The 140889-nt window shown below is 32.2% G+C and overlaps 8 protein-coding genes and 6 long non-coding RNA genes across 17 annotated transcripts; 9 read left to right on the top strand and 5 right to left on the bottom strand.

The window, feature by feature from the left end:
* The first annotated feature begins 27201 nt into the window (after positions 1 to 27201).
* On the top strand, positions 27202 to 41265 carry LOC121116565 (ubiquitin-conjugating enzyme E2 R2). Its single transcript, XM_040710829.2, has 5 exons — positions 27202 to 27922; positions 30306 to 30392; positions 35154 to 35251; positions 35323 to 35457; positions 39423 to 41265. The coding sequence occupies exons 1-5, from the start codon at positions 27737 to 27739 to the stop codon at positions 39667 to 39669; spliced, it is 753 nt and encodes a 250-aa protein (XP_040566763.1). The 5' UTR covers positions 27202 to 27736; the 3' UTR covers positions 39670 to 41265.
* LOC121116566 (uncharacterized) lies at positions 37773 to 38764 on the top strand. The gene is made up of 2 exons (XR_005863907.2): positions 37773 to 38599; positions 38691 to 38764. It is a non-coding gene; the product is annotated as an uncharacterized lncRNA (long non-coding RNA).
* Positions 40028 to 43317, bottom strand: LOC139905121 (uncharacterized). Its single transcript, XR_011779615.1, has 2 exons — positions 42985 to 43317; positions 40028 to 42927 (listed from the first exon to the last, which is right to left on the bottom strand). It is a non-coding gene; the product is annotated as an uncharacterized lncRNA (long non-coding RNA).
* Positions 43318 to 48903: 5586 nt separating this feature from the next.
* On the top strand, positions 48904 to 75771 carry LOC121116564 (prestin). The gene is given in 8 exon segments (XM_040710828.2): positions 48904 to 49039; positions 73236 to 73662; positions 73713 to 73855; positions 73914 to 74450; positions 74509 to 74830; positions 74833 to 75119; positions 75185 to 75314; positions 75378 to 75771. Coding segments are annotated over 7 exon segments (1944 nt in total). The 5' UTR covers positions 48904 to 49039; positions 73236 to 73256; the 3' UTR covers positions 75497 to 75771.
* A 5612-nt stretch (positions 75772 to 81383) lies between these two features.
* Positions 81384 to 84388, bottom strand: LOC139905120 (uncharacterized). Its single transcript, XR_011779614.1, has 3 exons — positions 84248 to 84388; positions 83872 to 84186; positions 81384 to 81460 (listed from the first exon to the last, which is right to left on the bottom strand). It is a non-coding gene; the product is annotated as an uncharacterized lncRNA (long non-coding RNA).
* Positions 81752 to 84656, top strand: LOC121116887 (potassium channel subfamily K member 15-like). Its single transcript, XM_071887607.1, is given in 6 exon segments — positions 81752 to 81999; positions 82054 to 82226; positions 83575 to 83855; positions 83910 to 83977; positions 83980 to 84267; positions 84327 to 84656. Coding segments are annotated over 6 exon segments (1158 nt in total). The 5' UTR covers positions 81752 to 81872; the 3' UTR covers positions 84548 to 84656.
* Positions 84657 to 92938: 8282 nt separating this feature from the next.
* Positions 92939 to 99969, bottom strand: Helz (Helicase with zinc finger). 2 transcript variants are annotated; one of them, XM_040710825.2, is made up of 5 exons: positions 99666 to 99969; positions 99326 to 99602; positions 98980 to 99262; positions 98812 to 98892; positions 92939 to 98739 (listed from the first exon to the last, which is right to left on the bottom strand). In XM_040710825.2, the coding sequence occupies exons 2-5, from the start codon at positions 99590 to 99592 to the stop codon at positions 94256 to 94258; spliced, it is 5115 nt and encodes a 1704-aa protein (XP_040566759.1). In that variant the 5' UTR covers positions 99593 to 99602; positions 99666 to 99969; the 3' UTR covers positions 92939 to 94255. The 2 variants fall into 2 exon arrangements, with proteins under 2 accessions (XP_040566759.1, XP_040566760.1); XM_040710826.1 differs by lacking the exon at positions 99666 to 99969 and having other exon boundaries at positions 99326 to 99659.
* A 2976-nt stretch (positions 99970 to 102945) lies between these two features.
* Positions 102946 to 106424, top strand: LOC121116736 (uncharacterized). The gene is made up of 3 exons (XR_005863931.2): positions 102946 to 103537; positions 103605 to 103973; positions 105736 to 106424. It is a non-coding gene; the product is annotated as an uncharacterized lncRNA (long non-coding RNA).
* Positions 106425 to 107411: 987 nt separating this feature from the next.
* On the bottom strand, positions 107412 to 110281 carry LOC139905119 (uncharacterized). The gene is made up of 3 exons (XR_011779613.1): positions 109992 to 110281; positions 109252 to 109506; positions 107412 to 108928 (listed from the first exon to the last, which is right to left on the bottom strand). It is a non-coding gene; the product is annotated as an uncharacterized lncRNA (long non-coding RNA).
* Positions 110282 to 111273: 992 nt separating this feature from the next.
* On the top strand, positions 111274 to 113460 carry LOC121116560 (uncharacterized). Its single transcript, XM_040710823.2, has one exon. The coding sequence runs from the start codon at positions 111582 to 111584 to the stop codon at positions 113067 to 113069; it is 1488 nt and encodes a 495-aa protein (XP_040566757.1). The 5' UTR covers positions 111274 to 111581; the 3' UTR covers positions 113070 to 113460.
* Positions 113461 to 115836: 2376 nt separating this feature from the next.
* On the top strand, positions 115837 to 117901 carry LOC121116559 (uncharacterized). Of its 2 annotated transcripts, none has more exons than XR_011779611.1 (2): positions 115837 to 116752; positions 117707 to 117901. It is a non-coding gene; the product is annotated as an uncharacterized lncRNA (long non-coding RNA). The 2 variants fall into 2 exon arrangements; XR_011779612.1 differs by lacking the exon at positions 115837 to 116752 and adding an exon at positions 117143 to 117260.
* Positions 117902 to 122816: 4915 nt separating this feature from the next.
* Positions 122817 to 124025, top strand: LOC121116558 (uncharacterized). The gene is made up of 3 exons (XM_040710821.2): positions 122817 to 122977; positions 123065 to 123230; positions 123467 to 124025. Exons 1-3 carry the CDS (start codon positions 122890 to 122892, stop codon positions 123912 to 123914), a joined length of 702 nt encoding a protein of 233 aa, XP_040566755.1. The 5' UTR covers positions 122817 to 122889; the 3' UTR covers positions 123915 to 124025.
* Positions 124026 to 125304: 1279 nt separating this feature from the next.
* RpL35A (ribosomal protein L35A) lies at positions 125305 to 125967 on the bottom strand. The gene is made up of 2 exons (XM_040710820.2): positions 125826 to 125967; positions 125305 to 125754 (listed from the first exon to the last, which is right to left on the bottom strand). The coding sequence occupies exon 2, from the start codon at positions 125751 to 125753 to the stop codon at positions 125409 to 125411; it is 345 nt and encodes a 114-aa protein (XP_040566754.1). The 5' UTR covers position 125754; positions 125826 to 125967; the 3' UTR covers positions 125305 to 125408.
* A 201-nt stretch (positions 125968 to 126168) lies between these two features.
* Positions 126169 to 128890, top strand: prel (preli-like). Of its 2 annotated transcripts, XM_071887605.1 has the most exons (3): positions 126169 to 126275; positions 127004 to 127523; positions 127597 to 128890. In XM_071887605.1, the coding sequence occupies exons 2-3, from the start codon at positions 127399 to 127401 to the stop codon at positions 128030 to 128032; spliced, it is 561 nt and encodes a 186-aa protein (XP_071743706.1). In that variant the 5' UTR covers positions 126169 to 126275; positions 127004 to 127398; the 3' UTR covers positions 128033 to 128890. The 2 variants fall into 2 exon arrangements, with proteins under 2 accessions (XP_071743706.1, XP_040566753.1); XM_040710819.2 differs by lacking the exon at positions 126169 to 126275 and having other exon boundaries at positions 126832 to 127523.
* The last annotated feature ends 11999 nt before the right edge of the window (positions 128891 to 140889 follow it).

Genomic DNA, 140889 nt, shown 5'->3' with positions numbered 1-140889 from the left:
GGGTGAGAAGTCGCACAAGCCTCCCTCTCATTAGTGTCCTACATCCCATAGTCAAGGGAGTTCAGGTACGGTTAACTCGGGGCCACATCTCCTACAGCTAGAAATTGGCAAGGTTCTTCTTACACGAATTTTGTGGGGTTTTGTTTTTTTTTTGAATTGTGGGAGGGGCACTATCTCACTGGAATACGTAGTCCCCCTCCGGATAGTTATCATCCAGCCACGGCTTCAAACCCGTTGTGTATGAGGTTGGGGATCTCCTGTGTGTCCACTCTGAGTCGCTTTTTGAACCAGTGGGGATTCATCCTCTTCCTGTCGGAGCACAACAATCCGAGTATCTTCACCGAAGCAAGTTGTTGTGTCGAGTGAATGGTAGGACCTCATTAATGTGGTAAACGAGGTACCTTTCATTCATAGCGTTCCTTGCCTTATCAACTTTCCACGTTTTCTCTTCAGAAAAGACTTAGATCGTTGATCGATCCTTCTTTAGCCAGCTGAGTAGCTTCGTCCCTTTCTCGATCCTCCTCACCTTCTACACCTCCGTCAACAGTTGACATCTCCTTTTAACGTAAAAGACGGTTCCCAGGTCCTTCAGGTTCTCTTGAGCGTCTTTCCAGAGACTTGGAGGTACTTGTCCATCTTTCTCATGCTCTTCATGGGGCTCCTGTCTACTTTCTCCTTAACCGATTCCAAAAAAGCTGAAGACCTCATTTTATTGAGGCCACCACTGCCAGGATTCCGTGCCAGGCTCAGGCCATCCTTTTTCAGCTTCTTCACCTTGAAGACGTGCCTCTCTGTGAAGCCGAAGATCATGACAATTTCTGCTGCCTTGACATGGGCGTCGAATATCCTTTTTCTTTGAAGCTCCATCGTGGATGTCTCGTAATATGAATGTTGTTATTCAAATTTTTGTGTTCTAATTGGAGGATATAATAAGCTTATGTAACTTAAAATAGTTTAAAATAAAGTGTATCAGCTCTAAACCAGTTTAAATTATACTGCAAGATAACGCTTTTGATAAATTGGGAGTAAGCTTTATTGTTAATTAAGGCTTAGTTAAAGTATTTATAATTCTTGTAGCTTTGCGTTCCATTTGAAAATGATATAAAAGAAGAAATTCATGACGCAGTTATAAATCGTTGTTCCTTAGTTTTTACTTTATAAAAGCCACACCACGTATTTTTCTAAGATTTTTTTTTTATATTGGCCACCTTATAATGTTTATCTATCCACTGTAAAACTATACTAGATCGATTAGATTCTCAGTCAGAAGTGTTTAGTTTAATTTCTACTAACAAATATTGAAATATTGTCAGCACAATAAGAGGTAGGAGCGTACAGGGCTTAAATTTCCTACACGTTTTTTCCAAAGTAAATACGACTAAAGATATCATTTTGAGGGAGTGTCAAAAATGTTTTTTTCGAAAAGCTTTTCTAATACCACTGGTTTGAAGTAAATGAATGAAATTGAAATCTTAATCAATTTTCAATAATACGGTATATCATTTAGAAACAAAGGATGGAGCAATCAAGTAAACAGGGGTGTCAACAAGCAGTGGCCCAAGTCACATTTTAAAATTATTGGCCATCAATGTCATCAGCTAGTAGTTTATGTTCAGTCACAGCAAGGTTTTATATTTGGCTCGTGCTGACCACCCCTATGAAAAATTAATATGAATGATTAATTTAGTATTTGTTATGGGCCAGAGCAATTTTCATTTTCTGTGCATTAATATCCACATAATTTTTTTATTATAGTTATAACAATCAAATATATTTCATTTAAATAGAAGCATTCTTTGAAGCTTCCTTTTTGCCGGTTTAGTTTTAGAAATCTTTCCAACCAAAGGTGTGCATTGCATACAGGTAAATATATTGTATGGCTTAGGTAGCGAAATAAATCTAAGTATACTAACTAATAATTCCATGACAACGCAAGTTATAAACAAAAGAGTTTTTACAGTATAAGTAGGTCATGTCTCTTTTAGTTCCTATCGAGGGGTCCAATGAAATCTGAACACTTTAAATTTTAAACTTCAACAAGATATAATTTATAATTAACAATATAATTTCACCAAAATTAATACTATAAATGTTGTGTGTCTGAGCTCTCTTAATAATTAATGTAACCGCCCTTAGCGACAATGATGGCTTTCAGGTGGAAGGCCTGGCACCTCCTGCAGATGTAGTCCTCTGTCATGGTATCCCTGTGCTGGCGGACAGTGGTTTTGAGGGCCTTGGTGTTTGGATGCAGGACTTCTACTCGACATGCATCCAAAAGGTGTAGTCAAGGGGGTTGAAATCAGGGCTGTAAGAGGCACCAAAAGTGCCAAAAAACTGTTCAAAAGAGTCTTGCAACGGAGGAGATGGGTTTCTTTCATTGTTGGTGTCAAAAGTGGTCTATCCACCCTCATAAGGCTCTTTCCATCTACATTTTTGATAGCTCTCTGGGCAATCTGATTTGAAACCCCGAGATCTCTTGTATGAGCCCTCATGGACTTGAGAGGATTGGCCTGGGATGTTTGCTTTAACTCCTCCGGATATAGTTTGGCTTTGTTGAAATATACCTTCTTCCTCTCAAATGCCTTGGACTTTCTGACGGCATAGATGGTGGCCCTGAAGACACCCAACTGCTTGGAGTGCGGTAATGCAAATTCGTTCATCACGTTCAAGTGTCATTTTTTCGACTTGTACGTAAGCTAAAGAGTTCAAGTTTGTTTTGTTTTGTAACTAATTGTTTATGTTTTAATATATCGAAATATGAATTAATTTCAATAACTCAATCTTAATGAATTATTAAGTGTTCAGATTTGAATGAACCACCCGGTATGTTAAGACAAAAATAAATTAAAAATATACAACTTTACAATTATGTTCATTGATGGACCAAATGATTGTGTTTAGTTTCAAGACTATCAGCTTTTTATTAATTTGATTAAGATCGGAGACAATACAATATAAAAAGACGAGACTCAAGCCCTGTCTACACGGCATCGTTTTCTACAGGAAACGCAACATCTGTTTTGGGCTTGCATCTACACGAAGCCAGCGTTCGGTTACTTGTGTGAAAGTATATGAAAATTACATTTACGTTTTATCGTGTGAGAGTCAACGGAAATACTTATCTATATACATATAAATAATGAGTAGAGTTGATATCTTTGTAAGGATAAAAAGGAGGCGAGAAGAAGGTTAAAGCGAGACATATGGTATTTCTCGTTTAAGAACATTTTTCCTATTTGATGTCTTTTATATGATTTTGGGGGGAGAAAATCAATTACTACTATAAAGAGCAGACCTTCAACATTTAAATTAGACTTAGTATAGGAAAAATAAAATAATTATACTTAAATTCATATATATTAAATTTATTATGCATTTTTAAATCAATATACAATAAAGATAGGCAAAAATTATTCTTTTACAGGTCGTCATGCTAACACCCTGAGGACCTTTAAATAAAGAGGGGATGTGTGTAAAGAAAAAAAAAGTATAGCACTTCGAAAAGGCAAAAAACGATTGTTGCATGTCCTCTTTTGTATTTTTTCTTCATTAAATAATAATCATGGGTGTGTGTTAACATATTCCTCTACAAGACTTCATTTTCCCTTAAAAACAAATCATTTTTCTCCCTCCAAAATCATAAAACAGGCAGCTGATCTTACCAAGAGTCTTAATTCAGGTGTACTATACGTCCACCGACCTATGTAATAACTGGATGTTCAACCTATATAATAAAAAGGAGACTCACCCTTCAGCTGTCGGCAGCCAATTTATGTATACATCTATATCTACGTATATTAACATATCTATCTAGAAAAAGATTCTATATAAACTTCATTTTGACCATAAGTGTTTTTATGAAGTATAATTATAATTTTGTTTTAAGGACTTTTTATAGAGGATATTTAAAGCTTTAGAATCACTGACTCTTAAATCCCACCCATCCCCCCCAAAGGATTTTCTTTGAAAGGGACTTCCGAATAAGATCTGTTTTGAATTGCTCCTAGATGTTGTTTGCTTCATGATGCAATCGAATTTTAGAGTAAACCAATATATATATTTTTTGTAATTTTAGAACGTGGTTATTTGAAGATGAACATTTGAAAGTGTGCGGTTCAAGATCCTTAAATATCTATGACTTCTGCAGCTGGTAATAGTGTTCTGAATGAATGTTGCCTTGGTTTTTAGATCTCCTTGCATTTTTAGTCTCAAAATGCATTTCTCTGTTTCTTTGCATATTTCTATTACGTCCTTTGATGGAAATAAAAGACCACAATTAGATGTTCTTCCTACCAAAGAATAATTATCGCTTTCCGTTACATAGCTGTAAAGAGATTCCAAGCACTCATGACATATTAATTGCTTTGAGACTGATTTGATAACCTATCCAACAATATAAGCAATAACAAATTCTGTAAATTGGGAAAGGCTTGGGACAAAAGGGGGCACACCGAAGTAGTCATAGTCACTAAAGTGTAAATGTTTTTCCTCTAAGCCATACTTCTTGATCAATGACAAATTTTCATCATCAAGGAATCGGAAAACTTCTTGATGGGTTCCTTTTGTTCTTTGAGGTAGTAATGAGCACCACTGTATCATCCAGCCTTGTGCAATTACACCCACCGTCAGAGACGTGATGCCTAACTAATAGCCGCTTATAAATGGAAGAAAGCATGGGACATGTTGGATTAATATTGCTTCCGAAATTAGACCTTATGGCACAAAAGAATAATTCTATATGATCCTGAAAAAGAATTAAAAATTGAAACAATATTAAAGTAGAATTCACATACACTAAGTAATATGTATAAATGTCTACCTGAGGTAGTTTGTAAGTTAGAAGATACTTCATCCTTTTATATTTAACTAGAGAGTCAAATATGCCGCAAATTGAAGTAATTGATGCCATGAATCCAACAAAAGCAGTTCTTTTACGTGTTTTAACCAAAGGTTTACCAAATTCATCCTTCAATTCAGAAATATATAGAAACTTATCTTGAACGATTGGTTTACATTAGTATTCATTTCCAATTATTAGAGGAGATTTGAATCCTTTTGCCAATGGACTTCTGATGTTGGTGAAATAAAAAAAGTCTATTAAATCTTCTAAGAAATTCGACTGTTCCTTCAGAGTTTCTAAACTCCGGTAATTGCAAATCTTAAATACTGAACTCGATCCCATCTGCTCCAGATGAACTAATGAGTTGAGTAGCCAATTTTACCTGTCGAAATAAACAAAACTAATTAATTAGTATTTTTTCGTTTAAAAATTGTAACATTTTTCACATAACTTCATTTTCATATTATGGAAGTTAATGTGTTTTTTCTATAGTTCATTTTGAGCTAGTAGTCCTTTTAATGTTTGAATTTTTCGGAACTTTTGTAGGTACTTCCATTCAACTCATCTAGTGTCTTTATCCACCATAACTTTGAGAGATGCAAATGTATACCTAACTAACTTTTTACAATGGTATGTGTCTAGTAGCATAAATACATTTTGGAGGCAATCACTGGGGTGAAAGTAATAGATCTGAAATCTCCCTCCTGGTTCCAAATTACCTCCCAATTCTTTCAACATTGCTTGGTGACTAGTAAGTTCGTCAAAAGTTAACGAAGTCACTTTTAGAATGGAGTCTTCTAGGATATTCTTTTACAAGATTGGCTTTTTCGGACCCAGTCAAACTATGAATAAAGAAATGAGCCACCGGAAGTTTCCCATTCGAGTTTAAAGAAACAACCATGAATACAAGAATCTCAGTAGCCGGAACAGTTTCATAGATTTGTTCCTCGTTAAGCTGCATGTTGACATATCCCTTAAAGCCTTGCTCATTCCATTGAATTTTTTGAGTATTGACATTTCATCTAAGGTCAAATTAACAAGAATTTCTTCTTCAAATTCATGGGCTTTATTGGCCTTAGATTTTAGGATATCATAAGAAGATATAGTTAATCCCAGGTCACTATCTACAATAGAATATCAGTTTCTAATTGTACTGAGACTTGGTAAGCAATTGTCGAATGTCTTTTTTACATAATTAAAGGCTTTAGTGGAGTAAAATGACAATGTCAAAGCTAACGCTCGAAGCTCATGAGAGTAGCTGCTACGAGTTCCCTTTCCATTATTTCCGAGTTATCTCCTCTTTAAAAGATTTTTAGGTACGTCCGAAATTGTTTCAAGAATAGATGCCTCCTCTTCTGACATCCATCTCTTGGACTGTAATTCATTGACTACGTCAACTAAGGATGATAACTTCTTACCTAACTCACATTTTTTTTTTCATCTGGACTTTTGTGATCTCGATTAAAAGTAGGAAATCATATCTCCTTTCCATTGGAGTTTCTTCTTGATGTTTTGAGCTGATGAAAGACAGTAGGGAGGATCCAACTTTAGATAATTTTGAGCTTGCAGGAACCTAATATCTAGCACTGGCTCAGGAGACGTTTTCACTACTTTGGGGGATGAGGAATGTCTCTCTATGGGGGAATTACGTTTTAAATTGGTTCTACCAACTTTTTCTTGAAGATGAGGTGGAAATGCTTTGAATATGATAGACACAGAGTACTCTCTTAGCCTTATAAATTCCAAAGTTCAATTAAAACACTCAGGATCAAAATGTTGGGAACAAATCCTTGAATGCTCCCATGGAGTAAAGTTCTTCAACTTAAGGTTCCTTACCCAATTCCAGGACCTTTCTCAATCCTTTGGAAATCGATGAAATAAAAATTCACTCTTGGCAACATATTTGTTCTTGCACCCAAACGCAACACAAGACAGAATTCTCAATTTAACTTTAAAGCTTAGCTGTGAATAACTTAGGAATACATAAAATGGCTGCCGACAGCTGAAGGACGAGTCTCCTTTTATTATATAGGTTGAGCATCCAGTTATTATATAAGTCGGTGTATACGTCTCACTAACCTATCCTCCTCACCCTTTTACAAAAAACACATCTATACATATTAATTAATTAAGAAAAAAGAAGAAAGAGCACTTTCAACAAACGTTTTTCCTTTTCTAATTTTGTAAGGTAGTTTTTTCATTAGAAACATATCAACTCTAATAATGAGATTTCCATGAGATACATCAACGTCATTTCCTTCCTCAAGTAGACACGCAACTTTTTGAATCTGGATAAAAGAAATACATTACTGTATGGATAGAGCCACTGGCTTATAATAAATAATTTTTTTAATGAAAGTGTCTGGATTGAATAATTAAGCCTTAATTGTTATATTTTAAGGGCTTATAGCAATGTATCTATTCATTCTCTTTTTTTGGTTGTATGACCAACTGAGCAAACTCAATTAATTACTAAACAAAATAGATAACGACGAGTGAGGTGCTCTGACAATGATGTCGTAATTTTTTAAGAGTCCGATCAACCCCTAACGATTATTAAACAATAACTACGTAGTGAGGAAGAATTGGCAACTAACAACTGATTTTAGGACTTTTTTGTGTTTTTGTCTGATGAAAAGTTACGAGATATTGTATTACTTTATCTTTATTTATATTTATATACTACCAGATGGTGCAAACATTGCATGTCTGAATAAAGGGGAATAGAAACATGGGTAGAAATCTGAAGAAAAGAGACAGAGAGAGGGTGGTAGAAAGAGACAGAAGGAGAAGAGAAGAGGGGGGAGACAGAGAGAAGGAGAGATATATAGAAAGAGAGAAGCGAAAGAAGATTATATTTCGGTCAAAAACAGCCTCTTAATTGAGTTGGAGGGTAGAAAAAATATCGTAGCAACATTCTTGGTTATTTTATACGTCTACTTGCTAAATTTCAGACTGATCTGACTTCCCATTTTGGTTCCATGTGTGATAATGTTGTGCACAAGTTGCAACTTGCATTAACAAATTGCTATTTCTTCGTCTTAAAATGTCTTATTTAATTACAACATTTTTCATTCCAATAACCAATTATTACTCAATACTCATTTGATTTTAATCTATTAAGAATACATGGCTATTATGTGTTTATGAGTAATATAACTGTGGGTATTTTAAAGTTAATAAGTGGCCATAGAATTCTTAGACTTTATTAATTTTCATCGAAATGAACCTTAAATTACATATGTAATATATATATATAAACTATTCATAGAATATTCAATTATTCCATTATCCTGATCCCAAGTACTGTAAATCTTCATTTTCTAATTATTAATCTCCTTTTTTAGTTGTAATGTGTACAGTTTGCTTATACAAGTTGCAACTTGTACAAAGTCGCAACATGTACACAACATTTATAAATAATGTACTACATAACTACTCAGAAATGTTAAAATTTTCATGGACTCTATATTAAACAGATAGGTACAATAAAAATATAACTAGCATGGGGATCTTATAGTTAGAACCTATCATTCAAAAATATTCAATCCATCATATTTATAGTTGATTCTTAGTTTTTAGTGGTAAAGCGACAAAGACTGTCTGATCTACGTACCTAGATCCTTGCCCTTTTCTATTGATCTTTTTTTCATGGGTGGACTATCGAGATTTTTACGTACAACAAGAAGATAAATTCCTCAGTAGGAGTCATCATAACTGTTCTTGTTCATATAAAACTATCAGTAGAGATCTATCATTACATACTAAGTTACATATTAAGTTTAACAATATTTCACAATTTTATTAAGTAACACTATACAGTATTGCGTGCTGTATCTATAGACATAAATTCAAGGACGTTTTCTATACATGTGCAGCCTTGGACATATAACAAGGAGGACTTACAACTGATATTTTCTGGCTACTGTTGTGTGTGTGGGGGAGGGGGGATATTACTATCTCATAGCTAATAGTAGAAAAGAAGAATTGGCTTTGAAACGAATTATAATTATGTATTTTATTATCATTGAATCGGGATTCAGTATTCATAATTAATTGAAATCACTGCTTGCTACATGTTCTTCTCCAAAGTGTAGTTTAAGTTACTCCGGCAATCCAAAGTAAGACATTATTGTTTGTCAAAGACTACCTTTGAAAAATGAAACTCTCCTTCATAGTTGAATCAAAGCTATACCAATATATCATTTAATTATATGATTACTTACAGATTACTATTTACTTCTTTCTCTTTCAATTATATTTATGTTCACTTTGAATAAATGTATCAAAATAGGAAAGATTAATAACGGAGTTAAAATTTACGATTAGGAAGCAAACATTTTGGAGACAAGGGCTATAAATTTGAGGGAACAAAGTCTATCTCGTTGGACCTTAAAGAAAGATGCAGTTGCATCTTTCTTTAAGGGTGTTCAAGCAATACTACTAAAAACAAGTCTAGTTCCTAGTTTGTCTATTAGATTGAAAAATTAGTAATTTGTAGGTAATGCAAACGTTCATAGGTCTTTTAGGACTCCTAATATTTTTATCCTATAATCTTACAGATTTGAAAAGGAAAAAAATTGTCAACTAGAAGGAAAAGTAACTAATTTTGAAATATATAAAATATTATTATTTTAATAGATATTTTTAAAAAAATGGTTTGTTGTTGTTTATCGTCTGATACTCTTTTTATAACAAAGAGAGGTAGTATGTTTTTTTCTTTACAAATGGAACAGTTTCTTAAATTTATTAATCTCTTCAAATATTTGATGAGATTAAAGTTTATGTTGTGTAATCATGACACAACTATAGCCGAAGGCAAATTTAAATATATATGTCAATCTGAGAAAACTGAAACTTTTCATCATTTAGGAAACTTACTTGATTCAAAGCTTGAATAGTTTCTAACAATTCTAAATACCATTGAAAATAAAGAAGATAATTTTCCAAGAAAAATAAATTTTATAGCTGAACAATAAATCTAAACCAAAATAGAGGGGAATGTACTCAATCAAGTGTTTAATAACGTGTAGGTATGCTCAGGGAAAACTGTAGAATATGAATAAAGAAGAATTGTGCATATTTCTTTTTGTATACCAAGCTTTTCATACTTGAGAAAATTGTCTGGATTTTTAAATTTAAATACAGGGATATCCTCTTCTACATGCACATGTGGCAAGTCCTGGTTAGAGTCGCTTCCTTCAGAACATCGAAAAGTAACAATAATTTTGGATCAAATATGTTCTTCTAGACGCATCGGGTTTATTGGCATAAAGTTTTATGGAGCAGAAACCGATGGAACTCCTACAAGGACGATCATAATTATAAAGACTTATATTTCAATTTGTCAATTTTAGTGGAAAAATTTAATCAATGAATCCAACAAGATCATAAATATGGCAAGAGAAAGATGATTATCGCATGGTCCAATTATTAAATTGAATTCATAATCTTAAATTTCGTTTTGAATATCAATAAATTAATAGTTTTAAGATATTTGAATCCTTAACTAAATCATTACCTAACAATGCATACTAAAAAAGCTTTGAAACACGTTTAATCTTAAAAAGAGGTTTGCTTCAATCAGTTCTCGTACATAGTCGGTATTTGAATAAATTTATGTCTCCTTATCCCTTAAAAACCTCACTATATGTTAAGAGTGGAATGAAACTGAAGGAATGTTTACAATTAATTATTCATGATCAATATATGTGATTATGTTGCACTTTATCACAATTACCTATTCTTTAAGGCGGGGAGTACCGAAGTAACACGATCCTTTGTTGGATTCAATTCCACACATTCTCCATCTAGTATGATCTTCTATTTGATGAAGAATGCTTATAATGGCCATCCTAACAAATGACAGTCAATAAAAATTAATAATTACAATGCATTTGGATTTACTATGTTTGGTCTTAGATAGAATGATAGAATTAATGATGACGAGGCTAAAGAGTTAACAAAGAATAAGGCTTCCCTTTCATTTCCCTAATGGATTGAGTGAAATCAGACAGTCTTCTTCATTCCTCGCTGCAGTCGACTATGGAAAAGTAATCCTCTTGAATACTGAAACTTACCTTCATATGCTTCTCTACGACGTGACAGATCCTCAATTCCTTTCAATTTCTTTAAATAATAGAATGAAAACCTTGTCAAATTTTAGAATCAAGGATGTAGATTGTTGAGACAGACCCGGAGAAGAGGGACTAGGGACTCCAATTCCTTGAAATAAAGGAACTTTGATGGAGTTGTTAGATGATAGTTTCACCCAGGAGACGAATGTCCTTTTCTAGCGGATAGCGGAAATAAGGATTTATAATGTCACGAAACACGGAGTTGATGAGGAGGATAAATGACATAGATGACTGAAATGTAGACATCGACAGCTAACGTAAACTATTGTAGGGATATTGAGTCAAGTCACATTCTGTTTTAAGTGCCTCTTTTTATATGTTCTAGCTACGGCAGACTGAAAAACGCGTGCTCCAAAGTTTGGCTGATAGAGCATACTGGTATAAATTTAATTCTGAAGTCTTCTGCTTCATATAAAAGTAAAAATAAAGAATTATTATTGTTGCATGTTGCTATGTATCTTTCCACACTTTTTTTCAAAGGAGATTATAGAGCTTCGAGAAGAAAAAATATTCAAATTAAACTATGGTTCGCTCATCTTTAATATTATCGTCAAAAATCGCTTGGTTTATTCTCTCTTCTTCTCTAAACCTTATTATCTCTTTTAAAAAACGGTGTGCCAACATGCAGCGAGAATCATTCTTACAATTTAGCGGTTTATCTTTTTTGTTTATATGAAGTAGTAGTTTGTTACAAATATATATATTTTTTAGAAAAATGCTTTTTAAAGGCAGCCATGGCCTTGAATACCAAAAAAATCCTACCAGGACCGTTTCTAGAGCCTTAAAAAGCTACATGAAAAAATTTCGGCAAAATCCAATAATTGGTTTGGGCGGGATCTCCAGACAAAAACACACACAGACATTAGCACTTAGTATACAGATGAAGTTGTATAATCTACAGTCATTATTCGAATGGAAACTCATGTCTACAACTTTATATTGAATTTGATTGAAGCTTGACAATCTCTTTTGATTAGAGCTGGGGAGCCTTACTTTCAGTTGACGTTCTCTTTCGGCTCTTGTGTCTGATGTTATCATTTAGTTGAGCAACCAAGTTCTTGCCCATCACATTGAAAAGGATTTGTGAAATCTCAATAAAAAACCACGATTCTTTCTATTGATAAATTGAATCCTGATAAAGATTCTCAAAATGCAGATTGTGTTTTTAGGGAGGAATTGAAATTCTTGGGATCGGACGGGACAGAAATGGTGCCTCTTTTTTGAACTGGACGTTTCTGGATAAATATATTCATTCAGCAATCTCCTCAAGGGGAAATTTAAACCTTCAGAAGAGAATCGACTTGTTTAACTTCTTAATAGTTCATAATACAATTTAGAAAGCAACAGCTATTCCTTGGCTTGTCGAGAAAGCAATCGGAATGGAATCTAAATGACTCAATCGATTGTTTCATGCTTGCCTTCAATCAAAAGACCCAAGTCTATCATCGAAGGCTAACTATCTCTACTCGGCAGAATAATCCCAATAATATACCAGAAAGTTTTAATTGATCTTACACGATATCCGAACATTGAGTGGCGATCCACTATCTTCATCAAGTCCATGTTATACTTTTCTTATGCTCAACATTTTTTTTTAAATTTTAAACCTAACGACATCATGAAAAAAGATAATTATGAGCTCAATTGCGATAACTAATGATGGAAAAAGTTTTATTTGCAATTTCGAAACAACATTATATGCTTTTGCTGACTGCCCTGCTCTTTGTATTATGAAGGAATTTATTTTGCTTAACATATCAGGATTACAGAATAATTTTGTAACTCCTCTGCTTTTATTCGGGGGCTCATCAAATGTCGCCAAAGCCCCAACAAAGACACGTGCCTTTGAGTTTGCTCTCTCTAGCAGTAAAAGTAGAATAGCTGGAATGTTAACTGAAGGTGAACGAGTAAGAAAGGAAGAACTGGGAGCTATTTTTATCGGGCCCACAGCAATGTATTCAGCCTTCATCATCAAAATCCTTGATCTCGATGGTCTATCGTGGAAATATGCGGGGGATCTTATTCGCTACTACCCTTCAAGCTCAAATAACAATAGCAAGCTTCTACGTCGCTTGATACACATCCATGGATAGTTTAAAAAGTTATGCGCCTCAAAAGTTCTAAAGTAGTCTCTTTTTTATTGTCATTGAAACTATAGGTTGAGTTTCTCTTTTTTTATTATCAATATTTTAATGTGAATTTTTAGGATTATTTTAACGTTTATTTTATACCTATCAATCTTTGAGTGAAAATGCATGTAATAATTTACATGATCGGTTCCCCATGTTTAGAGTAATCATGTATTTTTAGTTTAGGGATTTGATTATAAACTATAATGATTATTTTTATATTTTTTGCGTATATAACTTCCCTAGACCAATAAAGAGAAGAAAAAAATCTTCCCAAGAATGCAGAACCATTTGTGACCCTGTTCACACTCTGTTTCAAACATTACTTGAATATAAGTTTCTGAGCTCTGCGGCATTTTGTCACAGATTGTAACTACAAAACAATTTCTTGGGTTTAGTGAGTTGAGAAGGCAGTATTTTTCTTCCTGTTTAAAATTGATGAATATAAACAGAGATTGAACGTATGACAAGTGAGGAACAGCATATCTGTTGAGTGGACAGCCCTTCTCCGCTCAAGATGTCAATGAACTTGCCCAAGTCAACTTGTTCATCTTCAGAGTTTGTCATGATCCTAAAACCAGTGTTAAGTAGAGAGTCACCAACATCCAGAAAATATCTGCATGATGTATGTACATTTTAGTTTGAGTGAGCAATGTAGCCCGCAACAAAGTACAGTGTATTGCTTTCACCTGTGGGGGTCATTATTTCTTGCTTGTTATTTTTAAAAAATGAGCGCGCTCCCGCTCAATAATTTTGAGCACCACTCGCTTATGCTTTGCTTCTATCCCATCGTCTTCAAAGTCGCAACAATCAAACCCCAGAAATCACAACTTTATATGTTTTACGCTTAATATTCTTTTATACAACTGAAAATAAGTGCATTCATTTCCCTCTCACGGCAGTCCATACTATAGAGACGTCCTTGGCATGGGCATTTTTATAGCCGAAAATAGGTTGACCAAAACAGTGGAAAATATAGTTATTTATAAATAAGACGTATGTATAAACATATTGTTTTTAGTCGAAAGTGTTCCCAAAACTTTTGAAGGCTGTTCAATACTCATTGATTTCTATATTTATCAATTTTGAAAATTAAAAAAAAAATATAGCACCATTTTTGAGAAAACCGATATCTTATGTCGGGAATTCCCATTTTTTTACCGGCAAACAGAAAAGTATGTTGGAAATTAAATAACTCCTCGACAGTTCAAAGTTGGATAAAATTTACAAATTAAAAGTGTAGTAAAGTACTATTAATAACAGATTTAAAGTTTTAATAAAAAATGTTACTGTAAATTTAATTAAGGTTTTTGTATATATATTTTTAGATTAAATTTGTTACTTTTGTAGAAAAGTAACTTTTGTATAAAGTACATGGAAGTAAAATGAACCTTTTGAAAACTAAATAAGTTTTGTATAACTACGCATTATTGTTATATGTTACCCCTCAAAAATTGAACCTTGTAATATTTTTTTTTAGTCTCTAGAGTGCTCACCAAAAAACATGCTACATACAAAAGGCCAGAAGGATTAATTCATTTTTACAAATCTTAACATATACTGTAAATGCATACGAATTATGATATACATCAGAGAGCAATAACAAAACTACCAGAAGATGACCAACTCTACATTCCTCGTGTCTTTGAAAGAGTAAAAAAGTATTCATGACGAATTTCGAGAAGAAAATGAATTCATCCTTATTAATCCTCATGACATGGCTAAAATGAACTCTATAATATTTGGTTGGGTACTGTCTTCAAAAACGGTTCAAAATCATACTCACTGTGAAAAGTGCAAAATCTTTTTCATTGACCCTAATACGTCTGCGAATAAGTTTAATACATTGCTTTTGTCGAAGAACTATATGTCCTTGAATGGAGGATTAATCTATTGTGTCAAGAACTGTTTGGACGAAAAATAGAGGCTTTATTCAAATCTTATATCAATCAGTTCAAAAAAAATGAAAAAAATTGTAAACTCAATAAAGGGAGTGGCAGTTCCATTAATTAAGTCGTCTAGAAATGTCCCCAAATGTCATGTAACTTTAAGTTTAACTGTGTTTAAGTATGTTAAGATAATAATATTGGACATACATTTATGAATATAAACTGTGATTATCAAAGAAAATAGAATAGCTTCTTCTACTTTCGGAAGCCGAAGCATGTGTGTAAGAAATAAAGTAAATTAAAGAAATTATTATGAAAGTAATTATTCCCCTTTTCTTATAATAATTAATCGTGTATATGAGCTCAAGAAAATTATTTTTTTGCAACCATTGATTGATTTCGAGTTCTTTTTCGGCAATTTGATATCTGTTACAAGGGGGCACTGAAATATTGCGACGAAACTCTTCTTATAGGGCTCTGACGACAACATAGTACCTCTGCACAATATTGTAAATATTTATGTTTCGTAGCTTGTTCTTTTTCTATTGGAGTAGATTACAATCATTTGAGTTGAATCAAAATAAATAGGGAATTTCTTGTGGTCCCTGATGTTCTTCTTTGATTTTCTCTAATTTGAAAAGTCCATATAAAAAAACGGACTGTCAGCTTCTGACCTGATTAATTTGTTATTTACAGCTAACCTGTACATAACATACACAATGTATTCCAGACACTGCAACTCTCTAAACGAAAATCTATGACAACCTTACAAGAAAAATTGAAAATCTAAACACATTGCAGAAAAACTGTAGATATGAGTTTATGATTGTCTTTCAAATAAGGAGACAAAACTGAAAAAATAATTGTAAATGTTAACACCTTTATCCAACAAAAATAGAAGAAAATATCGAATTTGCAGTAATGTAAATGAGAATAGGCTCAGAAGCGCTAAGAACAAGAGAAATTCTTGGCTGAATGAAGAGCTCAGGTCGAGGGAACATTCAGGACCAAAAATCCAGTTAAAGTCAGGGTCCTCTACTTTGTGGTGTCTGACGGCAGCATGATGCCTCCCTACTTCTTCCTGGCCAACGAGAAAATCAACATGGACATCAACTACAAGGTTGTCAGATACCATATATTGAAGTGCACATTCCCCTGCTACAACTATGTGATTAACCATGACAGCGCCTCGGTACACGTCCAAGAAGGTGGAGCATTTCTTCAGAGGGAAAATGGCTGCCTTCTGGCTTGCAAACTTCTGGCCTTCGTCCTCAACCGACGTGAACCCCCGGGACTTTGCTGTTTGGTGCGTCTTGGAGGGCAAGACGAACAAGACTTCTTATTCAAAGGCCGTGATCCCGGAGGTATGGAACAACTTGTCCTCGGACTTTATCAAAGCCAGCTTTATTTCTGTTCGTCCCCGTATTGAAGCCATCATTCAGAATAGAGGGGAACATATTGAATATAAAGTATAGAAAATTGTTGAATTACAAACTTTTGCTTCAAAAGTTTGCCATAAAAATGGCACAAAATAAAAACGTGTAGAAGTAAAAACGGCTTTTATAATTTTCTAATTTAATTAGTGACATGGAACTTGTGTATCTCTTCATTTATACCGAAGAAATACTTCAGAAAGTAATTTTTAAATTATTTTGTCCACAATTAATTTAATTTAACGATAATTAGACGTTATGAACATAAAGCTGTAAATATTTACGTATATTCATCTCCCCTATGATTTGCAAAGGCCAATAATATGGAGTACCAATGATACATTATCATGTACATACATTTTTAAAAACAACAACATTCGTATATAATTAATTCATAAAGTTATTTGTCAAGTGCTCTATGTCTTGAAAGATAAAGTTAAGGCAAAAAAGATTAAATTATCACGATCTATAATGTAGGAGTACTTGTAAAAGTATAGTTAGTGATAAGAGCAACAAATAAGTTCACATATGTACATCATTTACACATTTATATGTACAAAATATATAATTATACAGGGTGAGTCAAACTAACTTCCTTTTTTATAGTTTGTGGCACTTGGTTTGTAGTTGAATTGAAGGAGCGCACGTGGCCTCATTTCAAAGAGGCAGGCGTAAAGTTTTTTTCGTAATGCAGTCATTTAATTTCAGTCATTTCAATGCGTCGGGAAGCGTCAATAGATAAAGCATGTGCTACTGGTCTGATACCAATCCACAAGAATTACATCAAAGGCTGTTGCATTCACCAAAGGTCACTGTGTGGTGTGCAATTTCCTCTGCTGGAATTATCGGCCCCTGGTTTTTTGAAGAGAATTAGGTCACAGTTACAGTAAATTCAGACCGTTATGTTCAGATGTTACTTGATTTTTTTGTCCTGCAAATTGAGGAATTATACCTAAGGGAGATTTGGTTTCAGCAGGACGGAGCAACGGCGCACACTTCAAGGGCTTCAATGAATGTTTTGGAGAACACTTTCCGGGGCGCCTGATTTCAAGAAGGGGTGATTTGGAATGGCCAGCCTGTTCACCGGATTTAGCTCCCTGTGATTTTTATTTGTGGGGTTTCTTGAAATCCAAAGTTTATGTCAACCGTCCAAGAAGCCTGGCCGATTTGAATACCAATATCAGAGTGGAAGTGATCAATATACCTGCCGATACGCTAGTGAGGGTCATAGAAAGTACCACAAAACGGTTTGTCGAGTGTAAAGATTCTGGGGGACGCCATTTAACTATTGTGATCTTTAAAGCTATGTAAAACAAAACTTTAATGATTTACGTTCATTATAAAACAAAAATAAAACCTTTTTGAATTAAACAACTTGTTTTATTTGCCTTTGAAAAAAGGAAGTTAGTTTGACTCACCCTGTAGTTGTGAAGGGTATTTGCATCGTCATTGGAGGATGTGATTTCCCCTTTTTGCTACATTCTTTGGTCTTATATGTATATATATATAACTACCATATATGTAATTTAAATTTAGAACTTTATGATTATAAAGTAACTCTCAACATTTACAAAATAATGTATACATACAAAACAATATGTGATATCATAGAGTATACATTTTTATAAGGAAAAGAGAGCGCCAGGAGAAGACAGGAGTGAGATACTACTTAATTATTAATTAATACCCTTATTAATGTCAGCTGCCGATTATATGATTTTGGTGGAAGAAAATGTATTACTCCTATAAAGAAGAGAGCCTTCTACATTTAAAATTGCATTTGTGCTTGGAAAATATTATAACTTCAGGGTTGATCTTATCTAGTAGTACACATTTTATTATTTTCAATCCTGAATGACATTGGTGTAAAATCACATATTATCTCTGAACAGAGCAAACTGAAATAGTTGGAAGTAGCAAAGAAAATTCTGAATTGTTTCAAGCCCAATGATGCCACTGTGAAGAAGCAGAACAGCTGCTACATCACAAACGAAACATCCAAATAATGTCTTAGCTTCAGTGCAACATGTCTTCCGAACAAAAAGTTCAGTGGTCAACACAGGTCCTATTTTTATGGAGGGAGGAGTGGCTCAATGCAGATACTTACATCGAACTTCTGGATAAGAAAGTGATACTAGGGTAAGAGACAAATTCACGGACCCATTTTTTTCACTCAATATGACACAAGCCTACCTGAGAGACAACTTTCCGGATTTTTGGGACCTCAACATATAGCAACCCTCCTTTTCAGACGCGAAAATTTGAAAAAATAAACTTTTGGACAATAATTTCAAAAATTAAACTTCTAATATTAAATTTTTTGGAAAAAGTTTAAAAAATTCACAGTTATTTACAAGAAATTAAATTTTTTTTTAAATAAATTTCAAAAATTCATAGGTATATTCAAAAAATTAAATTTTTTGGAAAAAAAAATTTAAAAATTAAACTTCAAATTTCATATTTTTTGAAAAATATTTAATTTTCCATAGAAAAATTTCAATAATTTATAGATATTAGGAGAAAATTAAATTTGTGGAAAAAAATTGAAAAATTATAAACAATTTCAAATATTTAATTATTTGAAAACAAAATTCTAATATTTATTTTCTGGTAAAAAGCACAAATTCCATTCTTTTTGTTTTTGTTTTCTTGGCATGAGGGGGTGGGCTGCAGCCCTCCAGCCCAACCCATGCAGACGCCCTAAAAATGTAATGGGGGTGTTTCTATTAAATGAATAACTTGCTTCTGAAAGTACATTGTTCCAACGTTTTATTCCTTTTTTTAAACTTTTGTAGCACAATTTTTTATTATTTTTGGGTACCTATTTATAATACAGACAGAGGTTATAATTTTAATATATATTTAAATAACTCAAAGGGAAGTTGTAAATATTTTGTAGTATTCAAATTGAAAGAATAATTATTAAATAATATGTAGATTTGTCCTTGAAATAGTTCATTTATTTTTTAGATTTAGTAGACGGTATCATCATTAATTAGAATCTGCAAATATTTGATACATCCATCTTATAATTATATCTTCATAAGTTAGTATGACTTATTACTTATAGCATGGAGTATTTAAGTAGGATACTCTAAATTCACTATAGAAAAAGAGAATATGTGTTCTATCAGTACAAAACTAAGCTAGAATGATTTCTCCCAAAATGTAATCTGAATTACATTTGTATTCCTTTGCGAATTGTTCTCCTTTCTATCGAGAAATTATTCTGATAAATCCTTTTGAGACCCCGCAAATTATATTTATATCACCAAAAATTCATTATCATAATGAAAGAGTTACAGATTAGTGAAAACTAACTGTTACTTTATTTTTTTACGTGGTCTGTAAATTGACAATCCTATAAATTATAATATTCTCGGTTCACATTTTAGTATAAGGTAGTCAACGTGAGGAGCAAAAAATTTTTATTTGTTGACTTTTGCTCTCTGGCCAATGGGAAAGATGGAGGAGGCCAATTAACGGAGGATCATAGAGCTCAAGTACCATTCTCAACCATTACTAACATTGTGGAAGTTCGCCCAAGGACTTTAGCCCCGATTGTGGGATTAAGTCTGAGTACTTTTTGGTCATGGCGACAAAGGTGAAACCCTGCCTGGAAGCCATATATTCAGACAAGGAACTATGTCTGGTAGCAGGATAGAGCACCAAGCCAGACAGGGATGAAGACTCAAAAGTGGTCCTCTAAGAACATGGCCACTTCAGGGAGATAAAAATGTGGGCCCATCCTCCCCCAATCCCAACAATCTTGACTTTGACATCTGGCAGCCATTGGAAGGAAGGTAGTATGGGTCATCTACCCATCTATAAATATCCTGAAGGCTAATGTGGACCTGGATTGAGGACCATCTCCAGGGACTTCGTCCAAAGGGTTTCTATAGCTTCAGATTGAAGCTGCGTGAAGACCAACGGTGCTGATTTTGTGAAATAAGATGTAAAAGCGCATTTGTAAATATTTAAACTAAATTTCAATGCATTTCCTTTTGAAATACATGAGCTATGTAGTCAAATATTAACCCCCCAAAAAAAAAAAAAAAAAAAAAACTTTTTTTTGTCAAATAACAATATTTTTGGAGGAACCTTATTTCCTTCCGAAAATTTAAACAGTCAATAATTGTCCGAAATATGTATATCCAGTACAGCTGTAACAAAGGGAATAGGGGAAATATATCCTAATGGTGCCGGAACCATAGATTTTATTACCCCTACCCCCACTTTTAGGGAATTGTATGGTTATCACAATAAAAAATATTTGTCTTCTCAAAAAAAAATTAAATATAATAATTTTCGAGGTACAAAAATATTTGTTTGTTCAAACTCTAAAATTATCGCAAAAGAGTATGGTTATTCGGTTAAATTTAGTCCTTTCCCAAAAATTTTAAGTATAAAATTAAAGAAAAATTCTTATCTAATTTAGGATTTCTAGAACAACAATAATATTATGTCAAAATTTTCAAAAAGTCCAACGGCCCTGCCCCTCCCCCAAAAAATAATTTTCGGAAGCCCTGGTGACGTCACCATTACATAATTTGCCCCCTCCCCCACTTACAAATATATTCTACCGCCGGTGATGTACTCCAAAATTAACTACTTCATAAAAATGACCATTCTCCCACACTAAAAGTTTAAACCAAATAGCGAAACACGACCGTTGGCCTGAGAAAATAGTATGGTCAGTATTTATTACATTTTTTCGCTAGATGTCGCTTTTCCTATGAATTCATTCATTTATTTATACTGAAAACGATAACAGGTGTTTCTGTTTATAATTATCTTATATGTATTATATCATATTCTAGTCTCTATATAGTTACGTACGTATTTAGTTAAGTATATTACTTTTAAATTATAAATAAATTATGTCATTTGACAAGAATAATCTTTTGGAGTCTTTGGATCTTTTAATCTGTAAGGTTTGCAACCTGTCCTCCAAGGGGGCAGACGATCTTTTTGATAATGCGAAGACGCATTTTGAAGAGAACGAAAAAGCTTCATCGAACTCAATCTCTTCCAATAATTTAAATTGCATGCATTGTAAGGCTATATTCCTGATTGTCGGCGACTTAGTCAAACATTCTCGGTTCCATGTTTAGGAGGAGTATGATGAATTTTAGAATTGAACTAATCTAAAAAATAGAACCCATTTAAACTAATGTTCTAGTAGGTATCATCCGGCAGTGCGAAGCACAGCCATACAGTACTTGTAGGGGTCAATTGACTAGCAGAGTTATTCTCTAAAATTACTCTTGATATGGTTTAAAGCTCATCCACTCCTTTAAAGGACAAGTTGCAGAGCTGTAAAAGTCGAACATTCTAGGAGTACTCCCATATATTCATCTTATCACCTCACATAATTTGTAACTCAAATAACTAAACTATAGTTAATAGTTATTTATTAATACTAGAATTATAATCTATTCAGTATTGTACTTTCTACATTTATGGTAAAAATCTAGCTATTTTTATTTATACACGAATAAATTCTCGTTTATAGCTAGAGTTGTTATTGTAGAAATAATAGCTAAATAATGTAAAAAAAGTAAATTTCGAGCAAAACAATTTTCACCTGTTTATTGTTTTCGTGGTCGTTTCACTACTTGGTTTAAAGCTTTATCCCACCCTCACCCAACCTCGTTGCAGTAGTACTGTGTGTATATTGTAATAGAATATTCCTCCTCTACTTTTAAATTCGTTACAGGAGTCCCGATATGGAGGGATGATCATTTCGCAGAGAGCAAAGAGAAGGCGGGAGCGATATTTATAGGACTAGTGAATTAAGACTCTTGGTAACACCAGATGCATGCTATACATGAGTTTATACATGCATTTATATGTATATTAAGCAAAGTAATAAATTGGACATTCCTTGGTGGATTTTTGTTGAAGGTTGTTTTTATGTTGACGCACCAAATATTCAGTCAAAGTATGCATTTGAAACTCCTTGGTCTTTATGATAATTAATTACTTCAACATAACTGAATTTCAGTATATAAATCAATCTAATAGTCAAGTTAGTTCATTTTTAGCAATTTATATGTTAAATGTACTTTAATGATTACTTTTTTACCACTTAAGACACAGTTGATTTTTCATTATACATATGTGGAGCGTCAACACAAAAGCAAGCTAGAAGGATTTTTCTCAAAATTGAGTGCGGATTACATTTGTATTCTTTGGCGAATTATTGTCAATTTCTATGAACAAATTATTTTTATTGACCCTCGAAAATTACACTTGGATTGGAGGGGCCACAGATGATAGTCACAAAAAAGAATGAAAATTGACATATTTTATTTGAAGGACCATATCAGGGCTAATGTTATGCTCGCTTAAGACAATACAACTTTTCATTTGCTGTTAAAAATGAGGTAGTGTTTAGATTGGCTCTTGTCAGCGAATCAGTGAATCCATTGACTCTAGAAGATGTATATAACAAAGTTATTAAGTATTTCATCTTGATCATCATTATGGCGAACATTAATCAATAGCGAATTTCTTAAGGTTAAGTAAATAATGTTGAGCTCTCTTTTGTTGTTTATCTTGTTGAAGCAAATTCTACGTCCGCCCTTATTCTGAATGGGATGAGAAAGGATCAATTAAAGGAGTGGACTGCAGACTGCAAGATAAGATTGTAGAAAATTGTTCTCGTCATTTCTAGTTGGAGGATGCAAATGTTTTACAGCAAAAGAAAATTCTCAAGTAAACGCGGGCATGAGGTGTTCTATTGAAACGGAGTCTTCCTTTCAAGATTTAAGGATCGACTGACGAGTTTTGACCATCTATCATGTTTTTAGGAATAATAATTTCCTTGCCAGTAAGTACTTAGAGAAAAACGAGAGTGCTCCTCTTTTTCTCCAAAGAAAAGAGGGAGCTATTCATTCCATCGCCACATAGAGTATTCTGGATATACTATGGACATTGGACCTTAATGAGAAGGGACTCGGGGATTCCGAAGACGAGGGAAAAATACTTTTCTGTTATGAGTTCCTTGTATTGTCTGTTCTAAGTAGTGATTCAGACCTTCGAAAATAATTCCGAAAGTCCTTTGACTCCCAAACCTCTCCAAAGGATGAGGATGAGTCCTGGTTCATTGATGTCGTTCCCATGCAACACAGCTTTTTGTTTTGAATCTATTTTTATGAGCCGGGAGATGAGGAAGGAATGCTGGAAGCAGTTTCTTCTTCTGTTGTTGGTCGACTTATCTCCTCCCCTCCAAGAGTCTCTTTTCAAGTCATAGCTTTGTTTGTCTTCCTTTCATGGAATTTTATTTGGAGGATATCTTTAAGAATGGATATTAATTTTCCTCTTTTTCTTTCTCCGCTAGGTTAATAGAAATACAAGGTTATGCCATAACGTGTGTACAACTGATATTTGACTTCCATCACGCTTTTTAATATTGACGTCATAGTGTATGAGTGGTTGCGTATTTTGTCAAAAATCTGTATTTCTTGACAAGCAGTAGGTAAGATACATCAAATAGAAAATTCTACCAATAGTGACGTCATAGACTTTGAGAGGTTTTGTGTTTTGTTAAAATCTGTCTCTCTTGCCCAGCAGGCGGTACAATACATCAAATTGAAAATTCTTGCATGTATGATTACATGATGGTCTAGCCTTGAATTTCTATTAACCATGTTCCTCCAGAATTGTTTAAATGTGCACTCAAACTTCGTGTATTATGTCTTAAATCCAATTATTTAAAATATATTAAGTAATTAGGCTTCCTCCAGACATTGGTCGTTTAACTCAATTAGAGCGACTGCATTTTATAAAAAACAAACTTGTAAAGCCTTTGAGTCACAACAATTCCAAAGAATGAGATGAAGCGTAGAAGTTAAATTATAGCCCGTTCTCACAAGGCAAGACATCGACAGAAATCAGTCGCGACCTTGGTGTTTCCAGAAGATTGTTTACCAAACCTTGCAGAGGGGGGGGGGCTGCTAAGGCTCCTGAGAGTATTACACTACGTGGAGGCTGTCAAAAATGGCATTGAGGAGAAAAAGGGGAAGGGCACGATCAATAGAAACTCATGCGAGTTTGACATGGACTGAAGCAACATGAGAAGGCTTGTTCGTGAGGACCTTGACTTTAAGAGTTACAAGAGGACACCAAGACAAGCCCTGAATAAAAAGAAACCTTAAGTGGTTATCTTCCACATAAGTGATACACTCTTTTCCCTTGATGAGATGCAGTCAACAGAGACAAGCTTTTACCTTGACTCAGCATTTGGGGATTTCCCTGCACGCACACTTTGGGAAGGAAAGAAAATTTGATATTTGACGAAATGTTTTTTGAATTACCTTTTTTTTAAAAAGACATTTGATATTTTTTATTAAGAAAAAAAAATGTTGTTAATTTATAAATTGTGACAAAATACAAATTTGACAACATATTTTAGGAAGAAACCCGTTGTCTTTTCAACTGATTTGACAACAGATTTTTCATCAAGGGAGGAGGGTGTAGCATCCCCCTATGTGTCTATGCGCAGTATGTGTCTGGGTGGAAACAAAATTAAGCATATAATACTTATTCGAATTAAAACTAAAAATATGCATCTAAATTTGGACAACCTAGCGTTCAATGGTGCCAAATGTAATCATATTAAAAAAAAGTAAAATAGAATTTTTTCTGAATACTCGAATTTAAAACTAAAAACAACCAGTTGCTAGAAAAATTATATTTTTTGAGCCAACCCTTCATAGTTTGCCATATAAAGGGGTGTACGGTAACTTTGTATAAAACATATTCATATAAGGACATTTTGTATAAAACATTTTCCTATTTGGACATTGTATATCACAACAATTTCGTATAAAACCATTTCGTATGAGTTTATGAAGAAACGACGCATACACTTTATGAATTGTCATTGTATACCCCGAATGATGGGGATGTTTTCGGGTACTGCCGATACTTTAGTAACTACTAAGAACCCTCATAAACCCCGAATGTTGGGGGTGTTTTCAAGTACCACTGGCTCCCAAAATGGGATGCAACCCTCCGCCAATACTTGAGACCCTCACAACACCCAAATTGTACCCTGAATTATTGTCGGGTTGGCCACAATAGGGGGTTGTATCCAGTAAAGTATATTACCCTATAAAGGATTAATTCATTTTGACTATGAAATTGAATCTCTTGGAAATTAAATAAAAGAGCCACTATTATATTTACATAATATCAAGCTTGAACTGGTTCATACTTTTACCGTTCATCTATTCATTTCTTTAAAAAATCGTTCATGCGCTCATTTGTTAATTTCTGTAAATAAAATCTTTCATTATATATTTTTTTCCCTGATTTTGCAGGGTTTTTTTTGTTTTTTTTTAGTCCTGACCAAAAAACATTGTATAAAAAGTAAAAATTCCTTAATTTTGGGAGGAAGAGCTGCGGCCCTCCAGCCTACGAGACGAACCAGATAACTAGGAAATAGAGTTATATATTTTTGCTAGAGAGTGAGGTTCAAGTCCTTTTATTTGTGTGTCCCATTTTAACATGTAACAGTTGACTATTTTCCTTAAAATTCATGAAAAAGGGTTTTTATTGTTAACCAAATTGGTTTTTTAGGCCCCGAAATTACCGACATCAAAAATGCTGACAACACGTGAAAATTCTCTATAGACAAACATTTGGTGTTTTTGAAAGCTTAAACACAAAAATTTCAAAATGATTGCAACATAACATGTCCTGAAAAACAACTTTTATATGTATAAAAGTATTATTTAATAGTGTCATCATTTGTCTTAATTCATGCGTATTGAATTTAATTCTTTAAAACGAAAATTATTTTTCACACTTGGAGCAATAATGAGCTACGTTGACCGACATGAGTTTGAGTGTCATATTATATGATATGGCTGGGGCGTCCGTAGGGGGGGGGTGTAAAATGGTTGTAGCTCCGCTAATACAATTTTTTTTTTAAAAACAACATTTATTCACTTTTCATTGAATCACTTTTCTAAAAAAAAACCCAACCCTAATTAAGGTATTTTACTAGAATTTTTTGTAAATAGTGGTCGATTTTTGAAATTTTCTTCCAAAAAATTTAATTTCTTGTGAATAGCTTTGGATTTTGGAGCTTTTATTCCAAAAAATTAAATTTTTTAGTAAATTTTTTTGGATTTTTGAATTTTTTTTCAAAAAAATTTAATTTTTTGTGAATAACTTTGGTTTTTATTTTTTTTTTCAAAATATTAAATTTATAGATATACATATAATCCTGTATATATGTACTCCAAGATTGAAATAAAAAAGAGTTATGAACAATTTTTTTATTATTTTAACAAGTATATTAAAATTAATACTATGTCAGGACCCCATGCAAAGCTCAGTATTATAAATTATAGCCTATAATATACGAACAAGATGAATGTCTGTCAACTTGTTCTTCAGCTTAGAACAACGCAGTAAAAATAAATAACAGCATTTGGGGCTACAAAGGATCTTTGTCTGCTATAATATATTTGTTACTGGACATTTCTTCGATCATACTATTATAAAGTAAAGGCTTCTTCTTTATGTTATATATATATATCAAACACAGTTCTTAATATAGCTTCTTTTAGTGCTTTGTGTCATACTCCAAGAATTTGAAAGACGTATTGAATGCAAATTAAAAGTACAAAATGTACTTTGATATATTAAAGACGTTTGACATTTTATTGATTGCTAACAGAAGCAATTCTACTTCTTCAAAAGATTTTAATAACCACTCTCTACTATTTAAATATAAAAAAATTATAATATTGGTTTGTCGTCTTCTTTGTTCCATTGTGAGCTGACTATCTCCTTTGGTATTATTATTTAAGAACATTTCACATTACATACAAGTTGTATGTTACAACTTAGAAGAAGGAAAAGGAGGTGCAGAGAGTGTGTGAGTGAGACAAGGAAGGAGGCGGAGCAAGGTGGAGACTGCAGGAGAGGAATGAGGATTGTCTGTAAAGGAGCGCGCTTTTAACTAGACTACGTAGCCAGATATTAAAAACGAAGAGGAAAAATAAATTCAATAAGCTCCCTCCCTGCTCGAATCTAGCTGTAGTAGTATATTTTCATATAGAAAAGGAAACGTCGTTCAACTCCTGGTACTGTGTGTACTGTGCGCGCGCGTCTCTTCCTTTTTTTAAACTGACGTCAACTTCTTTCTTCTTCTGTGTGTGTCTCAGTCGTCAGTAGTAGTTAGTTGTTGGGTATAGTTGGGCTGCCTTTTTTCACTCTCTCCCTCTGTTTCTACTTCAACATTTCCATTCCTTCTCCTGGCTAGTAAATTCATTCTCCATCATCCCAAATGACCACAACCAGTGGAACCGCGTCGAGTTCGGCTGTCAGGGCCCTTGCCCTTGAATACAAATCTCTCGAAGAAGATCCGCTAGAGGGTATAAGACCTAAATTACCTGACGAAAATAACTTGTTCGAATGGGAAGTGGCTCTTTTCGGACCTCCAGATACGCTTTATCAAGGAGGATATTTTAAGGTGATGATGAACAAAGGAACATCTGGCGATTGATTCAGGGGATCCCAAAAACTGAAAACAATTCTTCATTATTGTTATTGACAAAGGAAGGAAGGAAGGAAGGAAGGAGGCGAAGAAAGTCATTGAAAGAGTGTGTAACGAGGCGTTGTTGCTCCTGTTTTTCCTTCTTACTTACAAGAACTCCACTCATTAGACCTCTCAGTCTTGAGCTGCTCATTTGTAATCCTTGAGTCAAGAAACAAAGCAACTGCAATCATATATTTGTGTTTTGAGCAGGGCTTCCAGTGAACTTTTCAACTAAATCCCAGACGTAGTAGCTATTCTTTATATAAATAACACCCAAAATCCAATAAAATCCCCCAAGGCTACAAGAATATTCATATAATGAGTTATTTTCTTAGCTTTATTCAAGAATTATATAGCAACTGCCTCACTCTCCCTCAGTTACAATTCTAAGCAGTCTAGAACACCGAAAATTACGTTTCTTTTTAAATTCTTATTTCATCAAATTTCACTTCAATTTTCTTCTTTTTTTTCTACATATGTACATATTTATCAAGTATTTAAACTCTCGATGATAAATTTTATATATTACATGAATCGATTTAGCAAGATCTACAAATGTTTTATACTTAAATGTCTTAAACGTGTGGCGGCAATGTGGCCATAGCCTCACTATAGTTCAAACATTTTAAGCCATACATGTTTGAAAAAGTTCCAAATGTGTATGTAATATAAATTGCGAGACTGCATTATATTATATATATTATATTTTGTTATAAAATAACATATTTATGGTTCTTTATTAGCTTATTATTTACGTAAAACCTAAGATTCAATTTTTTGTCTGAACTAAACCCCAAGATGATACTGTAAAACCTAATATCTGAGGTAAATCCCAAGGACTGGCAGCCCTGTTCTTGAGCAGAGAAGTAAACTAACGTTCTCAATTCTTTTAACCTTATCATTTGACGTGATGAATTCCTATCTTAGAAGTGGCATTGACGTTCATTACGAAAAGTTACTATTAAGATCCATCTCTCAATATAAAGTCCAATGTTTTTCCGCATGAGTGTACTGCATGGAAGGAGGTTCCCGCCTTTATTTAATGTCATTTCATCTGAGAGCTGTAATTTAAATGTTCGTCAGTTGCACTGTAATAATGTTCAAACAGTCATTTGGCCCTCAATGCGTATTGCCTACATAGAGTAATATGTCAAATGAAGTAAAGTTATCTTAGGATTTAAAAGGTCTAACTCACTCTTCTTCCATCCAATGAGTATTGATTTTTTTCTAATTAGCAAAATGTTATATTTATTCCTGACTGCTGTATTTCAAATTCCCTTTGTTTGGATGGGCTTGTGAACAATTTGAAGTAATTCACTTACAAAGCTTTCATCCCCTTAAAAATGACTCCCATGCTGTATTCATCCCACCAAAGACATTCCTAACCACACCATGAAAATCACTCAGGGAGGTAGTTGTGCTCCACTTTTAAACCCCTTAATGTTTTTTAGTGTTTAATAACAAAACGATATTTATATTATATTATTTTCCTTCAATTCTTGTTAGGTTTGACTTTATTTCTTAGTTATATGATTATGATACATTTATAAAAGTATAAAGTAATTCTCTTGTTGAAGGTCTCATATCCTTTTCTAATTGCATCTAATATTTCAAGTATATAAACTGTACTGTCCTTGAATTTGAATTCCATTGAGAAGAGGGATTCTCTCTCAGGGGCGCATTAGCATAGTTGAACATTATTTATATATACCGATAATAATACCTTACCCTTCTTTCAAACTCTTTATCAATTATCTAAATTTACTTTTAAGCAATTCACAGTTAGGTTCTCTTTTTTTTTTTTTTTTTTTTGCTTCTTGTTGGTTTTTTTTATATTTATTTGCTCTCTACGTATTCCTCTCTTCTTGAATTTGCATTCAAGGTTGTCTCTGTTTTTATATTCTTAATAGTAACGGGGCTATAAGAGAGTCTTTGTTGTTAATCATTACATTATGATTCACTGAAGTTGATGTTAGATTTTCAAGAATGATTTGATACAAAAGACGAGAATATGCTTCATTGAATCATACTAATACAACAATATATTTTAATGATATGGTCTAGTGGTATAATTGGTTTGCCAATATATATTTGAAATTATATATGTATGTATGTAATTCTCTAAAATATCACTCCACACTCGACTACCTTATTTAAAGGCGTTAAATCATGTTAATAAGGAATAAGAATTGTTTTTGGAAAATAATTATATTTAAAAACATTTTAATTCATAATCGATCATTTGTCGTCAATCATCACTTGATGATAACAAATTATTATTATTGTTAATTTAACCATAATGTGTTTTCTTTTTCAGGCTCTCGTCAAATTTCCTTCCGATTATCCATATTCTCCTCCCACGGTTCGTTTCATCTCTAAAGTCTGGCATCCTAACGTATATGAAGTAAGACATACACAATTTAATATTTTTGGATTGTTTGCTAATATCTCCGATGTCGACGAATTATATTACATAAAGTTTACAAGTTTTTATTTGGTTATGAAGGTGTTGTTGAGACCTTAAGGTCATTGTTATATTTCTTACCTTTTTGGATGCTATTATACCTTCTTTTCTTTTGGTTGCATTTCTTATATGTACATATTATTATTTCATGTTAGCGAGGTAGAAAGAAAAATGAACCGTTAACCCTTTCAAACTAGTTTTTAGAGCTTGCATTCACATTATGTATTCTTCCGTAAGCCGCATTTAAGTGTATTTCCCTTGTAGAATTTGCATCATTGTGTATGTTTGCATTTTCTAGTTTTCTCAATCAATTTTCAGAAATGAAAGGGTTAGTAATTTTTGACTTGTGAGTGAAATGAAAAACTTCAAGTTCAACTTTACTCGTTTTGAATCTAAAAATAGTTGCCTATGTTTCTAATATAACGCAATAACCATTTTGCTACAAAGCTATATATCGTCAGCACTTTTGATGTCGGTCATTTTGATGGCCTAGACAACCGAGTTTCGAGTTTTCCGAGGGAAATAGTCAACCATTGGATGTTAAATGGACTTTAAAGGACTTGCATCTTACTGTCTATCAAAAATATATCCCTCTAATGCCTAGTTTTAGTATATATCTAACCCTAATGTATTAACAATATGTTATAAAATCTTATTTCCATATTGTAGATACAAATTAACAATGGAAAGAATAAGTTTAATGATTCTATTTTACTCGTACCTATTCGATGAAATAAACTAAAAAAAAATGTACAAATCCAGCCATTTTTTTTGGAAATTTAGTACATATTATATTAGCATTACATTGATTTAATTTATAATTGGCGTCAAGGAGTATTCCATGCAAATTTTATGTCTTTTTCTTTTCTTCAAGCCATTCAACGAAGTTAATCAAGATTTATCGGAATATGTCCATTTTAAATTTTGAAAATATTAGCTTTGACCCCTTCGAAATGGCGTCTCCTTCTATTATGATGCAATTTATGACGACAGTTGAAAATGCTCTGATCTGTATATGTTGTGTACGAGTTGCGATTTCTGTATAAGTTACAACTTCTACGTTTTACTACACTTTATTCAACTACAACATTGATCATTTGAATTCCCAATTATTAATTGATGTTATCATTAATTTATTTCCATCTATGTAAATGGTGCATTTATTAATGATACAACTGTGGTTATTTGAACTTAATGTATGGTGTCCCACAGAGTACGTATCAATTAGTCATTTTCAGTGAACAAATCTAAAATTATCCTCATCACAAACACTACTCTTCATCTCTTTTTGGGTTGCAACTTTTAAATTGACATATTATATACATTTAGATACACATTTTTAACGGTGTGTTTTATTTTTTTGTGATGTACGTTCGTTTAAGTAGGTAATATTTTGTCAATTAGTTTTCTTTTATAATTTTATGTACCTTTTCAAAGAATTTTTTTAATATTTTTGATAAGTACTTAGAATGCTCTTAAATCCATATTCTAATTATTTGACAAATATTTAAATGTAAAATATACATTGTGACAGACATCATATTATAAAATTCTTTAATAATTAGTTTAAAGCTTTTTAATTGATGTATGATTACTATATATATTTTTTTAAACAAGATAGACACATCTCTCTATCAAGACAGGATTGTTGTATTTACATGAAAAAAAGTAGAGGGTGGCAATGTGTCTTGTCCGTCTCTGTAATTGATTTTACCTATATAATTATTTTGAACTACCAGGTGATCCATTGAAATCTGAACTGTTACTAATTCAATAGTTAATGAAGGTTGAGTAATTTGAAATTAATTCATATTTCGTTTTATTAAATCATAAACAATTAGTTACAAAAAAAAACTGAGCTCTCTAGTTTACGTACAAGTCGAGAAAATGACACTTAACGTGGTCCACTCATTTCCATTCGCATACTCCAAGCAGCTAGGCGTCTTCAAGGCAACCACCTACGCCATCAGCAAGTCCAAAACGTTGGAAAGAAAGAAAGTTTCTGTCAAAAAGGCCAAACTAGATCCGTATGAGTTAAAGAAACAGCCCAGACCAATCCCCTCTAGTCCATGAGGGGCTGTGCAAGAAATATTGGAGGTTCACACCAAACTGTCTAGAGAGCTATAAAAAAAGCGGGTAGAAAGAGCCTTGTGAGGGTGAAGAGCCACTTTTGACATCAACAATGAAAGAAACCCATCTCCTCCGTTACAAGACTCTCTCTTTTTTTTTTTCACTTTTGGTCCCCTTAAGATGCCAACCCTCTCAACTACATCTTTTGGGTGCATGTTGAGGGAAGGCCTGCCGTGTCTGTCATCCAAACACCGAGGCTCTCAAAGACACTGTCAGCTAGTACTGGGACGCTATGACAGAGGACTGACTACATCTGCAGCGGGTATCGGGCCTTCCGCTGCCGTCTGGAATCCATTGTTGCCGCTGAGAGTGGATACATTAATGATTAAGAGAGCTCAAACACGCATCTAGTTATAGTATTAATTTTGTTGAAATTCTATTTTTAATTAATAAATTATATCTTGTTGAAGTTTAAAATTCAAAGTTTAATGGACCACTCGGTAGAACATGTTTTTTCCTCCTCTGCTTTAATTTTAATATTGACATTTATAGTTCGATTTATATTACGCACAAATCTGGTGCGTTAACATGAAATAAATTTTGAACAAAAATCAAAAAGGAAAAATTTCGCTTTATTTTTTACAAAATATAATACATGTAGCCCAAAAATTTTATTGACATATTATTTATATTATAGCCTTTGTATTCAAGTTTGAGATACCTAAGAATGTTCACTATAGTTTAAATTGATTGTGACGATACATTTTTGCGACTTTAAGTAGTGCAATTTATAGTACTTCCAAAAGCAGTGGCGTAATCAATGTTTTAATTGGGGGGGGGGAGGAATATATCCTGGGGTACAAAGGATTTATCAGAATAGTTTGACCATAGTAATTCGTCGAAGAATACAAATATATCTAGTTCAGACTCCATTTTGAAAAAAAAATTACTTGGATTTTGTGTTAACGGGCCACATATTGTGTTATTTATATAGTGGACATATTTTTATTTTTTTCTTCTCTCATTTAAATGAAAAAAATGAATTATAGTACTTAGCGCTCTTTTTCATTTTATAATATGTACCTCGCTTTTGAAAGGAAAGGAAACTCTTAGCATAATGAATTGTTGATATAAGTTATAATAATGATTTGTTACGTACGGTGAAGGTTATTGAATGTCATTATGAAACCTTGTGAGGGAAAGAACCCCCTTAAAGAGTAATTATAACATTTTTGGATTCTTCATAAACATAGTACATTCAATATTATCTACCATTACATCATCAAGTCTTACTGGGTGTGACGTTGAAATCTGATAAATTCTTAGTTTTTTAACTTTAAATAGATATGTTTTCGTAGCCACTAAACATGTATAAAAACATTTGGAGACCCGCTGTATGGTTTCCTCAATCTTTGATGTAGCCTCCCTAGTGTCCACGATTGGTTCAAAGCTCCGCCTGAAGGCTTTACACGCCATGTATTCCTATGATATATCGACCCAGTCGCAAAATTCATTTTCTGTTAATATTTGAAAATAATTTTTTTTTAAATTGTTCTCTCAATTTTTTTTTTTTTTTAAGAAGAATTTTATTCTTCTAATTTTTGGATTTTTACATTTAAAAAATCAAAAACCAAGCCCCTCCCCCAAAAAAAAAACTGTGTATCCATAGGGTTGGCGTCAAGATTTGTGCAACTTAGTCAGTGTGGGCAAGAGCAGTGTCTTCTTGCAGGGCCAATTTATCATTTGGGAAGATAGCCCAAATCGACGGGAGGAAGTGAGTCTCCAAATTTGATTTTCTGCATGAAGAAGTGGTCGGATCTTGTTATGTTCAGATCCCATTTTCTTGATAAATACAAAAAATAAATGAAATTTTCAACGAGTCCAACTTTATTTATGTCTCTAAAACCTCTAAATTTGCTAATAACATAGTGTTCAGATTTTAACCTCGCCCCGGTAGTTGTAACGCTCGAAATGTTTACATTCGATCTTTCTCTTGCCGCCTTTTATTGTTGTATTATAAGATAGATTGTCTTATGTAATAATATTTTACTTTATAGAAATATTACATACTTCTACATTTTCTAAATTCACAGAATAAGCCAAGTTATAAACGTTTTGTTTTGATTTGGCATTTTTAACTTTAAAAGAATTTTTTTAAAGTTGTGCGTATTTTAACATACATACTACTAATTTAGTACATATATGCCTCCTTTAAGCATTGATGCAATCAATGATTAATACAGTTGGATAAATAATCATTATTTTAATAAACTTATACATGTACAACATTTTTATTAGCCAATGTCAAGAAGATATTTTGTTTGAAGAAAATATGTTTCATGTACAAAAAGTTGGCATTCACTTTCTATCTTTACAAATTTTTATTATATTTTAAAAGATTACAAAATATACAATGTGAGAAGGCAATTATCGCATTACTTCAATTATTCTGTTTGGATAACCAAAGTATTTTGCTTTTCAATTTTTTATTCACGTAGAAACTTTATTTGGATCTTTTAGTAAATCTCATTTAATAATAATGCACTGAGATTTTTTGATTTTTTTTTGTGCGTATATGTGTGTTTATTAGAGATGATTACTTACTAATTTGTGAATCATTGTCACTTATAGAACGGAGATCTATGTATTTCAATACTTCATCCGCCCGTAGATGATCCTCAAAGTGGCGAACTTCCTTGTGAGAGGTGGAATCCTACTCAAAATGTCAGGTATGTAATCTTGTTATTTGATGTGTTACTAAGATATGTTCAATATATGATTTTTACCCTCTGTCTTTTAGAACTATATTGCTATCCGTCGTGAGTTTACTTAATGAACCCAATACCTATAGTCCGGCCAATGTAGACGCTTCAGTAATGTTTCGAAGGTGGAAAGAGTCCAAAGGGAAGGACAAAGAATACGAAAATATCATTAGGTACATATTACATGCATAATGGACTCGTGAAATTCCCCACAGTTTGCTATTTTATATCATACCCCAGAAGCAATACATTTGCAATAGAGTATGAGTGTTGTTTACTTACTAGGCTTGTTCAAAAAGTAAGGTTACTTTTTATATTTCACAAGCAACGTATACAATTAGGTATGGTAAATTTTTTTATGTTAGTTCATTCGAAAAATAATATATATTTATTGTTTAAAGCTGTATAAAATGTTATGTTTGTTTGTGAGAGACATACATAATGGTTAGAAGTATTTTGTGTGTTCGGTGATTTTTGTTATTCGTCCTTTCATAGGTCCATTTAGACCATTGGGCTTTGGTTTTGATATCATAACCATATACCCAAGATTCGTCACCATTTTTTATCCTTTTGAGCAAATCAGGATCATCATTGGCGTCTGTCAACCGCTCATTAGCGATGCTCATGCGACGATTCTTTTTGACAAAACTAAGCAGTTTTGGAACTTACTTCTCTGACACTCATCTCATGGTCAAAACATTAGAAAAAATTTCATGGCAAGAGCCTACCGATATTTCAAAATCCTCAGTTAATCTGATAGTCATTCGACTATTTTCAAAAACAATTTTGATCACTGCTTCAACGTTTTATTTGTTGTTGACGTGCTTCATTTGCATCTTCCCGGTCATCTTGGAAGAGTTAGTACCACTTGTAAACATTTGGTATTGTTTACTCAGAACAATTTCACTGTATGCCACTGTCAATGTGTTTTGAAACACTTAATTTCATTTTTTAGACAAAATTTCATGCAAATTCTTTGATCAATGTTTTTCAATAGCAAAAAATTGCCGAACACACAAAACACTTCTCTTTGAATGTACTAACATAAAAAAATCAAATCGTTAACCACGAAATTTGAAGAGACACCTTATTGTTTGAACACACCTCATATATTTGTTTTTAAATATAGGGACAGAGAGTAGAGCCAAATTGTGACAAAATAATACAACTCCCTGAATGATAATTATCGATATCACATAGAAGATACACTTTTTGCTCCGTAGTGTAACTTTAGGGGAAATAACTTTATTAATATTTTTTACAGGTTAGAATAATGTTTCATAATTTATTTATGTAAAATAAGGGTTAATGATTTATTTTAACATTTGACGAAGTAAATAAATTTTGTGTCCTTTCAAACTTGTAAATAGTTGTGCTACTGTAAGATGACATCGTAGGAAAATAAATTTGGCATAGCTTATTTTCTTTTCTGAACTAGCAGTAATCGAAATTCTAAAAACTTAGGGGGGAAACCCACCCTAGTATACAAGCTCAATATTAAATTCCAGTCAGATCATTTTAGGCTACCTGTTTTGTATATGATGATAACCGGGGGAGGGGAGGAAATCTATGCACTTGCAGCCCTGTCATAAGGTAATCAACCCCCAAAGGAAGATCCCCTAGTCATTTCCAGAATTCGGAGTTCCCTCTTTGGGGGGGGGGTATAAATCTGGTAAGGGGACGGATTTTAGGGCCTCCCTATGTCAACAATTAGTAGACATAAGTCTACTGTATTAATGTCATATTTTATGAAAAGCGTAGCTATAGATTAGTCAATAGTCCCTCCCCCATCCCCTCCATCCCTTTTACGTAGTATTTCGAGTTTCGGCTATCAACAGAACAGAAAGATGATGAGGAACCGGAAATAACACATGTTTTAGAAGTGGGGAGATTGAGTGTGATCAGATACTTATTGGTAAAGTTTTGAGGTATGTTTCTAAAATAGCAGGGTAGAACGGAAATGTATAGGTTCATTAGATAAAAATTGTGATTTATAACCATATTCAAAATATTAAATATAGGTTTACTTTTAATTAAAATTGCCCAATTATGTAAGCTTCTGTGAGTAGTTAGAAAAAGTTATCAGAAAAGAAGTAAGGGCCCAAATTTGAAAGTATTTGAATTGCTTTATCTAAAGTCTCAAAATCAAACATATACCTAAATGATGAATAACTCAAGTAGGTGTACTTCTGCATCCTTCTTTTGGAGGCATAGCATGACCTCTTGGAGGTCCCATAAAATTCTTAGCCTTAGTCTACCCAAAACTTAACTGTTACAAGTGCATAATATTACATTTGATAAAAATACTGATTGCTCTCAAACATTTTCAAACAAAATATGTGAATTATTTTCCATAATTTTCTGTTAAAAGTACTTAACTTTCTAAACCAAGTATTAGTACTCTTACTTTATAAATACTTAAATATTAAATTATAGAACTTAAGTTTAAGTGCCATGTATGTACTTGACAATATGTATATACATATATATATATATATATGTTTTGTACAAGTTACAACTCTTATTAATAAATTGTACTTATTGCCGTGTGGAGAAAATTGAGGGTGGGAGATTGCCCGGGAGAAAATTGCTAATAAGGAGAATTGTCCGTATTTTGTTCAAACTTCATGATGAATCATAACATTCGCATAAAATTCGCTTAATATTATTTATAACAACTTAGGTAACATATTTGATTGTTCCATCTCCCAAGGCAATAACTTCAAGTAATATTATTTCAATACAAATGCCTTGCAATTTTTTAAATTCAATTCAGTCTTCTATTAAATGGATCAAGAGGAATGGTAAGGAGGGGAGAATAAATAGCTTAGGGTCTCCTGAAATATGGCTGAATATCCTCCACCCTCGGATTGGACAGGTTGTGGTATTACTAAAAACCATCGCCAATTCATCCTATAACCCAAAGAACCTCTCTAATACTAAAAAATAGTTCAAATCCCTTGGATTACGCAGGGTATTTGGGGGTACCCCTTGATCCTTAAAAACCACCGCCAATCAATCCAATACATCCAAGGAACCCTTTAATACCAAAAAATAGTTTAAGCCCTCGGATTGTAATTGAAATCCACATTTTTTTCTGTGTTTTTACACCATTTAACTATTCTTTTTTTGTCTTATGGATGCTACGTTACATGCAAATTACATTATTTTTATGTCAATAGTCAATTGGTTTTTCTTGAATTTTGTTATAAGTACTCTAAATTTTAAATTACTTTTGTGTTTTTCTTTTTGTTAATATTAGACTATTAAACTGATTTCTGTTGGAAATAATTTATCTAATCCTGTGAGTAAATGGTAAATAAAATAAAAATTTAATAATTATAATTTTGTTTGAACAAATATCTATATTTTATGAATTTATAATGTGTTATTATTCATCATAAAGTTGAAACAAAAAGTTTTCTCCACTGGCAATTTTCTCCAGGGACTTCTTCCACAAGCAATTCTCCCTAGGACAGGTTTGCTAGTAACACTTATTGCACTTTCTTCGTTTTAAAATGTCTTATTTAATTACAACATTGATAATTCTAATACCCAATTATTACTCAATGCTATTATTTGATTTTAATCTATTAAAACTACATGGTTATTATTATGCATTTATGAGTAATATAATTGTGGGCATTTTAAAGTTAACAATGGACTGCAGAATATTTATATTTTAGTAATTTTCATGGAAATGAATCATAAAGTACATCCGTAATATATATAAACTATCCATGGAATATTCAACTATTGCATTATCCGTATCCCAAGTAATGCAAACTCTTCATTTGCAATTAGACATCTCATTTTTTGGTTGTAACTTGTACTATTTGCTTATATAATTTACAACTTGTACACGATATATTTATAGAAAAGGCGCATTTTCAGTAAAGATTAAATGAAATTTTTTTAAAGTAACAACATTTCTTCCCTCCCCCCACACGTTTTTATCGTCAAATTTTCCGTTTCTGACTTTGACGGACCTGATAAGTTTATGTGGTGTCATATAAGTTTTTAGGACTGGACCGGACTAAAGTCTTCCGTCCATAATAAAGACAGACACAACACTAGCCCTGATGTTCACCATTTTCTTATTATATATATATACTTAAACTAATTTTCAATGATATAGGAAACAAGTTCAAGCTTCGCGAGCGGAAGCGGAGAAGGACGGAGTAGTTGTTCCAACAACTATGGAAGAGTACTGTTTGAAACCAAAACCTCGGCCCTCTAATCCTGATAATGTTGATATAGACGATTTATATGACGATGAGGACTGCTATATAGACGACGATGACGAGTACGAAGATTATGACGAAGATGGTAGCGACGAAGAGGATGAGGCCGGCTCAGATGATAGTGGAAATGCAGAGTCTTAATATTTGCTAAAGATATAATTTTTCTAAATAATTATCAAATTCAAGCCTGTATATAATATGTATATATATATACATACCAGACGAAACTAGCTAGAAGTTGTATGTTGTATATTATATATATGTACATTTGTGTACAATTCTATTTCGATTCATCCTCATTCATCAACCACCAACACCCCAACACGAACAAGACCCTTCTTGAAAATCCATGGATTCATATATGAGTACTAGTAGGATTGCGAAGGAGAAAATAGATTTGACAATGTAAAGTAAAAACATTAAAAAAAGCAGGAGCAAATATTTAGAAGCAATTACATCAAATACTTTACTGTTATTTAGATAAACCATTTGTAATTTGTTTTACTCTGATTTTTTAAATGGGGGAATTTAGTCACAGAGTCCAATCATTCACGTATAAACTCTTCTATTAGCCAAAATTGTGTTATATTTATTTTTCTCTCTTTATTATATTATTATTTCTCACTTCCCAATTTGCTTCAAACTGTACCTATGTAGAGATATTCAGTTACTCCTCTTTAAAATAAATATAAACTAAATATCCTTTCATATACCTATTGTAAGAAGTGAAATATATATTTAAAAAAATAGTAAAATTTTTGTTGCCTTATAGTTGTGTGTAGTTTCATCTATTCATATTCATATCCATCAACCATGAGGGATAAATAAAGATATTACTTAACAGGGGCACCTGCAGGGGTTGGGCTGTAACCACAATTTAATGAATTTTTGTTTTTTACTAGAATTTCTTTTGGTCAGAACGAAAAAAAAGTTATGCAGAAATTGGGAAATAATTTCATTTTTGGCACTATTTCCCAACAAATTTAATTTTCTGTCAACAACTATGGATTATTGAGATTCTCTTGCAAAAAAAAATTAATTTTTGTTTAAATAACTAGATTTTTTTAAACAAATCTCCAAAAAATTTAATTTTCTGTCAATAGCTATGGATTTTTGATTTTTTTTTACTAAAAATTGAATTTTTTCTAAATTTAATTTCTGAAATTTTTTTGTATAAAATTTAATTTTCTGTCAATAGCTGTGGATTTTTGAATTTTTTTTTGTATAAAATGAAAATTTGAAATTTTTTTCTATAAAAAAAATAATTTTTGAAATTTTGTTCCTAAGTATTTAATTTTCTGTGAATAGCAAAGATAAAATTCTAACTTTTATCTAAAAAATTTCATATTTGAAATTTTTTGTGAGTAGCTTTGGATTTTTTTAATTTAAAAAAAATCAAAAATCCAAGCACCTTCCCCCCTCCAAAAAAATATAATCCTGCGGACGCCCCTGCTTAAATTACACTTGTACTTCGTTTCATGTCGTCGAATGAGGAGTATAACTTGAATCATTAATTATTATCATTTTATATTATATCATTTTACTTTATTATTTTGGGGCAATTATCTCAATATTATTTTCATTATTCAATATACATATTATCATTTGTAAAGAATTAGTTAAAAAACTATAGACATACACACATGTCCACGCTCATATATAAATAATTATTATTATAATATATCGTAATTATAACATACATATTAGTTAATAAATCTGTCTCATATTTTTTTTCTATCTTTGATTGTTATTCAAATGATGTAGTAATTATTCAATGCCTATCATATTGTAACTTTTGAAAGCTTTAAAATATAGTTCCCCCCTCCAATCTACCAAACTGTTCAAGGCATGGTCTGCTCTGTTATAAGAGACTTTATGCTTGCTAATAAAAAGTGAACTCAAGAAAACCCTCAACCCTATAGACCTTATATTATAATTATGGATTTGATATTAGCTCTATGAAAGTATTCAAGGATTTGGACCTGTGAGCAAAGACTTGATCTCAGTACAAGAAAAGACCCGCCATCAGATTTCAACTAGAGAAGGGAGTGATAAGGAAAACGACTTATTTTTGAATCCAAATATTAGTACCACAATATTTGATCATATATCTCAAGAACAATAAGAGATAGAAACTTGAAGTTACATTTTTTTATTAATTATATAATTAAGTTATAAATTATTCGATATAATTCCCATTAGCTGCCTCAACAGCCTCCAATCAGATTCTAAAGACAGACAAAATCCACTTGATATAGTTTGTTTGTTCCTTAATTTTACTTCTAAACAAACATTGAAAAAGTTAATCCAGAATTTTCTTCATTAAAACTCGATAGAAATTTCAGACTTGTAACTCCACTCCTTAATCTCCATGCTTGTTCGGATTTTGATTTCGTACACAGTATATATGCTAATTTATTCATTTTTTTGTATTTGTATATAGTGATATTTTAAGACTGTTTCGGAAATATGACCAATTTTTCATTTCAAGCGCTCATTTAAAAACATATGTACAAGAAGATTAAGCAATAACATATTGTGTTTTATCCTTTACGTATTTCGTTTTGTTTGTATTTCTGTCTTTTTTGTCTGCTATAATTTGAAAATATATATGAATGGCTAATAAAGACCAAGAAAAAAAAATGACACGATGCTTACATTGTATAACTATTGAATTTAATTTAATATATAATTAATTAGCAATAAGTGTCAGAAAAGAAGAAAAAAATAAGATCACAAATTCGTCAAAAATAGTTATAGTTGTCTCTTAGCACTTCCTCAATGACATATTAAGTTTTCCAATGTAAAGGCCCTTCCCTTTAGGTAATTTATAAAAGTCTAAGGCCCTGTCAATGCTAAAAATCCATCCATTGTCCAAAAGAATCTCTTTAGGATGAATAGTATCTTAGTATACCGGGGCAACCGGTATTATTTACCCATTTTGACACACAAAGTATTAAACTCCATGGCGGAATCCTGTGTGAATTAGGAAATTAGTTTGTTTACTATCAATTGAAACTTAAAGAGCATGTTTTCGTCAATTTATCCGCCCTCAAAATTGATAGTGAGCTCCAGCCGGTGGTGGAAGCTGCTACAAGCACTGGAGCTCAGAGAGACCCAGACTTTTTAACGGATATCTTTTGGGGTGAAGGTACTGTGTGGCATCTCCTACAGGCCTTAGACTCTACGTGCGCCTAGGGGTGTGAGGTCTGAGCTCTGTGGTACCCAGAAGTCATTTGCCCAGAAATGCATGTCGCCCTGGAGCCACTCTTGAGTTTTCCTTGCTGTGTGGCAGGTGCTCCATCTTGTTGAAACACAGAGGGAGAATCGCCAACGATGTATTGGATCTGTGGGAGAACTTTGGTGTCCAGAATTTTGATATACACATTAGCCTGTACCCTAAAGGGAACTACAACGTGATTAATGTTCTTTCCGTTGGATGCAACCAGGTCTAACATAATCACTGAAGCAGAGAGTCTGGTGGAGGGGACATATCGCTGATCTTCTGCTACCTCGCCAAATCCCACTACTCCACAATTCTGCCTGTTGAAGAATCTGGAGAGTGTTTGAGGTCTTCCCCGACCTATAACTGCGTATAGAGGATAATAAAAGCTAAGTGAGTTTGCACAATATTACTCCCCCGGCGTCTTGGATCGGTTCTTAGCTGGGACTAATATATTTATTCTAATTAATTTTATAAGTCTCAGTCGTAGTACAGGTTTCCAAATCAGTCTCCCAACCACCTTCAGTCTTTTTTGTTATTAATTATTATATCGATATGATCTTTTTTTTTTTCATTTAATGGTCCTAAGGAACGATGGATCGTGCCTTTAGGTCCTAGGTATCTTTTTTATTCTCTTCACTCTCTCCTTGCGCGAGAGTGGGAGCGCGCTCGCCATTTCAGAAGAGTGATAAAATCACTCGAATTTTTGCTGAGAGCTATCTCGAGCTCATGCTCTTCTGAATCGTCCATCTTGTCCGCTTTACAGTTTGTTCCTCAAGAATTACTTGGTTTTTTTTTGGGTGTCCACCTCATTGTCCCCCTTCCCTCGAAAAAGAAATTTATTGAAGATTTGCATTTGACGCATCGAGGCGTGATAAGAATGAAGTCTACTGCTCGAAGTGTGATTTGGTGGCCCAACTTGGATATTGAATATATTGAAGATTTCGTATTGGCATGTCGCGGATGCCAGGAGAGTCCTCCTGTGCGGCATCACAATTAACTCCCTTCTCGCCAGCGAATGAATGGGAGAAAGTCCACGTGGATCATTGGATGAAGTTGTTTTTGCTTCGGCACAGCTCGCCTGTGGTACAACACCTGCAAAATTGTTGTTCGCACCCTGAATCTGCACACGGCTGGATGTTTACCTGCCTTCTTTTTCTCCTTCCCTTTTTTCTTCACAACGATAGGAAAAAGTCGAAATGAAAATGGCCGTTTGGTGTAGGTAGTACACAGTTCGCCACCCTAAAGGGATTGATGGGACCATAGAAAGACAGATTGGAAGCGTTATGTGGTCAGTTCGAATCCCGCAATGCCTAGTAAAAGGCCACATTAATCAATGTTGTCCTTGCGTGAGAAATTGAGTTGGGATGGTGTTATGTATTATCGCCTTTTATTTACTTTCAGTATTAATGACGTATAATTAGTTTTTAAAAACAATCTATTCCTGTACTTTTTATCAAGAAGAGTTAAACATTTAAATACCTATTTATTTATTAGCAATCTATGTACGTTCTTCTAACTAAGTAATCCCTTATAAATGTAGTTCAGTTTTATGATTTTACCGGCAATCTAGTTAATCTAATTAAAACACGTATTTGGATTATTATAAGATATTGCAAGTAATGAATTGTTGTCACACTTGAACTTCCCTCAAATCACACTGTGTGGGAACCATTACCCTATTCATAGAAATGAATAATGTCTCATTTGCACATGGCAATGTGAATTCTATCAATTTAATAATTGTTATTCATAAATATTTGTCAACTTATCAAATATTTAATAGTTAAAATATTGCATGAATCATTTTCTGGATTTTTTCTTAAATATGATTTTAGATCTTTAACTTTTATTTATCTTCATTTTTTGGGTTAAATGATATAAACAAATTTTATGAAATTAATTGCAATTATAAGTAGTTGTTAAATCCAAATAATCTTATATGAGCGAAAAAGGAGCGCCGCTCATTTTTAATTGCGCAGGAGCGCACTTATTGCTTTTAAAAAAGAGCAGGAGCGAGAGTGTGTTCACAAAATTACCCACTGAGTAGGAACGGGAGCGCTCTCAAGATTTATATTCTGGATTTTTTTATCTTATTTTTCTTCTCGTAGTCGATGTGGACTCATTCCCAGGTGTCCACAGGAGCAAAAGGGATAAATTGAGAAGGAGGAGAGGATGCATTGGTCTGTGGCAGATGGTACAGGGGTTGACATAATTGAGGATGTCAAAATCGATGTTGGGCCACCATAAATTACAATGAGCGATGGTCTTCATTTTAAAAGTACCACGGTGTTTATGGTGCTGTCCTTCCAGGAATTTCTTTCGAAGAGCGGAAGGGATTACCGTGCGAATTCCACAGAAAAGGAGAATCTATTTTATAGAAAATAAATGTTGCTTGCTTTGGAACACTTTCGCTCTGATCTCAGCACATTTTCCAGATTTGGCAGCTTTTATAACTGAAGAGAGTTCGTCATCTTGTTAAGTAGAACTCAGTAGGTCAGGGAGATGAGTATTTGCCGGTGAGATGACATTGCACATGGAAGCAGTCGTGGATCTTCACGGGAAGGAGGATTATCGATCAGACCGTGAGAAAATGCATCAGCTTGTGATAGAGAGGAGCCCTCAACATAGAGAATCTTATAGTTAAAGGAGGCCAACTTAATGGCAAACTGAGTCAGTCTTGCGCAAATAACGGCTGCAAGTTCTTTATCAGTGTTAAGTATGAACTAAAGCGGTTTATGATAAGTTTTAATAAGGAACTCGCGACCTAACAGGTAGTGGTCAAACTTAGATAGTCCATATATGATAGAAGTAGCTTCTCTGTAGATTTGTGAGTAATTTGGCTCGGCTTTAGTAAGCTTACGAGAGGCAAATTTTACCCCAGTTCATTTAAATTATCCATTTGGGATATTAGTGCACCTAGACCCAGTGGAGAAGCGTCTGTAGAGAGAATAAGAGACAGAGAGGGATCATAATGAGTTCGACATGGCGCTTCGGCGATAGTTTTCTTGATTGAAGAGAAGTTCTAAATTTCTTCATCATGCCATTTTAATTCAGTGTTTAACTTGGACAGCTCGGAATGTGGAGATACCAAAGAGGAGAGATTTTTACAAAAATGGTCATACAAGATTACAATAGCTAAGAAGGACTTGACTTCTGAAGGAGAAGTTGGAGTAGGGAATTCAAGGAGTGGACGAGTCTAGCGTACGACCGTGCTATGATACTTTGAACCCTAAGTATGTGTGTTTGAGAATGGTAAAAATACTTTTTTTTCCATTAAGGCGTGCTCCAGCTTTGCGAATACGTTGATACACGAGCTTAAGAGTTACTAGGTGTTCGTCCACAGATTCAGAGTAAATAAGTAGGTAGACTATGTAAACTTTTACATAAGGGATCCCTCCAGGAGCTTCTTCTGTGTAGCCTGGACAATAGCAGGAGCAGCTGCCAGTCTGTAAGTTAAGACATTATATCACAAAGACCTAGCAAAGTGTTGATTGTCAGTTGTTCTCTGGATCGAGGTTGCAGCTCATATTCCACATAGCAATGGCGGAAATCGGGCATTGAGAAGATACGGGGCACCATTAGGACTAGCAAACAGTTTCTCAGAGCGAGGGAGGGGATAAAGTTGTTTATTTATAACAGGAGATAGAGTCTGTATAAAATCTCATATTGCACCAGCACGGTAAAAATGGGTGAATCCCATTCAGATGAACTAGCTTTTTCCAAAGTACAACGGTCAATCATATTATTCAACTCTTGGATAACTTTCTCACGGAAAGCGAGAGAGACAGATCGAGCCCTAATGTATCGAGGAGTAGTATTTTCTTTGATGTGCACAGAAAGTTTAGGGAGAGCCGAGATGTGCGAGAAATCATCCTTCAAGATTAACGAAAATTAGCTCTTAACTGATTCAAGATATTTTCCTTGGAGAGAAACATAATTACAGAGGAAGCTCGGAGACTGAAAAGAAACCAAGGCAAGGTCGAGGCATGCTTGCGAGCCAAGAATCTCTTGATGCACGTCTTTGCTCAGGAATTCCATTAGTATCGTCTTCGATCCTTTCAGAGAGACAGGGATTGATACAGCGACATAGGATTTGACTTTGCCAACACCAAATACAGTAATGAGTCAAGTAGGGCTAATAATTTGAGAAGGGATGCACATATATTTCAGGAGAATATGCATTTTTGCACCAAAGTCAAGGAGAAAGGTAATATGCTTTTTGTTAATCAGGAGGGAAGCAAACGCTCTTTGAGAAGAGTTATCTTTAGAATATAGCGAGGAGTCACAGTTAATGACGTTGCGAACTCCTGACTTGCAATATGAAGCAAAGTGATCAATTAGTAAACACTTGGAGCAAATTTTCTCAACAGCAGTGTAGATTATTTTCTGGAAGATATGAGTAGTAGCACAGAACTTGCATACTTTTTTTTTTTTTTGGATGGATGAGGCCTACAAGCACGACCACCAGACGAGGTGTACTTTTTGATACGCCGGATGCCCTTCGAATCGTTATATTCCGAAAAAGACAGGTTTATCTGAAACCATTACCAGGAATGTACCTCTGCAGACTCGAGGGCACGTCCAAGTTTGATTATCTCATCCAATTATATATTTTTCTTCTCGAAAGCTGTCCGGCGCAGTTTCGAAGATGTAGTATTCTTGAAAATTGTTCCTACAATTACTTCATCTTCGTAGGACTTATCACGTGAGGAACACAGTATTTTACAAAAATGTTCCTAGCCTCGTAGACGCTTGAGATAATCATCTATCGGTTCACAAACCTCTTGCTTCGTTTCGGTCAGACAAAACCTTTCATAGGGTAAGGATTCAACAGGAAAAAGGCTTCTTGCATCACAAGGAGTAGGGCAAAGTAGCTGTTCTCATTCTCCAAAGGCTGAATAGTGAGGGTTTTATGCCAACGTTGAACGGGAGGGCCGGCACAGTTTAGAAGCAACGCCTTCTTTCGATCTGGAAGAAGTTCGCCGCAGAGATAGATATGTTTTGAATTCGTCACTCAAGGACGACCAGTGATGGTCTCTACGAGGGACAGTCATGTCGAAAGAAGGAGGTTGAGAGACACCTAAGAGATTTGTTCCTGTCTGAGCATCTGTGGTGGGGAGAAGGGGAGTAGAAGATTCTGTAGCGAAGTCGTAGGTGTTTGGATCACATCTACAGGACTCTATGTTGTAGTGGATAAGAGACACGAGCTCAAGCTTACGTAGCTGGAGCTCTTCAGTAGATCCCCAAGTTCCAATTGGGAACACTCAATTTGCAGCTGGGCAGCAGTGATTTCAGGGAGAAGTTTAAACATCCTTGTTAGCCACGATGTTATGGATTACAACTACAGTATGCAAGTACATGGGTAAGAAAGGTTTTTTCCAAAAATTTTTTTTTGAGAGTAACTATGGATTTTTGAGATGTTTTTGGAAATAATTTAATTTTTCCAATTTTTATTTTATTTTAATGCAATTTTTACCTAAAAAATAAAATGCAAAAATCAAGCTACCGCCCCCCAAATGTCCTCTATCTTAAAAATTTTATGTCGTCCATCAGCTTTACTTGTTGAACTACCTTCATTTCTTCTGTAATATTAATAGCAGCTGCAATGTCAATGAATATTTTGATGGGCATTTAAAATAACTTTTCGTAATGACAAAGAGCACGTAATGCCTATAAAATACCCCAATCACCTAAAAACAATGATGTACCATTTTCAGTTACCACAGACCTACATGATACAAGTATCGTTATATGTAATATACCACCCATTTCCAACTCTGTCAACGATTTTTTAACCATGTGTAATCTGAAACCTATTACTTTTATAAATAATATGAAGAAAATAAAAAATTGTTAATCCTGCCTTGTATTTCATACAAAGGCTCAACAAACCTCAAAGCAAACAAACATGAACAAATGTGTATAATATTATTTATAAATAGGTGTCACGGTTAAAAGTTTTAATTGACATATATTTAGCCAGCCTTAGCATAGTGGTAAGCAAGGAAATGAAAGCAATCCGGCTTATCCTCGTAAGATGCATATCCATTCGCGCTCACTCTCTCTCTCCTTGTACATGTTTCTCCATTCAGAAAAAATGTAGTAAATACCAAAACAGATGTCTATCACAAGTCCTCTTTAATTGATTACTACTATCAATACCCTAATTACGATTGACTAAGTGGGACTATGTAGAACCTCTTATCTTCTGAATGAATAATTATAAGAGAGGCTAATTAATACATGACACTGATTTCTGAAGAGAATAAAATACGACACACAAGGGTAAGACTTCAATTGAAATACATCTACATATATTCCTTTCAAAATAATTATCATATAAATGTCAAATATTTCCCTTAATTTGACTGTAATTAATGAATTATGTAAATTAAAGCTTTGCTCTTTTAATGTCGGAGATTATGTTCATCCATTTGTTAAATCAATTAATTAAAACAATCCGCAAATTAAAAGTAGGATGTATAAAACTTATGTAAAAGTGTTATTTATGCTTGAAATGTGTTTTTATTAATTTTGTAACTTGTTCTGAACTCAATATATTTCCATTTTTGGGCTCAAAAATTATGATAAACGACACTCATTTTTAGACACTTATAACTTTTTCATAATACTTATTGATGAGGAATATCATAGCTTATATTATAAAAAATTATTCATTGTATAATTTAAAAAATATACATCTCCAAGGATTTTTGTTCCATTTTGTTGTGATCCCATTTTTATTGGGGGTCTACTAGCAAATATCATATTTCATTGAGATCGGAAAAAATATGATGATTAATGTTGACTATTTGCTAGTACACCCCCATAAAAAATGGGATCACTACAAGATATATTCAGGTAGCAAGTACAAAAAGCCAGGCCCTCTTCAATTTTAGTATTATTTTCATATATGCCAACTAAAGTAAGGAAAACTCTGCGAACTATATCTTTAAAAAAAATAATTATTTGATTGACAGGTTTTAATTATTGCTTTTCCCTTCCAACAAAAAAGTTTTTCTGAAGGTATAAAGAGTCAAAATAATAAACCCTTCATAAAATATTCATAAATTTATAAAAACATATTTTTACCCAAGTTTTGACCATATTTTTTTTTAAATAGGACTTTATCTTTATAATATTTTAAATGTCTCGCGGATCCTTTTATATCAACAGGTTCCGCGTCGTGTATTTTTATGCTTTATGTTAACGGTAAATTTTCAAAAGAATATGCCGTCTTCTTTGATGCGCAGTCCCTGATAAAATCTTATTAATAAAGTAAAGTCTATCTGGCTTTGCCTTGTATGAATATCTGAAATTAGTCACAGGATCCAATATAGATAGTGCTCTCTGATGTAAACATAAGCATATGAAATGAAATTAGATACAAACAGGGCCACAGCTACCTTATACGCAGAGTGTGTATTACCTCAAATTTCAGCAGGGACCAAAAGACTAAGGTTTCTTAGAACAATGGTTTTCAATGCAAGAGGAGTAATGGGAGGCATTGGCGGGGGTTGATCTTAATATTATGAATATATATATGTGTCATTCTTAATTTATTTTAACTAATATGACAATAATAGTCTCGTAGTACTTTAAAGAAAATAGCAGTTGGTATGATTGACTTATTTGGCTAACTACCAGATGATTTCGGGTCTCAGAAGGAAAGGTTGCTTTATACAATAATGGTAACAACGTATTTCATTTACATAAAAATATTTAGGTCTTGGTGTTTCACATTCATTTGGATACTCAAAATTTACTCTAATATTTATGTCTAAGGATCCGAACCCATCTGAATCCGTCCTATCTTTAATCGTGACAACACAATATTGAATATTCATTAAGATAATCTAGGGATCTATACTTTTAATAACAATATTACCAAAAAAAAAAAAAAAATTGTTATTGACCTCATTAAGAATTATGTTTGAAAATTGTTTTATTCATCAAACCTCCTTAATTACTCAAATTATGGAGCCTAAATGTAGTTCAAGGTAATAGCCATGTCATATACAATTTATGATCTGATTTCTGCGTCAATCTTATCATTTAGGTAGATCCATAATGAGAAGGGAAAAATATTCCTCGTAGGTTGGAACTTATAAAAATATATTGATTAACATTAGTGTTGGTTTCGAGCTCGGTTCGAGTAAAAACATCTGGCAATGTAATTTTTTTTTCATTGAATTGATAAAAGTCAATTGGACCTTCTCATTGAGGAAGTTAATTGTTATTTATCAAATAATATAGGTAATTTAAAAAAATATTTGTTAGCATAATATAAAACTATTTCAAAATGTTGTATCTATATCTTCTTAATGGGGATATCTAAACTTTTAAGTCTTTGGGCCAATACTGATTTCTCCATTAATTGTCAAGGGTGAAAATTTCCTACCTAAGATTCATTTGATGATCCCTTAGCTGGGAGGATGCCGGATTGAACATATTATGGCCTTATTTGGCCTACGGGTTGTAGTTTAGAGACCACTATATTCAACAGCATATTATGACATCAAAAAATGAGACAGAAAAATATTTTTTTTACTCGGTAGAGTGCAAAACTTCACCTATACTCATTTTTCCTAAATGAAATATCATTTCTTCTCTATCTTATAATCAAAAATTGAGTTTGTATCTATTGCATCCATACTTTAATACCGTGTGGACCATTGAAATCTAAACACTTACTAATTCAATAATTAAGAAAGGTTGAGTGATTAAAATTAACTCATATTCCGATATATTCAAGCATAAAAAATAAATACAAAGCAAAACATGAGCTTACTAGCCTGCGTACAGGTCAAAAAATGGCACTTGAACGTGATCATTGTATTTTCATTCACTCACTTCAAGCAATTGGGCGTCTCCAGGACTACCGTCTACACCATCAACAAGTCTGTAACGTTGGAGAGGAAGAAGGGCTCTGTCAAAAAGGCCAAACTGGACCTGGAGGAGTTAAAGAAAACAGCCCATGTCAATCCCCTCAAGTCCATGGGACCCATGTAAGAGATCTACGAGTTTCAAACCAGTCTGTCCATAGAGTTTTAAAGAAAGTGGGTGGAAAGAGCCTTGTGAGGATAGAGAGGCTACTTTTGACACCAGCAATGAAAGAAACCTATTTCCTTCGTTGCCAGATTCTTTTGAGCTCTTTTTTTTTTTTATTCTTAACCCCCCGCCTACCACAGCACTGATACCACTCCCTTTCACTAAACCTAACGGGTGTATGTCGAGTGGAAGGTTTGCAGTTTAAGAAATTGAACGGAGGCTATGTTTTTACCCCTGTTGTTTTGTTAGTCACCAGAATTACGGCAAAAGTTACAAATCGATTTTGATCAAACGTAGTACAGAGATTATATATACTTACCGTAAGAGAACATTAAATTTTGAGACGTCAAGGTTGAAGGTCAATGTGAAAATAACATAAAACATAAAATTATGCACAATCGACCATAACTTTCGAACAAATTGAGATATATAACTCATTTTCATTTTAGGTGGAGGCTGTACTCGCTACCAAGTGTTCGTTCTAGTATAGTATTGTGTCCCACAAAGAGACAATTTCAGCTCTGTATCTCCATTTGTTCAAAAGTAATGGTACATTATGCATTTTGACATTTTGTGTTACCTTGACCTCTTTTTCTTTTTTTTTTTTAATGATATATGAAGCATTTAATGGGATCCTACAGTAACCATATTGTATAATCTTTGTACCTAGTTAGATCAAAATCGGTCTGTAACTTTTGCCGTAACCCTGTTGGCCAAAAGACAAACAAACAGAGGCAAAAACAAAACTTAGGTAATAATTATACAATAAAAATGTAGAAACAACTGGAGATGAGATTAATATGTACTCGGATATTTCGAGATTTGTGAAGTTTTTCATATAGTATTTCGGGAAAGTTTGAGTGTTTATCCGACTTAGTAATGTTGAGTTTTTTTTAGTTCGAGTAATACTTGAACCCAACACTAATCATTATAATTCCGTACTGGGGGATTTTTAGGAATACATAGATTTTTTTATTACTAAATACTTTAAATATAAATGTATATCTTAATTACACACTGGATGATGTAGCTGATCTATATCTACGTAAAGTGTATTTTGTTGTTCCTTTATTGGAATTCAATGGATCTATATATGTACACATGTACAACTATTTTTCACATAGTTAATTTTTTCACATAATTTAAACATAATATTACTGTGGACACACTTGAAATGTCAAATTTTTCAAAAACATGTATAATTACCGTGCATACGGTGTAATATAAGAAACAATTCATAGCTCTCACGTTTTGAACTTGGCTTTGAGTGACATTTGTAGGTCAAAAATATTTTGTGACAACATCAAACAAATGACGTTGTACACAGAACCACTTTAATCTAATGATAGGCTCCGTGCCTGAGAAGAGTTGTAAGCCTTACCAGAGCAAATATGCATACAAAATCTCGAGAAATCCAGGAATAACGGTATCCCCGGACATCATCTTTGAGATCCCTTATATAATATAAAAAGTTACCATGTATTTTTTTCTCAGCTATTGATTCATTCATCTAATTTAATACATCACGTTGCAAGTTGTTACTATTATTATATCACGCAACCTTTCTACCCAAAAGAAACAGAAAAGATGCCCAAAATCTATTGGTAGATTGACAAATTATGCTCTTCAGGTCATATTAAGAAAGTAAAAAAAGGGGCTGCAAATCTTAAGCACTATTTAGCTTGCGAGTTTTGTGGTAGTTTTTATTGTTGGCAACTTGAACAATATTTTATCTTCTAAAACTTTTACTATTATTATTTGTTTATTCTTTTGGAGTGAACATCTAGGTATGGAGTAACTACGTGGGATTGTGTTTATGAAAAACATAGAATAATATTAATGATTTTTTGGAAAATCTAAATTATTAGAGCAAAGTTTGTCTGTTCCTCGACCCATTTTAACTTCGAGGAACTCCGGGTACTACTGCTTGTGAAATAATAAGTTAAACAATTACTTATGCTCCGTTTCCAAAAAGACAGGAATATAATTTTTTGTTGATCCGTCCTAATCATTTTATTATTTATATGAAGGAATTTTGGCTAGATTTTCTAATTTTGAATTATGCGTTCTTACAACTAATTCTTCTATTACAAATATCCTTTAAACTTGATCCTTCGAATACATAGTGGGCATCACATCTTTGTTCAATAATAGCTCAAGTCCTTCATGTCCTGATTATTAAGGTTCTTACGAAGTAAAGACTCTTTGGAATGATTGACTAATTTGGCGAATTACCATATGCTTCTTTAGCTTTTTACTTGCACTTTTTAGTGGAAAGATATAGAGATACAATAAATAAAAGTAAGTGTGTATAGACAACTTCTACATACTTAAATGGGTTGAGGGTGTTGTTGTTATTCGTATTTATCATATTAGACAAAAACAGCTGCTGGATGTATTAAAAGAGCAAGTTGTAATATTTCATAATTACAAAAAGGGAAGAGTTTCTTTTGATTAGAAGAGTTTTATAAATGATTTGTTAAATAAATTACATCGTTTTCTCTCTACTAGTATACATTTTTTTGCATTTTACCAGAAACAGCTGACGTGATACACATTACGCATTGTTTATAATAGTTGTAGGGGATTTCCTTTAAAATGAAAATTGTCTAAAATCATGATGAAATCTGGTGAGGACCAAATTAGGATGGGATTGTTTTAGCTTTATACCCAATAAACCACAATTTGAAGAAGTTTTGCTAGAAGAGCTGATCAGCTCCTTATTATGTTATGATTTTTGAGGATAGAATATGACGACTTTCTTCTCCAGAACTGAGAATCTTATATATTTCAACTAATAATAGAGGAGAGTTATTATAAAAATCTTTACACTACAATATTAACAATATCCATAAAGGAAGGCAGAAAACTATGGATTATCAACTTATTAGAGGGAGATGTTATCAAACAATGATTTGCCAAGGAATGAACATAAAAGAAAAGAAAAAACCTCACAATCTCAAAAAAGTTATTTAATGTTTATCCTCAATAATGTTTTGCTCAACTTTACCTGTCAGTATAGGTAATGTGATTTTATTTGTAAGTAAATATTTTTCAACAATTATTTGTGTAATTATGCAATAACAAACGAACCTGAATATTTCTTAAGTCTTTGTTTTAATTTTATATTACCAAATAAGACTCACATGACTTTTCCTCACTTTAAAAAACCCACATGGATTCGTTCATTTATAATAACATAAAACTTGCTAAAACACATAATAGATTACTACTCATAAATTAAGAGTCCCAAAGATTGCGAATAAAATGCAAAAGGAAATTGTGATTTATTGTAATGATTAATTATTAGTGTTGTGGTTCTCGAGATGGGACGTTGCATTTAAATCAATTTATAAATGTATTGGGGTTATCGTGGTCTCGACTCTTTACAGAACTTGTTTTAATTATTTTTACTCTCGGTCTTAATTATCTTGCTGGGCCGGTGTATTGACTTTTCTTTGGGATTTTTTTTTTGAATATTTTTGTAATTTTCTGAATGACATTTCATTTTTACCGACACTAATATGAGTATTAATGAAAATCTTAAAGAAGTGACATGTGTAAAGAAAAAACTAAGTTAAGCGATTAGAAAAGGAAAAACGGTTGATGAGTGTGCTCTTTTTTTTCATAATTAAATAATTCGTGGTGTTTTTCAATGAATTTTATAATCTGTATTTGATTTAAGAAACTAATATCGGCTCTAATCATAGCCGTCGGCAGAGGATATGCAAGAAGGGCTGAACCCCTTAACAAAAATCAAAGAATTATTGCTTTTTATTAGAAATGAAATATTTGAAAAAAAAAAAAAAATTTAATTTAACATTAGAAATTTAATTTAATTTTCCATTTTTTTTCTTTGAATATCTACGGGTTTTTGATTTTTTTCTGGAAAAAATTTAATATTTGAAACTTTTTTGCATAGATCTTTGAATTTTTGAAATTTTTTTCTAAAAATTTAATTTTTCGTAAATAGCTGTGAATTTATTTTAAAAAATTTAAATTTTGAAATTTTTTTGAATAGCTGTGGATTTTTGAAATATTTATACATTTAAAAACTTTTTTTCAAAGTTTTTTCCAAAAAAATTTTAATTTTTAGACTTTTTTTAATCCAAAAAGTAAACATCCCCCCTGCCATTATAGCCTTTCAAATAAAACATATCAATCCCTCATTATTTTTTTGTGACAATCAATTTTGTCTACTTAAAATGCGATTTACAGCACCTAAAAATGGTTAATAAGAAAAGTTCGTCCAAGAATACAAATTTAAGCTGCACTCAATTTTGAGAAAATCAGTATAGCATGCATTTGTCTTTGCATTACACATTTATATTTGCTCTAGATTCGGGTTACGCTAAAATCCTCACTGGTCTCAGATGTGGTGTTCTTGACCACTTCACTACAAACAGTTTAAATGCAAACAAATTTAATTTATTAAGAATAATATATTCGAGGTTTTGTTAATGTAGAGTATAAATATTTGCGTACTCTTTGATTGATGAAATAGTGACCATTTTTTGAATATATATCAAATTTCCCTAACTTTACTACTAATTATGCATATCGTTTTATGAATGTCAAATAAGTGGTTGAGTCACTACTAAGTTGCAGTTATCTATTGCACAATATGTCCTAAAAATCTTGTTGCTACGCTCTAATTTTGAGTTTGAGAAGCAAGGAGACAGAATTCTACATTCAAGTTGAACTAATAATTCACCATTATGAAAATCCAATACATCTCTCTGATAATAATTATTTTACGTATTTTATAAAATAAATCCTTTTGTTTATCATTTATTAAAGTTATTTAAACTAATATTCTTCATTTCCTCATATTTTAACAAGGCATTCATAGTTATTCTGACCCAGATATAAACTCTTCAGTTCATATCGATATCATAGCTTAATTAATAGATTTAACAATGGAGCTGTGTGTCAAAAGGTGTGAAATTGATTTATTAATTAGGTGATTTGAGACTTGGCTTATATTTTAGCACTTTGGGTTGAGAGTAAGGTTAATAAAAATACAAGGTTAACCATCATGTGATTGGGATTGCTAAAATTTTAAATTTGATGTACAGCACAAACTACTGGGCAAGAAAGACGGAGTTTGACGTAATAGATTATAACAACGGTACTCTAACAGTGGCAGTGTAATATATATAAATATACTCTTGGTTACAGTTATACTCTTGGACAACACTATTAAAAAGCGTTGTGAAGTCAAATATAAGTCAGAAACGCGTTATGGTATAACCTTGTATTTCTATTAACCTTGGACTGAGAGTATGAATGCTGATAAAAATTCGATGTATTTTTTAGCTCTCCCGTTGTTTTGGAGTTTTCTTTTCCTTAGCTGCTATTATTATTATTCAATTCCTGAGGAGTAAACTTCCTTTTGTACAACCTTCAAATATATTCAAACCTTGATTGAACATTCGTGTGTGCTCATAAAGGCTGAGAGTAACCCTAAAAATTTGTAGACAAGTTATAATTGTAAGTCCTTGTTAAACTCAATTTACAATTGAAGATCGTCATAACAGTAATGTTTGCCAATGTCCTCGTTTATTCCCTTTTTCTCCTTCTCCCCGTCACTGCTAATTGTAGCTGATTGAATTAAGCGTCATGACAGCTACGCTGCTCTCCTCCGATACATCCATCAAATTGTCAGGCTTTCCAAGTTGAATTTTGTTTTTTTAATGATTTTCATCACCAAGTATGTACTTGCAAGATTAGTAATTTGAATTACGAAATATCTCTATCCAATAAATATGAAAATAGTATTATTTTTTTATTTATTGATAACAATATTTTTTAAATAACTTATTGAAACCTGTTGAACAAAATTGGTACTCTACACAAAGATAATATCTTTTCTTTATTTAGTGATAGTAACCATAATTTTTTTGGTTATCTCTGGAAGAATCTTTGCTTAAGGTAACATTAGAAGTCCATATCGTTCGAAAATATATTTATATGTAAAGGTATGACCATAGTCAGGTAACCAGACCTATATCTAAAGTGGAGTCAGGGTCGTGACTAGAACTTTTCTTTGCAGATTGACTAGCTTAAAATGACTTTTTTATATAGTCATTCTTTAAATTTATGACTAAGCTTTATATGATAGCCCATAATTGATTTAAAATAAAAATATCAAACATTATTATTACACCCACCGGTCCCAGAATGTATTTACAAATGAGGTCATCAGGGACCTCCACCGTATTTTGACAGAATGTTGTTTTGATAACTGCCAATAGAGTAATTTAAACGAATAACCTTACTTTATAAAGGACAAATTCAAAAAAATAAATCAATCTTTGAAAAATTTGACATATAAAATAAATTAGCCAAGACGATTTTTTTATTGCTATTAATATAAACATTCCTCAAAAGTGGTGATGGACAATTAATCTCTTGGCACCTATGGTTCTGGGGCCGCTAATTACACCCTTCAATCATATAATGCTAGAAACCTGTAAGCAAAGCTCAAGCACCTTCGCTACAAATGGGGTAGAAGAACTGAGAATTACATATCATAAGGTCAAAAGGCTATTTGTCATATTTTCATTTAAAAAAAGAATTTATTAAATTTAATAACTCAAACATATACCTATATAAAAAATCAAGCCTGTAAAATTCATAAAACATAGTTTTAAATCATTGTATAATTACATTATATAACCTATTTCAGAACTCTTTTTTAGTTATAGATATACATTTGAATCTAACAAATGAGTGGGGTTTTTTCTTCATAAAACTATGACAAACGGCCTTATGAACTTATATTATGACATTGTAGCAATTTTCATTTACTCTACCCATTTTTAGCGGTTGCGCTTGAGCCTTCGCTTACAGGTTTCAAGTATTATATGCAGTGATGAAAATCCGGTTTATTTTTTAGTTGGCCAGTTTTTTTGTTTTTTTTTGAATTGGTAATCCATTTTAAAATATAATACATTAATCACAAAACTCCATTGACATTACTTCTCAATGTATGTAATAATAAAAAAGTCAACAATTAACGTGGTCACCCACACAATTTTTTTTTTTTTTTTTAAATTGCAATCTGAAAAATGAATTTTCTTTCCCTTAGCAGTTGCTATTATTTTTTAATTCCTGAATAGTGAACATCCTTTCCTGAATAGATTCAATTATATTCAAACCTTGTTTCAACATTCGAGTGGGCTCATAAAAGACGGAGCGTAATCCTGAGGGTTTGTTTCGGTGTTATAATTATAAGTCCTTGTTGAACTGAGAGTAGAATTGGTGATCGATATCGGAGTAAATCTAGAAAATGTCCTTGTTTATAACATTTTCTTCTACCTCCCTCGTCACAACTGATTGTAACTGATCCAATGAGACATCATGAGCATTATTTTTATCTCCTCCAAAACATTCTTCAAAGTGTCAGTTACGATGTTTTTTTGGGGGGTTTTTTCTTCCTTTTTTAACATGCCCATTCTGCGCTGGATTTTCATCACCGATTATATGTCTCAGTAGTCATCAATCTAAAATCTTATTATCTGCAAGATGGTGTGACAGTCTGTAGGTATCTCATGTGAGGTAGAAACAGAAAAAGTTATAAAAACTTATATAAATGAGTTAAAATTTGATCGATATTATCGCTCTTCTAAAATGATGAGTGCGCTCTTGCTCGCTATTTAAAACAATGAGCTCGATCCTCTTCAATATATTTGAGTGGTGCTCACAATTGCTTTGCTCATGCCCCATTGAATAATAGTTCCGTGGTTAATTATTGTCCATAATTTATCTGTTTTATGACCTTTTCTCTCTCTTTCTTTTCGGATGAAGAATTGCGTGATAGTTCGATTAAATAAAAGTAACTGCATGCGTTAGGTCGTGTAAGTGAGGACCATTGTCAACCCTTATAATTTAGAATAGGGTTTCCTGTAGGGGTAGTAATAATAGCTCCTTAACTCCTTATCAGATTTAAACTTACTAAAAAGAAGAAGTAGATCCTCACGGTTGGTCATTCGAAGCTTTTTCATTTGTTTGAAGAAAAAAAAGGGCTGGAAAGAACTCTGCCATGAAAAATTATAACCGTTAAAGGGCTAATGGCCAACGTCAACGAAAATTATTATTATTGCAGGCTTTAATGAATTATTTGAGTAGAATTGCACAGGAGGGGGAGGGGGATCATTGATAGGGATGTATGATTGTTGAGCATGTCAGTATTAATTGCTAACCTGCAAAATATAATTGATCTTATAGATTTTTTCTCTCCATTTTAAAAATGCAAACGTATTAGCAAACAAGGAGCACTAAGGTTTTAATAATGATCCTTTCAGCAGATATGTCGTCTATCAAAAGTTCCCAACTTATAATTTTACTATTATATTTATACTAACGAGGACTTTGGCAACTTCCACATCCTTACTCATCAACTCTTAATTCATGTAACGTTTGCTCATAAGTAAAAATTGCTTGTGAGCGTATTTATTACAACTCACTAGTTACCATATTTATATATGAATAAGAATGATGACATCTCAGGCGTGGTTTTTATACGAGTTAGGATAAGGGAAGTTGCGTATTAACTTCAAAAATCATATCCAATCGTCAGTCGTTAAGAAGCGATCAAGCTATTCGGGTATCTATCCTATCGAGTGTAGGGTGAGCTACTGAAGAGCTGTTCTTCTTTAATAGACTCAAATTCAATTCAAATTATTTTTACCGGCCTTCACTTACTCTACTTTGTGAGTGAAGGAAGTGAACTCCATAATTAGCTTTTGGTTTGTTTAGTTTATTTTATCAAGTTTTTTACTTGGCCCTTCCATTCGGGTATTTGGATCTAGAGAGTGAGACACCTATTTAATACCGACTCCGTAACAAAGTCATAAAAGTTAAACTGTTGTGTTTGGGATTCACAAGCTGATGCATCCTCCGTTGTACGATATAACTAATATTTTGCGTGTTCTCATTCGAGAGATACAATTCTCATCAATATAATTCGGCTCAAGAAGTTGTCTCTTTTCTTTGATATTTGAATTTCAGTTTAATAAGAGAGGAAGATGTCTTTATGGTTTCAATTAAAACTTTTTAATTAGAATTGAAAATTTAACATTTAACTACACTCATACCCAAAAATATACCTGGCAGTCTTAAAACTAATAAATCTACTATATCTTAGCTACATAAAGTCCTTTTTGTTTCTAACTAAAGAGGAATTTAGAAAAAAATATTATTGATATGAATTGTGATTGAATGAATCTTATTTACTGCTATGATAACAGTATTAATTGATTTGTTCAGTCTACTACTAAGATTTTTATGCTACCAGACGCTGCCTGTAGATAACACAAAGTACTGCAAGTATACTAAATATGGCTTTTCAAGAAACTGATTAAGTAACGATGACGATCTATCATGAATGTTAGCAAGTTGATGCTTTTCTCAAGGAAAAAATTATCGATAATATCCAATACCAACTCTCCTTTAGTATTTATCATAAGATTTCTTTCAAATTACAAATATCATTTCTTGTAAAAACTATTCATCTTTGACAAATACAAACATAAACGAGAAGGGTCTATTCATTTTCCAGTAAAATGGACTAATCTAACTGCCAGCTAAATTATATTGTAGTAAGATTGATGCACGATTCTTACTGACCAATCGTGAAAGCCTTACCAGATCTAGCAATCAGCAAAGATATGATGTAGGTAAAACGCAAACAGTTGTTAGATTGTTGTGAAGTGATCATACCCATATTTCCAATAGTATTGTGTTCCATGAACTTTTCTAAAAACTGCAGAAAAATGGGTTTCATAACTCTCAAGGACTTTTGGGTTTCATAGTTACAGAAAGAAAAAATTATTTATCAAAAAAATATCTTAATACAATACCATAATTAATGGACGTCATTTAAGTACTTGCTTAAAGGTGTAGGTTATATAATTCGGGTTTTAGTTGTTTTTTTTTAAACTTAAGTATAATTATTCACTTTGAGTAGTCTGTTTGTATTTGAGAATAATAGCATACTGAGTATAGGATAAAATATAAAGGCACCAATAATGAAATACAATAATACGATCTCTTATATCTATTACCATGAAGCATATCGACTTTCACAAGTAACTTGATTTGATCCCTACCTTTATTGACTTAAAACTTAGTCGATACTCATAAAATACCAAGTGGTTTTGTCCTATCCATGCTACAGATTTCATTATTCTTGGATAAAAAATTTTACCAATTTGTTTTGTTTAATGAATTAGCAAAGGTGAAACTTCTAAACTTTAATGACTAAGTATCAAACACCCTATCGATGAACACTCTTCTTTCCTCCATAGACAAGTCACAAGTGTTGTTTTTCATATTATATAATTACATAGACACAAAAATAAACCTTGGAAATGTGTTCTTTCGCATTGTATACTTGCGAGAAGTTACGCTATGAAATTTGTCATAAGTTGCACTTGTGATAAAGTATCACGTCGTATTTTAGCATAGTGTATTTTAATATAAAATATAATTCTTTGGAGGATCAATTAACGGAATTTATGGGAAGTTTACAACATCATACGTGAGTAAAACAACATTCGAGACAACAAACCCGTATTGTTGCCATGCATTGATATCCTTGTCAATCTCAAAAATATTTAATTATACTAATATGTACATTATTATCTAACAGGTTATATGTATATGCAAAATAACCTGATCTATACACATTTCCCGACTATCATCGGGAAAGCTATAAATTAACCAAGATATATTAGTTGCTAAAATTGTATTTTTTCCTAGTACTAACAAATTTTTATCAGGACCGAACTGTAGTATTTTTATTTTTTTAAACCGATCCAACACTAGTCAAAATGCATTTGCTTTTTAATTAATGATATGTGTTTAAATAGAAAATTAAAACACGATTTATTCATGAAATCTGAATTAGATTACTTCATTTCCTGAATTCAAAGAGATAGGACTTGCATAACTAATGAACAATTTGCCTCTTTCTTATACAAGGCAGGTCATAAATATAATACTATTATATACTATTAAATATCCGTTAATTATTATCAACATGATTCCTTCATTTTTTGCAACATGAGGATTTTTAATCCTGTGTCTGTGCAAACCCCCCGCCCACGGTTTTGTCATGTACATTGTACAGCCAGTTATTGTTGTCCTTAGTACTTGTAAGAATAGATTATTACACCTATAATATATATATATTCATATGTATAGCAGGTGGAAACTTGAAACATACACATTTGTATTATACTGATTTGAGAGGTACTGAATGAGGATATTAGAACTTTCTATAGCTGTATAGGTAGCCGTGAACCTCAAGCACCTGCTGCTTTTTGATTTTTTTAAATCTGAGAAAAAATGTCGTTGGAGCGAGATTAAAGGCTTAGGGCATCAAATCTTCTTCGTGTGGATCTCACTCTAAGGGAGGTGGCCAGGCTGACAGGAATGGCTCATAAGACCATCTACAATGTTAAGAAGAGGTTATACCACAACAAGACAATAGAGAGGAAAGATGGGGTCGGAAAAAAGTCCATCATTAATGTGGAGGCCCTCTAGGACGCCCACGATTTGGTTCCCGAGGGGTTACAGGCTCATAGCAGCCATGTAGATCGACGTTTTCAAAGCCAATCTGTTCCCTTGGGTCACACTGCAAAAATTACACAGACATTCTTAGGTTACAACATCGCTTTTTGGGACAATATAATGTGGCCACCATACGGTGAGGATGTCAATTTCCTCCACTTTTCTTTCTGGCTGCATATTGAGAAGAAGCCAGATTGAACACTTTTTGTAAGAGGTTTTTCACAATCTTCGAGGCTAATAGCGACGAAAAGAATAAATCAATGGATATTGGCTATGTATCAGGAAAATATTTATAATTTTTTTTTGTCAAATGTATAATTAAAGAATGGCAGTCTATTTTATTTTTTCTTTCCAAGTGTATAAGTTTCAAGTTTCTATCCGGTATACTCCACCATTAATGTGTACCCTTGAAGCATATATTCCCCCTGTTTGAATGAAATTTGATATATCGAATCATCAATCATTGGCAAACTCGAAAATGAAATTTTAGATCTATAACTAAAAAAAAAAACTATCCAGAAAGTTTTAAACTTGTTTAAATAAATTATTTGGCCAAAAACTGCATTGTAATTTATTTTATATCGTGGTATGGTACTTAACCCGAGATCCATACAGTTTCCATATAGTTATGAGAAAATCCCTAAGCCTGATGTGATACCATTCACTTTAATTGAATACCTGATGACTTTTCAAATGTCGTGCACGAAAACTTTGCTCAAATCAACTTTGCCAAACATACACATTGCCGAGAAAAAAATAATTAATATCATATTTGACTCAAATTTGAGAAATAATTTTTTTTTTTTTTAAACTTTTTTATTTCATAAAAAAGTGAAATTGATTATTTTTTCTCAAAAATGATGACATTTAAAATATTCTAGAGATTTTTTTTTATTGTGATAAGTATAAAAATTCCACCTTGGTGGGAGTGGGCAATGGCACCTTGGTGCCTATAGTTTCAGCGCTATTGCTGTGAACACTTATCAACAATTGTTCAATAATAATTCCCTAGTTGGAAGAATTACCCCTATTCCGATTCTTTAATATCTTAAATAAAGCTTAAAAAATACCATTATACTATCAGGTGTGTGTATATAGGATTATATTTAGAGGAGGGGGGATTGTTTTTGGAAAAAATTTTGAAAAAAAAAATCCAAAAATTAAATACTTTTAAAAAAATATCAAATATACTATTTGATATTTAAACTTTTTTCAAAAATCTACAATTATTCACAAAAAATTTAATTTGTTTAAAAATATGTCAAATACCAGTAATCAATAAGAATTGGAATTGCAAATTAAACATCATTTTCCCGATGCCGATCCCAATTCTTAAAAAACCACACGATTGTCCAATTCCGAATTAATTGTTTCATCACTACCAAATGATTTGGTGCCTTTTTCCTGCTTCTGTTTGTATGAAAGATTGCGTAATACAATGCAAATAACAATGTGCTGAACGTTGATTCATTGAATTAGCTCTTGTTAAGCATTAAATTATTTCCAGTAATTATTGAATAATATTTCCAAAGTTGAAAATAATTGGCTTAATACCCATTAATTTTGAACCTTTTTTCCTGCTTGGCTTTTAACAAAAAAAATCATCCAAGAATAACAATATTTAAATGTAATTTTAAGCTAGTTAGCTTGCAGAGAAAAATAATAGTACCAACTGGTTGTTTTTCAGTTTATTTTTGGAATAAAGGCTGCAAGATACAATTAAGTACCAGTGCTGCAATGTTTTTGTGAGTGGGGACCAAATTATTTAATAATGACATTTTCAAAGATGCTCACAATATTCGTTTGACAAATTTTGACAAAATTGTTGTGTTTTTTTTGTAATGCCAAATTTGAGAAAAAAACTTTATGAAAATTTTGAGAGTCATTTGAACAAATACATTTTTTTTTTTTTTTGATAAAATATAAAAATGAAAAATATGAATGCATTATTGATAATTTTGACATTGAAAATTATTTAGGCAAGACGGATTTCTTTATTGATATTATTACAAAAAATTCCTCACAAGTTGGGTAAGTCAATGGCCTCTTAGCTCCTCAGTGCCGTAGGCAATGCAATTAAGGTATTAGGACGTGATAATATTTATTGATATAAAATTAATTCTTGAAGGTGGGAGGTTTTTTATTTTGTCTGCAACTGTATGTTTTTCTGTTAAAATTCAGGATTGTGTAAAAAGTATCATTTGTATACAATAGTCAATATATTTATGAAAAAAGCATGCCTAATTCCTGTCCGTAAGAAATAGACGCCGTTTTTTTTTTTTTTCAGAAGTAGTTTGCAACTTTCTTAGATAAGAAACACACAACTTCACATTACTATAAAACCCCAAATATTAGTGTTATTCTCCCTTATAACTTGGAACAAAAGTAAGAATAATTCCTCATCATTTAACTATTTGAAAGTAATATTTTTTAACGTCAAATTATAATTATGTTGAATTAGATTACATATGATGTAATTGCTACTCATTGTATAAGAGATTAGGATATGTTCCGTTATTACTAAAAAGAAATTGACCCTGTAATCCTTTTTTGTTTGAATTAATGCCTTGAATTTGTTTTATACAAGTTGCGATTTTTTACAATTGATAACTATTAAGCAAATTTTACAAGTTGCCACCAAAAAATGAGATGAAGGATTTACAGTACAAAAATGCAATTTCATGTAGTATTATTTTGAGATTTTGAAACCGAAAAAATATCAAAATTAGAAGAATGTTTTGGAGGAGAGCCATAGTTATTAGCTGTGAATAGGGAGAAGGGGGGGAAAAGAAGTAAAGAAGGACATTAGGAAAGATTACTCCGATTTCTATAATTCATTCTACTCGGAACAAGTACTAGCTATTAAAAATTCAAATATTGAATACTTTGCTCTACTGCATAATTTGCCTTAATGTCCTTTTTTAAAGATTTTTTTTTTTAAATAATATTATACGGCAAAAAACTATCTTGTTTTTTTCAAGGGGGGGATAATCTTTATTTACATTACAAAGGATCAATGTATTAGTGGTATAATTTTGACTATTTTAATACAAATTACTAAAATATAAGTATTAATAGTGTATGGGAAGTCCCTATCTATTCGGTCCAGTCAGTTTTAGGACCGGTCCTATCAATCCTTGGACCTAACACAATACCCGCACATTTTAAAGTTCAAAGGTCCACATTTATATTATTCATAGATATGTAATAACAAAATATTTCTAATAAATCAAAAGAAAATGGTAGTATCAATAAAAAGTTGGTCGTTAGAAAGACCAATGTTGAAATTAAATGATGCATTTGAAGACGAAGAAATTGTAACATGTACAATTTGATTATACAAGTTACAACTTGTGCAGACCTGGCAAATTGTACACGATATATATATATATATATGTATAAATTACAATTATGTAACGAATTACAAGTAGATCAAGGTGCAAGCCCAAAATGAGATAAACAATTTAGAATTCAGGGGCGTCCGCAGCGGGTGAACTGGAGATGTACCTCCCCCCACTGATATCTAAATTTCCAAAAACATTCATTCTTAAAAATTTTTGAAATAAAAATTAACTTTATGTGAATAGCTATGGATTTTTGAGTTTTTCTTTGAAAAAATTTAATATTTATAAATTGATTTTGAATTTGTTTTTTTCCAAAAAAATCAATTTTTTGTGAACAACTGTGAATTTTTGAATTTTTTTTTAATAACTTTGAATTTTTAAAATAACTTTCCCAAAAAAATAAATTTTTGTGTATAGCTCTCGATTTTTGAAATATATTATTAAAAAAATTTAATTTTTGATTTTTTCTGCTAAAAGAATTAATTTTTGAATATTTTTGTAAATAGCTATGGATTATTGAAAGAAAAAATGAAATTTTGAGCTCATTTCAAGTCCATAATTGTAATATAGGGTCCTTGGTGCTATGGCTTTTTTTGAGCTCATTATAATCTACTTTTCGATTCCAGCTCATGTAATAATTTTGAAATCAAGGTCAGTTACAAGTCGTTGCTTACAAGTCCAAGTTCCATCCAAGGTTTTTAAGATTTGTATCGAGTCGGTTCGAGTTCTCAAATTTATTTTGAGTTCATTTCAAATCCATAATTATAATATAGGGTCCATTGTGTTAAGACTCAAGTTCAATTCGAATCAAGTAAGTATCGACTCCTTACGTCTGCCATGTAATTACTGCTGATGAAGGTGATCTAATTGAATAAATGTATAATTTTAGGTCTGTATAATTTAATAGCTGTAGTAAAAAGAAGTACTTATTTTTAATGGATTTTCTTTCTTTTTTTCCCCATCAATGTTTATCTTTTTTGTAATTCAAAAGATTTCTATTATGTTATCCACAATTATGACAATTGACCTTCTAAAGCATGGTGTATCTTTGACATCAAAATTTCTGAAACAGGTTAAGGGACCTCCCCACGGGGTGAGCGGGAGGAGGCGTAACCCCCCAAAAAAAAAAAAAAAAAAAAATAAAGGAATTTCTGCTTTTTACTAGAAAAATTTAATATTTGATTTTTTTAAATCCAAATATTGAAAATTTAGTTTAATTTTCGAATTGTTTTGCCAAAAAATTAATTTTCCGTGAATGTCTATGGATTTGTCAAAAAAAATTAATATTTGAAATTAATTTCCGAAATTTTTTGCAAAGAGCTATGGATTTTTGAAATAAATTTCCAAACAATTATTTTTTTTGAGAATATCTATGGATTTTGAAGAAAAAAATTCCAAGAAATTTAATTAGATGTAAATAACTGGATTTTTCAAATTTATCTCCAAAAAATTTTATATGTGAATTTTTTTTTTTTTTTTTCGGAATAGCTTTTAATTTTTTTTTTTTTTTTTTTTTCGAAAAGTGTAATATTTGAGAAAATAATTAAAAATATTCAATATTGAAAGCTTAATTTTTTTTTTTTTTCAAAATAATTCCAAAAACCAATCTCCTTTCAAAATATAATCCTGTGATCCCCCCTGAGAATCGACAAAACCGAATACTGCATGATTGTTTGTTACAAAAGCAAGACCATAAACACTTTTCACAGTTTCAGCCGTCTGGCTTGCATTTTCACCTTGTTCGAAGAAATTCTGTAAAATATTACGTATTTTCCCTATTCTGTAGTCCATTTTTTTTTTTCTAGAAAATTTTATCTTTTTAAGGTCATCTGGTGTACTTTTACAACATGAGATATACATTACTCAACCCATCTATTGTAAAATTAATGGATTTATTTTTAAAGCACCTAGTATGTCAAATAGTTAGTAATAATTTTTTAGACTATTTTCTCTTCACGCTGTTTAAAATAGCCCGGATTTTTCTAATCGATTACTTTGATCTCTTTATGCAGTAGTACTCAAATAATATTTATAACGATATTTTTCAAAAAAGTCGAATTTATTCATAATAAAATATTTTAATTGATAAATTACTATGTACATATATTGATTACATATTAAAAGGTTTTTTATAGTATTAAACTATAACGCAATAGAATATATAAACAAATATTGTAAATATTCAGACAGATTGTATTTTAAACACTGTATACATAGTCTTTAAAAAAATACTTAGCAATTAAAAATAATTTCAATGGTAATTAATTCATGATTTATTTCATGAAAAGAAGTCAAAAAATTGTTTAGTTCTTTGCATAGTGTGACATATCTGTGTATATTATATTTTACATAATATAAATTTTGTTAATTTTTTTGTCCATGTATGATAGATAGTATACAGGGTGTCCACGATAAATTGGAACTACTTTAAACTTCATCCAGATCCATAATGTGGATATTCGGGGTTAAATCATACTAATATAAAAGGTTGCGTGAACAATACACTATAACTTCCACCACAATTGTTTTGACAACAAACAATAGTCATCATGGAACAAGCAAGGAGAGACCCCATCCTCGAATTGGCTCGCGCGGGGCACAAGCCCTCTGCTATCTACAAGCTTCTTAACTACCCCAAGACCACAGTGTACCGGGTCTTTAATGCCTGGGAGGTTGAGGGGAAGGTCTGCCGCAAGGCCCACAACATGAGAAGTGACCGAATCCGCACTCCTCGCTTCCTTGAAGGCCTCCGGAAGTCCATCAAGGCTTCGCCGGGGACTTCCTTGTCCAGATTAGCCAAGAACCGTGGAGTGAGCAAGCAGCTGGTCTCCAAGGCTGTGAATGAAGATCTCGGGTACAGGTCATACCGAATGGCCAAACAACACATCCTCGCGGCATCCATGAAGGCCACCAGGCTCACCAAAGTGTAAGCGTCTCTTCAATGACCTGAAGAGCCATGGAGGAAGAATCATCTTCTTCTCCGACGAGAAGAACTGGACTGTCGACAGAAGCTACAACGTCCAGAATGACAGGTGGCTTGCCATGGAGAAAGAAGAGGTCCCTGTGGTCTTCACCACAAAGTTACCGGGCTCCATTACGAGGGAGTGGAATGCTGTCGATTTCGCGGAAGTCATCAGGGCATGCAAATCCTTTAGGGACAGGATGGAGAAGATGGTGGCTGCTGAGGGAGGACATGTTGAATAAATTTATTGTTTAATATCATGTCTAACTTTTTCATATTAAACAAATACACTCAAAATTCCATTTTTATCAAGCAGGTTGAATTTTAAGATAGTTCCAATTTATCGTGGACACCCTGTATACGAGTCGAGCAAACTCAAAAATATACATTATCCGCAAGTTGCTATGAGAGTCTGAAGCTTGTTGTTATAAAAAAAATGACCATGTTGAGAAGAATTTTCATAGCACCTTCTATTTGAGTTGTAATACTTTGCCGCAAGACGGCGCCAATCTAGGTCGCTTTCCTTAAAAACGAATTCTATTTGGAAACTACGCTCTTGCCTAATGTTGTGTTACTCCTTAGTTAGGACTGAAGGCTCCAATCTAGTTCAGTCTCGCTCCGGAACTACATGATTAAAATTATTACCCCAGAATAAACCTGATCATCCTTCTGATGAAAGGACTTTAGTTAAGGCAAATAATTAGATGACAATCCCTTCTTCAAATTTACAATAACGCCAAACATTCAATTCTGCCTCTTTCATAATAGTTCTCAGAAAGACTTTCTTATTATTTTTACGAAGGAAAAGGCCGGATTTGATAGAAAGAGGGGTACACTGCACAAGTTTACCGCACGTCATACTTTCGCTTTCTCTCTCGAAATTGACTGCGGATATTTGAAAATCAAATCAAACCTTTTAACAATAAGAAAATAACATCGCTAAATGAAGCGACGCGACATAAAAAATATATATTATTGGAGTAGTAGAGGGGCATATTCGGACAATGGGGTCTTTGGAGGATCATGAATGTAAATGGAATGTCTCATTAGGCGAAGGAGGTTGTGATTTTTTGGGGGGAGGGGGCGAGACTTAAAGTCGATCCGTGGACAGAGGAATGAGGCCAAAATATAAGAAAAAGTCGTAGTGTCTGACAATATTGAAGTGTGATCTCCTCCAGCCTCATCCCACGGATCGTTTTTTTTTTTTTATATACAAAACTAGCCAAGGGTTACCTGGCGTTCCTCGGGCCAAGGAGGGAGCGAGAAATCACATTGTCAAAATAATTAATTATTCAGAAAGAAAATACTTCTATATATTGCACATGAGTATAATATAAATATGACTGTTTCGTTAGTGTCGAGAAGGATCAAGAAAAATATAATTATCCCACTATGATAATAAGGATGGAGCGAGAAATTGACTATCCTATATAAATTTACAACATATACTAATGATGATAATATGAATGTTTCTCTGTTGTCTAGAAAGATCCTAATAATTCTAATCAGAATTATCTTACTATGATAATAACAATGGAGCGATAAACTGGCTATACCACGGTTAATAGAAATGCAAGGTTAGACCATCATGTAATCGGGCTTGCTAGAAATTTCAATCTGATGTATTGTACTGACTGATGGGCAACATAGGCATGTTTTGACAAAACACACAACCACTCATAGTCTATGACGTCACTATCACCAGAATTTTCAATTTAATGTATCACACCGACTACTGGGGGAAAACACAGATTTTGACAAAACACGCAACCACTCATTTACTATGACGTCAATATTAAAATCGTATATGGTATAACCTTGTATTTCTATTAACGTTGGACTATACTTTATACTAATCACACTGTATGAATCCGGTTAAGTAAAATAAACTACAAAATATCATCATAACAACTACCCCAATATTCTTACTATTGGGTCTTGAAACCTTAGTACTGTTATTATGAATTTAAAAAGAAAGTGTTAACATCAAATAACATATATGGAATACATACATGACCCCCCACTAAAGAATGGTACCCCCGTCTTAGCATGACCAGATTCAAAAGAGGTACCCAATCAAAATTTCAGCCTCCTAAGTCCATGGGTGGGGGAACCTATGCGGTACTCACACACAGATAGACACAAACTATATTTTACATATATACAGATTATAATTTTTATATAGTGATAAAGATAAAAAATTCTCATGGAGGGTTACTGCCCCTTCTTGTCCCAGCCTTGATTAAGATGCCGAGTAAACTATAATTTTCGAAAAATTTAAATATATCCTCTAAGTATAAATATTTTTCTTCAAAAAAGGTCATTTGAGAAAAAAAAGGTCCTTGCATTTAATTTTCTAAAAAAGGAAGAATATTTTTAAAATGAAAGAATTTAAAGGTACTAAACATTTATCGTTGCTCCAGATCTTGCTTATATTAAAACCGGCCCTGCCGTTAACCATTTGCAGAGGTTGATATGATAAATATAAAATTGGAAGATACCCCTCTTTTTACAATTGCTACCTGAAAATAAATATTTATTTAACTTGTCCATAGTCGAATTTCATCATTATTCTTTTATTCTGAAAGAGAAAACAATAAGTAGTGATGAAAATTGTGTGCATAATGAGCAGTGATGAAAATCGGGTGTATTTTTTAGCTGGCCTGTTTTTTTGAATTGGTAATCTGAAGAATGAATCTTCTTTTCCTTAGCAGTTGCCATTATTATTTAATTCTTGAGTACTGAACATCGTTTCCTAAATAGATTCAATCATAATCAAATCCTGATTGAACATTCGTGTGTGCTCATAAAAGACGGAGCGTAACCCTGAGGGTTTGTTGCAGTGTTGTAATTGTAAGTCCTTGTTGGACTGAGATTAGAATTGGGGATAGACATCGTAGTAAATCTAGCAAATTTCCTTGTTTATAACATTTTCTATTTCTATTTTCCGTTGTATAGAGGATTTTCATCCCTAATAAAAAAACGAAATCAGGTTTGAACAGGGATGAGGCGGAGAAGTAAATAAATAAGGACAATGGAAAGAATTACTCCGATGTCGATCCCCAATTCTACTATGAGTCTAAGAAGGACTCATAATTATAACTCCGAAACCTCAGGGTTCTTTTATGAGCAAAACCGAATTTTCAATCAGGTTTTGAATATAATTGAATATATTTAGGAAAGGATGTTCACTGATCAGGAATTAAACAATAATGACAATTGCAAAAGAAAAGAAAATTAATTCTTCATATTACAAATTAAAAAAAAAAAAAAAAGAATTGTGAGGGTGACCACGTTAATTGTTGGTCATTTTTTTAACTAAAAAAATTGAGAAGTAATGTCAAGGGAGTTTTGTGATTAATTTTTTTCATTCTAAAATATAAGAATATTCGACAAGGGAATTACTGAGTAATTCCACTCATCATGTCAAAATACAAACGTATAAAATGTACACAGCTTAGATATTAATTGTGAACCATCAAATTCTGTGTTTTCCAAGCTAAATATTTAATTGTTTATATTTATTTTGACTCCTCTTCTCTAGAGAGGAAAATAAACTAGTTCAATGGACGTGGTGGATTCTCATGGCAAAAGCTCGGAGGAAGAATATGTGGTTCGAATCCATAGGAACGCTCTCAATTATGGAGATCTCCAAGAAAAATATGGATACATTGGACAAATGCCAATGAAAGACCATATAAAAAAGCTCCTGAATGTTGAATGCAATTCTAGTTGTATATTAAGGGAATTGGAGATCCGACTACCCTTTACAAAGTGGATTCGACACTATGACTGGAAAAAAGACTTTATTTGTGACTTAGTTGCGGGATTTACTGTTTGTATCATGCAAATACCTCAAGGAATGGCATATGCAATTTTAGCTGGGGTCCAGCCCATTGTTGGTATTTACACAGCATTTTTCCCTGCACTCATTTATATGCTCTTTGGAACTTCTCCCCATGCGTCCTTGGGTACTCATTGCCTTTTTATAAATGCTTTTAATCATATATAATATTTTTAGGTACTTTTGCTGTTATTAGTATAATTATTTCATCAGCAGTTGTTAACATTTCGACAACTGAGGATTGCTCAAACTTAGAAGAAGGAAATTACTGTCCAATCCAAGTTGCTACTGCTGTTACTTTTACTACAGGATGCTTCCAAGTAATTTTGATCCCTTATTTATATATAAATTATATGTTTATATGTCTTTTTCGTTTAGTTTATTTTTGGAGTATTTCAAATAGGAAAATTAACCAATTTTCTATCGAAGCCATTTGTTAGTGGATTTACTACAGGATCTGCAATTCATGTATTCACATCTCAAGTTAAATACCTTTTTGGACTTAGTATTAAAAGATCCTCTGGCTACTTTACAGTTATTAAAACCTACATAGAAATTTTCAAGAACATAGCAGATTCAAATTTTGCAGTAATTGGAATATCTATAGTTTCCATCTTTATTTTAGCTTTTTATGATAATTTGATCAAAGAAAGACTGAAAAAATTTTGTCGATTCCCATTTCCTATTCAATTGATGTTGGTAATTCTATGCACAAGCTTATCATATGCATTTAATTTTGAAGAAATAGCAAATGTTGAGATTGTGGGGGATATCCCTGTTGGCCTTCCAGAGCCTCAAGTCCCCTTATTTGAATTAATTCCCAAAGTGTTGCCGGTTGCAGTGAGCTGCACAGTTGTGAGCTACGCCATTCACATGTCTTTGTCCAAGATGTTTGCTCAAAAGCATGGTTATAAAGTAATTTCAAAACTCCTGATAAAGGGTGATAAATTATTAATATTATATATTATTCCAGGTAGATGGAACTCAAGAATTGTTTGCTTTTGGAATTTCTAACATATTTGGCTCCTTTTTTTCATCCTTACCGATGAGTACATCTCTTAGTAGAAGTCTAGTACAGGACAACTCTGGATGTAAAAGTTTGTTCACCACTGGAGTGTCAGGATTTATATTATTGTGGGTGTTTTTATATTTGGCTCCTTTATTCGAATGCCTGCCAACAGCTGCACTTGCTTCTATTATAGTTGTGTCACTCAAAGGCATGTTTTTACAAACGCAAGATTTGGTAACATTCGGGAAAATGTCAACCTTTGATGGATTTATTTGGATATTAACTTTTTGATTACAGCCTTTATTGATGTTGGCATTGGCCTCATGACCGGTGTTGCTTTTAGTTTAGTGTACCTTTTGTATCAAGCCTCCGTACCTCAAATTTCGGTTATAGAGCCTGCTAAAGGAACTACTGATATTTTTATTAGTCCTAATGAGTATCAAGTTCATTCTCAGAGTCAAACTCAGCACCATTTTGTCAAAATCGCAGGTAATTTAAATTTTTCCAATGCTGAGTCGACTCAAGATAGCATTATGGAACTAGTATCAACGACTCAAAAAGAGGATATAATACCCGTAAGTACAATTTATCTAATATAAATAATAGTATGTAGTTAGCGGTCTTAATATTATTTATTTAGGTAAAGAAAACAGTCATTCTAGATATATCTGGAGTTAACTCTATGGATCCTTCAGCTTGTAAGGGTATTGCTAAATTATATAAAATGCTGGAAATTATATTTTGGAAGACTTCATTTGTGGGTGTAAACAGTAAGATCTAAATGAACTCTCAATATAGTTTATTTTTTCTATACAAAACAAAATTCTATTTAGATCGGGTTTGGAATCAAATGGTGCAGTGCAATCTCCTCTTTGACATTCCATGTGAGAGGTTTTATCCTTCGATGCAAGATGCAATATCTTTTTCTGAAAAAATTGAGTGCAAGCTTTGATGAATTTTACTAACGGATGGTAATTTTACATCATTACTAATTTAGACATAGGGTCTATCGAAATAGTATTTCTTATTAACTTATTCGAGTCTTGATAGAGGTGTTTAACTTTATATATATATATAATCCTATTTTTGTATCATATTGTAGTGTGTACAGATTATTATTGATTGATTATAATGTTTAATTAATTATAAATGTAAACTTGCTAAAACGAATGTTCTTACTTTTACTTAATTTTTATATAGAATATTAATATCTGTCGTTGGTCTTGATTTTGTTTGTTCTTCATTTCCAAACAATAAGAATCGTAAATGTATCCAGTTAAGTCCTTATAATAGCTCCATTTGAGGAAAATTATATTTTCTAATATATATATAAGAAAAATGATGATATAGTAACATTTGATTATAAATTGCCCATAAAGTGGGATGAGCCGGTAAATTGGGACCATTTTTAATGGGCTATAACTCCTGAAATTTTAATTTTACAAATTGTTTTTTTTTTGTACAAAAGTTTTATATCCGTCAACGGAGAAAAGGATTAATCGAAGTGTCTGCCTTTGGTTGGAATTACCTTGTCGAGGTGGGTCGTCCGGAAGGAGGAGCAAGCCGAGAAGAGGTGTGCAGGATTTAACTTGACGTTTAATTTTTTGAGGTCGAGCAGACTTGCACCTCTAACTCCCCCTAAAAGTAGTAGTCCATAGGGTTTTAATCGGGATAGTTAGGAGGGCAAGTCTGCGGCACCAGAAGTCGACATTTTCCTCCTTGAGCAAGTCAAGGGCCTTCTTGGCCTTTTTAGCAAGGGTTGAGTCCTTCTGGAAGAAGAACCCGTTGCCCCCATCTTTGGCTTTCATCTACGTGATGACTTTGTCCTTCATCTCGCAGTACTTGTCAGCGCCGGCCCTCTCTTTTTAGTTTAAGAAGAACGGCATGGCCGAGACCGGAAATTTGCTTGTGTAGACCATGGGGACCTTCTCCTTCTTGTCAAGTTAGCAGCTGTCGTTTTGGCTGTTGCATACCATGTTTAGAGTCCACTTTTTCTCGTCGCTGAAGAAAGCTATAGGATGACGCTTTTCCTTGAGGAGGTTCAATAATTTGCGGCTCCTGGTCAATTGGACTTCCTTCATCTTCTATGTCAAGATGTGTCTCTTCAAGTACATAAAGGAGGTGAACTTCAGGTGGGTATTTACCCCCCTCTGGACTGTCCACGAGCTGACTCCGCGATTTTTACGAGCACGGTCATTTGCGTTGCCGGGTTCGCCTCAATCTATCGTTTGAGATCCGCCAGAAACGTGGGATTTCTCTTCTTGTCGCGTCTTGCTTTGTGGGACTTTCGTTTGAACTGGCCGGTTATCTTCCACTTGTAGATCCTGTAGATTTCTACAACGGCCGACCTTTTACATTACTTTGTTTGTTTACCTATTTGAATGAAACTTTTTGTGCTTAAACTATAAACTCAACCTCACATTTCTTGTAAAAAATCCTGTAAAATTAAACTTTTCTAAGTTATAGTGCTTTAAAAAAGGTTCCAATTTACTTACACATCCCTGTATAAGAACAAATTACAATACAGGATGCGCAGCATTAGTTCCTTTTTTATAATGCATGACAATAGGAGTAGTTGCGGGTTGGGGCAGTTTCATGCTAGAGTTTTCTTGGAATTACATTTAGTCGCTATCATGCGTTGGAGTAGTAAGGAACCTGTGTTTACCGTCGAAAAATAAGAATATTACAAAAAAAATTTTAAAAAAAACTGATGCTATCAGATTTGGAGTTATACCCAAGTAATGGAAACCCCAATATTTTTACGATTTTTGTGAAATTGACCATAATTTATTTTTTAATCGACTAACTATCCACACCTATAAAACAAAATATGTTGTCAAATACACTTTGCATGTTTTTGTATGAAAAAATATCCCTCTAAAACATTTTAATGAAAAGTTATTTAAAGAAAAACAAAAAAATCTCCGTGAATTAAAATAATAAAGTTTGGTTTATTCATTGAATGGAGAATGGGAGACGTCATCTATCTCATACGATTTTTAAAACTGTGTAAAATGAAATTTTAAATATGTAATATCTTAATAAAACAAAAAGAAAGCATTGCAGATTTATAAAACTTGTTTTAAGGCCGTTTGAAAAAAGGTCGTTTTGTTGTCATCATTTTCCTCTTTGTCCTTTTCCTCATTTTTTGCACCTAAAAGGCATTTTTTCCGATTCAGAAAAATATAATGATATAATTAAATATACATTGAATCTGGGAAAAAGTGTCTAGTAGTGTTGAGACTCAGTCCAGCACCGTTTTTTTTTTTTTTTTGTCTGTTCTGTCTCAAGTAGTTTTTTGATGACCGATTTTTCGTTACAGAGCTCAGTTTCAGATAGTGAACCAATTTTTTTCGGTCTAACATTGTGGACCTATTTTTTGGTCTTTCGCTATGAACCGATTTATTCGGTCTCACATATTATGAGTGACCAAATTTCTTTTTTTTCTAGATCAACGATCATTTATTCTTTTCAAAAAAATCTCAAAAGTACACGATATTTTCTAGAACATATCTTATTTATACAAAAAGAAACATTTGAATCTTCCTCCTCCGTTTTTGCTGCCTAGCAACAGTTTTTGTTTTCTTCTAGTTCTATCTACTATTAAAAATAAGAAGTAAAGGGAAGATTGTATTAGCTAGTTAATTCCTCTTGGATTGCTGCAATTCAAATGACACTATTGAGAATTTAATTTGTTCAATAAAGACACAAAATGGCATTATATAACTAATATTTTGAAGTACCTATGGCCCATAAGCATTGGATATTACGCAGGATACTAAATTATTTAGTGTTAAAGTAATTTTAATGTTGTTATGTATTAAGCGATCTTTAAATTAGGCAAGTTAGGAGTAGGTTAGTTTATTGACATGGGATTGAACAAGGTTTAATTTACATAGGTTATTATAATAAACTTTTTATTTGTGATATAAAAGACATCAACAAAAAAATTATTTATCATAAATTTGATTTAGCTACATACTGAGAGGATTGTTACGTAGATATCTGTTGATTGCTTACTGTTACTGATTATTTGATATCTTTGCAATTTGTTGGGTTGTCTTCTAAGCATGCGCAACTGTGGGAGTATTGCCGTACCCAATACCTATTTAAGAGTAATTCAGTCGAAAATAACCTTTTTTTATCAGAGCAAGGAGGCTATGATTTTTTTTGTTTTCGCCCCCAATCATTGTTCTGGAATAAATTAGGTACTTTAACATTTGATTCAAATAGACAAACATAAGTTATGAATAACATTTTTTTTTTTTTAATTTTTAAATTATTTGACCACCACCATTTTGTGCCCAAATACGTCCACGCCCATGCGTCTGTGGAACAGACAGGCTCATACTAGTCTTACTTATACAAAAATAAACTTTTGTATCTTCCTCCTCCTCCTTTTCTTCTGCTTAGCAAACATTTTTGTTCTTCACTCTACTATAAAAAATTAGAAAGGAAGGGGAGATTGTATTAGACAGTTAATTCGTCTTGGATGAGCACTTAAGAGAATTAAATCTGTTCAATGATTTATCAGGTAGTAACATGAAGGGAAATTGCATTAACCAGTTAATTCGTCTTGGATTGCTGCAATTCAAATGAACACTTATGAGCATTCGAGTGAAGCATTGGATATTACGCAGGATACTAATTTATTTGGAGTTAAATAAATTTTAAAGTTGTTTTGTATTTGGTGCAATGTATTAAGCGATCCTCACCATAGGCAAGTTAGGAGCAGGTTAGTTTATTGACATCACATTATACTTTCATTATCATCCCCCAAGCGTCCGTGGAACGGACAGGCTCATACTATCTTTCATATACAAAAATTATTTTTTGAATCTTCCTCCTCCATCTTTTCCGGTGTTGTCTGTCATTTCATTAGATGAGCTATTAGTAGCTGTGTTACGTGGAAAAAGGAAGGAAACAAACCAGGATATTAGTCCCATGTCGATACTCAATTCTACACTGAGTCCAACAAGGACTTACAATTTTAAATCCGCAACAAATCTTACAAACGTCATGCTCTTCTCAAAGTTATCATGTTGATTTTCCATTTCAATTTTTAACATACCCAAAATACAAACGATTTTCATCACTATCGATCATACATCGATTATTGCATTATCCTCATCCATAGTATGGTAAATCGTTCATTTAATTTTTCGGTGGCAATTTGTACACAACATATCTATAAATTTAAGGGATTATAATATAATTACAATTATTAATACAAACAAAAAAGGATTACAAGGGAAATTTCATCACAGTAATTACGGAATATATCCCAATCTCTTATACAATGAGTGCCAATCATATGTCATTTAATTGGGTATCTTGCCCGCTCCTCATAATTTCTCTTTCTATTACGAAATTGGAGACAGCGAGAAAGGATAGTTAAAAATCAATTATCGCAACTTTTCAATAATAAGGAAATATCTTTGGTAAGTCAAGCGTAGGGAAGCAAAGTGAATGGAAGAATATTATTGGCTTAGGAAGAGAAGACGCGATGTGAAGCGGAAGGATCTCGATTTTTCCGAGTTGTTCGGTTAATTAGCACTTCGAAGGGCCGCGGAAACAGATGGGAGGTCAGGGTTTCTTCGGGGTGAAAAGAGGGTGGTGAACTTTATGTAAACGATAAATTTCGAGGAATGTATCTTACTTTTAATCAAGGTTAATAGAAGTACAAGGTTATACCATAATGCGTGTACGACTGATGTTTGACTTCTACCACGCTTTTAATAATGACGTAATAGTAGATGAGTGGTTGCGTGTTTTGTTAAAATCTGTTTTTCTTGCCAGTTCCACGGACGCTTGGGGGATGATAATGAAAGTATGATGTGATGTCAATAAACTAACCTGCTCCTAACTTACCTATGGTGAGGATCGCTTAATACAATGCACCAAATACAAAACAACATTAAATTGAAACTTCTAGCAATAGTTACGTCATAGACAATGAGTCGTTGCGTGTTTTGTCAAAATCTGCCTGTCTTGCCTAGCAATCGGTACAATACATCAGATTGAAAAATCTAGCAAACCTGATTACATGATGGTCTAACCTTGTGTTTATATTAACATTGACATTTTATAAACAAAAGAGTTCGGAGCATTTAATGAAAATTCAGATCATCTAGAACACCATAGCCTGATAACTATGTCCAAATTATTTATATATGTATAAAAAAAAATTTACCGAGTGGTCCATTAAAATCTAAAAACTTTATATTTTCAACTTCAACAAGATATAATTTATTAGTTAACAATAGAATTTCAACAAAATTTATACTATAAATAGATGTCTGTCGGATATCTCTTAACATTAATGTAATGATCCTTAGTGCCAATGATGGCGTCTAGGCGGGGGCGGAAGGTCTGACACCCCCTGCGGATGTAGTCCTTTGTCATGAAGTCCCACTGCTACCTAACAGTGTCATTGAGTATCTTGCTGTTGGAATAATGGTCACTGTAGGCCTTCCCCTCGAATTGCAGCCAAAAGTTTTAATTAAAGGGGTTGGCATCAGGTCTGTAGGGTTCACAAATTGTCAAAAAAGAACTGAATAGTCTCATTTAAAATATTTTTTGCAACGGAGGAGATGTGTTCCTTTAATTGCTGGTGTAAAAAGTGGCCTCTCCACCCTCACTAAGCTCATTCCACACACTTTTTGATAGCTCTCTGCAAAGTCTGGTGTGAATCTCCAAAATCTATTGTATGGCCCCTCATAGACTTTAGGTTATTGGTATGAGCTGTTTCATTGAACTCCTCCAGGTCCAGTTTGGGATTTTTGACAGAGCCATTCTTCCTCTCCAACGTTTCAGACTTGCTAACAGAGTAGACATTGGTCATATAGCTTTGAGTGTGCGAATGGAAGTTGGTAGATCACGTTCAAGTGTCCTTTTCTCGACTTGTGTGTATATGCTTCAATATATCGAAATATGATTTAATTTTAATTACTCAACCTTCATTCATTATTGAATTAGTAAGGGTTCTGATTTCAATGGACCCCCCGTTATAGGAATGTGATTTCCTTTTTTTGATATGTTTTAGGCGCGAGTTTACCTTCATATTGTATGTGATTCATGGTACAATATGTTCGAATAGAGTTGTACTTGGATACAAAAAAATAAAAATAAATAAAATACAAATTCATGGACTTAAAGTCAATATAAATATTGAAAGCAAAACCTCTAATTAGTTGCCATGAAACAGTTAAGTTGTGTACAATAACTAAATATACATACGACAACACTGTAACCGGGGTTTTTCTCAAACAACGAATCAGTTTAGTGAGTAAGTTTGTCATAGATTTATTCATGTGCAACAACTAACCATGACAAACACAAAAAAGAAATTTGAAGTATATGTAAAGAAAGTGAAGTCCATATGGAAAGTGATCTCCTCTGCTTTATTTTCCCACATTGGCCTATTTATTCTATGCATGTTATATGCTGTATTAGGTATCCTCGTTCAGAAGGTGATCATTTGGATAAATGTAATTGATTTACCTGTAGGTGCATGGATATTTATGAAAATTGAGCTGCCAGAAGAGGAAAAGCTCCATGAATTGAAGATAAACAAGAGTAAAAATGTGGATTCAGCTATATCCTATTTAAAAAGGATTTGGTGGGAATACGCCAATAATATTGATGCGTACAATTATTCCAGAAAAGGCTATGAAGAAGCTGTGAGTAGTTGTCAGACCATTTATTGAACTAACCAGTGGCAGGAGCCCCTCTCCCCCTGCGATAAATATGTTATGGTGATGAGATAATTTAAAAAAATTGACATTCCACTGCGATTCTAGTAAAAATCCCCAATCCCGATTTCGATACTTTAACATTTTACATTTAAAATATACCATTTTGTTATCAGGGGCGTCCACAAGATTATATATATATATATTTTTTTTTTTGGGGGGAGGAAAGAGCTTGGTTTTTGGAATTTTTTAGAAAAAAATCAAGATATTCCAATATTTTGGTAAACAAATTGAAAATTAAATTAAATTTCAAAAACCAATGGATATTCTAAGAATCAATTTTTTTGGGGAAAAAATTTCAAAAATCCACAGCTGTTTATCAAAACTTAAACTTTTTGGAAAAAAAAATCCACAGCTATACACAAAAAAATAATTTTTTTTGAGAAAAAGTACCAAAATCTACAGTTGTTCACATAAAATTACAAAAATTCTCAGCTGTTGTCAAAAAAATTAATTTTTGGAAAAAAAAAAATCCAAAATTAAATTGCTAATATAATTAAAAAAAGAAATATTGATTTTTTTCTATAAAAATTAAAAAAAATACATAGTTATCCACAAAATATTAAATTTCTGGGGAAAAAAATTTGAAAAATTAAATTAAATTTCGAATATTAGTTAAAAATATTTAAATGTTGAATTTTCTAGTAGATTGCAAAAATTCCTTAATGTAGGGGGATATTACTTTTCATAACTACGAAAAGTAATAAATAGTTGAATACCCGTAATAAATAAGAATCAGAATTGCAAATTAAACGTTATTTTCCAGATGCCGATCACGATTCCAGAAAAAAACACCGGATTATCCAATTCTTTATTCAGATTAGTCGTCCCATCTCTAATATTTTATAGTCCCCAAATAAGGGAGAAAAGCTCTTATTTTCTCAATTATCTGTATTCTGAACGCTGATTGGTTGAATTAGTACTACTTCCTTGAAACCTTCCAACAATTCCCAATAACTATTGAAAGATAATTCCATAGTTGGCTAAAATTGGCTATCTATCAACTGATTTTTGGCTGTTTTTTTATTTCTTTGGAAAAGTTGCGTAATAAGAGTAACGACGTACGAGATGCTCCAAAAAATATTTTAAAGGAGACGTAAGCGAAAGAAAATTTTAAAATGTCTTTAGTAAAAAATTTAAAATTACCCTAACGAAAAGCAATTTTTGTAAATCTGATACCTTTGTGGGCGCTAAAATTAACCCATGGGCTCCCTTATGAAGGCTTTGCCATTCCGCCGCTGATTTAAATTCTATAAAACTTAACTTACTATTATAGGTGCGTGCAGATCTTAATACTCTCAAGCACTTTGTTGTAGAATACAACTCAGATTATGGATTTGATGGTACAGACGACTGGGACTATTCATGGACTTTTGCTAATTCTCTTTTATTCACAATTACAATCATGAGTACAATTGGATATGGGCACATATCCCCTAAAACTTTCACAGGGAGATTTTTTTGCATTTTTTATTCGCTCATTGGTATTGGGTTACTCTTGGTTTTTATGGCCAATATTGGTGATCTTATGGCTAATGCCTTTAAATATTTGTATAGGTAGAACTAAACTTACGTTATTTTTTAAAGCTATTAAAATTCATTGTCTCCAAGTCGATGCTGTTGCCGTTGGTGTCGAGTTCGTAGAAAACAATCAGAGAATTCATCTGATCAAGGGAAAAAATTAATGTCCGCTTTGAGAAGGTTGGTGAAGAGGACTACATGCCCACAAATGAAGTCAATGTTCCTATTATGGTCAATCTTATGCTTATTGGATCCTTTCTTATCATAGGAGCTCTCATTTTTTCATCATGGGAGGATTGGAGCTTAAGTTCATCCCTTTATTTTTGTTTTGTAACTCTCACCACCATTGGATTTGGTGACATGGTTCCTACAAAGTCGTTTTTACATTACAAGGAAGGGGTTTATGAAGCATTTAAAATGATATTTACCGTTCTTTATTGTGTTTTTGGTTAGTTATACAACGAAAAATTAAATTTATTCTTCATAACCAATCAAATCTCTTTTAAGGAATGACTCTTCTTTCAATGTGTGTAAACTTGATGCAAGAACAAGTTATGGATAAGATTAACTGGGCGGTTAATAAAATTGGAATGAATGATGATGATGCTGGAGAAAGCAATAATGAGATTGTCAAGATCACTCGTCCTGAATTTGAAAATAGAACTCCAAAATCATTGACTGGCAATGAACAAGATTTTAATGCAAGGAGAAAGAAATCAAATAACTGAATTGCAAAAGATAGCATGTTCAATGCCAAAGATATGTTTTGAATCTTAATAAGCTTATAAATATATAAATTCGTCAATAATGAAAATATAAATTATTTTAACGCCTCAACCTATTGGACCATGCTGTAAACAAGAATGCTATTTATGCTCAGTGATGCTAATCGTTAGCATTTTGGGCATGTTAACAAAAAAGAAGAAAAACATTTGAATTATGTTTTGAACAAGGGCGTCCGTAGGGGGAGGGCAATGAGGGTGTAGCCTCTCCCCTCCCCCCTTAAAGGAATGATTTATTTTTAATAGAAAATTTAATTTGATTTTTCCAAAAATTAAATTTTTGAAATTTTATTTTTCGAAAATTAAATATTTTTTGAGAATAATATAAGGTTTTTGAAACTTTTTCTACAAAATTTGAAAAAGAAAAAAGAATAATAATTTTTATCCAATTTTTTTTTTTAATTTTAAGGCTTTATTTTCAAAAAAAACAAATCGAAAAACCAAGCCCCTCAAAATATAATCCTGCAGACGTCCTCTGTTGAAGAAAAGCAGCTTAGCTGTCATTGAGTTACAATAGATCAGCTACAAGCTGCTGGAACGAGAGGGGAGGGGAAAGAAGAAATAAACAAGGACATAAACAATTAATACACCAATCCCGATTCTCAATTCTACTCTGAGCCCCTAAAAGGACTTAAGGCGGATTACCACATCTATTGCACGTAATCTTTTATTTCTTGAAATCGTTCCCAAAACCTTTCAGAGTTGTTTAATATTCCTTTATGTCCTAATTTGCTGATTTAAAATTTCCAAAAATTTATATGACAGATTTTAAAAAATCAATATTTAATGTCAAATTTTCAATTTTTTTATTCACTCAAAACAACCAACAAAACAGAAGTTTGAGCTCCCATAGCTCCTCGACAATTCAAAGTTAAAGAAATCGTGTTTTTTTTTAATTAAAAGTGCCGTACAGCATTATTAGTAACAATTTGTAAAGTTTTTATAAGAAATATTGGGAAATGTAAATTTAATTAAGGTTTTTGTATGTGTTTTCTAGGGGAAATCAGCTTTTTTATAAAGTAAAAGGAAGCCAAATGAATTTTTTGAAAAAATAAGTTTAATTGAACTACAAATAATGATCAAGAAATTGAAAAAAATGAAAAAAATTGAATAAAAATTGGAAAATTAGTGAGCAAATGATTGATGTTTCATTTAATAATCTAAATTTATGTGTAAAATTTATATGCAAACGAATTTCAAGACAAATTTCTACAAACTTTATTTGATCTACGAAGCCAATATTCCATTGGAAATCTTTCTTTTTTTTAATTCGCCGTTTATTAATACGTTAATAATTTTATGTAGTTACATATAAATAATCCATTTTTTCCACCTGGAAAAACACAAAAAATGCAATTTCCCAATTTCTCATTTTGCCCATAACTTTTTTGATTTTGAATAAATTTAGAAAACGTTCTTTCTCGTATAGTTGTATTTTGAGACACCAGTCATTTTATATAAATATATAAATGTATATATAACTCCACCCCTATATAGTCTCCATAAGTTCCAAAAAACAATTTTTGTGCTTTAAGTGTAGAATAAGACCCTTCTCCCCCACCTAACGGTATGGGCACTCATTAAAGATACAGAGGAGTTGATGTGAGGAAGATTACGGACATTGTTAAGTGTTCTAGGGGCCTGGTTTTTAAACTAGCCAAGATGAAAAAAATGGGGAAGACCTCTCCAGGACGTAAGGAAGTGAAAGGCATAATTTAATGAGGAATACAAAGTTCTTCTTAAGTTTGGAGAATAATGTGAAGGAGGATCCCTGTTTAGTCGATAAATCGCCTCGCCAACGAATTCTGTTTGACTCCTAGGAACAACATGAGGGCTATAAGCACAAATTGGTATTAGTTTCTTTCACCAGGATCCCACGTCACCTTTGGACAGAGGGTACGAAAGCCAGGAGGGTCGAGAAGTGCAAGAAATCCCCGCATGGATCAAGGAAAATGAGTCAATATTAAAAATTTTCTCGGGCAAGAATATTTTCACAGCTGATCAATTTCCCAACCGCCGGAATGACCGCTGGCTTTCAGGTCAAACAATGGTATTTTTTAATCCCCATTTTAAAAATATTTCTTGAACTTTTGCATTATCAGATCATACGAGAAATCTTTACTAAAGCAATTTTTTCTGACCTTATTAAAGACATAAAGAGCCTTAGAAAAAGAGTGCAAAGTAAAAGGTCAATCGTCCTGTAGTTTATCCAAGTAGTTCAAGAGTTTCTTACACTGGTTCCCTCCCATACTAGCCCCTCGATAGCCAATCCTAATTACATTGTGATTTGCAGCCCATTTATATGTTTTATTTTTACCCAAGCAAGTCCATCAAAGATTTGATTAACCACCCCCAACATAAAATGTAGCTCTGGAGGAGGAATGAGTTTAAAAAGATGTTTATAGTGTTGAGATTCGATCCAGCACCCATTTTTTTTTTTTTTTTTTTGGTTCTGTCTTTACCAAATTGACCGATTTTTCTGTCAAACAGCGGTCTCAGAACGGGGGCTTTTGATTTGATCTCACTTTATGGACCAATTTTGATTCGGTCTCATTTTATGGACCGATTTTTTTTCGATCTCAATTTATGGACCGATTTTTTTCGATCTCATATGTTATGAGAAACCAATTTTTTTATCTAGATCATTTTTTTGATATGTCATTCATTTTTTCCAAAAAAAATCTTATGGTACACGATAAGTTCTTGAATAAATATTGTATACATATAAGAGACGGCGGGATCAGAATTAATCCGAGCTGTCTCTCTTTTAACTTCATATATCGTCATTGTGATTGAAAAATAAAAAATATATGATGTTATGTTAGAAACAATTTATCTGTGAAATTGGTCTAGACCGATTTGTTCCTTTGAACCGATCTAGACCGAATTTTTATATCAGACTGGTCCAGACCGACCCTTTTTGTTGGACCAAATTAATTCGGTCCAACAGAAATATAAAGGTATCAGACCTGTTTAGGATTTCCAGACCGAATCCCAACAATAGCTGTGTATCTAAATTGGCAAAAAAAAGTGTGTCTATGAATTATTTTGACCATAGCTTCGCAATGGCTAATAGTACAATATTAGTATGAGTATCAAATCAAAGCCAATAAAGTTTAAAAAAAAATTGTTTATGGCATTAATTGATTTTTTCTTTATGGGGTCCAAATCTTTTTCAACATAGGCTAAAATTCTTGGATTGTCCTTATCTAATACGGACCAAACTTCGTTTAATTTACCAAACATCTGGACCATGACTCTTGCCAAAAATAGTATCCATGCACCTCCAATTATGACCTCTGATATATGATGTCTGCGAGCGAAGTAGATAACTTTTCGCTCAAGTTTCACTTCAATCAGTTTTACTACATTGTTGTTGATGCCACTATTGTTAGCTGTTGTGTCAAATCCTAGAACAACGACATTGTTAATCAGTTTCCATGTTTCCAGTAGGTCCCAATGTAGCCTTGCGTTGTAGGAGTCCGGTGGAACCTGTTATGAAAGGAACATCTAGCAATTTCCTTTCCTCGTACTGTGGATCACCTGAAACGAGTACCCCGAGCCTATTAACAGGGCAATTCTTACCAGGAACGTATTTTTGTATTTTATTCCATTGTTTATATTTATTGTGTACATATACGTCAAGATAATAATAACTTAGGAGAATACCTAAAAAGATTGGCAAAAAAATATTTAAAAAAAGCATCACTTTAACTGTGAGCATAACCAGCAGATCTTTTCACTGATGATATCACGATTTCACGCACATAATATTTCTGGGTAATTTGAAATATGACGTGCCTTGGCAATCCTATCCACCAGTACTTTACCTAATTGTGCAAGATTATTGTTAATTACTTTTGGGTTAATAATTTTTGATTGACTCATCGGATTTCATGAGCAAAAGCTATAATGCCTACTATATGTTTTTCACGCTCTTTAGTTATTTGATTTATACTTAATATTTTCTTCTTTTCCTTCCAACTTTAGGTAGAGTAGTAAGTGGTCCCCTTCTATTATAGTCCAAATCTAAGTAGAGCGGTCTCTTATTTTGAAATTACCATATTCTCTTCACTTGCGCGCCAAAATTTAAGCCATCTTTCAAAATAAGTAAGAAACAGGCGCCCAGATAGTACAATCCAGTGGCAAAGAAACAAGAAAAGGCTCGGATTTATTTAGCGTTTTGATCAGTTTTTGATGTAGTAATAGAGTATTTTCTTGGAGCCATTTGCTACTAGAAAATATTATTTCCTTATATTATATATTGGTGCAATTTCTTAATAAAGTTCCATTTACGTTTATTATTATTTTATTTTAACCCCCCTCCCTCCGGTCCACAGTAAAATTGTCAAGTGTTGACCGGTACCCACTTAGAAAAAGGTTGGGGACCACTGTTCTAATTTAATAACACAATCTCATGAATTCACCTTTCTAATTGAATTCACAAGAGGATTTCTGCATATATAAGAAAAAATTATGATCGCCATAGCTCATGAGTCATTCAATGTGCATTCGCGCCCAGGCGTTTCCTAGAGAAGGAAATATACTTTCTGTATATGGATTTCACCATAAGATTCTTAGGTCAGATGGAGTAAATGTAATACTATCATGTTTACTTATAATTAATCGATGCAACTCCATTTAACCAATTAATGGAACATTAAAAAAAATGTATGTATCTGACGAGTAAAAACTATAAAAAGGCCTCTTTTTCAAAAGATACATATCGCAAGGGTTTATTGCCAACTAAATTTGGACGCTAATTGATCATTGGCTCTTCCTTTCGTTTGAATAAAATACACGAAAGAACGTTAGGAAATTAATGAATGTGTGTTTTCAGAAAATGAAGGATGAACGGGACCAAGCCTGTATTAAAAACAAAGGAAGTCGTACATTTTTTGTATTGTAAACAAATGTAAATATTATAAAGTCTTTATTTACAAGCTACAAATAAGTCTCAAATTTTTTAATTAACTTCTTACTCAAGTTTCAAGTCAACAAATATAATTGTCCATTCATCGCTAATATACCACAAATTGCGTAGGACGGTTATTTTTTTGCAGAAAATGAAATTTTAAAAAAATCATGTAGTTTTTTTTTTTAAATTCATTCAAACATTTAAGCAAAAAAAAAATCAACCATCTTGAGGATGTCTTATATTTGGTGTGTCAATTATTAATTTTTGATTTTTTTTGTGTTGACTAGTTCATAATTTTTTTATATGGAGGTGAAGTTTTCTAGGAATTTTAAATGACTTATTTTCAAATAAATATTTGTGACTTTTTGATAAAATATTTTTTTAAAGTTGACAACCAAAATTTTTACAAAATGTTTAACATATCTTTGGGAGAACTTTTTTATAACCTATATTTCAAATTTATTTTTTTAAATTTTCAAAAAACTAAAAAATCGTCATTTTTATTTTCAAGGGAGGGGGGGATTATATAATAGTGGCATCATCAGGGTTTTCCACTTGAGGAACATTTTGACAATTTTGACTTAACAGTTTCTTTGTTTTTATTATAAATATTAAACTGGAGTAATATTTTTTTAGAAGGGATAAAACAATTTATTTTAAATTTTGGGGTTAATATTTTTCAGAAGAGACTAAGTTTAAACGAATAACAATTTAAAAAAAGAAGGAAATTGATTTTTTTTCTCAAATGATGACATTTAAATTTTTTTAGAGAAGAGGATTTTTTTTTATCTGATAATTATAAAAATTCCGCCAAAGTGAGGGGGCAATAAGCCCTATGTTTCCTTCGTCATTGGTCCAAACCAATTATTTTCCACATTAGAACAAGGTTAGTCAACAAGAAAATGGCTGGGTAAGCCATAGATTTGAGAAATCCATGGGCAAGAACAGCAGATTTATTAAATATATATATATCTTTCTATTTTTGGTGACGTTATTGGTTATTAATACTACATAAATTTAAAAAGTAAAAAAATTATTCAAGAGTATCATTATCATAGAAGTGATAGCTCGATATTTCTTAAACAATATTTCACTTTTGCTTCCCCCCCCCCTACACTCTACAGCCCTGATGCTAAAGCCCTCCACTATAAATTTTAAGTGCATATCCAGGGGAAGGCTTGAACTGTCCGTCCTCCAAACACCTAACCTGTCAAAGCCACTGTTAGCAAGCACTGGGGCACCATAATAGAAGACTCCTTCCACTGCAGGTGCTAGATCATCCGTGGCTGCCTGGAAGCCACCATTGCTACTAAGGGCGACTACATCTATGATTAAGATAGCTCAAACACACATCTACTTATAGTATTAATTTTTTTGAAATTATATTGTTCATTAATAAATTATATCGTGTTGAAGTTTAAAATTCAAAGTGCTCAGATTTCAATCTATCAATCGGTATGTGGACAGGCGGCAGTTCAAAAGAAGGCTTTGAATTTTATGTTTCAACAAATTATAAAAAAAGTGTCAAAAAAGAGTTCAAAAAACTCATAAGAATAATTCAAAAGAGACTTGCAACGGAGGAGATTTTTCTCTTTCATTGATGGTGTCAAAAGTGGCCTTCCACCCTCACAAGGCTCTTTCCAACCACTTTTTTGATAGCTCTCTGGACAGTTTGGTGTGAAACCCGAGATCCTTTGCATGGGCCCTCATGGACTTGAAGAGACTGGCCTGGGCTGTTTTCTTGAACTCTTTGTGGTCCAGTTTGACCTTTTTGACAGAACCCTTCTCCCTCTTCAACGTTTCGGACTTGTTCACGGCGTAGACAGTGGTCCTGCCTACCCCCAACTGCTTGGAGTGCGCAAATGGATATTTTTCGATCACGTTCAAGTGTCATTTTCTCGACACTCATGATATGTAACCGTGTTTTGTACAAGTTACAATTTTGTACTAGTTGTAACTTGTTTAAGCAATTTGAACATGTTGTAACTATAAAATGAGATGAATCATTTTAAACTAAGGATTTCCAGTACTTAAAAATGAGGATCGTGCAATAATTGAATACTCCATAGATGATGATCGATACATTAATATTGTAACTTTTGACAATTTTAATACAAATTAATAAAATATGACTATTATGTGGCGCATTATTAAGTTCAAATGCTCAAAGTTATATTACTCATAAATACATAATACCCATTTAATTTGAATAGATTAAAATATGGTATCAATTAATAGTTATTAATTAGAATGATAATTGCTGTAATCAAATAATGCATTTTAACACAAAGAATTTGCTACATGTACACAATTTATGCATTGATTGAAAAGTTATGTGAAACTAGAATGGACACTCGGTAGAACGCAAAACCTACACCTAAAATCGATTGATATATAATGTACGTACCAAGTTTGATCAAAATCGATTGGTAATTTTTACCCTAATCCTTGTCAATAACAGAGGCAAAACATAATAGTTAATAACTATAGTCCCAGGCAGAGGTAATGAATTTAAAAATAAACATACAGAGGATAGATGTTGGGGCCAACACGCGATTTGTACCTATAAAAAAGGGAAAATTATAATCATTCTCATGAATAATTCCTATGAGGTTGATGGCAAAGAAAGAAAGAAAAAGTTAACTGTGCAGAAATTTATTTCACATTTCTTCTATACCATGCGGTAGGAATTCATGGCTCGCGAGCGAGATGTGGCTCTTTTGATAACTGCATATGACTCGCAGACAAATTTGGATTTAAAAAAATAATTACACATTTTGAATTTTTGGTTGTTTTTTTTTACAAGAATTATTAATGGAAAGAAAAAAATTCAGGTTAAAACGGGAGGAAAAAAAAATTAAGGTTTATTTTCTAAAAGCAATTCGGGCAAATTATGCGGCAGAGCTAAGATTTAATCATTGAAATTTTGGTACTTAGAAAGTGGTGGTCTTACATAAAATGTTCACCTTTTTACATTTAGTGCTAAACGTATTGATGTATGGCTCTCGCGAAATTAAATTTTTAAATAATTGGCGTTCATGGCTCTCTCAGAAGTGAAAACGGCTTTTAAAATTTTCTAATTTTGGAGTCCTCGCCCTGTAGAGTGATGTATATCTCAACTTGTCCCGAGGTTTTTAAGTCATTTCTTACTTTTTGTGTTACCTTGACCTCTCAAAATTTAATGGTCTCCTACTGTGACCATATATCATCTTTTCTTGTCGTAATCCTGGTGACTAATAAACAGATCCAAAAACATAACATCAGTTCAACTTCATGGGCAGAGATAAAAATGGGTATCTGAGCGAACATTGTTTCAAAGCGTATTTATCGATCTTGTATCCGAACTTGACTCTAAATATTCTATACTTGTCAAGGAATGTTCCTATAATTAATTAGACAATACAAATAATAATAGTTAATTCATGTTTTGCTATGCATGTATTTCCACCAAAATTCATTTTTTATCAATATCTACAAATCCATTAAATTCATACGGATCACTCATCAAGAAAAAAAAAAATCTTTGCCGAATAACCAAATATACATTCACTAAATTTATAACATGACAACATTTATGTAATTAAAATAGTTAATAAAGATCGATATCAGTGGATTATTTATATATATCGTATGTAGAGATTATGGATATATATAATATATAATTAATCTGAAGAAACGCGTGTCATTGCTCAGTAATAATTGACAAATAATATAATAAAACATATTTAAATTGGGAGAAAATAAATGTAGTTAATTTATTCGAAATAAACATATCTATAATTATGTACGTCATATATATTGTAGGCACATACATAATATGTCTTGTGGCTACCCCTTTAAAAATTACCCGAGAGATTATTAATTAATATTAGAGCTGTTTATTTCTAAATACACCAACTACTTTCATTTAACAAAAAAGCATAATATTTATAATAATATAATTATAATTGTGCCACAACAGGTAAAAAAATCTAATGACCAATCAACTTCATAATTGAGAAAGAGGAGAAAGACAAACTACAAGATATTCTACGTCATAAAAATAATATTAATTTAATATTGATTGATTAATTATTATTAACAATAAAACTAAACGATCTTTCATTTTCCTTTAATTTTTTTTTCATTTAACACCTCTTTCAACAATGTATTCCATTAAACCGAGAACAAATTAAGACGATCAAAAATCGTCATATTTCACACAATAAAATAACAAAAAATCAAAAAATCGTTAATTGATTAACATATATAAAATACTTTTTTTTTCTTTTTTGTTTCATAATTGAAAAAGAATTTTTCTTTGCTTCTCGAATGTAGGTATAAAGTAAAAATAAGATACATTAATCTAAAAAATATTGGTGAGATATAAACTTTTTTGACATTTTTTATGCTTTTATTAATTTTTTTGGGGATAGTTTTATGTTTTAGTTTTGTTTGTTTTTTTTTGTTTGTTTTTTTCATTTTTCAAAAATGTTTTAATAAGTTATAATAGAAATTTTTTTTTCTAACTGGTAGGATAAAAACTTTTTATATTTTTATAAAGAATAGAAGAAATTTAGTTAAAAATTTATATAAGTAAACTTGAGTAAAAATTTTGTATAGATCACAAAATCGAAAGAAAAAAAAAACTGTCTTCAAGCAGATTAGTCTGCTTGAAAAGAAATATATTTATTTATTGGATTCAGTTTTAGTCAATCAAAATAAAGGGAATAATGAATAGTGTCTATTCGATAAATTTAAAATTTATTGTCAAAGAGGCGAAAATCCCCTATTCTTCCTCCATTATTACTTCCAATAAAACTGTTCTCCCTCACTCTTAAATCATATGAATCCTCTCTCACATTACTCATACCAAAACTTCGTATACGAGCCAAAGGATCCGTAGAATTCCTTTCCTCCTCAGAGCTTTTGTTTTCTTGTGTCGAGTTTCGTAACAGGGCATTAGCGTAGGTAAGTGGTTTATCAACTGACGACTCATTAAAAAATAGCGAGCTAGAATCAAAACTTGGTATTAATGAAGATGGCTGAGTGTTGTGTTTGGACGCAAGAGCATAATCTACCCCTCCCCAGGTTCGATCAAGATTTATATTAGAGAAGGAACTTTCAAATGAGGTTGAAATATCACTCGTAGTAGGTGGCTGAAGATGGGGAACTACTTCGTTACTTATTCCTGGACGTCTCATATAAAGAGGAACCTTAGGCCCTGGGTCCAACTGCTTAGTACTATCAAAAATTAAATCTTTTTCATTGTTTGAACTTAAAATCTCGGACAGAATCAAGCTCTGAGGATCAAATTCCTCATTTCTTAATATTGTAGGCTCATTTATCAAACCAGTAGTCGATGACGGCTCTGTTCTATTTGATAAAGAGAAAAAGTGATCAGTAGATTTCGCAGAGGGTAATAAGTAATTATTTGAATCAACTTGGCTGCCGAGAAAATGGTTGTTTCCACTTGGATTATTGGCTCTGATAGAATCTTGCTGAAGAAACTGAGCTTCTAAATCTTGAGCTAAAATAGCAGATGCTACTTGAGGTTGATGATGAGAGAAATGAGGAGGATGAGCTGGGGGAGGAGGATGAAATGGAATACTCCCTCCTCCTCTAGAACCAGGTTGTTGAGGATCAGAATTAAGGTTAAGCATTAGTTTCCGGTTCATTAATTGTTTGTTAAGATATAAGACTATCTCAGGATTAGATTGAAGATGAATAATAAAGTTCTTGAAAAAAGTAGCTTCCTTCGTGCTTCTACTAACTTGGAGATGATTATACCATGCTACTTGCATTTGATTCGATTTAAGAAATGTTGCTAACTTAATGTCTTCAGGCAAAAGCTGAAGGGCAAATTGGAGGATATCATCATTTGACTGGCTCTGATTCGATGAGGAAGTAGGAGGAGGATTTCTGAAGGGAGATACATTAGCTCCAGGAGGCTGTTTTCCGGGGAAATGAACTCCATCATTCAAAAATAAATAGTCATTATTTTGAATAGTTGAATTTGAGGTTGAAGAAGACGAGGAAGAAGAAGTTAGGGGGTTATTGTTTGTATGCTGTCTACCATTTTGCTGTTGAGCATTTCTTCCAATTAGAGGAGGCGGCGATTCGTAGCGATTAAACTTTCCTTGGAATTGAGAACTATGCCTTGGAGGAAGAGTTCCGTTGGAACGCGTGTTGTTTCTAGATGATGACTTATCATTTATGCCAGAGTGGTTCAAAGGAGGCCAACCATGGTTCATCATAGGAGGAGGAATGTTAGGTGGTGGAGGCCCATATTTCATCCATGGAGGAGGGGGTGGAGGTGGAATTGGAGGAACATATGGATTGAATAATCCTTGAATAGAATTCACGCGGCATAAGTTTTGATAATTCTGTCTCTGGTTGTTATTATTAACACGTAGCTGTTGATGTTGTTTAGCATATCTGGGGACAAAGATTGGCGCATATGGATTTAATACATAAGTCTTCTTAAACTCAACATTATCCAACATGGCACGAAGTGCCTGATATGTGAGTCCGAAAAATGAGCCGCCTTTATTACATATTTCCATAAATTTTTCCCACATTTTTCTACATTTACCAATCGAACAGAGGGCTACAGGATCCCCTACCACAGCAACCAAACTTTGAGCTCGAGTTATAGCTGTATTAAGAAGTTTAGCATTCGAAAGAAATCCAAAATCTACCTCTGGATCTTCTTGACTCATTACACACGTTTTTCGGGTACGTACAGTACTTAGAAATATGGCCCTGAATTGCTTCCCTTGAACATTTAGTACACGCTCCACAGAGACACCAAATAAATTTCTTTTCCGAAGTTCTGAGCGAATTCTTTGAACCTGATCATAGTAAGGAGTAACAATACCAATTGATGTTTCATCTCTACGGCCCCAAGACTTAGGCCAAGTTAATTGTAACTGAGTAACGCGCTCAACTACTTCGTAGACTTCTGCATTATTATAAAATGAAGTTGAGTTAAGGTCCTGAACGTCTTCACCTCGAGCTGTAAAAAGAGTAAGAGGGTACCATAGATCATGTCGAGTTTGTTTTCCAGAAGCTAGCAGCTTTTGTTCATAGAATAATTCAGAAGTATATTCAATAATGGCACGATGGCTCCTATAATTTTCAATGAGAAGAATCTTGCAAGGAAAGTTAGATTTGGGATAGAAATCATATAAACGTTCCAACAGAGATTTATTAAACTTCTTTTCTAAAGCTAATTTAGAAAACACTTCAGGGCTCAACTGCATATGATCGCCAGCTAAAACAACACGAGTTTGGGTAGAAGCAAGAGCAAGAGCCATAATGGCTTCGCATTCCATTGCTTGAGCAGCTTCATCAATTAATACATGAGTAAAATGGCCTTTAGTTAGGCCTAGACCAGTCAAACTTTTCGATGTACTAAGCGTAGCTACCACAATGTGACAATCAACAACCTCTTCAAAAGTTGGATTACGGAAATTTCTTGAATGCTCAGTAGTTGTCACTAAACAATATTTAAGAACTGTATCGTGTACAGTTTTAACCCATCGATTTTCGTAGTAAACCCTTAAAACTTTAATAGGAGAAGTTTCAGTTTCTTCAACATTGTCCCTGGCAGCTTTCATCTCAGTAACGTAAGGATGAAGATATTCTCTAATATAAAGATCTGCAGCAGAATTTGAATGTGTACAAACAAGGATCCGATTAGAACGATCTTTTAACAACATCTTAAGAGATTGACCAAGAGTGAAGGTCTTGCCAGTTCCATATGGACCTATGATCAAAATGGGTGGAAGAATCACATCAATAGGGGAAGTAATAGCAAGTACAGCTTCTCTTTGTTTAGGGTTTAAACTGCCATCAAATTCGTCTGACCATTGTTTTCCAGTACTCCATGGTATAACTACTTCAGTATCTAAATTAGGATACACAAGCTCTAGATCGGGTAGTCTATCCACTGCAAGATGCATTTCACAAATGGGAAGTCGATTCAATTGAAACTGGATTTCTACTTCAAACGTGTCATCTTCTTTCAACTCATAACGTTTAACGATTTCAGAGGAGAGACGCAAATATAGAGTATTTTTACCAGAATCCTCAATAACAGAAACGAATGCATCGCGTTTATTCCCACTTTCAGCAGAGAATCCTGATTGTGATAACAAGAGTGTCGAGCAATTAGTTAGAATTAATCTACCAGCTGAGGTATCTTCATTTAAATTAGAGCCTAGAGCCATTTTGCCAAAAAGTTCTCCAGGACGAGAATATTTGGCAGTGCTTGATGTAGTACTTAACGGTGTCAAAAAGTAGCGAGAAAAAAGCTTTAACTTGGCAACAACATTGAACTGACTAACTTGTTCATATTGCGCCATTTCTTCAATAAAGAGTAACTCGTGCATTCGACCTCTGTAATTATTTTTCGTTAAGCGAGTATCTTTAACATTTTGTGATAGCTTGAATTTAGAGGGTTGAGGAGGTGGATATTTCATATATAGGGTCTTAGCCTCAATTGAAAGTACATTGATAGGAGGATCAAAATCAATTATGGTAGAATTACTTTCATCCCAACGATCAGGTTGCCGGATCAATACATCATTAAATTTGGATTCATCATCGTCCTCATTACTCGGTTCATCTGTTTCTTTCTCTTCGGGAGTTACATCAACTCGAAGGTCCCTTTTAAGAAGTAGTATGTCACTAGAGCCCCCGAAATTAAACACTACAGTTTGGTTAAAAGTTCCAAAGAAATCCGCGGAGAATCCAATTTTAATTTTATATTCCATTTCCCTGCATGAGCTAAAGAAGTTAGTTTCTGGGTGGATCCATTCTTGAGAAGAGTCTGTATTGTAGGTCTTTAGAACTTCTTTTGTGTCACTGACCCCTTGGTGTTTCACACTAGCAATACTGAAATGAATCCGATTTTCGTCACTAAGTAGGGCAACATGACGCACTATTTTGGATGAATGAATATAAAAAACCCACTCCACATTTTTCACCTTATTAGATATACTAATATTCAAATCTGTATCAACCTGACACGTTGTGCCATCAATGGAACTTCGTAGAAGGGCATTCGGATTAGAGCTGTTATTTAATTTTTCAATAACAGTGTCGACAAATGTTTTTCCTAGGATTTTATTAGCTTTGAAAGCTTTTTTTTGACGAAAGTCAAATCTATCCTTCCATTCTAATAGTTCTTCCTTACTATGAGCGTCAACACATTGATCTCCATGACGACAAACTCCTAGAAATAGAAGGAAAAAATGGAAATGAAATGCTTATAAGATATATTTTTAGAATAAAAAATGTAATGCACCTTCTACGGTCATATTTTGACACATTTGGTAGGTTTCAGATCCAAATCCTCTTGGAGGTGTTCTAAAATTCCAATGCTTCCCTACAGAAAATAAAAGAGATGCATTTTATTCACAAATTAATAAAGAGAACTAAGGTATTCAACAAGTAGTAGACTTATTTAAAGCACCTTCATCTGAAGTAATGGCTTGCTGATGTTTCTGACTTGAACAATGATTAAGAAACTCATTTCGACACAAAAAGGACAGTGAGCAGTAGGAGCACTTCCATTCTTTATTATTTTTTTGTCTTTTATCTCTTTTCTCTTTGAGGCGTCGCTCTTTACGAGCCTCTCGGCGATGGACATTGTTGGTGCTGATAGTACTATTATGTGTATTATTTGAGTTTTTTGTTTTATCGTGTTGAGGCTCTTCGGAATTGTCCTCCAGAGATTTATCCGCGTGTCCATTACTCTGTAAAAGACAAATAAATGATCAAGTCCTGTTTGTGAGAAGTGGAAAAACAGGAATATTTACTAAAGAGTCGTCGTTGTTGACATGCTGCTGCCTTGAAGTGTGGCCTTTTGTGTATGCTGTAGTCTCTTCGCTTAGGACGCTCCTGGGATCATCATCCTCTTCTTCTTCGTTTTCATATTCATCCTCCTCAAGATCCTTTACTCCGGCGCCTCCCAGAGCCTCTTCATCCCCTTTTTCTTCTTCCTCCTCTTCTTCCTCATCCTCGTCCTCTCCGTCCTCCTCCTCCTCTTCGCCTTCTTCTTCGCTTTTAGTCCAAGTTTCCATCATAGTCCATTATCTAAGCAAAAGACGTCAATTCATACCAAAGACAAGAGATTAAAACAAATCATCCAAGTCCTACCTTTGTTTCCAAATGTAATGCGAGGAACGACAGCTTACGAACAGAGCTAGAATTCAGCAGCTGGGAGTTGCACACAATCGTACTGCTATATACACTCAAACAGCAGCAGGTGTAGCAGCTGTTGTAAAAATTGCTGCCCCTGTTATTCTTATAATAATAAATAATCTATTCTACTGCTACAAGAGCAGCAGCCATTTCTTACTTCACTGCACTCTATGACGGGAAAAAATAGATATTAAAATTATAAGCCGTAGCTCAAAAGGATCCGTCAATGAGCTATACTATAAATATATTTATCTGGAGTGGCACCAAATCTACTGCGCAACCTCATCCGTGGGTTTAATAAATAACATTTTTAGAAAAAAATCATGTGGCAGGTTTTTAGTAGCTATGTACAATTTATTTTCTTCTTCAATACATCCTTTTCTCTTCTTTATTTATAAGTCACGTGCTATAATGTTTATTTCCACCAAATCATCAAAAATTTTAATACTGAAATGAGAACATTTTCGATTAAAATAGATACTTAGACTGATTGGTTCGACCTATACCTGGCTTAAAACCTTTAAAAAAGATTTCTACATAATCAATTGACAAAAAATATGAAGCAATGAGTTTTAGTAATTTAGGGATCGATTTTAAAGTTTTTGTACATGATGTCATGTCATAATTTCCTAAATATAAAAATAAGAGATAATTTCTTAAAGATATAGCTAGAGTAATGAATATCAAAATCAAAAAGTTAAATATATAGATTAATTAGCTCTAATTTTTTAATATAATATGTATCATTCCAACATTTGAAAATAAAAAAGAAACATTCCAAATCTTATTGAGTCATATCAACGGCATGGTATGCCGTTCAAAAAGTGAACCGTGGTAGATAAAAGTAAAATTGTGTAATGAATTCAAAAAGCATAATGACACAACCTCGAATTACATGATTTATCAAATATTTTTTTTTATATTAAGGCATAATTATTAATTAAATCAATGAATTCTAAAAATTCATTGATTAAATATATATTGAATAATATATACTGTTTAACGTCAGAGAAAACGCTCAATAGAACATTTTCATGTGCATCAGGTTCGTTGATGTAGGCCACTTTGGGGGCCTAAACGACCAAGTGTTATAACAATAAAAACCATTTTTTGATTAATATTAAGGAAAATAGAAAAATATTGGATGTCAAAATAGGACCAACTAATAAAAGAATTTAACCCATACAGTCTATCTAAAATCTATGCCTCTATTGCCTAGTTTTATTATATATCGTAAGCCTAAAATATGTTATTACATCTTCATATAAACTTATTTATACAACATGGAAAGAATAAGATACTTTTATCTAATTATCCTACTTTAATTGTCCCTAATTTATCAAAAATAATAACAATTGTACAAATTTGGACATTTCCTAGGGATTTTCATTACTTATTAATTTTATTTAATTCAAACCATATGCATCAAGTGTATTCAATGCAGATATTATGGTTTTTTATTCTTAAATGCATTTCATAAAGATTAATAGGAAATTTGTCCATTGTGTGTAGTAAACATATAACCCCCCCCAGATGGTGTCTTCTTATGATACAATTTATGATGTCAGTGAAAATGCACTATTTGCGGTGGAGCTTATACTCTAAAAATGAGGAATATTCACCGACTACAGAAATGCAAAGAATTAATTAAAGATAAATTTAATCATTTGGCGAAACATTTATATATAATAAAAACAACGAATTAATAATGTGGACAAATTATATACCCATAAAGTAATATACTTATTACAATTTCATACGATAAACTTTAAATACTATTAAGAAATTTATCTATATTAATAAACGTGTCCGTTCATTTGAGCTACTTTAATTTCAGCAAGTGTCATCTGAGCAACATTCATTTGAGCTCTTATTGTAATTGCTACAAAAAACAAATATTTACACAACCTGTCATCAATGATGAGTGTTGTGTCAGTCCAGTCCAGTCTTAGAACCGGTCCTTAACTGTGGGTCCTTGGGATTTAACCAAAAATATCGATGGTTTAATAAGACAAATAAGATATATGAGACATGTACTACTAAAAGGATTGCACAAATCTTGCAAAAAAAATTCAGGTTTTCATTATAATGCAATATTAAATACAAAGCAAAGAAATAACAAAGGTATTCTAAGGCAGTATGGTTGGCGCAAGGTGATATACATATCTAAGGTGTGTCGATATGAAACTCGCAACCAATGTTTCGCAACCCCAAGGTGACTTTACATAAAGGTGAGGCAGCAAAAAATTTCTACACTTGTGTTTTTTTCATTATCAAGAGAAGAAGGAAATTTTAATGACGTCACTGTTGATGCACATAGCACTCTGTCAAATATAATTGTAAAGTAATAATTTTAAAATCCAGACTTAATTAATTGTAAGGCAACACAAATTAAGTAAATAAATATAATTATAATTCATTTATAGTACAAAATGGTAAACTAAAGACCATGCCAAAAAGTATAAAAAGCAAAAATATTTTAACTTAAATTGATATTAATATCTATAAAAGTAAATCCTTTCCAATATTTATTACGATTGTTATGAAACTTGACGATATCCTTGCTTGATACTTTATAGAATAATGAAATCAATTTCAGAACTAATTATTTAAAAAAACTAAAATTAATTTGGATATTAATAATAATAAACTACCTGTATGTAAGATTATATTAATATGCTTTATGTATATTATCTAATTTTCGATTTTATTACATAATATAAGAGTGGTGAATAAAAGAATATCAGTTAGGATACAATTCAAATAGATGATTATGCGGCCTTTCAAATAGGTTTGGGGGTTTGTCAATTGCGTCTTCATGGTTAAAATGAAAAGCATTGAAATGTTTTTCCAGGCAATGATAAAATTTAAAAAACTCACACGAGGGGATCGTAAGGCCTCCCTTAGAGACCAATTCAATCCAAGGGCTAGACGTTTCTTCATAAAATCCGAAGTCACATGTCTTTTTCTCTAGATTTGTATTAAGGTCTTTAAATTTTTTTGCCGAAAATCCTGCAATATAAGCCAGACCCTGATCTGAAAAACCATTGCAAACTTGAGATAATTCTACAGTATCTGTTGTAATTACTTTTTCGGCTTCAAGAGCTTCAAGAAGTCTAGAATCTTCAAAAGTTTCCTATGATTCAATTGCATCTTCATCCTGCTCATTTTCTTGTATATTTGACGAAAAGAAGTGACTTGTTATTGATTTAGTAACTATTTCGTCATCATCCTCATAATTTAACTCCTCTTCAACAATTGGATTTCTTAAGACAAGTTCATGATTTTTTCCAATTAAAATTACTTTTAGTCTTCTGAGGACTTCCACTGGGGATGGATGAGTATTGATTCCTGTGATGGCACGAATCCGTGAGAATACATTCTCCAGACAATCTTGATTTAGATGAGTGGTTAAAATGAATTTCATTCCATTATCCTTGATACTTTGAAATAATGATTTTGTTGAACGAATGGAGATTAAAATTCCCTTTTGAAATGGAAGCTAAAATTTTCCCAGTCATTTTCATGGACAAAACTAATAGCTCTATTTCGTTCAAAGCATGCATTTGTTCTTCCAAATGTATACCAAACGCAGAATAAAGTTTTTTTTTTTTTTTTTTTGTATGATCTACTAGTATTCATACAGTTAAACCAATCATTAACTATTTGAATTATTATAGACTGAGATTCTTTCTTGTGCATAAATTTGGTGCTTTTTATCTACAGGATTTTCAAATGAAAAGTTGTCCGGAGAGAGCTGTAACTGGGAGATTAATGATTTGCTTATTTCGATCTCAGCCTGGAGATTCCCCTCAAAATCATTGGATGTGAAAATGCCTATCAGTGTCACAAATCTTAGCTTTCTTAATATTAATTGGATCTTTTCTCCCGCAGACTGAGATCCAAAGACGCTGGAGCATCAAATTTTTCTAAGAAAATGCAAAATACTGGGCATTCCGCAGATTGGGACAGAAGTGTATGGCACAAACACGCTTTGAACCTCAAGATTATGCCATAACAGATCCAAATTATTATACTCCACTTCAATGAAATTATCTGAACTGCCGCAACAGTGACGTCACTGCGTTAGCTGATTCAGCTAACGCCAACCAGACTGCCTTAGAAGGTCCTTGTGGCCTCACCTTTAAATATAGTCACCTTGTGCAACCTAAACCATTAAACAAAGTAGCGCATCGAAGGCTAACGTCATTATTAGCGATAAAAAATATCTTGGTCAAAATTTACTTTTTTTATCCGCTAGAGGTATTATGTCAAGCATTTTGGATAATCATTTCCTGCTCCAACATTCTTGGCTCAGATTTCAGAGGCAAAAGACTGAAGGTTTTCATTACCGACGGAGCTTCATATTCTATTAAAGCAGCCGAAAACCTTAAATAAAATTTCCAATGATGTTGCATGTCACTTGTCTAGTTCATAGTCTGAACAGAATAGCAACGTACTGTTCTGATTATTTCTAAAATACAAACCCTCTCATCTCTGAAGTGAAGAAAGTATTTTTTAATTCAGGAGATAGAAAACGTAAATTTACTGTTTTATGCCAAGTTCCCCTCCCACCAGCACCTATCCTTGCTCTTAAAGTAGGGGAATACTATGTCAAGCACTTCAATTCAGTCAAACAGTATATTAATCGTATGGATGAAAATAATGATGCAATCAAAAAAGTAAAATATGTTTTGAAGAATAAGTCATTTTTGTCAGAAATAGTGTTTATTCACAACAATTTGAATCCATTACAAGTAGACATTTAAGCATTGGAAAAGAGATTGCCGCTACGCATAAGTGTAACTATCTTAAGATACACTTGAACCTTTTGAAGCTAAATGTCTGGAGGTGATACAGAAAAACAAAGGATACATCGAATTGAGAGAATTGACACCTGAAACCATCAATCACGACAGCGATTTTTTAAATACAAAAACACTTCTATTGTTTACTGGGACTTTGAGAGTTTTCAGTGTGATATCAGACATAGATATACCGAAAAGGTCCCGTTTGAGGGGGGAGGGGGTCATGCCAAAGATATTATGATAGTGAAATGGAACATTGATTTATGAAGATAGGTAAATGTTATCATAAATCATGCAAGAATTATTATTATTATTTACTTAGTTTTTAACTAATTAATTTCTTATATTTTTAAGTAGTTAAATTTCATAATGGAATCGTTGTAAAATGATAGATTAAAATGTAATTGGGATGTATTATTTAAAATTAAAGTAACAATTTTTAATTATTCATTAATATTATTATATTTATAAATTATGAAATCATTCAACTATCCTCATAGTTAATACCAATTTTCCATTTGATTACCATATTCTTGACATGATGTCAAACGGGATTTTTTTGGTACATTTATGTACAAAATCACGTTGGAACCCCTCTTGGAATAAAATTTAAGGGTAGAAGTATTTTTGTATGTTAAAAACTCTATACTGATAGTTTATGGTGCCAATTTTCTAAATTTGATGTATCCCTATTATCTATTGACATTAATTTTGAAAGGTTCAAGCGTAATATCTTAGCATAGATTTTCTACGATAGTTACACTTGGGAGTAGTGATAATTTCTCTTTCAAGGCTTTATTGGTTACCTGGATTAGATTTAAATTGTGTAGAATAAATATTATTTCATACAAAAGTGGATCATTCTTCAAAATATCTTTTGTTTTATGGATTGCATCATAGTTTTCATACATAATATTCATATATTCCTTGACTGAATTGAAGTGCTTGCCGTAGTAGTCAATTGTTTTAGATCACCTGAATTAAAAAAATATATATTCACTTCAGAGATGATAGTGCATACATTTTGAAAGAAATCATGTCAGAGCGTTGCTATTCTGTTCAGCCTATGAGCAAGACAAGTGATATGCAACATAATTGGAAAATGTTGTTTAAGGTTTTCGGTTGCTTTAATACAATATAAAGCTCCAGTGGTAATGAAAACCTTCAGTCTTTCGCCCTGAAATAAGAGACAAGAACGTTGCTGATACTTTTTACAGCAACACCTGTAATCATTGGATACCTTCAAAATTAATGAGATAAGGACGACCCAAAAATTAATCATATAAAGGACCAACTAACACTGCAGTCATGGACCACTGTCGAGTGTCAGTAGTTTCGTCCAATGCAAGAAATATATCCTTCCCCTCAAGTTTTTTTAAAATCTTGGTCAACACTACTATACTTTGAGACTCCATTGACTGTGTGATGGAGAAGCGTGAGGGAATTACTTCTTTTGTGTAAATTTTTTATAAATTTGACAAAATTTGGATGATTAACGATATGGAGTGGAATATTGCAAGAGACAAGCATTTTGGTTATATCTTCTGTAAAATTGGAATGTTCATAATTGGAATTAATTATATGACTTGTATACCGTTTCAAATTCCTTTCGTGAATTGGGGTTTTACTGTGTTGTTCTACTTTGAACATCATTTGGACTATAGTTACAAGATGGCATGCCAAAAATCTATAATCTCGCCGTAACTCCATATATCTTTACATAAATTATAAGCGATCAAATAATATTTATCAATTAATTTACCCTTTAAAAGCTATTATATAAATATTAAATAATTTTGAACTAAAATACTGATAAGTAATTTTTATTTTAAACAAATGATACTTTCTTCAATGGAAAAATAACTAATATTGGACTTGGAAGTATAATGAAAAGTGCCTTTGAATATATACAATTGAAGTTTGTTTTGTTTTTTAAATATATAAATTAGTGGCATTGTATGATAACAATTTTTTTTTATTTTAACATGCGTAAATTAAGATTACAAACTATGAAATTAACATAAGACCTATTTATAACTTGTTCAGTAAACAATTTCATTTATGTTTATATGAAACTCGAGTAAATATGTTATATGCATAAAAATTTTCGTTTTTATAAATTTGTTTGTCTCAACGATGACAATGGAAATTATTTATGGTGCACTTGATAATATTGAATCCGATTCTTGGCAATAACAATTTTGTTATTAAGAACTAAATTATTAATGGTATCAACGCAAATTATGTAACAAAAAACGTGTCGATGGCTTATAATTCGATAGATAAACTGTAAACAGCAGTTTCTTGTGTATGAGATCAACTCTCTCCGTACCTTTGTTCAGAGCATTACCATTATACATGAATTACTACATATATGGATGCATGGAAATTTTATAAGTCAACGAAATCTCAAATGTTCACATTTTTCTATGAATAATAACGAAGGAAAAATATGTTAACTCTTAAGTAGTCCTGCATAAATACATTGAATGATGACATAAATAAATAGTTGTATTTGAATTTTTTAAAGAGGAAGTGAGCTACAAGTCTTACATTGGAATATTTTGGATTCAAAAAATTAATGTAATTATTTATAAACAATATAAATATAACTGACTATTATTATCCGTATGAATCTTCTAAAATCATTTTATACTAAATTTTATCACAGTATTTTTTATTAAAAAAATAGATGCCATCATATCTTGTAAAATTGGAAAAATTGCTTCAAAAGATGTTAAAGAGCATAAGAAGCTTCTTTTCATCGATTTCCTAGCAAAAATGGAGAGCTTTGAAAGTAGTAGTTTATGTATTGTTTTATATAATAATATTAAAAATTAAATTATTAAAAAAAAAGCTTTATTATACAATAACTATCAAACACAACCAACAATAAATTTTAACAATATATTTCAGTTTGTAAAAATTGTATTATAAAAGTATAAAAAATAATCATCACTATGTTGTACGGAGATTTCCTTATTTGGTTAGGTTTTGCAGTTTAAAATCAAATAATTAGAGACTATTTAGAACAGACTATGTACATAGTAGGTTTATAGTTGAATTAATATAATATTAACGTTTTTAAATGACAATACGCTTCGTTTAATTGGACTCTATCCCGTTGTTTCAATCGTTTATAATAGGTATCCATATTTCTCAATAGTTGGATCCTGAATTGGCATCTAACTTTCTTGAAATATTGATGAAGCAAAGTCATTGTAAGTTTCTTAATAACTATATTAAGTTCAAGCAAGCAATTAAATTGACCAGTCAGAGTGTCCATTATTTTAGATGAAGATTTAAGAAACACTAAATCTGAAATATAATTATCATCTTAATACAATACCTCAAATTAAGGAGCTACAAATACAATAGTCTGATAACCTTCAGGAATGGATTTTTCGTTTTTCATAAAGCTTTAATTCAATACTATTTGAAAAGGTTGAAATGGCAAATTTATATTATTAGGAGATGATTATCAATCAAGAATCATAAAATATATTGATATGAGGCTTATCCCGAGTTAATGATGGGATCAAGAGTAAAGGAAACGACAAAAAGAGTTGCTATATGAACGTTGCGTTTTAAAAGGTTTTGGAGTCATGGCCAAAGGATGAGAGTAAGGTTTGCAATGAATGGGATAAGGAAAATGACTTAGAAAGAGTCATTGACAGGTTTATTTCATTTGTGGCGAGTTATTCTCCACTAACTTTATAAGGCTATATATAAATAGAATATGATATATCTTCGTACGCTTAAGCTGATAACTCTTTCTCGAAAACCTCAACGCGTTTGATCATTTATAAAGATACCGTAGATATAACCATATATGTTGACGTTGTAGAAGGTAAATTAGGAAAACTCGTGCACTAATTGATCCTGAAATGTATCTAGCTACATAGATTATTTTATCCATCCTTCATAAATTTTAAGGTCAGAAAAGACCATCCAAATTAATGAGGGATCAGATTGGTGTTTTTCATCTTCCTCTCATTAAAGTATTTCCCTAAGAAGGGGGATATTTTCCACCAGTGTATGTAAGGAAATACACTTGCTGTTTCGGAGTAAAATTTGACATCTTGAATCCCATATGACGACAATGAAGTAGATACTTATCCACCTCGTGATTTGAGGAAGAAATAAGGACTCCCGAAGACTTGCTGCTGTTCAGGAACTGATTCCTTTACTTTTTACGAGACGCACATATGTAATTAATGGTGAGCTTCAGAGGTTGCGTCATACGGAGTATGATTTGTGTTTTCTTTCTTTCTTTCCATACCTCTCCCGGCTGCTCACAGCTAATCTCATGAAACGTCATGACAGCTAAGCTCAAACATTCTTCAAATTGTAAGGGTTACCATGTTAATTTTCGGTTTCTTTTTTGTTTAAGATACCGGCGGGACATAACTGAAAATAAGAGAGACTACGTTAGGAACATATTCTTCCCTTTGTTTTAGATTGTATTGTTTATTTTTCCCTTGACTGCTCTTCCCCTAGCTACCAAAGAGTTAGTTACTATAGCTTCTTCTATTTTTTTTGTGGCCCTTTTGACAAAACCTGTCCTTTTTCAATAATTTAAATTATTTTTTTTAAATTTCTTCTCTTTCAAGAAAAAAGTAGGGAAACTATAGAAAAGAGGAGGAGCGGATGAAATTGCAACGGTTTAATGTTCGAATCAGTGTGATTTACTCACAAGTTCGAACCATATGGCAATTAAATACAATTCTTACCACCGATACGTCATATAAATAACAGAAGATAAACAAAAACATAACGGAGTACTCCAATCCATTGAAATTTAATTATGATTCTTCGCCGGAAAATAGAGGAATATTTTCGTCGCTGTTCGTTATTTCCATTCAGGGAGAAAATCTCATTTCCCTTCTCTCTTTCCATATTTCTCTCCCCTCTTCTTCTCTTTTCTTCTAACCTCATTCTTTGTTGCTACTCCCCTCTATTCAACCCTGCAACGTAGGCACTCTCTCCTAATAATGAATAAAAATATTTCTATTTTTTCACAGCATGATTATATATAACAAGTTTTTGAAGTGATTTTCTTAAATAACAAAAAACAAAAATCGAAATTAAATTTAAAAAAAAAAAAAAAGAGTATCGCTATTTATGTTTGCCTCAGACCCCATTCACGATAAATGCATCTCTGAATATATGAACATTTTTGCATTTCCATTAGGCTTCCTGTTTGATTAAAAAAGAAATTCAATATTTGTTTTCTAACAAAAGTCATTTGAAAAGAAAAATGAGAAATTTATTTTCTAAAAAAGAATAAAATGAGAAAATGATTTCAAAAGAAAAAGTATTCCTAGAAAAATGTTTAACAAATTTTTATCTGAAAAAAGAAAACTGGATTCAAAAATTACAAAAAGGAAATGAATAAATGAGCCCCGCTCCTTTATCTTTTCTCAAGGCTCCACTTAATATAAAATCGGCCCGGCCCGGCCTCAGATATTACCTAATATTTTTACTCCTACATGGACGGGGCTTAGGGACCTGTACTAGATATACCAATAGCCCCTGTATATGGCAAATTCCTCGACATAGTTGAAATTTAATACAGAAGCTTTCCATTACTTAAATTATTAAAATGTGTTCAGGGGCGTCCATAGAAACACAAATTAAGGAATTTTTGAAGAAAAAAAAATCCAAACAATTAAATTTTTTATAAATAGCTATGGATTATTGAAAAAAATTTCCAAAAAATTTAATATTTGAAATTTTTCCAAATTTTTTTTTTGTGAACAGTTGTGGATTTTTGAAATTTTTTTCGAAAAAATTTAATCTTCGCATTTTGATAAATGCAATTTAATTTTTTTAATTTTTTGATTTTTTTTCAAAAAAATCAAAATCTAAGCCTCCCCCAAAAAAAAAAAAATATATATATATATAATCTGTCGGACGCCCCTGGTGTCCAAGAGTCCAAAACAAAAATTCTACTCATGCTCCTTATGATATCATAGTCTATATCTAAGAAATGCTATCATATTTATAAGATATTTTTTTAACTGACAAAATGCATTGATTAGATCCTTTGTTTGATCATATAAATATTAAATAAATAATGGAATACTAGGGATTTGTAGTGTAGAAAATGTCTCTATAAAAAAGAGTGCGTTCTCATGCTTTAATGTTTAAATATCTTTATCCGCGTTCTTAAAGGGATTTATGTTTCATAGAAATATCTTAATATTAAATGCCACTGGGAGCTACATTGTTGATATTTATTTCATAATACTTATATATATCTTGTGTACAAGTTGGGATGTCTGTACAAGTTGCAACTTGTATATTACATATTGTACAAGTAATAATTTTTTCGTCTTAAAATGCATTATTTAATTAAAACTTTGGTCATTCTAATTAACAGCTATTCATTGATACTATTTGATCTATTAAAATTACATGGTTATTATGTACTTATGAGTAATATAACTATAGGCATTTGAACCATATAATGTGCCACCGAATACTTATATTTTAGTCATTTGTATTAAAATAGTCAAAAATTACACCATAAATATATCAATCCTCCATGGAATATTCAATTATTGCATGATCCTCACCCCAAGTACTGCAAATCCTTCATTTAAAATTATTCATCTCATTTTTTGGTTGCAACTTGTACAATTTACTTATACAAGTTGCAACTTGCACAAAATCGCTACTTGTACACAACATTTATAGAGAGCGCAATGATTATTTAAAAAGATAGGCTAACAAAAAAAAAGAGGCAGAAGTTGAAAGAAGAGCGTGCAATCAGAGCTAGGGAATTGAATAGAAGAAAGAAAATCTTTCCTGCCTACTACATAAATAAAAATAAAAATATATGAATATAGTCACAGGCTCTACGTCAAGAAATTATTTAGTGATTGACTAATTTCAAATTCTTTTCCGTATTTCAAGTTTTGACGCTCACACTCACTTGTCATTTTATAGTTAGCCTTGTTCCTATAAAAGCTATTAGCCTACTATCTGTTCTCAAGAGTGGCGAAGGAAGAAATGTTATTACTTATTGGAGATTGAAGCTAGGTGAGAATTGGTGAGAATGAGGCGAGAAGAGAAGAAGGTCGTTCATATCCTATTCAACATTTTCATGTCCATTCTCTTTTTTGGACTCGTTCTTGGAGGAAATGAGGAGACGGACGAGGTATTGGTTGGACCTAATGTTTGCCTTATGTTTACTGAAGATACCGTTTCCTTGAATACGAGTTATCATGTCGTAGAAACAAAGCACAATTCCTATTTTTGCTTTAAGTCCATAACCTTTCGCTGCTCCTATTCCGAAGATGTTATGAAGACAAAGTATAAAATGAAGAATGTGACTCGTACCAAGTCCACCCGTATCTGCTGTGAGGGCTATGAACTTGTGGACAAACAGTGCATCCCTTCTTGCAAAGACAACCCTTGTCTGAAGGGAATATGTACAGAACCCGGGGTGTGTACTTGTGAAGCGGGTTATTCGGGGTTGGACTGCTCGGAAGTGGGTTGTCCAGATCCCTTTACATGGGGAATGGATTGCTCACGCGTCTGTGACTGTGAAAGAGATTTGAGTTCATGCAATCCGAAAGATGGAACCTGTCATTGCTACCCTGGCTACGGGGGCACAACCTGTAATACTCTCTGTCCTCCAAACACGTATGGACAAAATTGCTCTAAAACTTGTAATTGTGCGCATGGCTCACGTTGCCATCACGTAACGGGCAACTGTGTCCCTTGCGATCCAGGATATTATGGAGAACATTGCAAATTGCCTTGTGCTTGTGAATCAGAAGGGACTTTGATATGTCATCCAGGCACTGGGTTCTGCGCTTGTCAGCCAGGATACTATGGCCTTCGATGTCAAGATCACTGCCCTTTTGGAATGAAGAAGGGGAAATGTTTCAAAGAGCCTATTCCTGGTGAAATATGTGCATGTCGTGATGAGATTGCTATGACATGCGATCCCGTTAAAGGATGTGTATGCCAACTGGAAGGGGCTTGTGATATGTATACTCTACCCTCTTTCGCCTCTAATTCTCAATCTGTGGCCAAAAATAATGTCCAGAACACAGGAGCTGAATCTGCTTCATCCTCAACGATTGCAGTGTCCGTAATACTCGTATTGGTATGTATGATCGTTCTCTGTGCTGCATTGTACTATAGAAGAAGATTCCGGAGAGCTCAAAAGGATCTTGATACCCGCGCCGCCCTTTATTTTAAGCCTGAAAATTCAATTTCCAACAACTATGAATGCATTTTGACTAAAAGAAATAATATTGCAAATAACGTCAGAGAAAAAAACCATACATCGAAACAACAGGATCTGTCCTCAGAACCACTTCCAAGTACCTCTAATTACCATGAAAACACTTATGAAGAAATTGGTTCACCTACAAAAATAAAGAACAACGAACAACTTGCAGCTTATTATAAAAAGGACTCAAAACTACCAGTCGACACTATATTAAATGATCCTCTTCGATATGTAATGCTAAATGAGCCCTCTCCAGAAAAGGAAGAGGACTCTGATGAAAAAAGTAAAAATAAAAAATAATTATATAATACCATTTTATGATTGGAACAAAATATTTTTTTAAGATCAAATGGATTTACCCCTAATTAGTTTAGTACTTTCGTCATAGTACATGAGTTAATTAATTGCATCGTAAATATTACTCTCTACATTATATATATTATTTTCTTAATTAAATGAATGCCTATGATTATTTTGTTTGTCAAATTAAATTTAACTCAATTTACCCATGTAAGTAAACTCAAAACTATTTTGTCATTTTCTTCTCAATTTATATTTTTGATTAATTATTATTATTATATATATATTATACATATAGCATAGGTGAACACATATATATTACATAAAATATTATTCACTCATACCATGCTCTCCAATATTCTATTAATTTACAATAAAGCTATGAATGTCATGTCTTTGTTTCATTGGTGTGTGCTTAAGCATGGATTTCTCTTTCTTTGTGTTTATACTCTATAAGTAGCTACCCATTCTTGAAAATGTGCAATCAATATCCTTAATAGCCGTGGCAAAGTGTGAGAAATGCATACTCCTGCGAAAATTATCGAATTGTAATATAAATTAATTTAAAAAAAACTCGTTCGAAATAGCCACCCTTTTCCCGGATTATATGGTGGAAACGAAGAGCCAGGAGGAGAGGCAGCACAGTTAGTTTCTTCAGAGATATTGTTCCATTTATGGATGAGGGCACGTTTCAGAGTATCTTTGGTACAAGCCCTGCCCTGAAAGATGGATCACATAAAAAGTCCGTGGAATTCAGTTCAGGGCTGTCTATAGGCTAAAGATTTTCACACCCAAAATCCTTGAAATTGACTTTTCACTAGACCTACACACTTATTGCAGTGTGAGATCTGCTCCGTCTTGGCTGAAGATATAAGGGGCATCATCATGTGTCCTTGGATCTTATTGACCAGTACTTTCTTCCCGTATGACATAATAACGGCCTAGACCATGACACTGGGCGGCTTCCGACACCTGGTGATGATGGGATGCTCCTAAGTGATGCTGTAAATGGCTTTTCCTAAATCAAGGTGCTCCCTCTGCCCACGTACTTCTTTGTCTCCATCATTTAATCCGGGCAAAGAATGGCTATTTTGAACAGAAGTTTTTTCAAATTAATTTATATTACAATTGCATCCTTTTCAGAAAAGTTTATTCTAATTAATAAATTTAAATAGAATTCATAAACTAAAAAAAATCTTCCCCCAATTTGTTCCTTAACCTGTATATTATGATTTGTGTAAAAGTTACAACTTGTATATGTATAAAGAGATTTATTAGTTGCAATGTATTATTACAACATACGACCTATTAATTACCAATTATTCATTGATTCTTTCATTTCATTTTGATCTATTAAAATTAAGGTTTTATTTACTGGTGGAAGTACACTGCATTAATCGTTGTTATTAGGCGTGGAAAACAGATACATTGACAGAAAAACTTTTCATTAATAAAATAAATATAACTAAGGATAACATTTTTGTTAAGAAAACACAGTTTATCAATTAAAAAAAGAAAGAAAAGGTTGATACGAGTGTTCTTTTTTTCATTATTTCATAGATCGTAGAGCTGCTAACATCTCCCTCTGAAATAAGAATAATCACCTATTTTTGCCTTAAATTGTTTTAAAAATGGGTAATAAAATGAATATACATATATTCATTTAAATGTAAAATAATAATCTCTTCCCAACACTAGTGCCATTTTAAATGTAGAAGGTTCTCCTCTTTATAACAGTAATTCATTTTCTCCTCCCAACATCATATAATAGACAACTGATATTAACAAGGGTCTTAATTCAGTAATACCATAACTTATGGTCCATAAGTATCACTCCCACCTTCTCCTCGCGCTCTGCAAAAATCCCATCCTTTTATAAGTAAAGACGTTTTTTTTCCTATGTGGGCGAAGAGTAGGTGGGAGTGAGACATGTGATACACCCTTGTTAAAATCAGCTGCCGGTTGGAGGGAGAAAATGAATTACTCCTATAAAGAGGAGAACCTTCTACATTTAAAATACTATTTTTGCAAGGAAAACATTGTCATTATGTACATATATTTACATTCATATATTCATTTTATAATGTATTTTTAAAACAATTTATACAAAAGTTAGGGGATAATTCTTAAAGTTAGAGTTATTCGGATAATTAGCACAATCATACCCATTACATCCATCCAAAAAGAAGAAATATATCTGAAATTTGTTCCCAAATTTGACTTGTTCGATAGCTTTGGATCAAAACCTTTCCTTTTGGAAGGATTGTCAATTAAATTTAAACGAATTGGAAATTTGGACTGCTTTAATTTAATGATTTTAATTTGTTTAAGAATGCTTCTTTTCTTTATTTGAGTATGCCCTTCCACACAATGAGACCTTCCATCTAATTTTGTGACCCTTCAAAGCACTAATCCGAATAACTCGAAAAAGTCAAAATCCTCCTCCTTCTTTTCAATTCGCGTTCCCATACTTGATGTACCGAAGTTATTTCCGTATTATTAAAAGGTTGCGAGGATTGAATTTCAACTATCCTCTGTCGCTGCCTCCAATCTGGAGATAGAAAGAGAAAGTATGATGTTCGCGCTAACTTATACAGGATGCCCTAATTCAATTTATTCATTTAAAACAATTAATCTTATCTTTTGATTCCAACTTGTACATGATATGTACTCACTATATCTTCATAGGCTTTGAAGATATAGGTAACTCCTGGATTAAGGAACATGAATACTCTCATTATTATTGGATTGTACGGAAAGTGTAGGTTATTACTTATTATTTTTTAAAAGGGTTTTATTTTGAATTGATGCTCTAGGAAACGTTTTTATGACCCATGGCAGGGGCTTGCCCAGGATTATATTTTTTTTTTGGGAGGGGGACTTGGTTTTTGGAATTTTTAAAAATTTATTGTTTTTATTATAATTTCAAAAATCAATTACTATTCACAAAAAAGTTATTTTTTCTAAATTAAATTTTTTACAAAGTTTATAAATTTCCAATATTGAATTTTTTCCAAAGGAATTTATTAAATCCAAAGCTATTAAAAAAAAAATCAAGTATTAAATTTATAAAATCCATAGCTATTCATAGAAAATTAATTTTTTTGGAAAAAAGATAATATTTGGAATTTGGGGGTCGTTCCTATATCCCTCCATCCCATCCCCTGCGAACGCCTCTTCATGGCCTAGGGGGAGAATATGTGTAGCTTTCTATAGTCCTAGTACAATTATTTTAAATGTATTAAATCATTGTTGTATGTTTTACTTACATTAAACACCTTATCATCATCGATGTTGCAGACCTTTATTCTGAAGAAGATCAATGTCAAAAGGTAGTAACCATGAACATTGCACTAAGGTGAGATTGATATCATTTTTAGCGTGGCTTTTTATTAAAAAAATGTATTGTCGACGAATATTCATAAATGCATTAGTTCCCCTGAATAGAACAACGTTGACGAAGTGTCGTAAAGAAAATGTATTCATATGATGTCTTAAGAAGAATTTTCTATTTGTGTTTATTTATTTCTCAATGTCCCATAGTATTATCATATAGAAACCCTTGGCAAATTGATCCGTGTAGAGTAAACACAAATGGAGATAATTCCTATTCTCCGGACAGAACTGGATCAGAATTATTAGACGTGCAAGGAATAATTGACATGATTTTTCAATCAATCATGGTAAGTTACAAAACTATACTATTTTATTGTCAACTTGAGGAAATCGCCATAGTTATTCATAGCCAAAATTCCCTCATCCTTTTCAAAAATAATATAATATATCATTGTCAATTAATCGAACAATTGTGCGATACATAATATATATAAGTGATGAATCACTTCAGAGTACATATTTTATAATAACTCTTATGAAATAATTATGTGGCGTATCAAATTAATTTTCTATTCTCGGTTTAAATTCTTAAAATGCTGAAACTATTGATCTAATTGGACTTTTATATTATGTGACTAGTTTTCATTGCCTATAGACAGGTGAAACATAAATGTGTGGTTCTTTTTAATCTTGATTTCGAAAGTTTTTTTTTAATTTTTCAAAACCCTTTTTTAAGTAAGTAACCTCCCCCCTTTAAGCCTACCTTATTGGCGACTATATCAGTATTGATAAGTAGTGATGAAAATAGTGTGTATTTTGGAAATGTTTAGAAAAAAGAAACCGAAAATCAACCAGGTAAGCTTGACAATTAGAAGAATGTTTTAGAGAAGAGCAGCTGAGCTGTCATGCTGATTCATGAAAGGGAGACGGAAGTAGGCAAAAAAATTACTTCAGCACAAACTAATGTTCTATCAGGTTTTGAATATAATTGAATTTAGTAGAAAAGGAAGTTCAATACTGAAGAGTTAAATAATAATGACAAAGGCTGAGGAAAAGAAAATTCATTCTTCAGATTAGCAATTCCAAAAAAAGTGAGCCAGCTAAAAAATATACAGGATTTACATTACTATTGAAAGTTATTTTAAACAAAAATTGTGATGGAATTGTTATAATTGACATGCTATTCAAGATGATAATAATTAATAATCATTTTTATGTTTGAATGATTAATTTATCAGTAGATATCATGTGCCTATGTAAATAAGTTTAACACAATAACTTTTGTATTTTTCCATTTGCAGAAAATTATAATACCAAATAACGTTCAACTCAAATTTGGCTGGAGGGATCCTTTCGATACAATAAATGAAGGCACCACTCATAGAAGTTTGGATGAAACAGATATAAAAGAACCTATGGATAATGAATTTATAAACAAAGTCATTCAAACCATTGTAAAAAGATTAGATGAAATACATTTATGATGAATTATTCCATATTACTGCTTAATTATATTAATATCGATTAGTGTTGGATCGGTTCTAACACATAACTCCTAATCTTATTTACCATTCAACGGTCCTAAGGACTGATACATCGGGCCTTCAGTCTTATCTATTTTTTTATTTTCTTCACTTCTAGCTAAGATTGAATAAAATATTTATTGATAGCTAGAACCTATAATAATAAGTTCTAGCCACATACTTCTTACCCTAAACTTCAGGTATCTTGTTTCTTTAAAAAAATATATTTTAAACAACTACGTTATTTCAGCTGTTGTAGTTACCGTAAAAAACCAATAAGGATCGGTCCTAGGACTGATAAATTTTATTAGAATTGGAATTATAGCACTACTTTCTTTTTAGGTTTTTTTAGATCGATCCAACACTTATATCGAGTGAAGGGGATAATCAGTGATAAAAATCCGGTGTATTTATTAGCTAGCCCTTTTTTTGGAATCAGGAATCTGAAGGATGAACTTTATTTTATTTTGCAGTTGCCATTAATATTTCCTTTGCTGAGTAGTAAACACATTTTCTTAAATAGATTCAATTATATTCAATACATGATTAAACATTCTTGTATGTCGGCATATTCTTTGTAGAGTTATAATTGTAAGTTCTGTTGGACTCGGAGTAGAATTGGGGATCGACATTGGAGTAATTCTAGCAAATGTCTTTGTTTATATCCTTTTCTCCTTCCTCCCTTGTAACAGCTGATTGTATGGAACGTCATGAACATTATTCTTTCTCTCCTCTAAAACTTTCATCAAATCATCAGAGCTACCAAGGTTAATTGAAATACAAGGTTATACCATAACGCTTTTCGGACTGATGTTTGACTTCCACCACGCTTTTTAATAGGAACGTCAAAGAGTATATACTACAGAGTTGCATAAAATGCTATTTAAAAAGAGGGTATTTTTCAGTTGTTACCTGATTAAGGGAGGCTGCTCCTTGCCTTAATATATATTTTTATTTACAAAAGCTGTTGTTATTATTCTTGTATTCTTTTTTATCATCACTACTCCATCATAAAGTCACTACTTTACTTAGGGACTCCAATTAGTTTGTGATGGTGTAGCGAGAAGGAATGGCATTGCCAGTATAAAGTTTCATAATTTTTACAAAACTTGGATGGCTATCAATATAGAGTGAGACATTCCAGGAGACAAGTATCTTGTTCATATCTGACATAAAATTAGAAACATCAGAACTGGATTCAATCATATACTTTGAATAAAGCTTCAAATTATTATCGTCAATACTGTATTTCTTATGCTGTTGAAATTAGAATTTATAAAGACTTGGATCCAAAACTGTAAAGGCAACGAGACAAAAATTTTGAAACCTTGACATCAATCTATACTTTTTGTCCTTCTTTATCGGCGAAAAAGGAATTAAAATTATATATAACAATTATAAAATGAAAATTAAGGTTAAAAATGAAATATCATTGTTATATTTATCTTTTCTTGTTACATGCATAATATTATACTTAAAACACATTAGAATTCTTTATAAGAAAAGTATGTAACATTAAAATTCCAATGCATCACAGAATAAATACACTTAAAAAAAATTAAACTACTTTTAATATACACGTTATATTTTATAAAAATGAAAATGTATATAAATTATATCTTATATTAAGGAAGACTATGTTATAAAATTAACATTTTAAAATTTGAAATAATTTTTATTTAACTTTTAATCAAACTTCGGTAATATCCATCACAATTATACATTTAAACGATTTGAGTTGTCCTTTTTTGGGGTTTGATGAGGACGATAGAATTGTTCTTGACCTCGTACATAATACTGAATCCAATTCTTGTCAATAATAATTTTGTAATTAAGAAGATAAAATGATTTCAATATTTAGAGGACAAAGCAGTTTAATATTGTAATATGAAGGATCCATATCGTCTACTCTTCTCATACCTTTTTTAATAGCTTTACCATTTAGGACACAAATGATCTATGTAGAACGGGATACTTTTCTTCAAATTTGAACATTTGGTAAGACATTTAACGATAAAAACTGAATGAGATAATGATTAATATCAGGGGCGTCCACAGGATTGTATATATATATATTTTTATTTTTTTTTTTTGGGGGAAGTGTGGTGGATGTTTTTTCCATAAACGAATTATACCTTCTTTTAGAAAAAGAAATCCCCCCCAAAAAAAATCCCCCGAATACTCTTTTTTTTGGAAAAGAAATCCTTTAATTGATTTGAAGGGGGGGCTAATTTTTTCTCTATATTAATGATTTTTTTTTAAATCTCGGTTGGGGGGCTCCCTTCAGCTCAGTCCCTAAATATTGTAACCATTCTTAACTATACAACACTGGTTGGAAGGTTATAATTATTGTTATGATAAAAAATCCTTGTTGGACTAAGATTAAAGTTCAGGATCGACTCCAAAGTAATTCTTGGTAATGGTTTTACAATAGATACAGCGTAGGATTTGTGTTCATCTAATCCAGTATATGTCATGCCAGCTAAACTGCTCTTCTCCAAAATATCCCTTCAATTGTCAGGGGTACCACATTAATTTTTGGTTTCTTCTTTTTTTTAGCATACTGGTGGATAGCATTATTTCCACTCGGATACTGTTACTATTAATCAATAATTAATAATAATCATTATTTTGAGTATTATATGCTGTTAATATACCGTTGTTATACTCTATGGCGTCAAAATCTCTCTGTCTTGCTCAGCAGTACGGTACATAAAATTGAAAATTCTAGCAAGCCCGATTACATGATGGTCTAACCTAAAGCATTTAACTCTTTAGTTTAACCTTGTATTTCTATTAACCTTGAGGACTACCATGTTGATTTTTGGATTATTTTATTTTAACATGTCCATTCTACACTGGATTTTCATCTTTAGGGATAATATTGATGTACTTCATATAACCAAACAAAATACTAACAAAGGTTCCAAAAACAAAGTATACACCTAATGGCAGATATAAATATATATGATTGAATGGTATTAAAGTCATAAGTTAAATAAGTATTTTTAGCAAGCAAATATATAAATTATGTAATATCCAATAAATAAACCATGATCTATTTATGAAGGGCCAAACATTAATATAAAAAGTAGGGTAGATTGGAGACAGTTGCAACCCTTTTGGCCCTATTACCTGGTTTGGCTTACTTAGAAACGCCAAAATTTAACACAGCACGTGTTCGCTTTTGTTTAAATCCATTTAATCAATAGTTTTTTCACAATGTATCGGAATGTATTCGTAATTGTCAAATGTTACAACTGTTCCCGCTGTCGAGAACAGTTGCAAAAGTTAAAAAAATCGAATTTGTAATAGCATATTAATATATTATAACATTTATATATATTATAATATAGATCCCTGATCAGTAATATAAATGGAAGAGATTCATTCTCACAAACTACTTTGGTAGCCTGTCTTCACCAAAAACATGACCTAAAAATGTATCTAGCATTCCTTATCCTGAGTAAAAATTATGTCTTTAGTAAAGTGTATAACTTGTACAAGTTGCCACCAAAAAATGAGATAAATTATTTTAAATGAAGGATGTTGTGTCTTGACGAGGGAGAGACACAAACTTATTTATAGAGACAAATGAGAAGAAGGAATGACGTGGAGGAATAAGACTATACTTATTACAGGATCATCTGTATTCTTTATAATACAAGAACCTACTCTAATTAACATACAAAATCCATGACTATTTATACTACGTAAAAGACAGTATTTTAATACATAATAAAAGAAAATACAAGATGATAAGAAGAATAACAAGGGGGAAGGAAATACCAAATACATTACAAAGGAGTTACAGTGCTTGGGATGAGGATGATGCAATAATTGAATATTCCATGGATGATCTATATATTTATGGTGTAATTTTTTATTATTACATATTAATAAAATATAAGTATGCTGTAGCACATATAAAATTCAAGCAGTTATATTACTCATAAATACATAATAACTATGTAATTTTAATAGAGCATAATGAAATGATAGTATCAATGAATAACTGTTAATTAGAGTCACCAATATTATAATTGTAATTAAAAAAATGCATTTTAAAAACGAAGAAATTGCAACTTGTACAGTGTACTAATACAAGTTGTAATTCGTACCGACATCGAAACTTGTACAAAACGTATGTAATATGTAAATAATATAAAAAAATAGGCAATACTATTCAAATTGTTGCAACTAACCCCTTTGTACATAGCGTAATAATATCTCAAATTTCTCTTCATTGTATGTTTGGAATTTTGATAAAATTACATCAACTGTTAGCAAAAAAATATCAGCAATTTAAATAATTATAATAATATACTGCAAAAACGATGAAAAACTGTCTGCATTATTATAAAAATATTGTTCCTCCTAAAAAATTAATTTCAAACCTCCCCACAACAATTTGCATTATATTATAAAATTGTATATTATAATGTAAATATTGTTGTGGCTGTAGCTTTTTTAATGTTCAAGTAAAAACGGCTAAATATTGCTACTTTACTCGGTCTCCCCTAGACTATTAAATCCAATTTAAACCAAAAATTGTATTAATGGCCTTCAATAATGAATGCCAAACATTTCATTTTACCTGTAGCGCTTGAATCAAATCTAGGTTAATGTAAAGGGAAGTTCAGGTAAAATGTCACAACTTACTATAAATGCCAGAATGTATTTCATCATTTTATACGATTTATTCAGCCGAAACGTGTGAATTCAATAATATGAATTGTGAAATTTAACGATAAAAAAATATTACTTACTCCAAAACTAATATCTAATTTTAGAGAATTGATTATACGGTACATAATATCAAATATGCATAGTTAATATTCTTATCAACAATATTAAAAAAATTCAATAACAGCTGTAGCTAGCACGATAACAAATTATATTAATCACTCATTTTATACGCATTATATTAACGTATTAAGCCACAGTAATGCAGCAAAGGAATGCAACATTTACTGATTTATATACTATTAATTATAAAATCATGGAGTGCACATCTAACACATGCATATACTACAGGTGACATCGTGGGTAAGACATGGATTATATCTATTTTTTAATATTAGTAATATATTTATAAGAGTAATTGAAAACATTAATAATTCAAACCATTTTTAGCTGCAGAGTTGATAAATCAATACGATTTTTTTAAATCTGGACCTTATGGAAGTACCACGGAAGGAGAATGGTTCACAGATTTTTGGCAAAGCTCTGACGGACTTCAGTTTATTCCTAAAAATTGGCCTGATGGTATTAACATTCGTTATGGTGCAAGGATAGATGGGTAGGTACTTGACTAGCAAGGGCGTCGTAGCTCCTTTTGAAGGGGGCTCCAGGCCCCCAAATGTTAATTTTATACATATATATATAAACCTCTTACATAAGTATTACACTGTTGATAATTTTTGGGGCTAAGCCATTCCCCCCCCCCCTAATAATGAAAGGTAGCAACGCCCTTGCTGACTAGTATAAATATATTCTATATTGACATATAATTAAAAAATGAATCCATTTACTCAGGATACAGTTATTCTATGGCAATTATATCGGTAAAATGCACGGTGGAGAGGGTGGTCGATCCATTCGTATCAAATTATACAAGGGTGATCGAATAGTTAAAGTCAAAGGTAGGCATGGGATTGGCTATAGAGCTGGAATTGATAGTTTAGAGCTTTTTACCTCTCGAGGAAAACACTTTGGCCCATATGGTGACGAAAAAAGTGGGAGATCGTTTGAGGCAACGCCTGGAAGGACGGACTGCGCTCTAGCATGGATTTACGGGAGGTCAAGATTCCGTTTAGATGGGGTTACATTCGTTTGGAAATGCCCGAAAAAACGAGGAGATTTACAGTCATTGAATACTGAATTCCTTGGCTACGATGGTAGTAGACAATCATTAAATTCAGGAGGAAGATCATATTACAACCTTTTGTTAATTTATGTTCTTATATACACTTGCTTCCTTTGAATTAAGATACTTGATTAATAATTTTTTATCTATACTACAATTGCATTATGAATTTAAAAAAACTTCTAAATTTAGTACTTTAACTTAGAATTAAAAAAAACAATAATTTCATGCTCCGTACATAATTTTTGAAATTGAAAACAATTATTAATTGAAACAATAGTATTATTTTTCAGCTTAATTTTAGGCAACCAATCGTCCTCTTTCGCAAGGGAATGTGCTCTTTTCACATCTTTTCCAGAACGTTAGGTGTACTTTTTTGATAACTTCATGGAACATCCTGGGTTTTTTAGGACAAGACGTAAAAAGAGAATACATTTGTGACTGGTCTATTTAATTTAATATTTTCTGTAATAATACAAATATAAGTAAAGTAAGATGGAAATTAAATCAAAATATGGAAACCCTAGCAATATGATTTAGTAAATTCTCAAAAAGCGGTGCCCTGGATCCTACGACTCAACAATTTGTGGCACTTCAAATTTAACCTCCATTACATTGATCTGAGATTTTCATGCTCTCTTCAAATAAGAACTGACCCTTAAATTTTACCAAGTTGAGGCAGTGCTTCCTAAACTTTTTTATCACTATTGACCCCCTAGATGCAACTTTTATAGAAATTAATTTTGGCCTAATACATTTTTAAACATTTTATAGGGTGAGGGCCACATTGTCGTAACTCAAAAATTACAAATATTGGTGTTATTTCCTAAATGTCATCCTAGAAGTATAAAATCCAATGTAGAGAGATTTCATGCTTAACTCTCTTAAGATAATATTTTTTACAATGAGTTACTCACTCCACCATTTAATGTTATTTTAAGAATTTTTTTTGTTTGACCTTAATAACCTCGCAGACATAATGCTCCGTGAAACTAAGAATAACTACTGTAACCCTTAACGTTTATTGTTACATATATGCAACAATAATTATTTTTTTATAATATTCAACGAAAATGTGTCATTCTGCAACTTTCTATACAACTGTGTAATGTTAGTATGATGCTGCATTAGCTAACACGCCAAGTACATAATTATTAAAATCCAAAATGAGCACGTTATATTACGTATATCAAGTATTTATATCTTGATACAATTATTTTCAAGTCGAAAAAATAAAATAAACATTTCTGGGTTTAGGTATTGAACTCTAATGAAATAATCATGTATCCTACATGCAAAGAATAATGTTGAAGAATGGAAAAGATAAGCAACTCAATTTCACTTCATCCGTTACGAGGATAAGAAAATAAATCAGCTTATCTACATGCAGGATATTTCTACGGTTTAGGCAACAGATCCGTTTCTGATCTAGAAACTGCCTAATACCTACAGATTATATTATAATAACTTGATATAACTAATCATAGACAATAAAAACAACAAGCTGTTTTATTTTAGTTTCCAAAGGAGTGTTTTTATTGGAAGAAGAGTGAATGATACTCCAAGAACACATAGACATATAATTTTTTAAGAGAAGAACTAATTTATTTCTTAAACTCTTGAGGGATACATCATAATACGGACACGCTTTCCCATGGCTTGAGGAGGCAAATTGTGAGCAAACTTGGCTCTAACACTTCCTGCATTTCCGTGACTACGAGTCACTTTTCCCCAAATTACACGCATGTTGGACTTCTCCTTCTTTCCGGGAATATTTGTCTTATTCTTGGCTCTATAAACATAAGCACATCGCTTTCCGACGTAGAAGTCAACGTCGTCTCTCTTTGCGCATCCATCGACACGTAGAAGAGCCGTGTTTTCACGTTGATTACGGAGACCACGTTTGAAGCCAGTGAATACGGCTTTTGCGTATAGGCGTCCTCGTCTTGGAGACATTCTGTAAGTAAGGATTATATGGATAAAATTGGATTTCGGTTGTAAGTAATGAAAAAATAAAGGTCTGGTCACCTGTCGTTCAACGGTAGGAAAAGGAAGAGAAAGAGGCGAAGGAGAATTAAATTAAAAAAAGAAAGAAGAAGACCAAGGGTACCAGATATAATATATAACTAGCCGCGGCGTTATCTCACTGACACAAAAATATACAGGGTATTTCGCTGTCAGCTGTTGATGTTTCTCTTTTAGCTTTTCACCTAATCAGTGATTGGCTGAGTTAGAATTTCCTCGTGTTTAACTATTAATACTTCCTAATAATTATTGAATAATAATTCCCCAGATGGGAAGAATTGCCAACTACCAATTGATTTAGGGCCTTTTTTTCTTGTGAAGGGTTCCGTGATACAACGTGTAGTTCATAAGTAAAGCTATTAATTGAATAATACCGGTCGAGGACTCTTTTCTTAATAATAAATTGTTTAGTTTTAAGTTGAAATAAGGTTATGAGCACCTCATATATTATAGGCAAGTAATAAATTTGCATAGTTACGAATGACATACTAATACTGTACACATGAGAATAGTATAAGTAAAATCTTTTAATAAAATTGGCCCCTTGTATAAGTAGTAATTTATTTACATTTTTTAATTAGTGGAATAGAATAAAAAATGAGCTACCTTTTTTTATAAGAATTATAATTTGTGTAGAAAAGTGTATAAATTATTTATCTAATATAAAGAAATCATTGTATTGTAATTGTCAATTACTAGTTGACTTGGTTTCAATAAACTTAATCTAATGTGGAATATATTTCGTAATATTATATATATATATATATACACTAGATAAATATATCCTTTACACAGCTTTACTTGAGATAAATTTCATGCTTCGAAGGTGACCTGGAATAATTTTAAATGCTATCTAGTAATATTATCTCCACATATTCTAAAAATAATAAATTCGAGGTAAATCATACAAATTTATTAAACAAAGATTCCCTTACATTTGTTGTGCGTCAACGTAAAAACAATCTTCAACAAAAATGGAGATAAGGAGAAAATCCCAATATATTTTTTTAGTTCATATATAGCACATCCAGCCCAATATTCAATAGATATATTTGAGTCCATTATAGGCTTTGTATTTAAATTTGTCGGATAAGTTAAGATACCCAAGAATTTAGACTATAGTTTAGAAACTTTATTTGATTTTATGATACTTAATTTCATCCCAATATAGTGCCTTACAGATAAAATCCAACAACTTCTCATTTTTTTAATTGTGAAGATAAATTTTCGCTACTGTAAGTGGAATTTGGGTAAAGGGTTAATAAGAATAGTTTACAGATGGAAATGGAGGAATATTCGTGGAAGAATACAAATGTAATTCACATTCAGCTTTGCTAAAAATAGTTGTAACTTGGTTTTGTGCTGACGGACCATATTGGATCTCCAGCAGAGACCTCTGTAGCAGCATAAAGGAATTTCAAAATGGCGTTTCAGCGCTTCTCATCAATTAAATAAATTGAAGTGAGGAAAAAGGTTCGGTGATCAATCTAGAGGTAAATTTGCCCTTCTGAAGGATTTCGGACTCTGATTCCGGAGATTCCTCTGAGTTAAAGTGGATTGTAATGGGCTTTGAATCATGGCCAAGTACTGTGAAACCACTCATGAACATCCCTTTCCTTGGACACACCTCGCAGAGTCTCTCTTTCGACGCTACCCTAATCCTTTTGCAACCCATGTTTTGAGCGAAGACACACTTTATAGGTTGGTATACACTATAGTCTATACACTCATTCAATCATATAAAATGTTTATTTTTATTCCATGGGCACAATAGAGAAGTTTTACCCGACGGTCGACTCTATTCCAGGCGGTTCCTTACTAAAACAAATAAATTACCCAAATGGGGCGAAAAAGTGCTCGTCAATGTCCGTAAATATGTTCCTCTGATTGAAGAGTCAACCATTGATCCCAAAACAAAGCAAATCATCACCTACACTCGAAATGTTGGTCTAAATACATTTATGTATGCAGTTGAAAAGGTCAAATATATACCTAAGGGATCGGAAACATGTCTGGCTTTTCGGGAGGCTTGGATTGAATCCTCATTTTATGGCTTTCGATCTGCTATTAAGAATTATGGACTCAAAAGATTTAAGCAAAATTGCCTGAAAGCGACGGAGGGATTCAATTATGTGCTTAAAATGAGGGCAAATTTACGCGAAATTGGGGATCGCATGAAAGCAGGAGTTGCTGTCAACACCAATGAGTAGCTTGATGTGATTTAAAATAATTAATAATACTACTACTACTCCAATATTGTGTGGTCTCCTCTTAAAGATAATCTAGTCTTGTCTAAAGAACGAAATGTTACACATTATCAGATTCATGCAGTTAAATATCTGAAGGAAATGCAATTTTTTTAATGCTAAGAAATGGCACAATTAGATTGGGCTTTTTTGCATTTAATATCTTAACAGTTTTAGACCAAGAATAATGTTGTAGTAAGTTTCTTAGTTCTCTTCAAATTGTGTTCATTAATAGTTCTTATTCGTCTTTGATACAAATTACATAATTCGCAATATTTTTATTGTATTAAAACTTTTTTTTACTTATTTAATAGTCGAATTAGTCGAATACATATTAAACATTTCTTAAAATTCATTCACTTTTATTTATAAATACAAACTATCTCTTGACATATTATAAGCATATCACTTTTAGATATTATATTTTTAGATTGGTTCCTTTACATTATTATATCTATTTTTTAATTTTTATTATTCTAAATAATACATTTTTTTTAATATTCAACCATGAATATCTTTAATTGGTGATGTATCCATCTTTCCAATAATATATGCGTTCATACCGTAGTAAAAATAATGTTAAAAATAATAATTTGAGCAATTGTATAATATTTATTGCATCCATGTGAATCCACTTAGTTGAATTAAGTGAATTCAATCTCGTTAAAAAAAAATTATTATCTTAGGTTCTAGGCTTTATTCAATTATGTCATAAATAGCTCATATATTTAATTACATGTTGATATTTCTTGATAAAATTATACTATTTATCATGAGCTCATTTAATATATTCATGACTGAATTAAACATTTATATACATTCTATGGAAGTTTGTTTTATTTTTAAGATCCTTCTTAATGATAATAATTAATTTTGCATCAGTAATAGCTTTCTTTGTATTTTTTTCTGTAGAGTTTCAGCAGTTGAAAAAAAAGAAGATATTTTTCATAATACCACATTTATATCGTTCATATATCAAATGTAATGATTAAAATTTATAATTATAATTCACAATATTCTTCATTTATTATCGGACCTTATAAAAGCTATATAATTTTAAAATGAACTCAAACAACATATACAAATAATAATTAGAAGAGGAGTATTATCATATAGGTGAATACTTAAATTTTGATAGAACAATAATATTCTTAGTCTATATTTTCGACTTTGCAAATAATTATATTAATGTCAAAGGTTTTACTACCGATACTATACATATAGATTAGTCCAGATGGAGTGTTTGATTAAATTAACAGGATCTGGTCCATTTTGCCGAAAAAAATAATAAATATCTTTGATGGTGATTCATGCTGCTATACTATGTAATTATGATTTCCATTCATATTAATATAACTTTAAAAGATAAAATGTTTAGTTATTTGCCACGAAATCATAATTAAGTGTTAATTATTTAAATGTTGTCTCTGATTCTATAATTCTCAAGATGGTTTTGTCATTGGACGTGAAACGTATACTACACATGGAGCACAGGTCCTTGTAAAAAACTATGCGAGAAATATTAACCTTAGAAATGCAAACATAGACAATGGACTATATATATATTAGTGTTTGCGAGGTAATGCCGTAATTTATTTGGCGATTGTCGTGAGTTTTTTTTTTACAACAGTTCTAATTGTGGTTTGAGCCAACTTTTGAAGCATCTTCATAATACTAAATTAATTAAAGCTTAATGATTTCAATTCGTGGCAAATAATTTACATTTTATCTTTTAAAATAGGAGTAACGTGAATACAAGGTCGTTCAAGTAAATCTGATCTACCTTTAACTACATCTTGATTAATAAGGGAACCGAGTAGAGGTATATATAATAAAAAATCACTAAATGTGTGTTGCCATTTTCGCCCATAATTTCTCTCGATACGAGGCTTAAAGGATTTGTAGGCCTTGACCACGTCCTTGGTGGAGACTTTGTTCCATTACTTGATAAAGGCCTTCAAGGAGTCGATGTTATTGTGCAAATTAGCAGAAACTTTCCTCTCTAACTCAACTTAAAATAGGTAATCCATGGGATTCATACGGGAGGAATTAAAATTCTCCTTCCAGCGGTTCTAGACGCCGTAGACTGTGCTCATAGGATATCTGAGCATCTTGTTGATGTACGCTGGTTTGTGTCCTGCGCAAACAAATTTGATGATTGTGTTCCTCCAGGTCTCCTACATCGTAAATAGTTGTTTTGAATTAAAAGTTGCGCGACAAACTTAAAGATGAGGCTCAACTTCTCACTTTAAACATTTAAATAATCTAGTTAAATGCTTTCCTTATTTCCCAGGATGCAGTTAAAGATGGAACCTGAAGTACCTTGTAGTCATCATAATTACATATTATTGCAGCATGGATCATCATGAAATATGTTTATTTTTTTTTAGCAACGTGTCGGTTCGGAAAAATGACATTCGGCTAAGTGGCTTTTGGCAAAACGTCTGTGCACGAAATTAAAAGTATTATGTGTAGAGATTTCGTAGCCCACACTGCAAATGAAGTGCAAGGAGGATGCAAAGATAATTTTGAGCACTTATGGCTTCTTTCTTCACCTGATTTTAATCCCCTTGACTTTACAATAAATGTCTGGTATATAATAAAGGTTATTTATTATATCCCAGTGTATAGTAAGATCGAGGGGGAGGCTAATGTAGTTTTCAGGCTCAGTTAAGACTCTATGATGAAGGCTGAACAACTAAAATTCGGAGGAAGTTGTGCGTATTAATTGCAAGTCAGCGAGAAGGAGTCTCAACCATGTAAAATGTTTAAATGAAAACTCATATTGAATGAAATATTGGTCAATCGTAGGACTATATTAAACTGATAAAAAAGTATTAATACATTATTCCATTAAAAAGAATGTATTTACCTTCTTCCAAAAGAATGGTTATTACAATAATTGGTATTCTAATTTGATCTATTAGGGAAAAAGTGAATAGATCATAAGTTATATCATAAATGAAAGATGAAAGAAATAAGGGCTATAAAAATGGGTAACGAGGTTAAAAGTATAAGGACAAGTTATTGGGAGATATTGTTAAAAATTTTAAAACTTTAAGTTAATTCATAATAAACTAATATTCGTGAGAGGCTTAATAATAAGGGTATTAATCGGGCTAACTAGAAGAAGATTTTTTTAGTTTTGAATCTAAAGTATAGTTGCGCTTTGATAAATAAAAGTTGATTTTGAAAGTTGAATAAGTTTCAAAATAAGATGAAAAATACTAAGTATAAATAAGTGTAATCTTCACTGCCAATGAGTATCATTTTAACATCGAGTAACTAAATTATAAATTATATTTTTTTTAACTTCCTAGATGAGTCCTTCGAAATGCTATATAATTAAGTTTTCTATTATGCTATGCAAAGTCCTTTTTAAAGCTCTTGAGGGATATGATTTTGTTTTATCAAGTTAGGATTTTCATTTTCTTAATTGAATCGTTAAATATTTTCAAATTGCGTACCTTGTTCCATAATAATGATAAGATTAATGTAATTTTATTTTATACGTTGAATCTACGTCACAGTACAAAAATTAATTGCACAACTATGCATAAAAATATCCTTCAGTAATAGCAAATGACTATTAAACTTGAACTTCTTTTCACATAATTATTAAAACCTTGGCCTCGAATAATATATATATATATATATAATTTATATATCTTACAATTGAGTGTATTTAGCGAGTGGTTTCTTAAAATATGAACAATTTGATTTTAAACTTCAACAAGATATAATTTATTAATTAACAATAGAATTTCAACAAAATTATGTGTGTCAGAGTTCTCTTAATAATTAATGTAGCCGCCCTTAGCGGCAATGATGGCTTTCAGGCGGCTGCGATAGGCTCGGCACTCGCTGAGGATGTAGTCCTCTGTCATGGCGTCCTAGCACTGGCCCAAAGTGGCTTTGAGGGCCTCGGTGTTTGTATGACAGCCACAGCAGGATTTTTCCTCGACATGTACTCAAAAGCTGTAGTTGAAGGGGTTGGAATTTTTGTATGATTAGACACACTTTGTAGGAATCTATATTCTAAATAACTTAACTTAAATTTTCATCTATGTATATGGTTATTTCTTTTCAAAATATTGCTCTGAATCGAAATTATATTCAGAAATCGTGATTTTTGAAGAAAAGCTTTAAAGGCTTTACCAATCATTGGCCAAAGCTACTGCAATTGAAAATTTAGTGTTCAATGGCTTAAATAAGAGAAATAAATGCATCGATGGATATGATTGGAATAAAATGTAATTTATCCAAAGACATATATATCAAAGGATCTAATAAACATATAGAAAATAAACAATAAATTTATCAAGCTTAGGTGGTATAAATACTGTGATACCACAATTTCGTATCCATGGTTACAAGAATTGAAAATTTAATTCTCGTCGAGAATTTTAAAACAATATTGTGTTTATTTTTTTGTTCTTTTTTGTTTTTTACTCTATCATAATTCATGAATCTAGTTGTCTCTCCATCAACATACTTCCAACACTAATTTATAAAGATGAAAATTCTCTGTACAATGGGCATATAAAAAAAACCACTTGAAAATCAACTTGGTAACCCAGACAATTTGAAGAATGTTTTGGAAGAGAGAAATAATAATTCTCATGACGTTTCATTAGATCTGCTACAATCAGCTGTGACAAGGAAGGAAGGAAAGATGGAAATAAACAAGTATATTTACTTGAATTACTCAATATCCCTCAATTTCCCACGAGTTGTAAACCAGTGATTCTGTGGAATAACCCTATTATTGCTGCATTAGATTGCAGTTTATTAAATTGATTTTTGGAATTTTTTTGAAAAAAAATTAAAAAAAAAATTTGAAATATTAAATTTTATAAAAAATTGTATCGTTTGAAATTTTAAGCTTTTTGGAACAAAATATGAAAAATTAAGTTGAAATAAAATAAAAAATTCAAAAAAAAGATTCAAAATATTCAATTTTTTGAAAAAAAAATTGAAAAATTAAATTAAATTTCAAGTTATAAATTTTCTAGTAAATGCAATTTTTTCTAAAGTTATGGGGAGAAGCTACAACCCACCTTTTGCGGACGCCCCTGATATTGATCCCCAATTCTACTTTGTGTCTAACAAGCGCAAAAAATCCTCAGAGTTACACTCTGTCTTTCATGAGCACACTCGCATGGTGAATCAGATTTTGAATATAATTGAATCTATTTAGGAAAGGAAGTTCACTACTCAGGAATTAAATAATAATGACAATTGCTAGGGAAAAGAAAATTCATTCTTCATTTTACCAATTCCAAAAAAACGGGCAGCTAAAAAAATCACAGGATTGACATCAATGCTAATATCTCACTGAATACTTGATCAATTAACTTTATTTAACTCTTAAATTAACCAAAAATAATTATATTTTAATAAAATAAAAAAGGCTTTAGAATTTAACTAAATATTACAGTTCAAACCAAAATGAATAATAATAAAAAAATACTTCTATGAGTTTTTAAATTTAGAAATTGTATCACAGCTCAAGATTGGGTGAGCTCATTCACCACTCTCAAAAAGCCATATCTAATGCAGCAATAATAGGGTTATTCCACAGAATCACTGGTTTACAACTCGTGGGAAATTGAGGGAAAACAAACTTACTCCGAGTGCCAACTAGCCCACTCTCCCTTGCATATAATATACTACCAATTTATAGGATTTTGATTTACAATCTATTGTTGGTACAAGTTTAGAGTCCATATTATTTCTTCATATAAATCTAAAAAAACATGATTAAAAAACCATATTTATAATTAAGAAAATACATGATATGCAAATAAAAATATTAGTATATTTTGAATTCAAAGTGTTAGAATTGATGTTAATATAGTTCTTAAACATCATCTCTGAAAGTTGAATGTGCTGTAACTAGATTAAAAATGAGAGAGCTTAAAGCATAATTTTGATATATAGGTTGTGAGACTTTCTTATATTAAATTGTTGCGCAAATGAAAAAAAAGACAGTTAACAGTTAATTTTCAAATGGATAAAACACAAGATCAATGTATTCACATCAATTTTTCTTGTAATATGACGTATGTGTCTTCAATTTCATCGCATAGGTTGATCATCTATGGTAGTTTGCCCATTATCAGTCATAAAAATACGGTGTATTTTTTAGCCAGCCTGTGTTTGGAATCGGTGGTCTGAAGAATGAATTTTTTAAAATGCCCATTCTGCACTGGAGTTTCATCAATACCCATAGTCAAAAAGTCACCAAACCTGTTTTTAAAATCTGCATGAAGGACATTTAAATGTTAAATGTAGACCTAAGCGTTATCATATTTGAAGTTTGTCCATGACAATTTTGGAAGCTGGCAAAATTCATGCCTTTCCATTTTATATATGTTGCACATCACAAATAAAATAGACATTTAAATAATTTTATTAAACGTTAATAATATTTATGGATAAATATGCAGAATATTCATTTATTATTAAAAATTATTGGTGGGAAATTTGCTAAATTATCATAATGTCATTAAGCTCTTCATGTGTGAATGATTTGTACATAACTTTTATTAAGTTCTATTTGAGTCTTCGGAAGTAATTGATAATGATACAAACTTAGTTATTTGTATAGAACTAAGTTGAAATACAACTTAGTTCATAGAACAGAACACAATATTTTAGTAGAGAAATATATTCCCTTATCCTTTTGAATATGGGTGGCAAACTCATAAAAACATTTTCGGCTCCTCTGTAGGTAGTATTTACATTTAGTAGACAGCCGAATTTTATTTTTACTATTTCTATTTTTCCTAAAATAGATACTTGACAGCTCTATATTAACCCTTAGGAGTCAATATAGACACCTTTGGGAATAAGTCCTATAGAGTATAGTGTTAAAACTAGTGATGTAGATTGTGTGAATTTTTGAGCTGGTCCGCTTTTTTGGAATCGGTAATCTGAAGAATCAATTTTTTCCCTCAGCATTTGTTATTATTATTGAATTCTTATGTAGTGAATTTCTTTTCCCACTAGAATCAATTATATTGAAAACCTAATTGAACATTCGAGTGTACTCATAGACAACGGAGGGATACCATGAGGATTTGTTGCGGAGTTAGGTGAGGGTTGATTTTCGGTTTCTTTTTTTAACATGTCCAAAATACACAAGTTTTTCATCACTAATTAAAGCATGCCATAAATACTTGTATCATAAACGTATATTTTGTTAATATATATCTAATATAGATACAGGCCCACGAATATTGCGGAAGGGGCAACCCCTCCACTTAAACTTTTTTTTCAAATTTTTTAATATTTAATATTTTCTCAAAATTAAGATATATTTAGAGAAAGAATAGATAACCCACATCATCACCTTTATTGTATTTCGCCACTTTTTCTCCAACAAGACCATAATTAACTGATAGTTTGCCCCACTATCGATTTATTATTCAATAGTTGTTGGGACGGACTCACAGGTTAACTAGAGCTAATTTGAATTCAAACTATCAATGTTCAGAGCATTGAGGAGCGGAAACGAAGCCAAAAAGTCGACAGCTGAGAACAAAATTGGGGTGAATGGGGGATACTTGGCTTAAATTGGATGATTGTCACTGTTCTTTTAAAGTATTGAAATAAGGTGAACAGTAAGAAATTACTTTTTTCCCAACTTATTATATGTTTTTAAATATAATTAGAATGTTTATCCTGCACTCATTCTATTTTAAATGTAGAAGCTTCTTCTCTTTACATCATTTTCTCCCCCCCCAATCATATAACTGGCAGCAGATATTAACAATTGTCTTAATTCAGTAATAACATAGGTCTCGCTCCTGCTTTTTCCTCGCACTCTTACACAAATCCCATCTCTATGCATGGAATATGGGAAAATGACAAAAAATGATTAAATTACGTCATCTAAAGGATCATATAAAGCGACATCTTGTGTGGAAAAAAGGTATGCCTACGACCATGCATCTTTAGAGAAAGTAAGATCGAGAAAGAAAGGAAGTAGAGAGAAATGCGTCTCGTAGGATCATGATCTTCCATTTCATGATGGTGAAACAGAAAGTAAAGTTACAGCATTGCTTCATTCAATATACAGACGTACCAAACGGTCTTGTTTTCAATGTATATTACAAGCTTTCCTTCTATAAGAAAAAGAGGACAAGGCCCAAAATCAGTTTGTTACTCTAAGCCATTTCTTCACAACTATTAAACTTATTATTTAATAACTTGGAGATTCTTCACAATTTTACTTGGTCTTATTCTAGTTCAACCAATCAGCATAAAGAATAGTGATATGGGGAAAAGACGTAGAAAAATCAAATCCCAACTAATTTTATATTAGTGGGGGAAGGCTGTGACCAAAGTTATAATAAACAAAATGGCGAAACGTTGATTTTTATTCTAAATATAGTTGGCGACGCCACAACTTTTATCTTCCCTAGAGGAGTCTAGGATGCCATCAATATTAATCTGTAGAATAAAAACGGAAAAAACTCCTTTTTATTTTGGTAGATGCCGTGTTGATAATTTATTGTATTTATGTAGTAGAATCCAAAGGTAAAAGCCATTCATATAACATATTATATATAAATGTATATATATATATGAATAATTCTTAACAAATATACACCATCGATTAGTGATATCACGTAGGTTTGAGTTTACTTATTTCCGAACCTTCAAATCTATAACTAACTTCGCAATATCCATGAATTCACCATTTGAATTGAGTATTGACGAGGTGAATTCTGTGAAGGGAATAAATAGCTGCGTAAGTCATGAGGAAAACTAAAAGTGATGAAATTACGTCATTTGTGGTCGTTAAAGTGAAATCTCTTCAATATATCAGGTGTGTTTTGTCACTTTGTTTAATAACATCTTATCGTTAAAGTTTTCTCTTAAACAAAGAAATCTCTTCGATATATCAGGTGTGTTTTGTCACTTTGTTTAAGAACATCTTATACAGCGTTCCCTCAATAACATTAAAATTTACACATCATATTGTCGTTAACTTTCGATTAGTATAATTGCCCTCCCCCTTAGCAGGGGAATAGACAGAGATTGGTTGAATTTGAATAACTTGTGAACAATTATAGAACAATATTTCCATAGTTGGAAATATTTTTCTAATTACGAGGTAATTTTTGGACTTTTTATCTTTCTTTTTGGAGGAAAGAGTTCATAATACAATAAAGATAAGTGCGACTAATGGGGCATGAGCGTTGTTTACTTAGATTACTTTGTAACCAAAGCTACATATAGTGGCGCCGTCCTGTGTAGTGGCCCAAGATAGAGTCTGACTATATAGTCAAGGTCTGCAAGGACTTTAGGCCTCGTATTGTGGCAATTATATGAGCTGAGGTCTCACAGAGTGAATAGAAGTTGTGCCAAGCACTATTTTCAGATGGTTTTGTTAAATAAATGTCCTCACAAAACCTCTCGTTTAAATTTTACTACTCTTGAAAAATTGAAAAAAATAAATAAATAAATACCACTAAGATTAAAAAAAATAAAATGTGTACAAAAAGTATTGATGTTTTCATTAAAATTCAATATAATACAAATATCTTATATTTTTACTTAGTTATATAATTTATTTTACCCTATAAGTGAATAATTTAAGAAGATGAAAAACACCCTCAATGACGTCCAGATTTTACATTCCCTAATACGAAGACTTATGGGTCACCCTGTGTATCTATTATATACTTATTGAAGGCCTTCCTCTTCAAGATCCTCGTATGTCCTAATGATCATTTTGTATTTATTATTTCTTACTTTGCTCAAACGAACTCCTTTTATGTTCGTTTAAGTTCCACAAAAAAGATAAGGACGCAGTGTATTTTGAATGCAGAAAGAAGGGGAAACTTATTATAATACTCTAAGTATTAGCGTCCCTCTTAGAGTCTTTTTATTTTTAGAAGACTTTCTTTCCATGCTATATTCTTAATAATACTAAAAAAGAAATTATTCCTTTCTCCACAAAATAAGGAAAATGAATTATCTTCATAAGTCATGTTCTTATCTTGTAACCTTTCCTCCCAAGAGAATCAGAAATAGGCCCAAAATCATTTGGTAGTTCGCCATTTCTTTCTAACTACAGGGTCGTTCAGGTAAATCCAGACCATTTTTAACTATATCCTGAACAATAAGTATTAATAATAAGGTATTTACAATGGAGGCGACCCGGAGGAACACTACCATGGAATTGCCTTGCGTGGGACACAGCCTAACGTACATCAAGAAGATGCCTGGGTATCCAAAAAGTACAGTCTATGACATCTACAACAGCTGGAAGGAAGAGAAGGCGTTGAAAGTTTTTGGAATTTTTTTTTTGAAAAATTAATTTTATTTGGATAAACATTTCAAACACTACATTTTTAGGAATTTCTTTAGAGTTATTCACAAAAATTTCAAAAATCTACAGCTGTTGACAAAAAATTAAACTTTTTGAATTTCAAAAATTAAATAATAAATTTAGAGAATTTTTTTTTTTTAAATCCACAGCTGTTCAAAAGAATGGGTTTTTTTGTAAAAAAATTTAAAAATCCATGGCTATTTGCAGAAAATTAAATTTATTTGTAAAAATTTCTTAAATCTTCAGCTGTTTCCAAAAAATTTAGAAAAAAAAACTTTTTTGGGAAAAAAAATTAATTAAAAATCCACATATATTTAAAAAATATTACATTTTTTTGGAAAAAAAAATGCAAATATAATATTTTCTTGTAAAAAGAAAGCAAAAATTCCTTTATTTTTTTTTGTGTACGCCCATATAACGAGTTCCTCTTAAGCATGACTTGGCCCCTTCTCACAAAGCCTGCAAGACCTAAAACTTATTGAAAGAAGATAAAGTACAATTTTGGGACCCCCCATTCCTGGCCCTCTAACTCGCCCGATATGAATTTCATGAATTACTTCTTTTAGGGGGAGTTAGAGAAAAAGGTGTAATCCTATTCTTATTATATTTTTGTCCGAACCTGGGTTAAAATGCTTATAAAATTCGAGTAAATTATTCGTTTAATTTTGGTTTCAGATCTGTATCCGAAAGGCTGGTAACCCAAAATTTACCAAAATATTTACGTCTACATATCCGAACGGACCCATATCCAATAAAATGTTGAACTGATTTTCTGGCAATCCCCTCCAAACTAACGTTTTGCATATTTTTTTCATGTAGGTTTTTAAGGCTTAATAGATATTTCTTGTTAACAAAAAAGAAAAAGAAAAAATGTCGAATATTCGGTTCTCAGTTTTATTTTACATACATATTCGCTTTACTACCTCCACAACAAATTTGAACGAAGGTTATGTGTTTGCCTCTGTTTGTTTGTTAGTCACCAGGATTGTAGTAAAAGTTACAGAAATATTTTGCTCAAACTTGGTACAAAGATTATATATGGCCTGATATATAAATCTATATTATCTAGGTATTATTATTTAATTTGGATATATAACAATTAATTTTTTTATGAATAAAATAAATGGAAATAAATAATGGTTTATATCAGTAATCTTTTACCTGAAGATTCTCCCACTAAATATTCCTCAGGGCGAACCTTACACACAATGAGCTTCTTTACGGTGAGGTATGTAGAGTCAACGTTTCGCTGAGGAAAAGAGCGCAGTGATCCTACCGCACACGCTTGAATTTGATAATATACTTGGATGGTCTGACTTAAATCCTCCTATTTATATTGCAAATACATATTTGCATAGATACACTCATAAAAAAGTATTATTTCTTGATTTTGTTGAAGGATATAATGACATTGAAGAAGATTGCAATATCAGCTCTTATTTTTGAAACTCGTTTTATAACTTGTATGTACTAGACATACATTTATAAAAATGGCAGGGATCTAAGAATAATATTCTAAATCGTTTCGGAATAACAAAAATTTAACCTCACAATAACTTAAAACAATAATATTATTAAATGTGATATAAGTTTTATTACTAATCAAAGTTTTTAACATTCTATTATCAGTGAATAAAATCTTTTATTGCCGTTCCATCTTAAAAGTAAAAAGCAATAAATGAATGAGACCCAAGATTGATGTATTAAAAATAGGGATGTATTGGTTTCAATATTTTCGAATCCAAAGCCGAAACAAAAGACGTGACTTCAAATAATCTATGCAGGGGCGTACACAGAATTATATATATGGCTTGGTTTTAGACAATTTAAAACTTTTGTAAAAAAATTCAAAAATCCAAAGCTATTTACTAAAAATTAAATTATTTGGAAAATCATTAAATGTTACATTTTTTTGGAAAAAAATTTCAAAAGTCCATAAAAAATCTAAAATCCACACCTGTACATGAAAAATTAAAAATTTTGCAAAAAAATTTCAAAGTCTATCCATAGAATATTAAATTTCAAATATTTTTTGGACTTTTTTTTTTAAATCCATAGTTTTGCACAAAAAAATTATTTTTTGTAATAATAATTTAAAATGTATAATTTTTTGGAAAAAAAATTCTAAAAATAAATTTTTTGCTCTGCTGCATAATTTGTCTGAATGAACTTTTTTAAAGAAAATAAAACTTAAAAAAAAATCTCTACCCCAATTTTAGCGTAAAATTTTTTCATCCTGTTCAAAAAAATTATATTAAAGAGCAATAATTCCATAATTTGGGGAGGGGGGTGCTACAGCCCCTCCAACCCACCACCTGCGGATACCTCTACATGAACAGTTGCATCCTGTAGCTATTTCATACACTTTATTTGGTTATCAGCTATTGATTTTTCTTCTTCTTATTCTCTAATCAGTGTTCTTAATATTTGTTTTGTTGGAGACGAATTAGTTCTTACTGAGCTGTGACCAATT

This window comes from Lepeophtheirus salmonis, chromosome 4 (assembly GCF_016086655.4).
Source record: "Lepeophtheirus salmonis chromosome 4, UVic_Lsal_1.4, whole genome shotgun sequence".
In the NCBI taxonomy this organism is placed as follows: domain Eukaryota; kingdom Metazoa; phylum Arthropoda; class Copepoda; order Siphonostomatoida; family Caligidae; genus Lepeophtheirus; species Lepeophtheirus salmonis.
Note: the sequence above shows the minus strand (reverse complement) of the source record. Positions and strands in the feature narration are given on the sequence as shown.

Coding starts and splice junctions, on each gene's coding strand:
- LOC121116565 (XM_040710829.2), top strand. CDS start 27,737: ATGACCACAACCAGTGGAACCGCGTCGAGTTCGGCTGTCAGGGCCCTT. Junction 27,923..30,305: donor ATCAAGGAGGATATTTTAAG/GTGATGATGAAC, acceptor TTTCTTTTTCAG/GCTCTCGTCAAATTTCCTTC. Junction 30,393..35,153: donor GGCATCCTAACGTATATGAA/GTAAGACATACA, acceptor TGTCACTTATAG/AACGGAGATCTATGTATTTC.
- Helz (XM_040710825.2), bottom strand. CDS start 99,592: ATGATGGAAACTTGGACTAAAAGCGAAGAAGAAGGCGAAGAGGAGGAG. Junction 99,263..99,325: donor TCAACAACGACGACTCTTTA/GTAAATATTCCT, acceptor TGTCTTTTACAG/AGTAATGGACACGCGGATAA. Junction 98,740..98,811: donor TCAAAATATGACCGTAGAAG/GTGCATTACATT, acceptor TTCTATTTCTAG/GAGTTTGTCGTCATGGAGAT.
- LOC121116560 (XM_040710823.2), top strand. CDS start 111,582: ATGAGGCGAGAAGAGAAGAAGGTCGTTCATATCCTATTCAACATTTTC.
- LOC121116558 (XM_040710821.2), top strand. CDS start 122,890: ATGCAACATTTACTGATTTATATACTATTAATTATAAAATCATGGAGT. Junction 122,978..123,064: donor TACTACAGGTGACATCGTGG/GTAAGACATGGA, acceptor AACCATTTTTAG/CTGCAGAGTTGATAAATCAA. Junction 123,231..123,466: donor TATGGTGCAAGGATAGATGG/GTAGGTACTTGA, acceptor CCATTTACTCAG/GATACAGTTATTCTATGGCA.
- RpL35A (XM_040710820.2), bottom strand. CDS start 125,753: ATGTCTCCAAGACGAGGACGCCTATACGCAAAAGCCGTATTCACTGGC.
- prel (XM_071887605.1), top strand. CDS start 127,399: ATGGCCAAGTACTGTGAAACCACTCATGAACATCCCTTTCCTTGGACA. Junction 127,524..127,596: donor AGCGAAGACACACTTTATAG/GTTGGTATACAC, acceptor TGGGCACAATAG/AGAAGTTTTACCCGACGGTC.